Raw genomic sequence first — 144,179 nt, 5'->3', positions numbered from 1 at the left:
GTGAATTTTGAGATCACTAACACTTTTAGAGTTTGAATAATAATACTTGGCTAGATTACACTAATCCTTAGCATAACTAAATTTTACCCATAAAATTTCCAAAATTTATCAAACCTTAATCACCCCTTCACGAAATTACCACTCAATTTGCGCATAGTTTTAATTAGCTCACTCGTTTTTTTGAATTTTAAATCATTTTTTTTTCCCATAGGAAAAATCGTAATTTCATTAAAGAGAGAAATTACATTTTGTAGATGCGTATGCATATGCTGAACATGTCAATGACCATTTGTCATCATCAAGAAACCATTGTTCAAAAATGTTGTTACCTTGATCCACGCAGGGAGGTAACAATCCAGAATATACTGAAAGATAAACAAATGATATAAAAACATGATCTGTCCAAAAGACGATATATATGTACATAATCAAAAAACCATATGCCCTGTAAATTTATGCATTAATGTCCATAAAAGGCCGATGGTAATACTGATAGTGTGCTCCATCGAGCAGTTCCCGGATCATCAGAGTGCCCGGCTCCCGGAGCGCAGCTTCTTTGGAAAGGCCGTCAGCTGCTGCGTTCCGCTCCCTGAAAATATGTTTGCAAGTAAATGAGTCAAAAAATGAAATCAGTCTCAGAGTCTCTTCCAGAATATGACTCAATGAGTAAGTAGAGCATCTAGCAGTCCTATTCAACCAATCACAAACAATTTTGGAATCCCCAAATAATTGTAAGTCTCTGCAATTTTTCTCCAATGCAAAATGAATAAGATGTTTTGCTGCTGATAATTCTGCAAAATTATTTGTGCCTCTTCTGAAACCCATAAGCATGCTGAAAGAGTGTTGAGGAGAGATATGTAGAATGCCCCCCCCCCCCCCACAGCCATTCTCCTGCGCGGCCCCGTCGAAGTATGCCCAAGGCTTGTTGTAGTCAATGTGTTCGGGGATGATATTTCTGGGTCTCTGGGGAGGAGGGTCTTCCGAGATGAGAGCATAATCAGCCAGCACCTTGGCCGCAATGATAGGCCAGCGAGGAGGTAAGTTCTGAAAAATAAGGTTATTGCGGGCAATCCAAATAGCCCAACAAATCAGAGCTGGAAGGTTACGCTGCTTGGGGGAGGTAACAGTGGTAAACCAGATATTCCAGGCCTCAGCGATAGATGCAGCAGTCCAATTGCAGGGGGGGGCGACATCAGGGATGACCAATTCCCACAGCCTACGGGCTTCCACACAGTCAAGGAAAAGGTGATTTATAGATTCATTATCGCATTTACAGAGGTAGCACCAGTGTGGCCCGTATTGTGCTCGTTTGAGGAGATTATCCCCAGTAGGGATCTTATTTTTCAAGATGCACCACATGAGCAATCTGGTTCGTGGGGGAGCCTTCAGCTTCCAGAGATGTTTCCACCATGCTTCAATGATTTGTGGCTTCCTTGTCTCAGACAACACCAAATATCCATCTTTTGGAGAGAATCTTCTAGATTTTGAGAGGGCCCAAATAATCTCATCATCTTCATCAGATATGCGAATATGAGCTTCAGATAGTGCCTGAGTGTAATCCTCCCAAAGTTGGTGCCATTGTGGGGGAATGTTTAGTTGTTGAGCTGTTTTCCAGGCCTGATGTAGGAAGGTGGAGTTTTCTCCATCAGCAATATGAGCAATATGAGTGACATTATGTTCGTGTAGCTGTAGTAGAAGGTCCACAGGTAGTCTGTGTGTGTTCCCGCACCCGATCCACGGGTCAATTCCAACCCGTACTCTTTGTCCTGAGTGGATTCTCCAGGTGAGTCCTGCCCTGATAGGATCCAATGCCTTAATGACAGCTTTCCATATAGTCGAAATCCTAGATGTGCTTCTAATAGGTCTCCTGATCTAGTCCAAGATCTGAAAGGGGCGATGTATTTTGATTTTGTCACTCTCGTCCAAAGGCTGTCAGCTGTGAGCAGATGCCACCCGAGCTTTGCAGCAAGAGCAGTGGAGAAATCATCAAGTTTTTTAAGTCCCCATCCTCCCCACTTTTTAGGCAGAATCAGAGCGTCCCATTTGACCCAAGCAAATATCTTGCCCAGCTGGCTACCCTTCCATAAAAATCTGCAGCAAAGGGCTTGAATCCTGGTAAGGATCCCTCTAGGGATCCAGGCCAGGGACATCTAGTACACAGGTGTGGCTTCCAAAACACTCTTTATGAGAGTGAGACGGCCGACATGAGAAAGATATTTGAGATACCAGATGTTGAGTCTTTTCTCCATCTTAGCTATTAGCCAAGTCCAGTCTGCAATCTTATAGCCCAAGGGCTTTAACTTGTACCCCAGATATTTCAATCCTTCTGCAAGACCCAACTGTGTGAACCGGAAGCGATGAAGTGCAAATTGTATTTCATGCTGAGTGCATGTTGTCGCTGTCAGCGTTGATTTATTTTCATTTAATAACATACCTGTAGCCAACATGAATAAAGAAAAAATGGATCTGATGTTGGTCAAATCACCAATGCTTCCATTTAGAAAGATCGGGACATCATCCACAAAAAGTAGATGTGTGAGCCTGCAATCATCAGTTATCTTGATGCCTTGTAGTCTGCCTCTTCTGTGCTCATCCTTTATCGTCTTGCTGAGTCCCTCCATGACAAGGAGGAAAAGTAATGGAGAAAGTGGACAGCCCTGCCTTAGTCCTCTTTCTGAGAGAAAGAAAGGGGATGCACTTCCGTTGACCAGGACATTGTAGGGAAAAACAATCGTTACGTCCAAACCCTTCTTAAAGAACACATTATTTAGTGCGTCATTATTTGACCTATATTGTTAGAGAAACCTTATAAAAAGAAAAGCATCCCAATAACTTTAATCATGAATATATAAAAGAACACATTATTTAGCGTGTCATTATTTGACCTATATTGTTAGAGAAACCTTATAAAAAGAAAAACATCCCAATAATTTTAATCATGAATATATAAATTTAGTCAATCTTGGCAATATATTATTTAATGCCTTCACCCTTAAATTAATAATTGATGAATTTATTATATTTTTTTATTTCATCTTTGAGTTTTTTTAACTCTATTGATTTCCATTGTATTCTTATGTATTTATGTCATTACCTTCACATTTAATCGTGTCTCTTTGCTTTTCTTATTTCTATTATCATATTCTTACCTAAATATCATTAATCATCCTTAGTTTCATATATATTATCTTTATCTATCGATTACTTTTTGTATAAGAGGCAATGTTGCGGCAACACTGCATATTACAGTTGTTATACTATCGATTACTTTTGCATATTACACTTGTTATACGTGCTGAAGGCAGGTTATATTGGTTTTACTTTTAGGTCAAAGGGTTTTGACTTCAATTAGTTCTGAAATTTTTAAAGGCTTAGTGTAATTTATAACCGAAATGACCTTTTTTCACGATGTTTTTCTTGTTTAATTTTAATCAAAATTCGACAAATATTTTTTAAAGCTTGACTTTAAAGTGTTCAATCTGCATAATTCGAGTGCCCCAGGGGTTTTTCAGGGTGTTCAATCTATTTATGCATTCAAAAATGTATTTTAAAGAACAAAAAATCTTGAAATTGTATTGCGTATTTTGGTGAATTCTTGTGAAAAAGGCTATTTCGTCTATAAGTTAGACTACGTCATTTTTAAAGAAAGAAAGAAAGAAATTATTTTAATGTCCACGAGGCTAAAGATAGCCTATGAGACAGATTGCTTCTTCATCTACTTGATGTATTCGACACTTTTTCTGTGAAGCTTCAAAACAAATGCTTCCAGCTTCTCGACAAACCCCTCGCTAAATAGATTATCCCAAGAGCTAGTTGCTAGAATATCTGCATAATTTTCCCTGTTTTCTTTGAAGAACTCACATTCTAAAATGAAATGTTTTTTCTGTTTCCACTTTTCGGGAAGAACAAAAAATGCATACTCTTTCCTCCCACACTTCTTTTGGCCTTTTCCAGTGCCCTGTTTCACAATGGAGTTGATGAGAATTAGTCCTTAACTGAGAAATAAGAATTTTGGCTCTCCAAGAGATATTGGCCTCTATGTATGCTTTTGGTTGATGACTATGAGTGAGATTAAACATTTCAATATAGTACTTTTTCTTTCTTCCTAGCTCCTTATCCCAAGCACGCTTGTGAAACTTTTCCATAACAAAAGCTTTTATCTCTTTGTTGTTTATGGGACACGCATTCAAGCAAATACTCCATTTACTAAACCATTTCTTATTTTGTTGCATCCAATTTTTTTTTCTCTTGCACAATCTATCATTAAAGACAACCTTAGGCCATCTACCCTCTTCCATTTGCTCATTTTTTTTTAAATACCTTATGACTCGCACAATAGCAATTGCTTCAATAGGAGAAGTCCATGTTTCACTTAACAAGATAGCATAAGGAACAACACTTTTAATCTTGAATTTGTTTGTAATCAAATGCTTCTGAATTTTCTCAATTTGTCTCCATTGCATGTCGGATGTACTGCTGGCCCATAGTTCACAACCATAGAGAATCACCAGAATCACTAGAAGCCTAAAAAGGATTTGAGTGGTTTTCCAGTCTCATAACTCTGTCTCTCTACACCTATTTTGAAAAGCATAAAATGCTTTCCAACCACCTAAAGTTCTGATTTTTGTTGCTGCCTTCAAAGTAGAACTTATGTTGGTTATGTTTTCTTTTCTTAGAGAAAACGACTACTTTCATTCTGTTGATATTGACTTGCATCCCACACTTCTACAAAAATGCTCAATGGATAGTAAGTGCTCTTGCAAACCAAGAGCCAATTTAGCAAACAAAATAAGGTCATCTGCATACAAAAGAAGCCTTATAACAAACTTGCCCAAATAGATACCATCACCCCCTTGCGAATTTAACTACTCCTCAAGCTTGTCGATATATAAACCAAAAAGGGTAGGAGACAATGGGCAACCTTGCTTGACCTCGATATCGCTTCTAAAACTTTCAGAAATGCCTACTTAAGTTCTAATTTTGACTTTCACCTCTTCATACAGTCTATGCACAATTGCTCTCAAATGTTTAGGAACCCCAAGTTCCTCCATTCTGTGCCAAAGCTTATCCCTAGGAACTGAGTCAAATGCTTTTCTGAAATCAACAAAGCAACAAAATACTTCTTCCTTTTTCTCCCAAACTTTTTCATGTTGGCATTATGACTCAGATTTGACACAGGTGTTGTCCTTGATGGCAACTCACTCAGATGACAGATCACAGTTCAACAGGTTAACTACTCAGAGTTACAGATCAGATTTCATAGAATGAGGAAAGAGAAGTATACGCAGGTTCACCTTGACAAAGTAGCGTATACACACGAGTTAACAGACCAAAAGGTGTGTATAACGTACACACGCAGTTTCATAGAAGGAAAGGCGCGTACATGTTGGAAATCTAAGTTTTAGTTCGTGGTATTTGGCCCCTGGTATTTTGATCCGTGGTATTGGTCCAAAGTGTCTGGTCCGAAGTATTGATCCCAGGTATTTGGTCCAAGGTATTGGTCCTAAGTGGTTTTGGACCATGGTATTGAGAAATGCCTAACACTATATAAGGAGAAGAAGATCATTAGGCCAAAGCACTCAAGGATTGAATATCTGATGATAAGTAAGATCTAGTGTACAGTTTATTGGGTTATGGTGAACAGCTGGATCTAAACCAAGGATGAACCTTAGCGTTTGAAGATCTAATGATGGGTCAATACCTTAAGGCTTGAAGTGAAGTATCTTTATGTGGTTTGATCATTTATCTAAATAACTCGCGCATGTTGTAGTTTGTAAATATAATGATCTTGTTGGGTTTGTTGGGTTGTGTTATATTCTTTCCACGAATAGCCCACGTAGTTAACTGGGGGTTAGAGGGGGGGAGATCACAGGGGGTTTGAAGTGTACCCGTGACCCCACACTCCCTCGGAAAATTTTGGTTTTGGACACTATGTTAGGTTGGGCGGACCCACCTATGGTTTTGTTCATGATTTTCGCACATGTTTTTTGGACGCGATGGTATTCGGTCCATGGTTTTGGACGCGATGGTTTTCGGTCTATGGTATTGGATGCTTCGACATGTATAAATATATATTGTAACATTGAAATGAACATAATGAAAAATCAAGCTGCTAGTCCCGGTTTTGGGATCCAGGGGAAAATCTCTGTGTATATGTGTTTTATGTGTTCTGCTCTCGCATTATTTTTTTTTTCGTGTTTTAGAATTCATATGTAGGTAAATTCTGTATGGGGTTAAAACCTACATTTGGTATCAGAGCAGTTTTGGCTTCAAGGGGATACCTTTGTTGCTGAGGGGTTTCGCTCGGGCCTGTGGTAGACCCTGTTCAGTGGGAGATATGTGAGATCGATTCTGGTGGTGAAAGAAGATGGCGAGCATAGGAAAGATAGAGATCGAGAAATTTAATGGTCAGAGTTTTGAGTTGTGGAAACTCAAGATGGAGGATTTGTTGGTGGATAAAGATCAGTGGATTGCGGTAGATCATGGTACTAAACCAACAGGAGTGTCTGATAAAGAATGGAAGAAGTTGGATCGGAAAGCAAAGAGCACAATACGATTGTGTGTCTCAGATTCAGTATTGCTAAATGTATCAGGGGAAGCTACAACAAAGGCTTTCTAGGACAAGTTAGGGACTTTGTACCAATCTAAGTCTCTGGTGAATAAACTGTTCCTGCGGAAAAAGCTGTATAACCTGAGGATGAAAGATGGAGACTCGGTGACAGAGCATATGAACGCATTTAATACTGTGGTAAGTCAATTAGCATCTGTTGATATTAAAATTTCAGATGAAGATAAGTGCATCAGTTTGTTGTGTTCTCTATCAGATTCGTGGGATAGTCTAGTTATTGCAATAGGTAGCAATGCAACTGCCTTGCAGTTTGATGAAATAGTCTCAGCCTTGCTGATGGAGGAGATGAGATGGAAAAATATGGAGAGCCAAAATGGTGATGCCTTGTCTGTACGAGGACGGTCCTAGAACAGAAGCAAAAATAAGTCATCAAGTGGGAGATCTAAATCTCCAGGAAAACCTGTAAAGGTGGTGTGCTGGAAATGCGGAAAGGAAGGGCACTTCAAAAGGGACTGTAAATTTAAAGCTCCCGACAAAGGAAAGGGATCTGATGAGGCTCCTTCTGCAGAGGCAAAAACCACCTCAGATGAAGGTGGGGATGTGTACTTGGCTTCTTCAAGTACACAAGTAGATCATGAGGCATGGTTGATTGACTTAGGTGCATCCTTTCACTTCACTCCCCATAGAGAGTGGTTATGTGAGTATGAGAAATATGATGGTGGTGATGTCTTCTTGGGGGATGACAGGAAGGCTAGAATCATTGGTCGCGGAAAAGTAAAGTTGAAGCTGCAAGGTGGAAGGGTTAGAACACTTCCAGGTGTTCTGCATATTCCTGCATTAGCCAGAAATCTGATTTCTATTAGTAAGCTGGATGATGCAGGTGTAAAAACAGTGTTCGAGAAGGATACCTGCAAGATGGTTCGGGGAGCATTGGTATTGATGCGGGGAGTTCAGATTGGAACTCTGTACAAGCTACAAGGTAGCACTGTTATTGATGGGTGCAATAGTTTTGTGGTTCCTGAAAGTGGAGCAGAAGATCTAGGGGTCTCTGGAGAGAAGACCATGCTATGGCATCAAAGGCTTGGACATAGTGGAGAGAAGGGCCTTCGAATACTTCATGGTAAAGGTATGGTAGAAGGTATGAGTAACAGCTCTCTGCATTTTGATTTCTGTGAAAATTGTGTATGTGGGAGGCAGAATCGGGTGAGTTTCCCCTCTAGTAGTAAGAGGGCGAAACAAATATTAGAACTTGTGCACAGTGATGTGTTTGGACATGTGAAGGTTCTATCACTGGGTAAGTTTGTGTACTATGTATCATTTATAGATGACTTCTCAAGGAATACATGGATATATTTCCTTAAGAAGAAATCTGAAGCCCTTGACAGGTTTAAAGAATTTAAGGCTCTTGTGGAAAATCAGACAGAGATGAAGATAAAGGTGTTGAGGACAGATAACGGTGGAGAGTTTTGCAGCAAGGAATTTGAAGAATTCTGTAAGAAGTGTGGTATAGCACGACAAAAGACTACTCCATATACACCTCAGCAAAATGGAGTTGCAAAAAGAATGAATAAGACGTTGATGGAAAGGGCAAGAAGTATGCTTAGTGGTGCTGGGTTAGGACAAGAATTCTGGGCAGAGGCGGTGGATACTGCATGTTACCTGGTCAATGCGTCACCTTCATCAACGTTGGAGAATAAGACTCCACAAGAGGTATTGACTGGTAAAAAACCCTCTCTTTCACATATGAGGGTATTTGGATGTGATGCATATGTACATGTTCCAAAGGAGAAACGAACCAAGTTGGATAGTAAATCTGAAAATTGCATCTTTATTGGGTATAAGGATGGTTTAAAAGGTTATAAGCTTTGGAACCCAATCACGTGGAAGGTTGTGTACAGTCGAGATGTGGTGTTCAGAGAGGTAAAAGATGTTATTAAACATGAAGTCCAACCAAAGGAACCTGAGAAGATAGAGTTTGAGCTAAAGGAGGAAGAATTAGACTCTACAGCAGAGGAGGAATCAGAAGATGAAGAGCTACAAACTCTGGCTGTGAGAAGATCAGTTCGAGAAAGAAGGCAGCCAGAAAGGTATGGTCCATCTGCTTTCTGTTCAAATTTTGCTTTGTCTGTTACTGATGATGATCCCAGAACTGTGAAGGAAGCAATGGATTCAGAGGATAGAAAACTCTTGAAAGAGGCCATGGTTGATGAAATGGCATCTTTGCACAAAAATGAGGCTTGGGATCTGGTGGAGTTGTCGGCTGAAAGGAAACCCATAGGCAGCAAATGGGTGTTCAAGAAGAAGACAAATGCAGAAGGAAAAGTGGAGAAATACAAAGCTCGGTTGGTAGCGAAAGGTTATTCCTAGGTGTCGGGAATTGATTTTGGTGATATTTTTTCTCCTGTTGCCAAGGTAACTTCTATTAGATTACTTTTATCTGTTGCTGCTGCTTTTGATTTTGAGGTAGAACAGATGGATGTGAAGACAACATTTCTTCACGGGAATTTGGAAGAGGAGATCTACATGAAGCAACTTGAAGGCTTTGCGGTGAAGGGTAAGAAAGAACTAGTATGTAAGTTAAAGAAGTCTCTATATGGGTTAAAATAGTCACCAAGGATGTGGTATCAGAAATTTGATACATTTATACGGGGACTTGGCTTCACCAGAAGCAAAGCAGATCACTGTGTGTATTTTAAATTAATTGGTGACCATGTTATTTATTTGGTCTTGTATGTGGATGATATGTTGTTGGTTGGAAATGACAAAGAAGTTATCCAGGATTTGAAGACCCAAATGTCCTCCAAATTCGACATGAAAGATCTTGGTGTTGAAAACTATATTTTGAGCATGGAAATTAAAAGAAATTGGGCAAAGATGAAGCTCTGGTTAAACCAGAAGAAGTATGTCAAGACAATATTACAGAGGTTTAATATGTAGGATAGTAAACCGGTGAAGGTTCCTATTCCTGTAGGTGTGAGGTTATCTGCTGAACAGTGTCCCAAGACACAAGAAGAGGAAGAGGACATGTCCCATGTTCCATATGCAAGTGCAGTCGGTAGCCTGATGTATGCAATGGTTTGTACTAGACCAGACATTGCACATGCAGTGGGAGTATTGAGAAGGTTTATGTCAAAACCAAGGAAGGAGCACTGGACAGCAGTGAAGCGGGTTTTCAAGTATTTGCGTGGCACTAGTGATTATGGTTTGTGCTACCAAGGAAGACCAGGATTGGACAGAGTGTTGGATATTCATGGCTTTGTTGATGCAGACTGGGCTGGAGATCTGGATCATAGAAGATCTACAAGTGGGTATGTGTTTAACCTATTTGGAGGTGCATTCATTTGGATGAGTAAGAAACAATATGTAGTGGCACTGTCAACTACAGAGGCAGAATACATGGCAGCGACTCATGCAAGCAAGGAAACAGTTTGGTTGCAGAGATTGTGTTCAAGTATGGGATTAGTACAGGAAGCTATAAGGATAGACTGTGACAGCCAAAGTGCAATTTTCTTGGCAAAGAACCTTGCATATCATTCAAAGACAAAGCACATTGATGTTCAGTATCACTTTGTGAGGGATATGATAGAAGACAAAAAGGTGTTGCTGGTAAAGGTGGACACTTTGAAGAATGTTGCAGGTGCATTGACAAAATCGGTGAGCTCTGAGAAGTTCTCTTGGTGTAGAGAGGCATTTCAGGGCTGGAAAAATGACTAAGCTCTCTTGTGGCTCCCTGTGGAAAGAAAACAACAAGTGGGAGAATGTTGGGTTTGTTGGGTTGTGTTATATTCTTTCCACGACTAGCCCACGTAGTTAACTGGGGGTTAGAGGGGGGGAGATCACAGGGGGGTTTGAGGTGTACTCGTAACCCCACTTTATGGGGTCCAGGGCAGCGCCCCGGAAAATTTTGGTTTTGGACACTATGTTAGGTTGGGCGGACCCACCTATGGTTTTGTGCATGATTTTCGCACATGTTTTTTGGACGTGATGGTTTTCGGTCCATGGTTTTGGATGCGATGGTTTTCGGTCCATGGTATTGGATACTTCGGCATGTATAAATGTTTATTGTAACATTGAAAGGAACATAATGAAAAATCAAGCTGGTAGTCCCGGTTTTGGGATCCAGGGGAAATCTCTGTGTATATGTGTTTTATGTGTTCTACTCTCGCATTATTTATTTTCTGTGTTTTAGAATTCGTATGTGGGTAATTTCTGTACGGGGTTAAAACCTACAGATCTGGGTATAACTGAAGTCTGGAATTGTTGTAATATTTAAATCATCATTTACAGATCTGTACGCACGTTCACTTTAGAAAAGGCGTGTATACACGCTGGTTCTGCATATGAAAACAATGTATACATCTCAAGTTTGATTTGCAGATTTGTACAAAGGTTCGCCTTGAGAAAGGTGCGTATGCATGCAGGTTCGACACAAGGAAGTAGCATATACCTTGTAAAATATGTTTTAGCTGCTTTTGTTTGCTGCTAAAGTGTTCTGGGTTCTTGCTTGGGTTCTGGTTACTGTATTCTGGTTACAACATTCTGAAAGATCAGATTGAAGGGTTGTCAAAGTGGTTGATTGGTTCAGTTATAAAAAGGAGATTGGTTGATGCAGATATATTTGATGATTGAATGATGTTATTGATGGATCCAGACTGAAAATTTATGAAACGTGATCCCTGGAAGAAAAGAGAAGATTGTAGTCTTCTGTAGGCCGACACCTATGTATTAGTAAACATATCAACTAGTACAAGAGCTAAGGGGTTGTAGCTCCCTTCCAGGAGAAGCTGGAGAACGAGAGAAGGTTGTAGCCTTTTGCAAGTAGAAGCCTGCTGTTGGGACTTAGAAATGTCATATTTTCATCCACCTTTTTCTTCACTATTCCTTACATTTCATCATCCCATTAACCTTTTATCATATCATTTTCATAAATACATTTGGGTTTCACCTTCTTATTTTCCATTTTATTCATTTTTGTATTACAAGTGAATTTATGATTAAAAATTAGAAAATATACATATTTATATATATATCTCAAGAATATGTTAGTTTTGTGATGTGTAGGAAATATGTGAAGAATTAATTCCAAAAGACTTCTCAAATATCTCCTCCACCATATTAAGGAGATAATTATGCAAGCCTATTCCTAAGGAGAAAATCATGGAGGATTTGGTTGGCATATCTTATCCATATCTCCTCCACCATATTAAGGAGATAATTATGCAAGCCTATTCCTAAGGAGAAAATCATGGAGGATTTGGTTAGAATATCTTATCCAAGATATGTGAGAGATTTGTGGAGGATTCAAAGGGATCATATTTTGTAATAATGGGAAAGTAGTTGAAAATGCTTGAGAGATTTGTGGAGGATTCAAAGGGATCATATCTTGTAATAATGGGAAATTAGTTGAGAGTGTTTGAGAGAATATTGGATATGTAATTATGAGATGGTTATCTTCCTCATGTATATAAGAGAGTGCTCTCTCTTCATTTGGATAATAATGAATAATGGAAAGGAATTCTTAGTTTTTCATCTTTTATTGTTATGCTTTCATGATTTGTAATTTGATTCTTGTAATATAATTTGAGATAGTTTTATTGTTGTGAGCTCACATATGTTGTTTGTCATTCAATTCTTCACATGTTGTATTGATTTCCCCTTATGCAATTTCCTGCTTTCCTAGTTAATGTTTCAATGCTTTTCTAGATTAATTTGATTTCAGTAATTTAGATTAGATTAGATTAGTTCCACTTCAGTCCTGCATATATAGTGCATGTGTCTCGTAAGTCTACGAACCTCGAATTGACAAATTAAATAGTTGGGCAAATACTACAACATAATTAAACGATAATATTTTCACCCAACATTTTGGCGCCGTTGCCGGGGAGGCACGATGGATTGAAGTTTAGTTTGATTTTTCATGCAAGTGTGAATTTCAATTTCTGCAAGTGTGTTTGATTTTCGCAACTGTGAAGAGTGTTTGATGAATTCATGGTTCATGGTTATAATTGAAGAATTCAATTACTAAATTAATGAGCAGTCCTTGTAAGAGGGTTTAATTGAGTATTGAATTCAAGATTATTTCTGTGGTCCTTTTGTTTTTAATTCAATTTTTAGTGTGCTAATTTGGAAGAGTTTTTGTGAACTAAAACCTTGTAAAAGGATTAAAAACTTAGACAATTATTAGCACTTTGTTTTTAGAATCTCTTTCAACATGATTTTATAATGAGTGTCAGCTTGGAACTACTCACTCAGATCCTTGCAGAAGTCGGAATCTCCTCTTCCCTGGAAAAGGAGATCTTGACAAGAATTGAAAGTTCAACTACTCCCCAAGAAATAAACAAAGATTCAACATCTGAAGAATCATGCATATCTGATGGCGAACAATCATTCGAACAGGAGATCGAGGAAGAAGAACAGCAGATTGGAGAAGAAGAAGAGGAGTTACAACATGATCTAGGTGAGAGAAACTGTGCCTATCAAAGCTTTATCGAACAATGGTTCCAAGTAAGTACTAGATTAGATTCATCTTTTTATTTTTTAGTTGATTTGCAGTTATAGCAACTAGACTCATTCACTTTCGAATATTTTCATCCACATTTAAAAAATTGTTATTGGATATATTGTTGTTACTGCTACGTGAATGACTTCATTGGAAGTTTAATTACACGTAACTAATTTTTTTTTCTAATTAGTATAGAGTAGGTAGGCTTCATTTTTAGTTTTTGCTTTCATTTTCAGTTTTGCTTAGAATAAGTATGCTCTCCTCCGCACTTAGTGCGATCGCGAGGATCAGAAAATAGGAATGATTTAGACGACTAATTTCAGGAATAAATAAATGTTTTGCAATATGCTTCATCAAAAACATCTTTCAATATGCAAATCATTGTGTCCATTTGTTAAAAAAATTAAGTCTAGAGAAAGTTTAGTTTCTTTCTAAATTTTAGTTTTTCATTGAAAAAAAACAAAATAATAATAAAAAAACATTCACCCACATCTCAATTAAAATAAATAAATAAATTTGAAAAGAATTTTGTAAAACAAAACAAAACGCAACGCAATTCACAATAACCAATTGTCTGTGGCCGCATCCAATTTTTGGTCTTCTTCGATCATTCTGATTTTGGCATTCGGCATTGAAACTCCATCACCTGCAATAAATGTTGTCTGCGCTAGGAGCTCCATCACTTCCATTTTAACATTTATAAAGACAACTATCTACACGAGTGGAATAATTATGTGTTTCATGCGATGCGGTAGAGTAGTAACTGCCTCCTATCAATTACCAAAATCATCCAAAATCATCGAAAATCTGGCTTTTTCTGTCCAAGAAACTGACTGTGGTGAACACTTGCAATTTCTCTGTCTGGCCTGCAATTTCTGTGGGTTCAAGCAATCTCCCTCCTCCTCAGATGGCAGAAGTACCAGCGGGGCAGACACATTCATGGAACGTAGATCCATACTTGGACGGATCCCTCTGGGGGAGGACTGATTGTGTGTTCGATTCCCACGCCAATGCGGGGGCTTCCAAAACCTTCCCCTAGCAGGCGGGTACCATTCGTAAAAATGGGTACATCGTCATTAAGGCCAGACCCTGCAAAGTGGTTGAAGTATCCACTTCAAAAACCGGAAAACATGGGCATGCTAAGTGCCATTTTGTTGCAATTGATATTTTTTTTTAATGGGAAAAAACTCGAAGATATTGTCCCATCTTCACACAACTGTGACGTCCCACATGTTACTCGCACTGATTTTCAATTGATTGACATATCTGAGGACGGTTTTGTAAGTCTGCTGTCTGACAATGGAAACACCAAGGTTGATCTCAGGCTTCCTTCTGATGATCAACTACTTACCCAGATCAAAGATGGCTTTGGAGAGGGGAAAGATCTCGTTGTCACTGTGATGTCTGCAATGGGCGAAGAGCATATTTGTGCCCTGAAGGATATTGGTCCAAAGTAAATCTTAATTGTTGAATGCGAAGGATATGCTGTTATCCTTGAACTTTTATTACCCTTGCATTCAGTCTAGTGCATTCAACATGTTGTTTTTGTAGGAATTTTGTGCACTATAAATGTCGAGGAAGCAGTTGAATAATGCCGGTTACGTGCTACTCTATCATATGTTAAGTTTCTTGGAATCAAGCTACCTGCATGCTTGGTTATCGATATCTTCAAACTCTTTTTATCCTTCAAGGTTTTGCAGCATAAGGTCTGCCTCTGAAACTTTTTGCCCGTATGATGCATTTTCGCTTTCCTATTTAATTATAAGGCTTTGCGAGAGGATTTAATATATCTATATATATATATATATATACTAAAAAATAATAAAATAAAATAAAATAAAATTGCCCTCATTCATTCATAAACTAACTGCTTTTTCCCTAACAAATACAAAAGCCTTTTCAAATGTTTTAAAACAATTTTCCTGCAAACCAATAAAAACATTTTGAAAAAGTATTGCACAATCAATGAGTACATTGCATGGGGACATGCAATATTTCTAGTTGGGGGGAAATGAAAGTATGTTGGAATTTATCATTTATTTTTGTGGGCAAGAGTTAGGATGCATATACTAACAATTGAAATGATATTGGTGTTATGTGTAGGTCAACGAGAAGCTTATGCAAAAAGCTCAACATTCCAATGCGACACCCTTTTCATCCACAATTAGTGTAACTTCGAAAAATAATTAAAAAAATGGACATTTCATAAATTCCTGAAAATGAGCTAATTTGTTTTTAAGTCACTTCATACAGGAATGATCGATGGAGATGGCACACAAAGGTGACAATTTTTATGCAGGAATGGTGCTAAGAATTGAAGACAATCTAATGCAAAAGTGATTTTTCGAAATCACAATGAAACATGCATCATTGGACGCTTGAAGGAACTAATTCTTCATTGCACATATCATAACATTTTCCACTACACAAAAATCCTTTTGCGTCATGAATACTCACCTATTTCCTTCCAAACGCCTAGACCATCCCTATGTTGCAGCCATCTTCCATTATCTTATCTTTCACGACTTCATGCACGCCTATTTTTCTGAATCGCATACATTCCTTTATCCTTTTCAGTTTATTTTTGCCTTCTAGTTTTCCTTTTGAATAAAACTCATTCCCTTTCCATGATTACATTGCCTTGTTTTCCTCGCCATGCTGATCCACACTGCTTGTCCGTGAGTTCTTTCCATTTATAGTCCCACCAAATCTTTTTTTACAAACTCGCATTGACAGATGTGGGATTCCTTAAGGCCCACCTTTCAACAAGTCTTGCCCCATCGACATCAGCACCTTATCTGGGAAATAGACTAGAGTTCCTTTTGGGTACCTTGAGACTTGCATGCCTCAATGGCAAGTTCTCTCGTTGACAATCATGGGAATACATCAATGTCCCTTGATCGTCAGATCTTGCAAATGGCTCGACGTTAACCCCTTTATTCGCATTTCGCAAGATGTACCCGAGTACCTTGGCACTCATTGACATCAATGGTGAGTTGCCTCGCATTGGTTGACGGCATGCATCAATGGTCGGTAATCCAATGATTTCTTTTCATGCTCGACATCAACACATTCTTTCGCATGATTAGAATTGTACCAAGAAGTTTAGTAGCAGGTGAAGACTATACACTTTTTCACGAATCCCTCAGCAGTTACAGCAGCATGAATTCTGATCTATGAGAGTACCACAGTTCCACTTTCAGCGTTTATCTTTTCCATGATTCAGTATCAACAGTTCAGATTCCTTCATTTCCCAGGATCCAGCTACAACACCATCAGTCACATTTTCCTGATCCAGCAGCAGCAGTAGCTACATTACTATTGCATAGTTCATCATTCTTGGGTAAGTAGAGGTATGTTGTTTTCCAATCTTTAATCATGCAATTCCTTATATGCTAACTTGAATATTTTGGAAAATTCCCTCACCATGCTACATTTCCTTTCATGAGCCATGTCAAGTTGCATGAGGACATGCAACCAATTCAGTTTGGGGGGGGGGGGGGGGGGGGGGGGGAACTATATTCACTACCATGATTCCATTTCTTCACCACTATCACTCCATTTTTCTCATTTACCATTCACCAACATTTATTTTCCAATGATACTTTGTTGCACTTTGCTTCATACGCAATATTGGCATGCTTCACTAATATTACAAAAGGGCTTTCTTATGCACATTATGATTTCCAGTGAGTGTTTACATTATTATTGAAGAAAAGAGAACAGAAAACAAAATGAATGTTGTTAACACAAGAACCAACATTCTTTGTATTCATGGTTGTCACACAAGAACCAACCATAAGAAAATGTAAGTTGTTACTCATGTCTTTCACATATCCTGGAAACATTCATTATTAAAAGACATCATCATGTAAAGCCAAAGTTCAAGATGCCAAATGTTCTTAAAGAGACCCATGCATGGTTGCATGAGGACATGCAACAAGTTCAGTTGGGGAGGATTTGGGAGTCAGAAATGTCATATTTTCATCCACCTTTTTCTTCACTATTCCTTACATTTCATCATCCCATTAACCTTTTATCATATCATTTTCATAAATACATTTGGGTTTCACCTTCTTATTTTTCATTTTATTCATTTTTGTATTACAAGTGAATTTATGATTAAATATTAGAAAATATACATATTTTTATATATATCTCAAGAATATGTGAGTTTTGTGATGTGTAGGAAATATGTGAAGAATTAATTCCAAGAGACTTCTCAAATATATCCTCCACCATATTAAGGAGATAATTATGCAAGCCTATTCCTAAGGAGAAAATCATGGAGGATTTGGTTGGCATATCTTATCCATATCTCCTCCACCATATTAAGGAGATAATTATGCAAGCTTATTCCTAAGGAGAAAATCATGGAGGATTTGGTTAGCATATCTTATCCAAGATATGTGAGAGATTTGTGGAGGATTCAAAGGGATCGTATTTTGTAATAATGGGAAAGTAGTTGAAAATGCTTGAGAGATTTGTGGAGGATTCAAAGGGATCATATCTTGTAATAATGGGAAATTAGTTGAGAGTGCTTGAGAGAATATTGGATATGTAATTATGAGATGGTTATCTTCCTCATGTATATAAGAGAGTGCTCTCTCTTCATTTGGATAATAATGAATAATGGAAAGGGATTCTTAGTTTTTCATCTTTTATTGTTATGCTTTCATGATTTGTAATTTGATTCTTGTAATATAATTTGAGATAGTTTTATTGTTGTGAGCTCACATATGTTGTTTGTCATTCAATTCTTCACATGTTGTATTGCTTTCCCCTTATGCAATTTCCTGCTTTCCTAGTTAATGTTTCAATGCTTTTCTAGATTAATTTGATTTTAGTAATTTAGATTAGATTAGATTAGATTAGTTCCACTTCAATCCTGCATATATAGTGCATGTGTCTCGTAAGTCTACGAACCTCGTATTGAAAAATTAAATAGTTGGGAAAATACTACAACAGAATTAAATGATAATATTTTCACCCAACACCCGTGTACTGGTATAAGTCTGCACCAGTACAAAAATTGTAAAAAGAAGTTTCTTATTATTAAAAAGAAGATAGAGATGATTGCAGCAGGTGGTTTTCACCCACATTGGGTTTCCACCTTATATCTTGTGTTCATGTGTGTGATTTTCTGTTTTGTTTTACTGCACCTGGTTACTGTTTATATGGTTCTGATGCACTGATTAAAGATCAACATATAATGAATTAACTGAATCTTAAGTTTACAGTATATACGCTAGTTGCCTTAACCACAGTTGCGTATACACACGAGTTCCTCTAACTGAAGTAGCGTATATAAATTTGATTATGAAAATAAGAAATTATTGACTTACTAATACTGATTCACCCCCACCCAATATTATTTCCAACAATTGGTATCAAATCAAATCCTTCAGAAGAAGCTTGATCGCTTGAAGGAAGATCCATCATCATGAGTAATCAAGAAAGAGAGGAATCCATCAGACCTCCAATCTTTGATGGAAGCAACTTCGTCTATTGGAAGGTAAGAACCACAACCTATCTTCAATCTCTTGGAACAGATGTCTGGGAAATCGTGGAAGGAGGATATACATTTCCATCAGCAATTCCTACAGATGCGGCAGGTAAAAAACAATATGAAACCAATGCCAAGGCTATCAATACATAATTGGGAAGTCTATCACAATTAGAATTTTTCAAAGTTATGCAGCTCAAATCTTCCAAAGAAATATGGGACAAAATCGTTCTAAGCTATGAAGGAGACACTCAAGTAAAACATGCAAAACTGCAAACTCTCAGAATTCAATATGAAACTCTCAAAATGCACAATGATGAAAGTATAGCTAGTTACTTCTTACGTATAGATGAGATTGTTAATTGCATGAAGAATTTGGGTGAAGAGATAAGAGAAGTTACTTTAGTTGAAAAGGTTTTAAGATCCTTGTCTGTTAAGTTTGAATCAAAAGTATCTGCCATAAAAGAAAAGCAGGATCTTCAGACTATTACTATGACACAGTTGCATGGGATCTTAACTGCTTTTGAGATGAGAAAAGGAGGTCCATGAAATATGAGAGAATCCACATTTAAAGCTTCAGTAAAAGAAGAACTTAATCAATCAGGACATATTTCAGAAGGAGAAGAAGAAGCAAACTTTGTCAAGAACCTTCAATGGGGTTCCGTAAGATTCAAAGGTAAACTACCTTTCAAATGTTTTGCTTGTCGAAAAGTCGGCCATTATGCTACCAAATGTCCTCATAAAGATAAGGTTGATAAAGGTAAGGAATTTGCAAAATAGAACAGAAAACAAAATGTAAGTAAAAAGAGCTACTATACTCATGAAGATAGCAATGGTTTATGAAATAGTGATGAAGATGAAAATAATAATGACTATAGACTTATGATGGCTTATGAAGATGATGATTTTTTAGATGCTTTAGATGAAGATGACCTTTATGAAGAAATCTATAAACTCAAGATCTGTTTAGAAGAAAAGAGTATGATTATAGATACCTTGACATTCCAACTTGCTGAAAGAGAAAAACACAATGAAAAGCTAGAATGTGAAATTGTGGGTCTAAGAAAGGTTCTTGAGAAAACAAAAGCTCTAAATCTTATATTTGCTAAAGGATCAGATACCTTAAATGAAAATATCAAAGTGCAGCGCTCTCCTCTTATAAAGACAGGTCTTGGATACTCTGAAGAAACATCTCAATCACAGAAGCCGTCAACCTCCACTAAAAGCTATCATGATGCAGCAAAGAGCAATGAACAGTTCGACAATCGTCAACAAAGGCATAAAGCAGATCACTAGGTGAATCAGGCTCAATTTACTTCAAGAATGAACAGAGGCCACAATCAACCTTAGGTAAACCACACTCAATTTACTTCAAGGAATATCAATCAACAGGGCAGTAGAAGGAACTTCAACTACAATCATCAGGTCAGTAGATTCAATAATAGCATGAACTTCTTTAATGGTCAATGTTTCTCATGTCATAATTTTGGACACAAAGCTGCTCAATGTGTTGCTTACAAAACTATCATGACTAGAGAAGCACAAAATCAAAGAAATGTGACAGAGATGAAGAAAAGTTCTTATAATAGCTCTTCTCTTCTTGGAAATGAAATGGAATGTTCAATCTGTAACAACTTTGGCCATGAAGAATCTGAATGCAGGAGTAAATTTCGGCAAATAGCTCAAAAGGAGCAAACTCCATTAAGTCCCAAAATATGGAGAAAGAAAGAATCACAAACAGAAAGATGTGGTATAGCCCTGTATGCAGCAGGACAACAAAACCAGTGGTACATCGACAATGGGTGCTCAAAACACATGACAGGTGACAGAGAAAAACTACACTCATATAATGCCTTAGAAAGGAAAAGAGTGTCTCATTTGGAAACGACACTCCCGCCTTCATTAAAGGTAAAGGCTCTGTTTTCGTGAAAGAAAAAGTTAAAGCTGGGAATGTTATGTATGTTGATGGCTTAGAGCACAATCTGTTGAGTGTGATCAAAGAAATGAAGTAGTGTTTCGATAAAATGGATGTGTTGTTCATGAGCTTGATACAAGAGAAACCGTGATTAAAGGGACAAGAACTCCAAAGAACCTATACATACTCAAGGGAGGACAAAAATAATGTTATCTAAGCAAAAATGGTGAACACTGGCTATGGCACAGAAGATTGGGGCATCTAAGATTCTCTCAAATAAGAAAAGCATGCAGATTCTAGGCTGTTTGTGATCTTCCTGATATCAACATTCCAGAAAATACAATATGAAAATCATGTCAATTTCGTAAGCAAACCAGATCACATTTCCCTAAAAAGGAAGGATCATCTAGTAAGCCTCTTGAACTTGTTCATACTGATTTATGTGGACCATCAAGGAAAAAGTCACCTCGTGGAGAAGAATACTTTATATTGTTCATTGATGATTTTTCCAGAATGTGTTGGATAGGACTTCTAAAGCATAAAGATGAAGCATTTGAAAAATTCAAATCCTTCAAAGCTTTGGTTGAAAATGAATCAGAACGTAAAATCAAATGCCTCAGATTTGATCAAGGAGGGGAATTTACCTCAGATGAATTCTTCGACTTTTGTGAAGAACATGGAATAAAAAGGCAATTCTCCACCGCAAGGACTCCTCAGCAAAATGGAGTGGTAGACAGCATGAATGGAACTGTTCAACAAATGGCTCGTGCTATGCTAGATGAGTCTGGAACTCCTGCAACCTTCTGGAGTGAAGTTGCATTCGCTGCCGTCACTATTCTCAACAAAGCAAATGTTCGGGAAAACAACACTCAAACTCCACATGAACTATGGTATGGTAAGAATCCTACTGTAAAATACTTCAAAGTTTTTGGAAGCAAATGTTACATCAAAAGGACTGATGAAAAACTTGGTAAGTTTGAACCCAGAACAGATGAAGCTATTCTCCCTGGTTACTCTTCTCGAAGTAAAGGATATAAATGTTATAATAAAAGACTTGGGAAAATGATTGAAAGTATTGATGTTGTGGTTGATGAAGCATGCAAAATCCAAAACAAATAAAAACCGAAGATTATGAAGAGGATGAGGATTATCCTCTCACATCAAATCAGACTAATTCTGAAGAAGAAACCAATGAAGCACTAGAAGAAGAGATAGCGGTAGAAGAAAAGACTCCATCCAGGTATGTTCAGAAAAATCATCCAGAAGCTCAAATCTTAGGAGAAAAAGGGGCAGGTGTCAGACTAGAAGAACTGTTGCAGAAGCTTCAAGCTATCTAGCATTACTATCTTCCACTGAACCTCAAAATGTAAATGAAGCATGCAGAGATGAATGTTGGGTCAAGTCGATGAATGAAGAACTTGAGCAAATTGAAAAGAATAATACTTGGGAATTAGTTCCTAGATCTCATGATAAGAATATCATAGGAACTAAATGGATATTCAAAAACAAGCTAAACAAAAATGGAGAAGTTATTAGAAACAAGGCCAGACTTGTTTATAAACGATATGCTCAACAAGAAGGTATAGACTTTGAAGAAAATTTTGTACCTATTGCTAGACTTGAAGCCATCAGAATGTTCCTTGCTCTTTCTAGTTTTCAAAAATTCAAAGTATACCAAATGGATGTAAAATATGTCTTTCTTAAGGGAGACTTAGAAGAAGAAGTCTATATTGAGCAACTAGACGGATTCATACTTGGAAATGATGCAAAACTTGTATGCAGACTCAGAAAGGCTCTCTATGGTCTAAAACAAGCTCTAAGGGCCTGGCATTACTGTCTTGACAAATATCTCCATCAACAAGGTTTTTCAAATGGATCAGCTGATAGCAATTTATACACAAATATTAACAATAATAAATTGCTAATACTTGTTGTGTATGTTGATGATATCATTTTTGGTAGCAATGAAGAAGCCATGAGCTGAAATTTTGCTTCGGTAATGCAGCAAGAATTTGAAATGTCCCTTCTTGATGAGCTTACATATTTTCTTGGTCTACAAGTTCAACAAAACAAAGATGGTATTTTTCTGTCACAAACCAAATATATCAAACAGATCCTGAAAAAGTATGGTGTGGAAGATTCTAAACTAGTATATACTCCAATGGTAACAGGATACAATCTCAGCTCAAATGATGAATCACCAGTGGTGCATCAACCAACTTATAGATCCATGATTAGCAGCTTGCTTTATCTAGCAGGTACCCAACCGGATATCATGCATGCAGTGGGAATAGTTGGAAGATTCCAAGCAAATCCAAAGGAATCACACCTTCAGGAAGTCAAAAAGATTTTCAAATATCTTAAAGGGACACCGAATTTTGGTTTATGGTATCCTAGAGATACAGATCTTACACTTCATGCATATACAGATGCAGATTGGGCAGGAAGCGTTGATGACAGAAAAAGCACTAGTGGTGGTGCATTCTATATGGGTTCCAGATTAGTGTCTTGGTTCAGCAAGAAACAAAGTTCAATTGCATTATCTACAGCTGAAGCAGAATATGTGGCTGCTGCATCTTGCTGCACACAACTCCTTTGGATGATGCAAACATTGCAAGACATTCAGATCACATGTACTCCACCCATCTCCATTCTATGTGATAATACAAGTGTCATCAGTGTTCCAAAGAATCCAGTCATGCATTCCAAGACCAAGCACATACCCATCAAATATCACTTTCTACGTGAACAAGTGTTTGAACAAAAGGTGAAATTGGAATATGTTCCCTCCAAAGAACAGGTTGCTGATATATTCACCAAACCACTGCTCAGAGAGACTTTTGAATATCTCAGATAGAAGCTGAGAGTAGTTGATGCATCATCTTGCTGTTAAAACCTACATGTTTTAGAGGAAGGTGGTTATACGCGAGTTTCATGAAGCATTGTCGCGTACATACGCTGGTTTCTGTGGATACAGTCGTGTATATGTTGGTTTGAGGAAAAGCAGTGGCCAGACTCAGGAAGAAAGGAGTCTGATATGGTTCAAGGGGAGAATATGCTTCTAATAATGCATTGTTGGCATTATCTTAGAAGATCTTGGTACATAATCACACAATTGTTTTTGTTTCAGGTGGAATAGGTTCAGGGGGAGAACATGGTTTTTGGACTGGAGGTTGATTGACAAATGCTGCTGATGATAGTTACTGATGACTATCTTGGTCTTGGTCTCTGTTATATATGTCATGTATATATTTTTATGAAAAGGTCATGAAACGACCTATTTTGTTACTCGTGCATGGGATGGATGTTGTAATGTTTTTGTTTTGACATGTATAAACAATTGGTATATCCCCACTTGGTTGGGAGATGGATGTATGTATGAGTCATTGGTGATAGGAAGGTCATTTATGATGTATGTATAGAGTCATGTTATTCTTTTAGAACATCTTTTTGTAGACCTTACTTATATTCAGGGGGAGCATGGACTTGTTCATGAAGCTCAATCAACACTCTTTAGCATATCAAAGAATTCAACATGTACTCAGGGGGAGCATGACCCTTTGCCCTTGATGACAAAGGGGGAGAGTGACTTGGGGTTGCCATCAAGTCCAAATGGGGAGATTGTTGGCATTATGACTCAGATTTGACACAGGTGTTGTCTTTGATGGCAACTCACTCAGATGACAGATCACAGTTCAACAGGTTAACAGCTCAGAGTTACAGATCATACTTCATAGAATGAGGAAAGAGAAGTATACGCAGGCTCACCTTGACAAAGTAGCGTATACACGCAGGTTAATTGACCAAAAAGTGAGTATAATGTACACACGCAGTTTCACAGAAGGAAAGGTGCGTACATGTTGGAAATCTAAGTTTTAGTCTGTGGTATTTGGCCCCTGGTATTTTGATCCATGGTATTGGTCTAAAGTATTTGGTCTGAAGTATTGATCCCAGGTATTTGGTCCGAAGTATTGATCCCAGGTATTTGGTCCAAGGTATTGGTCCTAAGTGGTTTTGGACCATGGTATTGAGAAAGGCCTAACACTATATAAGGAGAAGAAGATCATTAGGCCAAAGCACTCAAGGATTGAATATATGAAGATAAGCAAGATCTAGTGTACAAGTTATTGGGTTATGGTGCATAGTTGGATCTGAACCAAGGATGAACCTTAGCGCTTGAAGATCTAATGATGGGTCAAGACCTTAAGGCTTGAAGTGAAGTATCTTTATGTGGTTTGATCATTTATCTAAATAACTGGCGCATGTTGTAGTCTGTAAATATGATGATCTGGGTATAACTGAAGTCTGGAATTGTTGTAATATTTAAATCATCATTTACAGATTTGTACGCAGGTTCACTTTAGAAAAGGTGTGTATACACGCTGGTTCTGCATATCAAAACAACGTATACATCTCAAGTTTGATTTGCATATCTGTACGCAGGTTTGCCTTGAGAAAGGTGTGTATGCACGCAGGTTCGACACAGGGAAGTAGCGTATACCTTGTAAAATATGTTTTATCTGCTTTTGTTTGCTGTTGAAGTGTTCTGGGTTCTAGCTTGGGTTCTGGTTACTGTATTCTAGTTACAACATTCTGAAAGATCAAATTGAAGGGTTGTCAAAGTGGTTCTAGCATGGGTTCTGGTTACTGTATTCTAGTTTGCAGTATATACGCTAGTCACCTTAACCACAGTTGCGTATACACGCGAGTTCCTCTAACTGAAGTAGCGTATATAAATCTGATTATGAAAATGAGAAATTATTGACTTGCTAATACTGTTTCACCACACCCAACCCCACCCCACCAAGTATTATTTCCAAAATTTCAATGATGTGCCTTAAAGTTATACAATGATCAACTGTGGAATGTTTAGGTCTAAAACCTGCTTGCCCTTTAGCATGCTTGTCTCTTTCTTCTGCCCACTTGCTAATTTTGTTTTTTAGCATGCTTCCAAATAGCTTTGCAAACAAAGGGTTTATCATGATGGTCCTATAATTGGAGAGATTATTGACGTCACTGCTCTTGAAAAGAGGTATTGCCAGACTAGTTGTCCAATCTGTGGGGAGTCCATGTTGTATGATGTTGTTGAAGATTTTTGTAATTTGAGGTGCAAGAATCTTTGAGCCCCACTTTAGATATTTTGCTTGGAGTTAAACTAAGTCTTTTGCTTTTCCAACACCCAGCTTCTTGATACCCATCTCTACCTCTTGTATCGTGAAGAGTTCAGTATCAATATTGACCAAGGGGGGAGGGTCAACCTTGGGAACCTGCTCATAGAGTTGTCTTGCATAGTCAAACCATTTAGAAGTTGTAATACTATTTCCAGTTTGTATCTTTTTCGGTTGGAGCTCCTTCCAAAATAATTTGGGTATATTCTATTAAATTTATTAAAGTTTTGAAAAAATAAATATTAAACTAAATTATTTGAAAATTAAAAAAATAATTTTTATTTATTTTTAAATATAAATTACTTTTTGTTGATTGGTGATTGTAGATTGAATGACAATTTATATGGTGATTAAAACCATTATACCTACACGTCATAACTCATTATTAATATCTTTGTATTGCATACACATATATTTTTTATTTTTTAAAAATATAAATTACTCTTACTCATTAGTGGTTGTACATTGAATGACAATTTTTATGGTGGTTTAAATTAGATATTTCGGAACAAAAAATTATTTTAAAATTAATAATAAAAAAACCATTATATTTACACGTTATAGCTCATTATTAATATCTTTGTATTGCATATATTTATTATATTTTTAAAATATAAATTACTTTTTGCTCATTGGTAGTTGTACATTGGATGCCAATTTTTATGATGGTTTAACAAAAAATTATTTAAAAATTAATAAAATAAAAAAAGCTATTATACCTACATGTCATAGCTCATTATTAATATCTTTGTACTGCTTAAAGTTAGGCATCATAACTCTCACTGAGTTTTAGAGTTTATACGCATCATAACTCTTAGTGAGTTTTACAATTTACTTAGTTTATTTATTACAACGAGTCAAATCAAGTGATGAAATATATATTTCGTTTCGGTGATATTGGATGTTTTAATAGTTATTTTTAAAGCTTTCTCATTCAAATATGGAGAAGTTTTGTAAGTGTATATGGGGAAAAGAGTTGAGTAGAAAGAAGAAATACTATGTTCAGGAATTCAACCCCACTTATGATCGCCAACAAAAATAGTACATTGAAGTTTTGTAAGTGTATATAGGGAAAAGAGTTGAGTAGAAAGAAGAAATACTATGTTCAGGAATTCAACCCTACTTATGATCGCCAACAAAAATAGTACATTGGAGCTAGCATTCAGTGGAGAGAAAAGATTCTTATTCCTTAGTTAAGAATTAATCTTGGGTAGAAAGAAGAAGTACTATGTTCAAGAATTCAACCCCACTTGTAATCTCCAATAAAAAGAGTACATTGGAGCTAGCATTCTATGGAGAACAAAGATTCTTATTGCTCAGTTAACAACTAACTCACATAAACTTCGATGTAGGACGGTGGAAGAGACCTAAAGAAGCTTGAGAAGATTAGGTGTGTACTTTTTGCACTTTTGGGGCAGTGGAATCGGAAAAGCATTTCATTTTAGAATGTGATGCTTTCAGAGACATGAGGGACAATTATAGTAGTATGTTAGCATTAGTTCCTTGCATTGTCTTTTCAGTGAGGGGACTCTTAGAAGGTTGGGTCACCTCATCATCAATTTGAGTAAGAAAAGGATTAATTTTAGAATGTGATGCTTTCAGAGACATCGAGGACAATTATAGTAGTATGTTAGCATCAGTTCCTTGCATTGTCTTTTCAGTGAGGGGACTCTTAGAAGGTTGGGTCACCTCATCATCAATTTGAGTAAGAAAAGGATTAAATTGCAAAACACAAAAAATAAGGAGGCAAATAAACACATAGACTATTTTAATTTCATAAACATTAAAATATCATTCATTCATATATATCCCACATTAAAAAACTATCGTCTTGATATTCAAAATAAGAAAAAACACCAATATTTTTGCTTTTTGCTTTTAATTTTTTTTTAAATTTTTTTGAAATATTATATTTTAAATTTATGATTCAAAACTTTACCTCATATGTTCCAGCGTAAAACCATTACATTTAATTAAAACAAAAATACTTTATTAAAAATATATTTATTTAATTAAAACCAAAATATTTTATTATAAACATATTTATAAAATTAGATTCTTATCTACCAAACTAAACAAATATAATTTATAATTATTAATTTTGAAATTTCACCTTTATTTATCATACTAAAATTAATACACATTTAAAATATTATTTTTAATAATAAGTGTGTATTTTTTATTTTTATTTAAAAGTCAAGAAGACTTAAAACTACCAACCATGAAAATAAGTGTGTATTTTTTATTTTAGTATTAAACTACCAACCATGAAAATAACTTCTAGAAGAAAAGAACAATAATATAAAATCCAAGTCCTCAACGAGACCAGTCCATTTGGAAGTCCCCATGACTTTCATTATGAAGAGACAAGGATAGATTTGAATCTTAAGGCCTCTTTCATTTCATTTCATTAAAGACTATTGATTTTGTCAATGTTAGGAGGCGGTGAGCACCCATTCAAAGCTATAAAACGCACGTGTACCTCATCAAAAGAGGTACATTTCACAATCAAAGACTTACATGCACCTTATCAAGTTAGCTACTTTGGTTAACCCACTTAATTACAAAGTATCAAATTATTTACTTTGGTTATATAATTTATATTTTTGGGATTTATAATGATTTAATTAATTTTTTTAAAGATTTAAATTAGTTATTTTGGTTAACCCACGTACAAAGTATCAAATTATTTATTTTAATTATATAATTTATATTTTTAGGATGTATAATATATATATATATATATTTTTTTAAGATTTAAATTAGCTATTTTGTACTTAACTCACTTAAGTACAAAGTATCAAATTATTTACTTTGGTTATGTAATTTATATTTTAAGATTTATAATGTTTTTTTTTTTAAGATTTAATTTAATTATTTACTTTGGTTATGTAATTTATATTTTTAAGATTTATAATGATTTTTTTTTTAAGATTTAATTTTTTTAAATATAATTATCTATAGTGAACATTTTGAAATTTATTTTTTAATAATTATTTTTAAAGTATAGTTTAATTATTTTGTTGAATTTTTTTAATTTAAATTTGGCATATAATTTTGGGTTTCTGTTAATTAAAATGCATTTAAAAAATTCAAAATTTATATTCAAAGATTTTATATTTAAAAAGAATATTAATATTATATTTAAGTCTCATGAAACATTTAATTTTTTTTCAAAGGTCTCAAAGATAAGCAAAACCTATTCCACCAAGGCATTTATCTAGTCTTATGGTAAATCTTACTTTGACAAAAACAATTGTTCCATTTAAGCCCTTCTTAAAGAACACATTATTTACAACTCATCATTATTTGACCTATATTGTTAGAGAAACCTTCTAAAAAGAAAAAACATCCCAATAACTTTAATAATGAATATATAAATTTAGTCAATCTTGGCTATATATTATTCAATGCCTTTTTAAATTAATAACTGATGAATTTATTTTGTTTTTTTATTTCATCTTTGAGTTTTTCTAGCTCCAATGATTTCCATCGTATTCTTATGTATTTATGTCATTACTTTCAGTCTCTTTGCTTTTCTTATTTCTATTATCATCCCCTTACCTAAATATTATCTTTATCTATTGATTACTTTTTGCATAAAAGGCAGGGACTAAGCACTAAGCACCAATGTTGCATATTACATTTGTTTGAATTGTATTACACATAAAATTGTCAAATAAAAATATTTTATATAATTTTATTTATAAGAAAAATTATTTATTTTAAAAACTAATTGTAAAATATAATTTTATTTTTTTACTAGATAATGTGAATTTTGAAATCATTAACACTTTTGAAATTTGAATAATAACACTGGACTAAATCGCAATAATCCTTAACATAACTAATTTTTTACCCATAAAATTTTCAAAATTTATCAAACCTTAATCACCCCTTCATAAAATTACCACTCAAGTTACTCAAGTTACTAAGTCGTAGTCAAAACACTCCATTTTTGGTGAGCTATGCTGGGATCCAGTAAACTATGACATGCATAGTTTTAATTAGCTCACTCTTTTTTTGAATTTTAAATCATTATGTCAATTAAGGTTATGAAAATTGATAAAGGAATTAAAAAGACTCCATTGTTAATGAGTTATTTTGGAATTCTACGGAATATTGTAAGTATAGTTCCAACAATCTTACTAGCCTTTTAAAATTAAAAAAAAAATATCTTTTTTCGAGTAATTTTAGAATATTTAAAGTTAGTATTAAAATAATAGAATAATACTTTAGTATTTAAGTTTAGAATATAAAGTTGATATTAATATATTATTAGAATATAAAGTTGATATTAATATATTAGAATAACTTTTAAAGTTAATATTAAAATAATATATAAAGAAGGGATAATTTATAATATAATTATTAATTTGATAAAAATTAAAAAAAACCTAAAGATAGTTTTACTGTGCATAAAAGTAGTGTTTTTAGAAATTTTACGAATTATTTTTTATATTTTGTGTTTATGTTTTATAAAATAGATAATGATGGGGTGTATGTTAATGTATTTACTAGCCTTTTAAAATTTAAAAAAAATATATATTTTTTCGAGTAATTTTAGAATATTTAAAGTTAGTATTAAAATAATAGAATAATACTTTAGAATTTAAGTTTAGAATATAAAGTTGGTATTAATATATTAGAATAATTTTTAAAGTTAATATTAAAATAATATATAAAGAAGGGATAATTTATAATATAATTATTAATTTGATAAAAATTAAAAAAACCTAAAGATAGTTTTACTGTGCATAAAAGTAGTGTTTTTAGAAATTTTACGAGTTATTTTTTATATTTTGTGTTTATGTTTTATAAAATAGATAATGATGGGGTGTATGTTAATGTATTTAGTGATGTGAAGGTAAATAGATAATGATGGGGTGCATGTTAAGCTACTTAGTGATGTAAAGTAAATAGATGGTGATGGGTGTATGTTAAGGTACTTAGTGATGTAACGAATTAACTTTTAACTTTTATATTTTTTATATTTTGTGTTTATGATGACTGGGTGTTAATGCACTAAAGTAAAACAATATTTAAATAAAAAATAAAAAAATAACATTTTTATAAATACTTTTTATGTTTATCCAAATTGGAAATACATGACAATTTAGAGGTACAGTCGGAATTTTCCAAATACTATGCTCTATAACCCTTCTTCTGCCTGTCATGAGCTTCCTTTACAATTTGGGATTTGCAGCCCCTTTACCATTTATTTTGCAGGAATTGACTTGGGTCATCGGCGGCGGGGCGTATTGTTGAATAGCAAAAACTGCATCCAACACGTCTCTGAATATCTGCTCGTATTAATTTTCTCCACCCCCTTCTCCGCGGGCAGCGCCACGGGCATTCCAGCCCTTATTAAATTGCCAATGCAGAAGAGTGGATACACTGAACTCAAACGACTGTGCTGTTATACCCAGTAATAATACATAATTTTCTGCAATTCAGTTGCATCTATGGCGGGCACTAATAAGAATATGGAGTTGAAGGTTGATGACAGAAAGGTTGTTTATGGACTCGAAGTGCCTCTTGTACAGGAATTCATTGGTTTTGAGATGGAAGTAATATCACCCACATGCATTTCAGGCCGATTTGAGGTATCCGAGAAGTCTGCTCAGGTAAGAATGCCTTTTGTATAATTCCTCTCGTTCTGATAAATATTATGAACTTTTATATAATTCCTCTCGTTCTGATATATATTATGAACTTGATCATCATCAGATTCAGAGCTTTTACATTTATATCTGTTACTAGTTCCAAATAACCCCGGAGGGAATGCGTTCTTCATCTTGCTGAAATTGCTATTCATTTTAAGGCAGTCCTTTATGGTTCTTTTTAAATAATTACAGCATTTTAAGAAAATGAAATCATCGGAATGTTTCTTTTAAGTAATTCCATTGTTAAGAAAATGAGATCCCAGAAAGGTTAATATTTTCAGGTTGAAAATATCTTTATATTTTATATAGAGGATATACATTTTCTGGTTCTAAAGGATTATTTATTTTCAACAACAAAGCTCCAAGTCAATCATCAAATCAAAGTTCATCTTTTTACTTTGGAAATTGAACGGAAGAATGACAATCATTCCTCCCACTACTTCATATTTTTTTTTTCAGCAAGAAAAAACCGTCTGTTTTATATTATGATTAAAACAGTACATACTTATGATGGACATATCGTCCTCATAAACCTTGTGGTATCCACAACTTGACTACATGGGGGAGTAAATACTCATCTTACATACATCTGAAACTGTTTTCTAATATTTGCAACAACTGTGAAACTATATACTCTCTGCCTCATTCACAATATATCACAGAATCTCACTAAGAGATTCTATAAGACTAGGATGTGTCTCAGATCATTTACATGTTCTGTATATCACTACCTTAAAGTAGTCATTCCTCTTATCTTTTCTATACAAAACCAAATACAAAAATTGTACAAAACTTTAAACAAAAAGAAACAGAGATTTTGTATGAACTTATCTGCATTGATGTTCTGCTTTTTTGTATGATCTTCAGTGGTCTATCCCGGCAACTTTAGATTTTCTACTTCTGTCTCGTCTGATCCTATTTTTATCATGATATACATACCTTCTTCTGTGGCTAGTAATCCTTTCTTCGATAATTCATCCGCGATCTTGTTATGTGCCCTGCTAATGTGCTCAATGGACGGATGCTGAAAGGTATTCCATATGCTTTTTATACGCCTCAGCCAACCTTGTAGAGAATTTTGTTGGATATTGTTCTTCCCCTTAACATGATCTATCATACATTTGGAATCCCCAAAAATTTGTACTTGAGGGATATCCAAAAATTTAATAAACCATAGTAAACCCCATAAAGCAACAACTTCTGCCTTCATGCTTGTTCCTTCTCCCACATACCAGTGTATCCGGAACTCTTGCTCTTCTGATAGCTTTAACCAGAAACCGCACCCACATCTTCCTCCTTGAGCTGCCCCATCAAAAAACCCCGCCGGGTAGTTGGTGATCTGAAGTCTCCCCTTCTCTGTCTTTTTTTTTTTTACCTTGATGTCTACATTCTGATCCGATACAACCCACTGCTCTATGAGTTCATAGATTACGTTTTCCCCCCATCTACTGGAACCAAAAATCAGTTGATTTCGACCTTTCCAAATTTCCCAGAAAACAACCAAAGTGAGCAATCGCCTAGTTTTACTCTGAGTGCTCCACCATTTTAAACACTCCTCAATTGTATTAAACTGAATGAATGGAATCTGCAGCTTGTTGGTGAAGTGTTTCCAAATATTAACAGATCTATGGCAATGTAAGAATAGGTGTTCATTATCCTCAGCATTATGCCTGCACAGATAGCATATCCCAGGACCATGGTGGTTCTTCTTTTGTAAGTTTGCCCATGTGAGATTCTTGTTCTGCCACGTTAGCCAAAGGAAAATTACAATTTTTATTGGAATATTAATTTGCCAAAAACTGTGAAACCAACAGTGTTCCACATTTTGTATTTCCTTCAGGCATATTTTGAGATAGCAGTCTGCCACCTCTATTTCTCCTGTGTTCTTCTTTTTACCAGCCCATGCTATACAATCCCCTTTGCTGTCATAACATATCCCTGCCTCCTTTAATGTTTTAACAAGCTGTAACCAATCCAATTTATACTGATCAACAAGATTCAGTTGGGAAGAGTCAAACCAAATTGGAATGCTACCATTCTAGTCACTGATTAGCTGACTAAGGATATAAATGCCTCTTCTGTTCAGACGCTGTATCAATTCCACTGTCCCAAGTGGACCCTCACCTGCTCCTATAATGCAGTCTTTTCCCAACATAATTCTATTACCTGATCCAAAGAACCACGAGATATTTTGGAAGAGTGTATTCTTGACCCTGCTAAAGTTGTTCCAAATCTATGAGCCGCCTTTTTTCCCAATTGCTCCTTGTCTGAACCAAAAGTAAAACTCTTTATTCTTCATGTATTCAGATCGGATCAACTTTCCCCATATGCCTTTACTATTGATGCTTCTCCATAAAGATTTTAAAATAAGTGCCCATCAAAAAAACTTTAGATTTAGAACACCCCAACCACCCAAAATTTTAGGTCTAGTGATCTTTTCCAGCTTTACCAAATGATATTTATAGTTCCTTCTTGCACCAGACCATATATAGCTTGCCATTACTCGGTTCAGTAAATTAATAATCATTTGAGGAATGTGGAACAAGTGTGCCCAATAAATCCCCAGCTAAGTAAGAACTGACTGTGTGAGGATGATACGTCCTCCCATAGATAAACATATGTGTTCCCATCCCTTAATCTTCAAATAGAATCTTTCCACCAACCACATCCAATCAACATTTTTATAGCATCCTGGTTTTAGTCGATACCCCAAATATTTCATACTCTTGTCTAGATTTTCTGCACTTACTCGAAAACAGTTCTAGATATATCTAATATCATCCTGGTTACATGATCCATAGAGAATAATAGATTTCTATTCATTTTGTACAAGTCCCGTGGCTATCCCGAATTTCTTTATGATTAAAGATAGTGAATACCATTTGAATCTGTTTATCATACCCATCAACAAGATATCATCAACAAAAAAACTATGAGAAACTGTGACACGATTGTTGATTTTTAGTGCTTCAAATTCTCCAATGGTCACAACTTTTTTTATTTTAAAACTTAATCCATCCATCGCCAGTATAAAAAGAAGAGGGGATAATGCACACCGTTGTCTAAGTCCTCTACCTACTGCAAAAAATTTGGATGGGAATCCATTGATTATTACTGCATAGCGAACTGTAGACACACGCCCCATGATCCATTCAACGATATTTGAGTTTATTCCAACTTTAAACAACACCATTCTTAGGTATCCCCAATCTAATCAATCATAAGTTTTTTTTAAATCTACCTTCATCACTGCTGCATTCATCTTTTTTGACTTAATCCTGTGCATGCATTCCTGTGCAACAGCCACTGTGTCATGGGTTATTCTATTATTTAAAAAACCATATTGCTCAGGTGAGAAGAATTTAGATAAAGAAACTTTCAATCTGTTGGCTATTATCTTAGAGATAATCTTATATGTTAGATTGCACAGTGATATTGGGCGATAATCAGCAAAAGTTTCCACCTCTGATTTCTTTGGAATAAGGGAGATATATGTAGAGTTTAGATGAGGATGTATGAAGCCTTTCATCCTAGATTCCTCAACCATCTGTAGCAGGTCCTCCTGAAATATATCTATGAAATGAGCAAAAAATTCAATTGTCCATCCATCTGGACCTGGGCTTTTATCTCCTTTCATTGATTTAATAGCTTGGGTCAGTTCTTCCTCCTTAACCTCCTTAAACAACTCCACATTATCCTCATCATTAAACATTTTAGGATATTCTTCAACTGCCCACAACTGAGCATCCACATCCTCCACTTCCACTCTACTATATGCTTTTTTAAAATATGACACTGCTAGAGATGTAATATCCAATTGCTTGTTATCACTGTTTCCTTCACCATCATTTATCTGCCAAATTGTATTTTGTTTTCTTCTGTGATTGGCAAAGCGGTGAAAGAACTTGGTATTTTTATCTCCTTCCTTGATCCATAATGCTCTGCTTTTCAATCTCCAAGTCGTCTCCCTAACTTGAAGAATTTTCTTTTTCCCTAGTTCTAGAACATGAATTCTCTCCCTTACTATGGGAGGAAGAGAATGTGCAGCCATTTGGTTATGTAGGGATTTTAATTCCTCCTCAATAGCAGCCAACTCCCTTCTTAGTTCCTCCTTCTTCTTCCTTTCCCATTTTTTAACCTCTGCTTTAAGGAATCGAAGCCTATTTATAAAGCTTTCAGAACTAGAAATGCCCTCCTCTGTATTTCTTCTTTCCTTCCAAAATAATTGGATAAGGGAATCAAAATTTAAATCTTTTAGCCAGATTCTATTGAACTTGAAAGGCAAACCAAACCTTGTATCAGTATTAAGCCAAAGAAGAGTGATTGGGAGATGGTCTGATACATAGTTTTCAATAATAAAAGATCTAACATCCCCCATCTTCTCTATCATATTTTCTTGGACAAGAAATCTATCAAGTCTCTTAGCTATATACCTGTGTCCACTTCTTCCATTATCCCAAGTGGGAGCATTTTTGGGTGGGTAGACATCTATTAAGTTGTGAGATAGAATAATTTCTCTTAACTTCTGTGCCATCCTGTCTACCACCCTAGATTGTCCCCATAGTTCTTCTATGCCTAAGGTACAATTAAGGTCCCCTGCCAAAATCAGAGAGGGTGCATTAAGAATCCCCGATACCTCCATTGTATCCCAAAAACCTTCCCTCTCTTTATAAGGAGCATACACATTGAGAATATGCGATCTTCCCGGGATACCTCTGATATAACCAACCAGAAATATACCCACCGAACATGAGAATGCCTTCAATTTGCCCACCTTGGGTCCCAGAAAACAACAAGACCTCCAGATCTATCAGTGGCATTAGTTGCCACGATATACCATGTGGGAAGCATCCTCCTAAAATAATCAACTGTTTGGGTTGCAGAGTGCATTGATTCTTGGATGAGAATTATGCTGGATTTAGATGAAATGAAAAGATCTCTTAGAGCGAGGAATTTTGGATGGGCCCCCAAACCCCTAATATTCAATGATAGAATTGAATTCATTTGAGCCTATTGGAGGGCATGCATGCTCTAAGTGCCCTGGGAGAGATGGGAGATGAAATAGGTATATCAATGAGAGATGGCGAATTTGTCAAGGTAGTATGTGTTTGACACAGGCGACCTCTAAAGTGTTTGCTGCCTCTGTTGTTTTTACGCTTCACAGTGATATTCCCTGCAGATGATGGACTAATTTCAGGAGAACGGATCCCTTCAGCTTATGGATAGTAAGCGACTTGAGGTCAAGAGTTTTCCTTTGTAGGAGGAAATCAAGGTCGCTGTCAACATAATTAATTGGTGAGGATACCGGAGAAAATTGAGCAGGTGCTTTATCTTTATCTTTTGGAGAATTTGGTTGAGTAGCTGGAGAATGAAGCCTTCGGGCTTGTGTGTATGTGGCGTATGAGGTAGATGGGATATCTATCATAGTATGTTGCGACTGTAGCGACATCTGAGGAAAGCTTGGAGATGAAAACATTTGGGGATGTTCTCGAAATGATGAATCAACAGCTATATGGGAACCTGACTGCTTAGACGACGAGGATGATGATTGGACTTGAATAGGAAAAGGAGCAGATGCCTTTTTTATAAAATTGGGAGAAGGTTCAGAAAATATCTAGTTTGTGTGACTAGAATTACCTGAGCTTGAAGTATTTCCGTTATGTTTGTTGACATAACCGTGACAAGGAGAGAAGCACTCCGATTTGTTTTCCTTTTGTAGCCTTTCGTGAATCCCTTTACGCTCCCTCGACGATTGCCATCCTCCTCTTGCTTTGGGGCAATTAGCAATTAAATGTCCAGTTTGGTGACAATTGAGGCACCAGAATGGAATTCCCCAGAAATCCAAACGCTAAGTGAGATTGATGTTTTCCCACCTTAGTTCAATGTGGTTCGGAAAAAGCCTCACCAAAGTCTTTTTCTAGGCAATCCTCTTATCCCTAGCTCCCAGACACCGAGGATCTACGTATACGAATTTTCCGATGGCATTACCAATATCAGTAAAAACTTCCTTCATCCAAAATTCCAGTGGTAGTCCGGGCAATTTGACCCATATGAGTTTATTTTTTGGCGTTTGCTTCAAAGGATTGAAGCCTACGTACCATGCATACATTGCCAAAAAACCCCGGTCCTTGACCCATGGCATTGCTACAATTTTCCTGAGGTCTTCTTCACTCAAAATGAAAACTATACCATCCTCCCATGAGTTTCACCACTGTAGGAACATACCCCAACAGGATTTTCCACTTCTTTGCCAACCACTGTCTCATCTCGGCTTCTTCAATCTCAGAAAAGTACCACCTTCCTACTAATGCCCTCTTCTGAAGACTCGTAATTCGATCGAGGAGCACGTCGTGACCAAATGAGAGAATAGGCGCTAGAGCAGTAATTTTTATGGGACGTTGTTTTCTACCACCCTTCCTTTTGCCACCTTTTTTCCTCTCGACATTGTTTTGTGGCATAAAACCAGCTTCCAACCACATGTCACGTCCATCCCACATCGTATTTTGATTTGCATGGCATTGTGACTTAGCCACCACTGTGGCTTGGATAAAAGCTTCATGTAATGATGTGTCAGACTTGAAGGGGTCCATCAGTCTACATGTAATACAATGATGTCCTTCCAAGGTTTAAAACCTTCCCACCTACCTAGGAAACCGATTGCAATCACTACGGTTCCCACGTCCCAACCCTCCTCGGAATCACCACCCTTGAGAATGTCTACGACACCAGATCTTGTACATGTCAGGTCAGGTACATTCCCATGAGAATATTTCCCGTGCCAACTGCAGGATATGTCACGACAGGAATTAAGTACCACCTGACCTCAAGTAGGCTCGTCAGTTCCCATGCCTAACCTTCCCTGGACCTTGCAATCGAAGGGAATGTCAACGCCGCCAAATCAACCACCTGCTTTGGAAATCTCCTCGGTAACTAGACTGTCCTAAAACAGTAAAGTTACACGTATAGGGTACAGGGGCAGACGTCAGGCGGAGCGTACTAGGAGACTGACTGTGGACACCCGTCACCTCTAGCCCGTGCCAGCTTATAGATACAGATTTCTTATAAAAATAAATGGTTTGAAAGAACCCCCCAGAATATTGAATAAGCGGAATCCGGTAGCAATCCTTCCCGAAAAACCAGTCAATCCCAAAACCACTATCAAGACTGTTTAGGACTCAAGTCCCTCACAACAGCAAATACAAAAGCATCCCTGGCAAAACCACCATCTGTATCCTATTCTAATGGCTATATTTTTGCGGGGTCGAGATACGGAGAATAGGTTACTCCACTCAAACCACCATCGCTCCAGGATGTGAGTCAGTGGACCTGAGGGAACTAACTATGTAATAGAGGGACAAGATAAGAGAAACTGGTACTTGCAAGCTAACATTCGGACATTGAGAATATTGGTCACTGGATAAATGGATTTGGCCTAAATAAAACCACTGTCCAGAGAGGTAAATTTGGGATCACTGAATAGCAGAAAAAAGCCTTCGTAGAACCCCTATCCTAAGGGAAATTTGTGAAAACTCTAATAAATTTTTTTAATTTTGTAACATTCTACATGGTCGTTGAATAACTGGTAATGGTCTCTGTAAAATCACTGACCAAAAGAGAAAAATGGTAATAACCCTAATAAATTGTTTAAAACGGAAACAGGCTACCAGAACCATTCAAAGGGGGGACATCTTATAGGAAATTTTTGTAATTTTACTTAATTAAGCCAGAATATCCTTATGGCACAGAAATTCGTCCTAAATATCTGTAAATCAAAACTGCATTAAAAACCCCCAATTCAATTTCTTTCCCCTGCCCAAACCCTGCAATTTCATGGTATTATTTACTTTAATTCGCAAGGATGCATACATTTTCCTTGTTGCGCAGCGACATTGTTGTTTCCAGGCCCGTTTCTGGTACACGCCAGCTGCAGAGCCAAGTGGATTCCAAGACGGAGCCTTGTTGCATTTCGCCTCAGCTGATATATCTTCTTCACCGCTCCTGTCTGCTCTTTGCTCTGTAGAAAATGCGAGAAATTTAGGACACCATCAGGCGAGGTGACCGACTGAGCAGGACGCTGTCGACCTCACCGAGGACACTGATAAGCTCAGTGGCAAAGCTTCTTGTTTAACCTAATGATCTAAGGTCCCCCTAAAAGCCGCTCATCAATTCGCAATTGAAAGCCGCTCGTCATATTAACCCAATTCACCATTTGAAAAGTTAATTATTTAATTCTAATATTAAAATATAATAACAAATCGTTCGCAGTAGTTCTGCAGTCCAGGTGGGATGGGGATCCGTCAACACTTATGTATTGTAACACTGCGTAGGATGCATTTAACATGGATACGACCACATGCCCGTCTAAATTGGGTTTCATAGGCAACCCCGGGTTGAGAAGCTCGAGGTGCATTATATTTCAAATTTTTTTCCAAAAGGAAAAAAATGCCGGTTTTTATTATATAAAGTCAGTACATCAAGTCTCCATATTTCCAGATATGGAAATATATTGTATGCAATGGTTTGTACTAGACCAGACATTGCACATGCAGTGGGAGTATTGAGAAGGTTTATGTCAAAACCAAGGAAGGAGCACTAGACAGCAGTGAAGCGGGTTTTCAGGTATTTGCGTGGCACTAGTGATTATGGTTTGTGCTACCAAGGAAGACCAGGATTGGACAGAGTGTTGGATATTCATGGCTTTGTTGATGCAGACTGGGCTGGAGATCTGGATCATAGAAGATCTACAAGTGGGTATGTGTTTAACCTATTTGGAGGTGCAGTCATTTGGATGAGTAAGAAATAATATGTAGTGGCACTGTCAACTACAGAGGCAGAATACATGGCAGCGACTCATGCAAGCAAGGAAACAGTTTGGTTGCAGAGATTGTGTTCAACTATGGGGTTAGTACAGGAAGCTATAAGGATAGACTGTGACAGCCAAAGTGCAATTTTCTTGGCAAAGAACCCTGCATATCATTCAAAGACAAAGCACATTGATGTTCAGTATCACTTTGTGAGGGATATGATAGAAGACAAAAAGGTGTTGCTGGTAAAGGTGGACACTTTGAAGAATGTTGCAGGTGCATTGACAAAATCGGTGAGCTCTGAGAAGTTCTCTTGGTGTAGAGAGGCATTTCAGGGCTGGAAAAATGACTAAGCTCTCTTGTGGCTCCCTGTGGAAAGAAAACAACAAGTGGGAGAATGTTGGGTTTGTTGGGTTGTGTTATATTCTTTCCACGACTAGCCCACGTAGTTAACTGGGGGTTAGAGGGGGGGAGATCACAGGGGGGTTTGAGGTGTACTCGTAACCCCACTTTATGGGGTCCAAGGCAGCGCCCCGGAAAATTTTGGTTTTGGACACTATGTTAGGTTGGGCGGACCCACCTATGGTTTTGTGCATGATTTTCGCACATGTTTTTTGGACGTGATGGTTTTCGGTCCATGGTTTTGGATGCGATGGTTTTCGGTCCATGGTATTGGATACTTCGGCATGTATAAATGTTTATTGTAACATTGAAAGGAACATAATGAAAAATCAAGCTGGTAGTCCCGGTTTTGGGATCCAGGGGAAATCTCTGTGTATATGTGTTTTATGTGTTCTACTCTCGCATTATTTATTTTCTGTGTTTTAGAATTCGTATGTGGGTAATTTCTGTACGGGGTTAAAACCTACAGATCTGGGTATAACTGAAGTCTGGAATTGTTGTAATATTTAAATCATCATTTACAGATCTGTACACACGTTCACTTTAGAAAAGGCGTGTATACACGCTGGTTCTGCATATGAAAACAATGTATACATCTCAAGTTTGATTTGCAGATTTGTACACAGGTTCGCCTTGAGAAAGGTGCGTATGCACGCAGGTTCGATACAAGGAAGTAGCATATACCTTGTAAAATATGTTTTAGCTGCTTTTGTTTGCTGCTAAAGTGTTCTGGGTTCTGGCTTGGGTTCTGGTTACTGTATTCTGGTTACAACATTCTGAAAGATCAGATTGAAGGGTTGTCAAAGTGGTTGATTGGTTCAGTTATAAAAAGGAGATTGGTTGATGCAGATATATTTGATGATTGAATGATGTTATTGATGGATCCAGTCTGAAAATTTATGAAACATGATCCCTGGAAGAAAAGAGAAGATTGTAGTCTTCTATAGGCCGACACCTATGTACTAGTAAACATATCAACTAGTACAAGAGCTAAGGGGTTGTAGCTCCCTTCCAGGAGAAGCTAGAGAACGAGAGAAGGTTGTAGCCTTCTGCAAGTAGAAGCCTGCTGTTGGGACTTAGAAATGTCATATTTTCATCCACCTTTTTCTTCACTATTCCTTACATTTCATCATCCCATTAACCTTTTATCATATCATTTTCATAAATACATTTGGGTTTCACCTTCTTATTTTCCATTTTATTTATTTTTGTATTACAAGTGAATTTTTGATTAAATATTAGAAAATATACATATTTATATATATATATATATCTCAAGAATATGTTAGTTTTGTGATGTGTAGGAAATATGTGAAGAATTAATTCCAAAAGACTTCTCAAATATCTCCTCCACCATATTAAGGAGATAATTATGCAAGCCTATTCCTAAGGAGAAAATCATGGAGGATTTGGTTGGCATATCTTATCCATATCTCCTCCACCATATTAAGGAGATAATTATGCAAGCCTATTCCTAAGGAGAAAATCATGGAGGATTTGGTTAGCATATCTTATCCAAGATATGTGAGAGATTTGTGGAGGATTCAAAGGGATCATATTTTGTAATAATGGGAAAGTAGTTGAAAATGCTTGAGAGATTTGTGGAGGATTCAAAGGGATCATATCTTGTAATAATGGGAAATTAGTTGAGAGTGCTTGAGAGAATATTGGATATGTAATTATGAGATGGTTATCTTCCTCATGTATATAAGAGAGTGCTCTCTCTTCATTTGGATAATAATGAATAATGGAAAGGAATTCTTAGTTTTTCATCTTTTATTGTTATGCTTTCATGATTTGTAATTTGATTCTTGTAATATAATTTGAGATAGTTTTATTGTTGTGAGCTCACATATGTTGTTTGTCATTCAATTCTTCACATGTTGTATTGCTTTCCCCTTATGCAATTTCCTGCTTTCCTAGTTAGTGTTTCAATGCTTTTCTAGATTAATTTGATTTCAGTAATTTAGATTAGATTAGATTAGTTCCACTTCAGTCCTGCATATATAGTGCATGTGTCTCGTAAGTCTACGAACCTCGGATTGACAAATTAAATAGTTGGGCAAATACTACAACAGAATTAAACGATAATATTTTCACCCAACATTTTGGCGCCGTTGCCGGGGAGGCACGATGGATTGAAGTTTAGTTTGATTTTTCATGCAAGTGTGAATTTCAATTTCTGCAAGTGTGTTTGATTTTCGCAACTGTGAAGAGTGTTTGATGAATTCATGGTTCATGGTTATAATTGAAGAATTCAATTACTAAATCAATGAGCAGTCCTTGTAAGAGGGTTCAATTGAGTATTGAATTCAAGATTATTTCTGTGGTCCTTTTGTTTTTAATTCAATTTTTAGTGTGCTAATTTGGAAGAGTTTTTGTGAACTAAAACCTTGTAAAAGGATTAAAAACTTAGACAATTATTAGCACTTTGTTTTTAGAATCTCTTTCAACATGATTTTATAATGAGTGTCAGCTTGGAACTACTCACTCAGATCCTTGCAGAAGTCGGAATCTCCTCTTCCCTGGAAAAGGAGATCTTGACAAGAATTGAAAGTTCAACTACTCCCTAAGAAATAAACAAAGATTCAACATCTGAAGAATCATGCATATCTGATGGCGAACAATCATTCGAACAGGAGATCGAGGAAGAAGAACAACAGATTGGAGAAGAAGAAGAGGAGTTACAACATAATCTAGGTGAGAGAAACTGTGCCTATCAAAGCTTTATCGAACAATGGTTCCAAGTAAGTACTAGATTAGATTCATCTTTTTATTTTTTAGTTGATTTGCAGTTATAGCAACTAGACTCATTCACTTTCGAATATTTTCATCCACATTTAAAAAATTGCTATTGGATATATTGTTGTTACTGCTACGTGAATGACTTCATTGGAAGTTTAATTACACGTAACTAATTTTTTTTTCTAATTAGTATAGAGTAGGTAGGCTTTCATTTTTAGTTTTTGCTTTCATTTTCAGTTTTGCTTAGAATAAGTATGCTCTCCTCCGCACTTAGTGCGATCGCGAGGATCAGAAAATAGGAATGATTTAGACGACTAATTTCAGGAATAAATAAATGTTTTGCAATATGCTTCATCAAAAACATCTTTCAATATGCAAATCATTGTGTCCATTTGTTAAAAAAATTAAGTCTAGAGAAAGTTTAGTTTCTTTCTAAATTTTAGTTTTTCATTGAAAAAAAACAAAATAATAATAATAAAACATTCACCCACATCTCAATTAAAATAAATAAAAAAATTTGAAAAGAATTTTGTAAAACAAAACAAAACGCAAACGCAATTCACAATAACCAATTGTCTGTGGCCGCATCCAATTTTTGGTCTTCTTCGATCATTCTGATTTTGGCATTCGGCATTGAAACTCCATCACCTGCAAGAAATGTTGTCTGCGCCGGGAGCTCCATCACTTCCATTTTAACATTTATAAAGACAACTATCTACACGAGTGGAATAATTATGTGTTTCATGCGGTGCGGTAGAGTAGTAACTGCCTCCTATCAATTACCAAAATCATCGAAAATCTGGGCACAAAATCCTCCAAAATCATCGAAAATCTGGCTTTTTCTGTCCAAGAAACTGACTGTGGTGAACACTTGCAATTTCTCTGTCTGGCCTGCAATTTCTGTGGGTTCAAGCAATCTCCCTCCTCCTCAGATGGCAGAAGTACCAGCGGGGCAGACACATTCATGGAACGTAGATCCATACTTGGACGGATCCCTCTGGGGGAGGACTAATTGTGTGTTCGATTCCCACGCCGATGCGGGGGCTTCCAAAACCTTCCCCTAGTAGGCAGGTACCATTCGTAAAAATGGGTACATCGTCATTAAGGCCAGACCCTGCAAAGTGGTTGAAGTATCCACTTCAAAAACCGGAAAACATGGGCATGAAAAGTGCCATTTTGTTGCAATTGATATTTTTTTTTAATGGGAAAAAACTCAAAGATATTGTCCCATCTTCACACAACTGTGACGTCCCACATGTTACTCACACTGATTTTCAATTGATTGACATATCTGAGGACGGTTTTGTAAGTCTGCTGTCTGACAATGGAAACTCCAAGGTTGATCTCAGGCTTCCTTCTGATGATCAACTACTTACCCAGATCAAAGATGGCTTTGGAGAAGGGAAAGATCTTGTTGTCACTGTGATGTCTGCAATGGGCGAAGAGCATATTTGTGCCCTGAAGGATATTGGTCCAAAGTAAATCTTAACTGCTGAATGCGAAGGATATGCTGTTATCCTTGAACTTTTATTACCCTTGCTTTCAGTCTAGTGCATTCAACATGTTGTTTTTGTAGGCATTTTGTGCACTATAAATGTCGAGGAAGCAGTTGAGTAATGCCGGTTACGTGCTACTCTATCATATGTTAAGTTTCTTGGAATCAAGCTACCTGCATGCTTGGTTATCGATATCTTCAAACTCTTTTTATCCTTGAAGGTTTTGCGGCATAAGGTCTGCCTCTGAAACTTTTTGCCCGTATGATGCATTTTCGCTTTCCTGTTTAATTATAAGGCTTTGCGAGAGGATTTAATATATATATATATATATATATATATATATATACTAAAAAATAATAAAATAAAATTGCCCTCATTCATTCATAAACTAACTGCTTTTTCCCTAACAAATACAAAAGCCTTTTCAAATGTTTTAAAACAATTTTCCTGCAAACCAATAAAAACATTTTGAAAAAGTATTGCACAATCAATGAGTACATTGCATGGGGACATGCAATATTTCTAGTTGGGGGGAAATGAAAGTATGTTGGAATTTATCATTTATTTTTGTGGGCAAGAGTTAGGATGCATATACTAACAATTGAAATGATCTTGGTGTTATGTGTAGGTCAACGAGAAGCTTATGCAAAAAGCTCAACATTCCAATGCGACACCCTTTTCATCCACAATTAGTGTAACTTCGAAAAATAATTAAAAAAATGGACATTTCATAAATTCCTGAAAATGAGCTAATTTGTTTTTGAGTCACTTCATACAGGAATGATCGATGGAGATGGCACACAAAGGTGACAATTTTTATGCAGGAATGGTGCTAAGAATTGAAGACAATCTAATGCAAAAGTGATTTTTCGAAATCACAATGAAACATGCATCATTGGACGCTTGAAGGAACTAATTCTTCACTGCACATATCATGACATTTTCCACTACACAAAAATCCTTTTGCATCATGACTACTCACCTATTTCCTTCCAAACGCCTAGACCATCCCTATGTTGCAGCCATCTTCCATTACCTTATCTTTCACGACTTCATGCACGCCTATTTTTCTGAATCGCATACATTCCTTTATCCTTTTCAGTTTATTTTTGCCTTCTAGTTTTCCTTTTGAATAAAACTCATTCCCTTTCCATGATTACATTGCCTTGTTTTCCTCGCCATGCTGATCCACACTGCTTGTCCGTGAGTTCTTTCCATTTATAGTCCTACCAAATCTTTTTGTACAAACTCGCGTTGACTGATGTGGGATTCCTTAAGGCCCACCTTTCAACAAGTCTTGCCCCATCGACATCAGCACCTTATCTGGGAAATAGACTAGAGTTCCTTTTGGGTACCTTGAGACTTGCATGCCTCAATGGCAAGTTCTCTCGCTGACAATCATGGGAATACATCAATGTCCCTTGATCGTCAGATCTTGCAAATGGCTCGACGTCAACCCCTTTATTCGCATTTCGCAAGATGTACCCGGGTACCTTGGCACTCATTGACATCAATGGTGAGTTGCCTCGCATTGGTTAACGGCATGCATCAATGGCCGGTAATCCAATGATTTCTTTTCATGCTCGACATCAACACATTCTTTCGCATGATTAGAATTGTACCAAGAAGTTTAGTAGCAGGTGAAGACTATACACTTTTTCACGACTCCCTCAGCAGTTACAGCAGCATGAATTCTGATCTATGAGAGTACCACAATTCCACTTTCAGCGTTTATCTTTTCCATGATTCAGCATCAACAGTTCAGATTCCTTCATTTCCCAGGATCCAGTTACAACACCATCAGTCACATTTTCCTGATCCAGCAGCAGCAGTAGCTACATTCCTATTGCATAGTTCATCATTCTTGGGTAAGTAGAGGTATGTTGTTTTCTAATCTTTAATCATGCAATTCCTTATATGCTAACTTGAATATTTTGGAAAATTCCCTCACCATGCTACATTTCCTTTCATGAGCCATGTCAAGTTGCATGAGGACATGGAACCAATTCAGTTTGTGGGGGGGGGGGGGGGGGGGGGGGGGAACTATATTCATTGCCATGATTCCATTTCTTCACCACTATCACTCCATTTTTCTCATTTACCATTCACCAACATTTATTTTCCAATGATACTTTGTTGCACTTTGCTTCATACGCAATATTGGCATGCTTCACTAATATTACAAAAGGGCTTTCTTATGCACATTATGATTTCCAGTGAGTGTTTACATTATTATTGAAGAAAAGAGAACAGAAAACAAAATGAATGTTGTTAACACAAGAACCAACATTCTTTGTATTCATGGTTGTCACACAAGAACCAACCATAAGAAAATGTAAGTTGTTACTCATGTCTTTCACATACCCTGGAAACATTCATTATTAAAAGACATCATCATGTAAAGCCAAAGTTCAAGATGCCAAATGTTCTTAAAGAGACCCATGCATGGTTGCATGAGGACATGCAACAAGTTCAGTTGGGGAGGATTTGAGAGTCAGAAATGTCATATTTTCATCCACCTTTTTCTTCACTATTCCTTACATTTCATCATCCCATTAACCTTTATCATATCATTTTCATAAATACATTTGGGTTTCACCTTCTTATTTTTCATTTTATTCATTTTTGTATTACAAGTGAATTTATGATTAAATATTAGAAAATATACATATTTTTATATATATCTCAGGAATATGTGAGTTTTGTGATGTGTAGGAAATATGTGAAGAATTAATTCCAAGAGACTTCTCAAATATCTCCTCCACCATATTAAGGAGATAATTATGCAAGCCTATTCCTAAGGAGAAAATCATGGAGGATTTGGTTGGCATATCTTATCCATATCTCCTCCACCATATTAAGGAGATAATTATGCAAGCTTATTCCTAAGGAGAAAATCATGGAGGATTTGGTTAGCATATCTTATCCAAGATATGTGAGAGATTTGTGGAGGATTCAAAGGGATCATATTTTGTAATAATGGGAAAGTAGTTGAAAATGCTTGAGAGATTTGTGGAGGATTCAAAGGGATCATATCTTGTAATAATGGGAAATTAGTTGAGAGTGCTTGAGAGAATATTGGATATGTAATTATGAGATGGTTATCTTCCTCATGTATATAAGAGAGTGCTCTCTCTTCATTTGGATAATAATGAATAATGGAAAGGGATTCTTAGTTTTTCATCTTTTATTGTTATGCTTTCATGATTTGTAATTTGATTCTTGTAATATAATTTGAGATAGTTTTATTGTTGTGAGCTCACATATGTTGTTTGTCATTCAATTCTTCACATGTTGTATTGCTTTCCCCTTATGCAATTTCCTGCTTTCCTAGTTAATGTTTTAATGCTTTTCTAGGTTAATTTGATTTTAGTAGTTTAGATTAGATTAGTTCCACTTCAATCCTGCATATATAGTGCATGTGTCTCGTAAGTCTACGAACCTCGTATTGAAAAATTAAATAGTTGGGAAAATACTACAACAGAATTAAATGATAATATTTTCACCCAACACCCGTGTACTGGTATAAGTTTGCACCAGTACAAAAAATGTAAAAAGAAGTTTCTTATTATTAAAAAGAAGATAGAGACGATTGCAGCAGGTGGTTTTCACCCACATTGGGTTTCCACCTTATATCTTGTGTTCATGTGTGTGATTTTCTGTTTTGTTTTACTGCACCTGGTTACTGTTTATATGGTTCTGATGCACTGATTAAAGATCAACATATAATGAATTAACTGAATCTTAAGTTTACAGTATATACGCTAGTTGCCTTAACCACAGTTGCGTATACACACGAGTTCCTCTAACTGAAGTAGCGTATATAAATTTGATTATGAAAGGGATCCATTAGACCTCCAATCTTTGATGGAAGCAACTTCGTCTATTGGAAGGTAAGAACCACAACCTATCTTCAATCTCTTGGAACAGATGTCTGGGAAATTGTGGAAGGAGGATATACATTTCCATCAGCAATTCCTACAGATGCGGCAGGTAAAAAACAATATGAAACCAATGCCAAGGCTATCAATACATAATTGGGAAGTCTATCACAATTAGAATTTTTCAAAGTTATGCAGCTCAAATCTTCCAAAGAAATATGGGACAAAATCGTTCTAAGCTATGAAGGAGACACTCAGGTAAAACATGCAAAACTGCAAACTCTCAAAATTCAATATGAAACTCTCAAAATGCACAATGATGAAAGTATAGCTAGTTACTTCTTACGTATAGATGAGATTGTTAATTGCATGAAGAATTTGGGTGAAGAGATAAGAGAAGTTACTTTAGTTGAAAAGGTTTTAAGATCCTTGTCTGTTAAGTTTGAATCAAAAGTATCTGCCATAAAAGAAAAGCAGGATCTTCAGACTATTACTATGACACAGTTGCATGGGATCTTAACTGCTTTTGAGATGAGAAAAGGAGGTCCATGAAATATGAGAGAATCCGCATTTAAAGCTTCAGGAAAAGAAGAACTTAATCAATCAGGACATATTTCAGAAGGAGAAGAAAAAGCAAACTTTGTCAAGAACCTTCAATGGGGTTCCGTAAGGCTCAAAGGTAAACTACCTTTCAAATGTTTTGCTTGTCGAAAAGTCGGCCATTATGCTACCAAATGTCCTCATAAAGATAAGGTTGATAAAGGTAAGGAATCTGCAAAATAGAACAGAAAACAAAATGTAAGTAAAAAGAGCTACTATACTCATGAAGATAGCAATGGTTTATGAAATAGTGATGAAGATGAAAATAACAATGACTATAGACTTATGATGGCTTATGAAGATGATGATTTTTTAGATGCTTTAGATGAAGATGACCTTTATGAAGAAATCTATAAACTCAAAATCTGTTTAGAAGAAAAGAGTATGATTATAGATACCTTGACATTCCAACTTGCTGAAAGAGAAAAACACAATGAAAAGCTAGAATGTGAAATTGTGGGTCTAAGAAAGGATCTTGAGAAAACAAAAGCTCTAAATCTTAGATTTGCTAAAGGATCAGATACCTTAAATGAAATTATCAAAGTGCAGCGCTCTCCTCTTATAAAGACAGGTCTTGGATACTCTGAAGAAACATCTCAATCACAGAAGCCGTCAACCTCCACTAAAAGCTATCATGATGCAGCAAAGAGCAATGAACAGTTCGACAATCGTCAACAAAGGCATAAAGCAGATCACCAGGTGAATTAGGCTCAATTTACTTCAAGAATGAACAGAGGCCACAATCAACCTTAGGTAAACCACACTCAATTTACTTCAAGGAATATCAATCAACAGGGCAGTAGAAGGAACTTCAACTACAATCATCAGGTCAGTAGATTCAATAATAGCATGAACTTCTTTAATGGTCAATGTTTCTCATGTCATAATTTTGGACACAAAGCTGCTCAATGTGTTGCTTACAAAACTATCATGACTAGAGAAGCACAAAATCAAAGAAATGTGACAGAGATGAAGAAAAGTTCTTATAATAGCTCTTCTCTTCTTGGAAATGAAATGGAATGTTCAATCTGTAACAACTTTGGCCATGAAGAATCTGAATGCAGGAGTAAATTTCGGCAAATAGCTCAAAAGGAGCAAACTCCATTAAGTCCCAAAATATGGAGAAAGAAAGAATCACAAACAGAAAGATGTGGTATAGCCCTGTATGCAGCAGGACAAGAAAACCAGTGGTACATCGACAATGGGTGCTCAAAACACATGACAGGTGACAGAGAAAAACTACACTCATATAATGCCTTAGAGAAGGAAAAGAGTGTCTCATTTGGAAACGACACTCCCACCTTCATTAAATGTAAAGGCTCTGTTTTCGTGAAAGAAAAAGTTAAAGCTGGGAATGTTATGTATGTTGATGGCTTAAAGCACAATCTGTTGAGTGTGATCAAAGAAATGAAGTAGTGTTTCGATAAAATGGATGTGTTGTTCGTGAGCTTGATACAAGAGAAACCGTGATTAAAGGGACAAGAACTCCAAAGAACCTATACATACTCAAGGGAGGACAAAAATAGTGCTATCTAAGCAAAAATGGTGAACACTGGCTATGGCACAGAAGATTGGGGCATCTAAGATTCTCTCAAATAAGAAAAGCATGCAGATTCTAGGCTGTTTGTGATCTTCCTGATATCAACATTCCAGAAAATACAATATGAAAATCATGTCAATTTCGTAAGCAAACCAGAGCACATTTCCCTAAAAAGGAAGGATCATCTAGTAAGCCTCTTGAACTTGTTCATACTGATTTATGTGGACCATCAAGGAAAAAGTCACCTCGTGGAGAAGAATACTTTATATTGTTCATTGATGATTTTTCCAGAATGTGTTGGATAGGACTTCTAAAGCATAAAGATGAAGCATTTGAAAAATTCAAATCCTTCAAAGCTTTGGTTGAAAATGAATCAGAACGTAAAATCAAATGCCTCAGATTTGATCAAGGAGGGGAATTTACCTCAGATGAATTCTTCGACTTTTGTGAAGAACATGGAATAAAAAGGCAATTCTCCACCGCAAGGACTCCTCAGCAAAATGGAGTGGTAGACAGCATGAATGGAACTGTTCAACAAATGGCTCGTGCTATGCTAGATGAGTCTGGAACTCCTGCAACCTTCTGGAGTGAAGTTGCATTCGCTGCCGTCACTATTCTCAACAAAGCAAATGTTCGGGTAAACAACACTCAAACTCCACATGAACTATGGTATGGTAAGAATCCTACTGTAAAATACTTCAAAGTTTTTGGAAGCAAATGTTACATCAAAAGGACTGATGAAAAACTTGGTAAGTTTGAACCCAGAACAGATGAAGCTATTCTCCTTGGTTACTCTTCTCGAAGTAAAGGATATAAATGTTATAATAAAAGACTTGGGAAAATGATTGAAAGTATTGATGTTGTGGTTGATGAAGCATGCAAAATCCAAAACAAATAAAAACCGAAGATTATGAAGAGGATGAGGATTATCCTCTCACATCAAATCAGACTAATTCTGAAGAAGAAACCAATGAAGCACTAGAAGAAGAGATAGCGGTAGAAGAAAAGACTCCATCCAGGTATGTTCAGAAAAATCATCCAGAAGCTCAAATCTTAGGAGAAAAAGGGGCAGGTGTCAGACTAGAAGAACCGTTGCAGAAGCTTCAAGCTATCTAGCATTACTATCTTCCACTGAACCTCAAAATGTAAATGAAGCATGCAGAGATGAATGTTGGGTCAAGGCGATGAATGAAGAACTTGAGCAAATTGAAAAGAAGAATACTTGGGAATTAGTTCCTAGATCTCATGATAAGAATATCATAGGAACTAAATGGATATTCAAAAACAAGCTGAACAAAAGTGGAGAAGTTATTAGAAACAAGGCCAGACTTGTTTATAAAGGATATGCTCAACAAGAAGGTATAGACTTTGAAGAAAATTTTGTACCTATTGCTAGACTTGAAGCCATCAGAATGTTCCTTGCTCTTTTGAGTTTTCAAAAATTCAAAGTATACCAAATGGATGTAAAATATGTCTTTCTTAAGGGAGACTTAGAAGAAGAAGTCTATATTGAGCAACTAGACGGATTCATACTTGGAAATGATGCAAAACTTGTATGCAGACTCAAAAGGCTCTCTATGGTCTAAAACAAGCTCTAAGGGCCTGGCATTACTGTCTTGACAAATATCTCCATCAACAAGGTTTTTCAAATGGATCAGCTGATAGCAATTTATACACAAATATTAACAATAATAAATTGCTAATACTTGTTGTGTATGTTGATGATATCATTTTTGGTAGCAATGAAGAAGCCATGAGTTGAAATTTTTCTTCGGTAATGCAGCAAGAATTTGAAATGTCCCTTCTTGATGAGCTTACATATTTTCTTGGTCTACAAGTTCAACAAAACAAAGATGGTATTTTTCTGTCACAAACCAAATATATCAAACAGATCCTGAAAAAGTATGGTGTGGAAGATTCTAAACTAGTATATACTCCAATGGTAACAGGATACAGTCTCAGCTCAAATGATGAATCACCAGTGGTGCATCAACCAACTTACAGATCCATGATTAGCAGCTTGCTTTATCTAGCAAGTACCCGACCGGATATCATGCATGCAGTGGGAATAGTTGGAAGATTCCAAGCAAATCCAAAGGAATCACACCTTCAGGAAGTCAAAAAGATTTTCAAATATCTTCAAGGGACACCGAATTTTGGTTTATGGTATCCTAGAGATACAGATCTTACACTTCATGCATATACAGATGCAGATTGGGCAGGAAGCGTTGATGACAGAAAAAGCACTAGTGGTGGTGCATTCTATATGGGTTCTAGATTAGTGTCTTGGTTCACCAAGAAACAAAGTTCAATTGCATTATCTATAGCTGAAGCAGAATATGTGGCTGCTGCATCTTGCTGCACACAACTCCTTTGGATGATGCAAACTTTGCAAGACATTCAGATCACATGTACTCCACCCATCTCCATTCTATGTGATAATACAAGTGTCATCAGTGTTCCAAAGAATCCAGTCATGCATTCCAAGACCAAGCACATACCCATCAAATATCACTTTCTACGTGAACAAGTGTTTGAACAAAAGGTGAAATTGGAATATGTTCCCTCCAAAGAACAGGTTGCTGATATATTCACCAAACCACTGCTCAGAGAGACTTTTGAATATCTCAGATAGAAGCTGAGAGTAGTTGATGCATCATCTTGCTGTTAAAACCTACATGTTTCAGAGAAAGGTGGTTATACGCGAGTTTCATGAAGCATTGTCGCGTACATACGCTGGTTTCTGTGGATACAGTCGTGTATATGTTGGTTTGAGGAAAAGCAGTGGCCAGACTCAGGAAGAAAGGAGTCTGATATGGTTCAAGGGGAGAATCTGATATGGTTCAAGGGGAGAATATGCTTCTAATAATGCATTGTTGGCATTATCTTATAAGATCTTGGTACAGAATCACACAATTGTTTTTGTTTCAGGTGGAACAGGTTCAGGGGGAGAACATGGTTTTTGGACTGGAGGTTGATTGACAAATGCTGCTGATGATAGTTACTGATGACTATCTTGGTCTTGGTCTCTGTTATATATGTCATGTATATATTTTTATGAAAAGGTCATGAAACGACCTATTTTGTTACCCGTGCATGGGATGGATGTTGTAATGTTTTTGTTTTGACATGTATAAACAATTGGTATATCCCCACTTGGTTGGGAGATGGATGTATGTATGAGTCATTGGTGATAGGAAGGTCATTTATGATGTATGTATAGAGTCATGTTATTCTTTTAGAACATCTTTTTGTAGACCTTACTTATATTCAGTGGGAGCATGGACTTGTTCATGAAGCTCAATCAACACTCTTTAGCATATCAAAGAATTCAACATGTACTCAGGGGGAGCATGACCCTTTGCCCTTGATGACAAAGGGGGAGAGTGACTTGGGGTTGCCATCAAGTCCAAATGGGGAGATTGTTGGCATTATGACTCAGATTTGACACAGGTGTTGTCTTTGATGGCAACTCACTCAGATGACAGATCACAGTTCAACAGGTTAACAACTCAGAGTTACAGATCATACTTCATAGAATGAGGAAAGAGAAGTATACGCAGGCTCACCTTGACAAAGTAGCATATACACGCAGGTTAATTGACCAAAAAGTGAGTATAATGTACACACGCAGTTTCACAGAAGGAAAGGTGCGTACATGTTGGAAATCTAAGTTTTAGTCCGTGGTATTTGGCCCCTGGTATTTTGATCCATGGTATTGGTCTAAAGTATTTGGTCTGAAGTATTGATCCCAGGTATTTGGTCCAAGGTATTGGTCCTAAGTGGTTTTGGACCATGGTATTGAGAAAGGCCTAACACTATATAAGGAGAAGAAGATCATTAGGCCAAAGCACTCAAGGATTGAATATCTGAAGATAAGCAAGATCTAGTGTACAAGTTATTGGGTTATGGTGCATAGTTGGATCTGAACCAAGGATGAACCTTAGCGCTTGAAGATCTAATGATGGGTCAAGACCTTAAGGCTTGAAGTGAAGTATCTTTATGTGGCTTGATCATTTATCTAAATAACTCGCGCATGTTGTAGTCTGTAAATATGATGATCTGGGTATAACTGAAGTCTGGAATTGTTGTAATATTTAAATCATCATTTACAGATTTGTACGCAGGTTCACTTTAGAAAAGGTGTGTATACACACTGGTTCCGCATATCAAAACAACGTATACATCTCAAGTTTGATTTGCAGATCTGTACGCAGGTTTGCCTTGAGAAAGGTGTGTATGCACGCAGGGTCGACACAGGGAAGTAGAGTATACCTTGTAAAATATGTTTTAGCTGCTTTTGTTTGCTGTTGAAGTGTTTTGGGTTCTAGCTTGGGTTCTGGTTACTGTATTCTAGTTACAACATTCTGAAAGATCAAATTGAAGGGTTGTCAAAGTGGTTGATTGGTTTAGTTGTGAAAAGAAGATTGGTTGATGTAGATATATTTGATGATTGAATGATGTTATTGATGGATCCAGTCTGAAAATTTATGAAACGTGGTCCCTGGAAGAAAAGAGAGGATTGTAGCCTTATGTAGGCTGGCACCTACGTACTAGTAAACATATTAGCTAGTAAAAGAGCTAGGGGGTTGTAGCTCCCTTCCAGGAGAAGCTAGAGAACGAGAGAAGGTTGTAGCCTTCTGTAGGTAGAAGCCTACATACTAGTACAAGTCTGCACTAGTACAAAAATGGTAAAAAGAAGTTTCTTATTATTAAAAAGAAGATAGAGATGATTGTAGCAGGTGGTTTTCACCCACATTGGGTTTGCACCTTATATCTTGTGTTCATGTGTGTGATTGTCTGTTCTGTTTTACTACACCTGGTTATTGTTTATATAGTTTTGATGCACTGATTAAAGATCAACATATGATGAATTAACTGAATCTTAAGTTTGCAGTATATACGCTAGTCACCTTAACCACAGTTGCGTATACACACGAGTTCCTCTAACTGAAGTAGCGTATATAAATCTGATTATGAAAATGAGAAATTATTGACTTGCTAATACTGTTTCACCACACCCAACCCCACCCCCCCCACCAAGTATTATTTCCAAAATTTCAATGATGTGCCTTAAAGTTATACAATGATCAACTGTGGAATGTTTAGGTCTAAAACTTGCTTGCCCTTTAGCATGCTTGTCTCTTTCTTCTGCCCACTTGCTAATTTTGTTTTTTAGCATGCTTCCAAATAGCTTTGCAAACAAAGGGTTTATCATGATGGTCCTATAATTGGAGAGATTATTGACGTCACTGCTCTTGAAAAGAGGTATTGCCAGACTAGTTGTCCAATCTGTGGGGAGTCCATGTTGTATGATGTTGTTGAAGATTTTTGTAATTTGAGGTGCAAGAATCTTTGAGCCCCACTTTAGATATTTTGCTTGGAGTTAAACTAAGTCTTTTGCTTTTCCAACACCCAGCTTCTTGATACCCATCTCTACCTCTTGTATCGTGAAGAGTTCAGTATCAATATTGACCAAGGGGGGAGGGTCAACCTTGGGAACCTGCTCATAGAGTTGTCTTGCATAGTCAAACCATTTCGAAGTTGTAATACTATTTCCAGTTTGTATCTTTTTCGGTTGGAGCTCCTTCCAAAATAATTTGGGTATATTCTATTAAATTTATTAAAGTTTTGAAAAAATAAATATTAAACTAAATTATTTGAAAATTAAAAAAATAATTTTTATTTTTTTTAAAGATAAATTACTTTTTGTTGATTGGTGATTGTAGATTGAATGACAATTTATATGGTGATTAAAACCATTATACCTACACGTCATAACTCATTATTAATATCTTTGTATTGCATACACATATATTTTTTATTTTTTAAAAATATAAATTACTCTTACTCATTAGTGGTTGTACATTGAATGACAATTTTTATGGTGGTTTAAATTAGATATTTCAGAACAAAAAATTATTTTAAAATTAATAATAAAAAAACCATTATATTTACAAGTTATAGCTCATTATTAATATCTTTGTATTGCATATATTTATTATATTTTTAAAATATAAATTACTTTTTGCTCATTGGTAGTTGTACATTGGATGCCAATTTTTATGATGGTTTAACAAAAAATTATTTAAAAATTAATAAAATTAAAAAAGCTATTATACCTACATGTCATAGCTCATTATTAATATCTTTGTACTGCTTAAAGTTAGGCATCATAACTCTCACTGAGTTTTAGAGTTTATACGCATCATAACTGTTAGTGAGTTTTACAATTTACTTAGTTTATTTATTACAACGAGTCAAATCAAGTGATGAAATATATATTTCGTTTCGGTGATATTGGATGTTTTAATAGTTATTTTTAAAGCTTTCTCATTCAAATATGGAGAAGTTTTGTAAGTGTATATGGGGAAAAGAGTTGAGTAGAAAGAAGAAATACTATGTTAGGAATTCAACCCCACTTATGATCGCCAACAAAAATAGTACATTGAAGTTTTGTAAGTGTATATAGGGAAAAGAGTTGAGTAGAAAGAAGAAATACTATGTTCAGGAATTCAACCCTACTTATGATCGCCAACAAAAATAGTACATTGGAGCTAGCATTCAGTGGAGAGAAAAGATTCTTATTCCTTAGTTAAGAATTAATCTTGGGTAGAAAGAAGAAGTACTATGTTCAAGAATTCAACCCCACTTGTAATCTCCAATAAAAAGAGTACATTGGAGCTAGCATTCTATGGAGAACAAAGATTCTTATTGCTCAGTTAACAACTAACTCACATAAACTTCGATGTAGGACGGTGGAAGAGACCTAAAGAAGCTTGAGAAGATTAGGTGTGTACTTTTTGCACTTTTGGGGCAGTGGAATCGGAAAAGCATTTCATTTTAGAATGTGATGCTTTCAGAGACATGAGGGACAATTATAGTAGTATGTTAGCATTAGTTCCTTGCATTGTCTTTTCAGTGAGGGGACTCTTAGAAGGTTGGGTCACCTCATCATCAATTTGAGTAAGAAAAGGATTAATTTTAGAATGTGATGCTTTCAGAGACATCGAGGACAATTATAGTAGTATGTTAGCATCAGTTCCTTGCATTGTCTTTTCAGTGAGGGGACTCTTAGAAGGTTGGGTCACCTCATCATCAATTTGAGTAAGAAAAGGATTAAATTGCAAAACACAAAAAATAAGGAGGCAAATAAACACATAGACTATTTTAATCTCATAAACATTAAAATATCATTCATTCATATATATCCCACATTAAAAAACTATCGTCTTGATATTCAAAATAAGAAAAAACACCAATATTTTTGCTTTTTGCTTTTAATTTTTTTTTAAATTTTTTTGAAATATTATATTTTAAATTTATGATTCAAAACTTTACCTCATATGTTCCAGCGTAAAACCATTACATTTAATTAAAACAAAAATACTTTATTAAAAATATATTTATTTAATTAAAACCAAAATATTTTATTATAAACATATTTATAAAATTAGATTCTTATCTACCAAACTAAACAAATATAATTTATAATTATTAATTTTGAAATTTCACCTTTATTTATCATACTAAAATTAATACACATTTAAAATATTATTTTTAATAATAAGTGTGTATTTTTTATTTTTATTTAAAAGTCAAGAAGACTTAAAACTACCAACCATGAAAATAAGTGTGTATTTTTTATTTTAGTATTAAACTACCAACCATGAAAATAACTTCTAGAAGAAAAGAACAATAATATAAAATCCAAGTCCTCAACGAGACCAGTCCATTTGGAAGTCCCCATGACTTTCATTATGAAGAGACAAGGATAGATTTGAATCTTAAGGCCTCTTTCATTTCATTTCATTAAAGACTATTGATTTTGTCAATGTTAGGAGGCGGTGAGCACCCATTCAAAGCTATAAAACGCACGTGTACCTCATCAAAAGAGGTACATTTCACAATCAAAGACTTACATGCACCTTATCAAGTTAGCTACTTTGGTTAACCCACTTAATTACAAAGTATCAAATTATTTACTTTGGTTATATAATTTATATTTTTGGGATTTATAATGATTTAATTAATTTTTTTAAAGATTTAAATTAGTTATTTTGGTTAACCCACGTACAAAGTATCAAATTATTTATTTTAATTATATAATTTATATTTTTAGGATGTATAATATATATATATATATATTTTTTTAAGATTTAAATTAGCTATTTTGTACTTAACTCACTTAAGTACAAAGTATCAAATTATTTACTTTGGTTATGTAATTTATATTTTAAGATTTATAATGTTTTTTTTTTTAAGATTTAATTTAATTATTTACTTTGGTTATGTAATTTATATTTTTAAGATTTATAATGATTTTTTTTTTAAGATTTAATTTTTTTAAATATAATTATCTATAGTGAACATTTTGAAATTTATTTTTTAATAATTATTTTTAAAGTATAGTTTAATTATTTTGTTGAATTTTTTTAATTTAAATTTGGCATATAATTTTGGGTTTCTGTTAATTAAAATGCATTTAAAAAATTCAAAATTTATATTCAAAGATTTTATATTTAAAAAGAATATTAATATTATATTTAAGTCTCATGAAACATTTAATTTTTTTTCAAAGGTCTCAAAGATAAGCAAAACCTATTCCACCAAGGCATTTATCTAGTCTTATGGTAAATCTTACTTTGACAAAAACAATTGTTCCATTTAAGCCCTTCTTAAAGAACACATTATTTACAACTCATCATTATTTGACCTATGTTGTTAGAGAAACCTTCTAAAAAGAAAAACATCCCAATAACTTTAATAATGAATATATAAATTTAGTCAATCTTGGCTATATATTATTCAATGCCTTTTTAAATTAATAACTGATGAATTTATTTTATTTTTTTATTTCATCTTTGAGTTTTTCTAGCTCCAATGATTTCCATCGTATTCTTATGTATTTATGTCATTACTTTTAGTTTCTTTGCTTTTCTTATTTCTATTATCATCCCCTTACCTAAATATTATCTTTATCTATTGATTACTTTTTGCATAAAAGGCAGGGACTAAGCACTAAGCATCAATGTTGCATATTACATTTGTTTGAATTGTATTACACATAAAATTGCCAAATAAAAATATTTTATATAATTTTATTTATAAGAAAAATTATTTATTTTAAAAACTTATTGTAAAATATAATTTTATTTTTTTACTAGATAATGTGAATTTTGAAATCATTAACACTTTTGAAATTTGAATAATAACACTGGACTAAATCGCAATAATCCTTAACATAACTAAATTTTTACCCATAAAATTTTCAAAATTTATCAAACCTTAATCACCCCTTCACAAAATTACCACTCAAATTACTAAGACGTAGTCAAAACACTCCATTTTTGGTGATCTATGCTGGGGTCCAGTAAACTCTGACATGCATAGTTTTAATTAGCTCACTTGTTTTTTTGAATTTTAAATCATTATGTCAATTAAGGTTATGAAAATTGATAAAGGAATTAAAAAGACTCCATTGTTAATGAGTTATTTTGGAATTCTACGGAATATTGTAAGTATAGTTCCAATCTTACTAGCCTTTTAAAATTAAAAAAAAAAAAATCTTTTTTCGAGTAATTTTAGAATATTTAAAGTTAGTATTAAAATAATAGAATAATACTTTAGTATTTAAGTTTAGAATATAAAGTTGATATTAATATATTATTAGAATATAAAGTTGATATTAATATATTAGAATAACTTTTAAAGTTAATATTAAAATAATATATAAAGAAGGGATAATTTATAATATAATTATTAATTTGATAAAAATTAAAAAAAACCTAAAGATAGTTTTACTGTGCATAAAAGTAGTGTTTTTAGAAATTTTACGAATTATTTTTTATATTTTGTGTTTATGTTTTATAAAATAGATAATGATGGGGTGTATGTTAATGTATTTACTAGCCTTTTAAAATTTAAAAAAAATATATATTTTTTCGAGTAATTTTAGAATATTTAAAGTTAGTATTAAAATAATAGAATAATACTTTAGAATTTAAGTTTAGAATATAAAGTTGGTATTAATATATTAGAATAATTTTTAAAGTTAATATTAAAATAATATATAAAGAAGGGATAATTTATAATATAATTATTAATTTGATAAAAATTAAAAAAACCTAAAGATAGTTTTACTGTGCATAAAAGTAGTGTTTTTAGAAATTTTACGAGTTATTTTTTATATTTTGTGTTTATGTTTTATAAAATAGATAATGATGGGGTGTATGTTAATGTATTTAGTGATGTGAAGGTAAATAGATAATGATGGGGTGCATGTTAAGCTACTTAGTGATGTAAAGTAAATAGATGGTGATGGGTGTATGTTAAGGTACTTAGTGATGTGATTAACTTTTATTTTTTATATTTTGTGTTTATGATGACTGGGTGTTAATGCACTAAACTAAAACAATATTTAAAAAAAAAATAAAAAAATAACATTTTTATAAATACTTTTTATGTTTATCCAAATTGGAAATACAGGACAATTTAGAGGTACAGTCGGAATTTTCCAAATACTATGCTCTATAACCCTTCTTCTGCCTGTCATGAGCTTCCTTTACAATTTGGGATTTGCAGCCCCTTTACCATTTAATTTGCAGGAATTGACTTGGGTCATCGGCGGCGGGGCGTATTGTTGAATAGCAAAAACTGCATCCAACACGTCTCTGAATATCTGCTCGTATTAATTTTCTCCACCCCCTTCTCCGCGGGCAGCGCCACGGGCATTCCAGCCCTTATTAAACTGCCCATGCAGAATAGTGGATACACTGAACTCAAACGACTGTGCTGTTATACCCAGTAATAATACATAATTTTCTGCAATTCAGTTGCATCTATGGCGGGCACTAATAAGAATATGGAGTTGAAGGTTGATGACAGAAAGGTTGTTTATGGACTCGAAGTGCCTCTTGTACAGGAATTCATTGGTTTTGAGATGGAAGTAATGTCACCCACATGCATTTCAGGCCGATTTGTGGTATCCGAGAAGTCTGCTCAGGTAAGAATGCCTTTTGTATAATTCCTCTCGTTCTGATAAATATTATGAACTTTTATATAATTCCTCTCGTTCTGATATATATTATGAACTTGATCATCATCAGATTCAGAGCTTTTACATTTATATCTGTTACTAGTTCCAAATACCCCGGAGGGAATGCGTTCTTCATCTTGCTGAAATTGCTATTCATTTTGAGGCAGTCCTTTATGGTTCTTTTTAAATAATTACAGCATTTTAAGAAAATGAAATCATCGGAATGTTTCTTTTAAGTAATTCCATTGTTAAGAAAATGAGATCCCAGAAAGGTTAATATTTTCAGGTTGAAAATATCTTTATATTTTATATAGAGGATATACATTTTCTGGTTCTAAAGGATTATTTATTTTCAACAACAAAGCTCCAAGTCAATCATCAAATCAAAGTTCATCTTTTTACTTTGGAAATTGAACGGAAGAATGACAATCATTCCTCCCACTACTTCATATTTTTTTTTCGGCAAAAAAAACCCGTCTGTTTTATATTATGATTAAAACAGTACATACTTATGATGGACATATCGTCCTCATAAACCTTGTGGTATACGCAACTTGACTACATGGGGGAGTAAATACTCATCTTACATACATCTGAAACTGTTTTCTAATATTTGCAACAGCTGTGAAACTATATACTCTCTGCCTCATTCACAATATATCACAGAATCTCACTAAGAGATTCTAGAAGACTAAGATGTGTCTCTGATCATTTGCATGTTCTATATAACACTACCTTAAAGTAGTCATTCCTCTTATCTTTTCTATACAAAACCAAATACAAAAATTGTACAAAACTTTAAACAAAAAGAAACAGGGATTTTGTATTAACTTATCTGCATTGATGTTCTGCCTTTTTGTAAGATCTTCAGTGGTCTATCCCGACAACTTTAGATTTTCTATTTCTGTCTCGTCTGATCCTATTTTTATCATGATATACATACCTTCTTCTGTGGCTAGTAATCCTTTCTTCGATAATTCATCGGCGATCTTGTTATGTTCCCTGCTAATTTGCTCAATGGACGGATGCTAAAAGGTATTACATATGCTTTTTATACGCCTCAGCCAACGTTGTAGAGAATTTTGCTGGATATTGTTCTTCCCCTTAACATGATCTATCATACATTTGGAATCCCCAAAAAATTTACTTGAGGGATATCCAAAAATTTAATAAACCATAGTAAACCCCATAGAACAACAGCTTCTGCTTTCATGCTTGTTCCTTCTCCCGCATACCAGTATATCCGGAACTCTTGCTCTTTTGATAGCTTTAACCAGAAACCGCACCCACATCTTCCTCCTTGAGCTGCCCCATCAAAAAACCCCGCCGGGTAGTTGGTGATCTGAAGTCTCCCCTTCTCTGTCTTTTTTTTTTTTACCTTGATGTCTACATTTTGATCCGATACAACCCACTGTTCTATGAGTTCATAGATTACGTTTTCCCCCCATCTACTGGAACCAAAAATCAGTTGATTTCGACCTTTCCAAATTTCCCAGAAAACAACCAAAGTGAGCAATCGCCTAGTTTTACTCTGAGTGCTCCACCATTTTAAACACTCCTCAATTGTATTAAACTGAATGAATGGAATCTGCAGCTTGTTGGTGAAGTGTTTCCAAATATTAACAAATCTATGGCAATGTAAGAATAGGTGTTCATTATCCTCAGAATTATGCCTGCACAGATAGCATATCCCAGGACCATGGTGGTTCTTCTTTTGTAAGTTTGCCCATGTGAGATTCTTGTTCTGCCACGTTAGCCAAAGGAAGATTACAATTTTTATTGGAATATTAATTTGCCAAAAACTGTGAAACCAATAGTGTTCCACATTCTGTATTTCCTTCAGGCATATTTTGAGATAGCAGTCCGCCACCTCTATTTCTCTTGTATTCTTCTTTTTACCAGCCCATGCTATACAATCCCCTTTGCTGTCATAACATATCCCTGCCTCCTTTAATGTTTTAACAAGCTGTAGCCAATCCAATTTATACTGATCAACAAGATTCAGTTGGGAGGAGTCAAACCAAATTGGAATGCTACCATTCTAGTCACTGATCAGCTGACTGAGGATATAAATGCCTCTTCTGTTCAGATGCTGTATCAATTCCACTGTCCCAGGTGGACCCTCACCTGCTCCTATAATGCAGTCTTTTCCCAACATAATTCTATTACCTGATCCAAAGAACCACGAGATATTTTGGAAGAGTGTATTCTTGACCCTGCTAAAGTTGTTCCAAATCTATGAGCCGCCTTTTTTCCCAATTGCTCCTTGTCTGAACCAAAAGGAAAACTCCTTATTCTTCATGTATTTAGATCGGATCAGCTTTCCCCATATGCCTTTACTATTGATGCCTCTCCATAAAGATTTTAAAATAAGTGCCCATCCAAAAAACTTTAGATTTAGAACACCCCAACCACCCAAAATTTTAGGTCTAGTGATCTTTTCCAGCTTTACCAAATGATATTTATAGTTCCTTCTTGCACCAGACCATATATAGCTTGCCATTACTCGGTTCAGTAAATTAATAATCATTTGAGGAATGCGGAACAAGTGTGCCCAATAAATCCCCAGCTGAGTAAGAACTGACTGTGTGAGGATGATACGTCCTCCCATAGATAAACATATGTGTTCCCATCCCTTAATCTTCAGATAGAATCTTTCCACCAACCACATCCAATCAACATTTTTATAGCATCCTGGTTTTAGTCGATACCCCAAATATTTCATACCCTTGTCTAGATTTTCTGCACTTACTCCAAAACAGTTCTGGATATATCTAATATCATCCTGGTTACATGATCCATAGAGAATAATAGATTTCTGTTCATTTTGTACAAGTCCCGTGGCTATCCCAAACTTTTTTATGATTAAAGATAGTGAATACCATTTGAATCTGTTTATCATACCCATCAACAAGATATCATCAACAAAAAAACTATGAGAAACTGTGACACGATTGTTGATTTTCAGTGCTTCAAATTCACCAATGGTCACAACTTTTTTTATTTTTAAACTTAATCCATCCATCGCCAGTATAAAAAGGAGAGGGATAATGCACACCCTTGTCTAAGTCCTCTACCTACTGCAAAAAACTTGGATGGGAATCCATTGATTATTACTGCATAGCGAACTGTAGACACACACCCCATGATCCATTCAACCATATTTGAGTTTATTCCAACTTTAAACAACACCATTCTTAGGTATCCCCAATCTAAGCAATCATAAGTTTTTTTTAAATCTACCTTCATCACTGCTGCATTCATCTTTTTTGACTTAATACTGTGCATGCATTCCTGTGCAACAGCCACTGCGTCATGGATTATTCTATTATTTAAAAAACCATATTGCTCAGGTGAGATGAATTTAGATAAAGAAACTTTCAATCTGTTGGCTATTATCTTAGAGATAATCTTATATGTTAGATTGCACAGTGATATTGGGCGATAATCAGCAAAAGTTTCCACCTCTGATTTCTTTGGAATAAGGGAGATATATGTAGAGTTTAGATGAGGATGTATGAAGCCTTTCATCCTAGATTCCTCAACCATCTGTAGCAGGTCCTCCTGAAATATATCTATGAAATGAGCAAAAAATTCAACTGTCCATCCATCTGGACCTGGCCTTTTATCTCCTTTCATTGATTTAATAGCTTGGGTCAGTTCTTCCTCCTTAACCTCCTTAAACAGCGCCACATTATCCTCATCATTAAACATTTTAGGATATTCTTCAACTGCCCACAACTGAGCATCCACATCCTCCACTTCCACTCTACTATATGCTTTTTTAAAATATGAAACTGCTAGAGATGTAATATCCGATTGCTTGTTATAACTGTTTCCTTCACCATCCTTTATCTGCCAAATTGTATTTTGTTTTCTTCTGTGATTGGCAAAGCGGTGAAAGAACTTGGTATTTTTATCTCCTTCCTTAATCCATAATGCTTTGCTTTTCAATCTCCAAGTCGTCTCTCTAACTTGAAGAATTTTCTTTTTCCCTAGTTCTAGAACATGAATTCTCTCCCTTACTATGGGAGGAAGAGAATGGGCAGCCATTTGGTTATGTAGGGATTTTAATTCCTCCTCAATAGCAGCCAACTCCCTTCTCAGTTCCTCCTTCTTCTTCCTTTCCCATTTTTTAACCTCTGCTTTAAGGAATTGAAGCCTATTTATAAAGCTTTCAGAACTGGAAATGCCCTCCTCTGTATTTCTTCTTTCCTTCCAGAATAATTGGATAAGGGAATCAAAATTTAAATCTTCTAGCCAGATTCTATTGAACTTGAAAGGCAAACCAAACCTTGTATCAGTATTATGCCAAAGAAGAGTGATTGGGCGATGGTCTGATACATAGTTTTCAATAATAAAAGATCTAACATCCCCCATCTTCTCTATCATATTTTCTTGGACAAGAAATCTATCAAGTCTCTTAGCTATATACCTGTTTCCACTTCTTCCATTATCCCAAGTGGGAGCATTTTTGGGTGGGCAGACATCTATTAAGTTGTGAGATAGAATAATTTCTCTTAACTTCTGTGCCATCCTGTCTACCACCCTAGATTGTCCCCACAGTTCTTCTATGCCTAAGGTACAATTAAGGTCCCCTGCCAAAATCAGAGAGGGTGCATTAAGAATCCCCGATACCTCCATTGTATCCCAAAAACCTTCCCTCTCTTTATAAGGAGCATACACATTGAGAATATGCGATCTTCCCGGGATACCTCTGATATAACCAACCAGAAATATACCCACCGAACATGAGAATGCCTTCAATTTGCCCACCTTGGGTCCCAGAAAACAACAAGACCTCCAGATCTACCAGTGGCATCAGTTGCCACGATATACCATGTGGGAAGCATCCTCCTAAAATAATCAACTGTTTGGGTTGCAGAGTGCATTGATTCTTGGATGAGAATTATGCTGGATTTAGATGAAATGAAAAGATCTCTTAGAGCGAGGAATTTTGGATGGGCCCCCAAACCCCTAATATTCAATGATAGAATTGAATTCATTTGAGCCTATTGGAGGGCATGCATGCTCTAAGTGCCCTGGGAGAGATGGGAGATGAAATAGGTATATCAATGAGAGATGGCGAATTTGTCAAGGTAGTATGTGTTTGACACGGGCGACCTCTAAAGTGTCTGCTGCCTCTGTTGTTTTTACGCCTCACAGTAATATTCCCTGCAGATGATGGACTAATTTCAGGAGAACGGATCCCTTCAGCTTATGGATAGTAAGCGACTTGAGGTCAAGAGTTTTCCTTTGTAGGAGGAAATCAAGGTCGCTGTCAACAGAATTAATTGGTGAGGATACCGGAGAAAATTGAGCAGGTGCTTTATCTTTATCTTTTGGAGAATTTGGTTGAGTAGCTGGAGAATGAAGCCTTCGGGCTTGTGTGTATGTGGCATATGAGGTAGATGGGATATCTATCATAGTATGTTGCGACTGTAGCGGCATCTGAGGAAAGACTGGAGATGAAAACATTTGGGGATGTTCTCGAAATGATGAATCAACAGCTATATGGGAACCTGACTGCTCAGACGACGGGGATGATGATTGGACTTGAATAGGAATAGGAGCAGATGCCTTTTTTATAAAACTGGGAGAAGGTTCAGAAAATATCTGGTTTGTGTGACTAGAATTACCTGAGCCCGAAGTATTTCCGTTATGTTTGTTGACATAACCGTGACGAGGAGAGAAGCACTCCGATTTGTTTTCCTTTTGTATCCTTTGGTGAATCCCTTTACGCTCCCTCGATGACTGCCATCCTCCTCTTGCTTTGGGGCAATTAGCAATTAAATGTCCAGTTTGGTGACAATTGAGGCACCGGAATGGAATTCCCCAGAAATCCAAACGCTGAGTGAGATTGATGTTTTCCCACCTTAGTTCAATGTGGTCCGGAAAAGCCTCACCAAAGTCTTTTTCTATAAGGACCCAAGCAATCCTCTTATCCCTAGCTCCCAGACACCGAGGATCTACGTATACGAATTTTCCGATGGCATTACCAATATCAGTAAAAACTTCCTTCATCCAAAATTCCAGTGGTAGTCCGGGCAATTTGACCCATATGAGTTTATTTTTTGGCGTTTGCTTCAAAGGATTGAAGCCTACGTACCATGCATACATTGCCAAAAAACCCCGGTCCTTGACCCATGGCATTGCTACAATTTTCCTGAGGTCTTCTTCACTCAGAAAATGAAAACTATACCATCCTCCCATGAGTTTCACCACCGTAGGAACATACCCCAACAGGATTTTCCACTTCTTTGCCAACCACTGTCTCATCTCGGCTTCTTCAATCTCAGAAAAGTACCACCTTCCTACTAATGCCCTCTTCTGAAGACTTGTAATTCGATCGAGGAGCACGTTGTGACCAAATGAGAGAATAGGCACTGGAGCAATAATTTTTATGGGACGTTGTTTTCTACCACCCTTCCTTTCGCCACCTTTTTTCCTCTCGAGATTGTTTTGTGGCATAAAACCGGCTTCCAACCACATGTCACGTCCATCCCACATCGTATTTTGATTTGCATGGCATTGTGACTTAGCCGCCACTGTGGCTTGGATAAAAGCTTCATGTAATGATGTGTCAGACTCAAAGGGGTCCATCAGTCTACGTGTAATACAATGATGTCCTTCCAAGGTTTAAAACCTTCCCGCCTACCTAGGAAACCGATTGCAATCACTACGGTTCCCACGTCCCAACCCTCCTCGGAATCACCACCCTTGAGAATGTCTACGACACCAGATCTTGTACATGTCAGGTCAGGTACATTCCCATGAGAATATTTCCTGTGCCAACTGCAGGATATGTCACGACAGGAATTAAGTACCACCTGACCTCAAGTAGGCTCGTCAGTTCCCATGCCTAACCTTCCCTGGACCTTGCAATCGAAGGGAATGTCAACGCCGCCGAATCAACCACCTGCTTTGGAAATCTCCTCGGTAACTAGACTGTCCTAAAACAGTGAAGTTACACGTATAGGGTACAGGGGCAGACGTCAGGCGGAGCGTACTAGGAGACTGACTGTGGACACCCGTTACCTCCAGCCCGTGCCAGCTTATAGATACAGATTTCTTATAAAAAATAAATGGTTTGAAAGAACCCCCAGAATATTGAATAAGCGGAATCCGGTAGCAATCCTGCCCGGAAAAACCAGTCGATCCCAAAACCACTATCAAGACTGTTTAGGACTCAAGTCCCTCACAACAGCAAATACAAAAGCATCCCTGGCAAAACCACCATCTGTATCCTATTCTAATGGCTATATTTTTGCTGGGTCGAGATACGGAGAATAGGTTACTCCACTCAAACCACCATCGCTCCAGGATGTGAGTCAGTGGACCTGAGGGAACTAACTGTGTAATAGAGGGACAAGATAAGAGAAACTGGTACTTGCAAGCTAACATTCGGACATTGAGAATATTGGTCACTGGATAAATGGATTTGGCCTAAATAAAACCACTGTCCAGAGAGGTAAATTTGGGATCACTGAATAGCAGAAAAAAGCCTTCGTAGAACCCCTATCCTAAGGGAAATTTGTGAAAACTCTAATAATTTTTTTTAATTTTGTAACATTCTACATGGTCGTTGAATAACTGGTAATGGTCTCTGTAAAATCACTGACCAAAAGAGAAAAATGGTAATAACCCTAATAAATTGTTTAAAACGGAAACAGGCTACCAGAACCATTCAAAGGGGGGGACATCTTATAGGAAATTTTTGTAATTTTACTTAATTAAGCCAGAATATCCTTATGGCACAGAAATTCGTCCTAAATATCTGTAAATCAAAACTGCATTAAAAACCCCCAATTCAATTTCTTTCCCCTGCCCAAACCCTGCAATTTCATGGTATTATTTACTTTAATTCGCAAGGATGCATACCTTTTCCTTGTTGCGCAGCGACATTGTTGTTTCCAGGCCCGTTTCTGGTACACGCCAGCTGCAGAGCCAAGTGGATTCCAAGACGGAGCCTTGTTGCGTTTCGCCTCAGCTGATATATCTTCTTCACCGCCCCTGTCTGCTCTTTGCTCTGTAGAAAATGCGAGAAATTTAGGACACCATCAGGCGAGGTGACCGACTGAGCAGGACGCTGTCGACCTCACCGAGGACACTGATAAGCTCAGTGGCAAAGCTTCTTGTTTAACCTAATGATCTAAGGTCCCCCTAAAAGCCGCTCGTCATATTAACCCAATTCACCATTTGAAAAATTAATTATTTAATTCTAATATTAAAATATAATAACAAATCATTCACAGTAGTTCTGCAGTCCAGGTGGGATGGGGATCCGTCAACACTTATGTATTGTAACACTGCGTAGGATGCATTTAACATGGATACGACCACATGCCCGTCTAAATTGGGTTTCATAGGCAACCCCGGGTTGAGAAGCTCGAGGTGCATTATATTGCAAATTTTTTTCCAGAAGGAAAAAATGCTGGCTTTTATTATATAAAGTCAGTACATCAAGTCTCCATATTTCCAGATATGGAAATATATTGTGCTTATATAGTAGGCAATAATGTGACAGTTACCACAGCCTAAGTTGGAGTTTGTCTCAAATTGTCAAAAACATAGAAATACTTCCATCTAAAAAACAGATAAACTGAGCATATGTCATGTAGACAGCAATAGGAATAATATAGATGTCCAAAGTATCCAAAAACAAAAACAGGAATATGTGTCGGCTTTCAATAATGTACGAGATAAACCAAGAGACCATCCAGATTAAGCCAAAACGAAAGTAGAAAAGACAATGACATGGATCGGATGGAGAACGATGTCATCCTCAGCAATGATATTGTTGTTGACCTGCAAAGTGAAATGTATCATACCCACCACAGAACTAATACCAATTTTCGACATAGCATCTGCAATGGAGTTGTGTTCCCTGTGGATGTGTTGAAAGGTAATGTGATGGAATGATAACTTAAGATATTCAATGTGGCGGATCCAGCCCTGTAGATGTGGATGAGAGATAGTAGATCATGTCATTGATAAGAGCTTGTAAGTCTCCAAAAATCTAAATGCTTTGGATATCAAGAAACTTTGCAAACCATAATAAACCCCATAAAACCATAATAAACCCCATAATGACTCTTATGTATGTATGTGCCTTTTCCCCTGAAAATGAAACTATTAAAAAAATGCATTACACTGTGATTTTAAAATATAAATTCATAAGCAAGCTAACTATTAATTTTGCTATTAATAATATAATATTTTCATATACATTGGTCAGAGAACCTAGGTGTTATACAGCCCAGTTGGGATGGGTTTATCAACACTTATATTTTGTAACCATGCAGGGTGCCCCTGCACTTAATATGGACATTTGCATATACCTGTCTAAATTAATATGGACATTTGCACATACTTGTCTAAATTGGGTTAGATACGCACACCAGGTTGCAAAGTCCGAATTGCATATCTCGAATTCGCACAAATGGCCAACTATTCAATATTGAAATTGAAGATATGCAACCTCGAACTTCACAACATTGAGGTGGATATCAGATGTGGAGTTACATGAATTCGCATATTATTCATAAATGGCACACCGTTTCTTATATATTGTATCCATGTTATACAGGTAGATACTGCACTTTACGTGATCTTCCATGTGTATTAAAGGTGCCCTGCCTTATTTGATTCTCTTGTTTGCCACTGTGCAATGGTGTGTGCATGTGTAAAGAGATATATCTATCTTAGAGAATTAAATGTTAATCTGGCGCGAACAAGCTGCAACGGCCTTCTACTTATCCTTCCTACTGTCTGTGTAAGCAAAGATTGTGTTTGAGTTGTGGTATTGTATTTTAAGTTATAATATTTTTTTATTTTTGAGGATGAAGCACTGTTAATTCAAGCTTCTTGTGGGTTCACTCCAAGGTTGCACGAAACGGGGAAACGGGTACGAGTTTCCGAAACAGGAAGCGATACAAAACGTGACCTCCCCAAATTTTGGAAACGGGGAAATGCGAATATATATATATATATATATATATATATATATTAGGAATTTAAGAAATATGTGCAATCATAAAGCATATATGATACATTCTAATTTATTACATTATGATAAAATTGTCAATTGTCAATGCATAAACTATAAGTATCTAAATTTACATCACATTTACTCATGAATAATCACATAATGAAAATAGAAATATCCAAAATCAGCCACGAGAAATTTCTAATTTTTTTGTCTCGTGCTTGATTGGAGTCTCCTCCTACATAGTCGAATGACCTTAGTGCTCTTGATTAAATACAAGTTTCATACCCTAGTACCCTACATTCTCTTGATTATTGGGAGTCTCCCCTGCATAGAGGGCTTTGTTCTCTCGATTAAATACAAGTTCCATACCCTAGTACATGATAAAATCCAATGGAAACATTGCAATCCCCCAAATTCTGAAATCCTGAAAAACAGATAAGTCTGCTGGATTTTGAGTGAGATCTAAAATTCTACTTTCTCCATATGAAATCGAATGAGGGCGAAACCACTCTCAAATATCCTGAGTCATTTCATGGTAATGTTAAAAATTTAAGTAAAAGGATGACTTTTACTTTAAGAATTTAACATTACCATGAACTGCATATCAACACTAGGGCAAAAGTTCACTTTTATAACTTTAGACAGTGATCTGGAAGCAACTAGAAGTCACTAGGCTAATGTAAGAATAGATTAGAAAACAAATAATAATAAAAAAAATAAAAAAACACAAGTAAATGAAACGTGGCAATACGGCCTGAAACGCGTTTCAGGGCCGTACCAAACGCGTTTCATACTCGTTTCCGTACGGAAACGCCCTCCTACCCCCACGTTTCCTGCAACATAGGTTCACCCTCTGCACTTGGAAGGCATCATCCATGTGGATCTGCAAGGCATGAGTTATGTGGACCTGTAAGGTACTAAGGGTCATACTATACAGATCCACAGCAGGTAGAGGCGCAACAAGACTCAAGCCAAAATAAGAATGAACAAACAACCTTCAATATATAATGACTTATATATGTTAAGTTTTATAATTAATGGAGAGGAGCACATATTTATCTGTCTATAGTTTTGACAGGTGTCAAACTGAAATAATTGACATGACAGAGTACTTAAAAGTTAATATATACATTATTATGTATTTTAGGCTTGTTTATGTATCATTGGGCTGAATTTTGTGCTTTGTTAGTTTATATGGTGCTAGCTCTTTGAGGCTTTTGGGCTTAGAAAATTTATTATCTGTGGGTTCATGGGAGCTGTGTTCTGTGGGGCATTGTCTTTATAAGTATGGGATAAAATGGTGGTTTTGGTTGGTTTGTTGGTTGATGTACAAGGTGAACACTTTCAGACTTATAGGCTAACCTTTTAGTCAAGAGCAACCCTTATATAAGTTAACCTTTCAAAACCTTTCAATCAGGACCAACCCTTCGAAGGGTTCGTTCTTTCCAGACCAACCTTCTCCTCTAATGAAGAGTTGGCCTTTCAGAATCAATCCTTCTAAGTGTGTGCGCATTGCGTTGTTCAATCAATGCAAATTAGAGCCCAGCTTAAAGGCTATAAGTAATTATTTAGAAATCCTTCCTTGAGTAAAAGGAAAGTAGAATACATGGGTCAAGCTTTGCTCACTTAAGAATGAACCAAATTAAGAACTGGTATATCTTGTTTGCTTGTCGTATTCTGGGAAAATTCAAACTGTTGTGTATGGCATACTGTCGGGGTTAGAAAAGAAGTTAAATGGATCTATTACATTTGAAGAGTCAGCAATACTTGCATATTCCTTAACCCTATGGAAATAGGAAGGCATGGTCTTATGAAATGGTTTCCCATTTCATCACCCTTAACCAATCCCATCTTTCACCTCTTCTTTCAGGTCGATTTCATGGAATGCAAGGCATTAGAGAGCTCGGAGGATAATGTCTATCAGGCATATGAGCATAGACAAATAATTAGACAGTGACATGAACCTAACGCAAGAAAAACAAAACTACAATTCCAAACAATCTTTTATCTAAGATGGCCCTTCATTTGATTGTCCTATATAGCTGTTCAAAAGAGGTAATTTCAACCTGCTAAGTTTAATTCGTTTTCATTATGAACATTTAAATTCTTTTATGAAATTTCAGGTTCTTAGAAAGTGGAACTTGCCAGAACCAGAAATGTGAAACCATTTTCTAGACTATACATCATTTTGATCCATCCCCATATTTAATTTCTAAATAAATATGGTTCATCACCAATCAACTGATAAATCTGTTGACTGAATTAGCAAGAAAATAATTTTTTCTCATGATGTTTATGCCGCCATTATTTGCTGAACTGTATCACAAAACAAAACAATGTTGCTCTTTCATGACTTCTCCATGAAAAAAGCTGAGCCACACATTTTCTTGCCACCCACTTTCATGAGGAAGTCTCTGTAAACTTAGGAATGCCACACTCTTCTTAGCTTTTCTTTCTGTATATATGGTTTTCAGAATATCACCCATGTCTTTTTGAAATGTGAAAGACTTTCTATGAATTATATGCATCTCTTTTATTTATTGTAAATGCTATGTTGCATGAGTTTCTGGAACGCGGGAACGTTGGAAACTTGCGTACGGGTTTCGGGAACGGTTAGAGATTTCCCCAAAATTTACAGGAAACAGCTAATCAGAAACAATAATATTATATAATAATTTTTTTTTTAATTATATAATTTATATAATAATCAAAATTAATATTGATTCAAAATACTCAAATATTAAAATCAATTTAAATATATAAATAATAAATATATAATCTCTTATATATAAATATATTCTCTGGGTGTCTCTCTCCCGAGCCTCTCCATTTTATATATAAAATGTCAAGTTCATTATCAGTGCTCTGACATGTTTTTGTAGTTATTCTTACGAGAAAAAACAACTCTAATGTTTAAGCATTGACTGCCACATACAATATGCACACACTCATTATCAGTACTCTTACATGTTTCTCTAGTTATTCTTACGAGAAAAAACAACTCTAATGTTAAGCATTGACTGCCACATACAATATGCACACACAATCTTCTGCGATATATATACATAAACAACAAAAGAAATACTCATCAGCTTGACATCCCAGATATTGTACTTACATCAAGGTGCCACAAGCTTCCTTAACCCATCAAGAGATTGCTCCAGTTTCTCAATTAAGGATATTGGTGTTAAAGATGTCTTTGGCCCAGTGTTTTCAAAACCGTTTTTAAAAACCGGTTACCGGTCTAACCGGCCGGTTAGCAAGGCCGCCGGTCTAAACCAACCAAAAAACCCGGTTGGAAAGGCCATTTCACCATTTTTTTGCGCTAACCGGTGAAAACCGGCCGGTTTAGGACGGAACCAGCCGGTTTGTATCAAACCAGCCGGTTCTGTCCTAAACCAGCCAGTTTTGTCCTAAACCAGCCGGTTTTAGGCACGCCCAACGTAAAGTTAAAAAAGCATATTTTTTACTGTGTTTTAGGGGTTTTGGGGGGAAACTAAGGGTGTTTCAACCCTAACAATGTTGGAAATTAATGGTAATGTTAAATTCTTAAAGTAAAAGGATCATCCTTTTACTTAAATTTTTAACATTACCATGAAATGACTCAGGATGTTTGAGAGTGGTTTCGACCTCATTGGATTTCATATGGAGAAACTAGAATTTTAGATTTCACTCAAAATTCAGCAGACTTAATGGTTTTCAGGATTTCATGGTTTGGGGGTAAACAATAAATGCAATCGGAGCTCCAAATGATGAGCAAAACTCCTGATCTAGATCCCATTGTGTTGGACGATATTGATCCAACATCAGAATGGGTGGAGGAGACTGAAGAACCTGTGCTTGAGGCTGATTTTTATATCGACATGGCTTTAGCAGGGGATGAAGCAGATTATGTGGTGGCATCAGAACCAGGATCAGTAGCGACATCAAGGAAAGGCAAAGAACCAATGGAAGGCACTAGTCATGCAGGTCGACAAACTCGTGCGTCTATTAGGTCCACTTCTATTGTCATTAGTGGCATTGATACTGAGGTTGCAGATCAGGCTGAGGCATGCTCAGCCTCTGAACCAGATGATGTCTATGTAGCTCCTGATGATGATCCTGTGTCTAGTAGTGGTGATGAACTTGATGATTGATCATGTGTACACCGTAGACTTGTAGTAGGCCAATGGCCTCATAGCTTGAAGCATTGTTTTTGGACTTTATAGGCCATTTAGAGCCTCATTTCTTATGTATTTTGCTATTTTGTCGATGATATGTATTGCACTCGGTGCCATTTTGATATATTCACCTTTACATGGTATATAAATGAGCAAACTTTGCATATTTTGTCTCTATTGGCTTGGAATCATGGTTTTACATCTTAAAAATAGTTTTGTTTCATTAAAAATTAATTATTTAATGTATTTTTTTTAAAACCGGTTCGTTTAGACCAAACCAGTCCCGTTTAGACTGGTTCCGGTCGGTAAACAGGTTCATTAGGTGGACCGGTCCGGTCACCGGTTCCGGTTTTAAAAACATTGCTTTGGCCTTTCTTCCTGCGAAGGTTTCAACATAGGCTCATGTTTTGTGGGCAGTTCAGCGTACTTCTCTACAGGCTTTGTATTCCCCAATCCTAGGGAACGTCGGAACTCCAATAAAAACAGCCTTCAAAGCTCCCGGAACTTTCCCAAGCTCCCATTGAAGCTCCCGCTAAAAAAATAACGTTCCCATACAGTTCCAAAGCTCCCGAGAGCGCAGGAACCATTAGAACAGATTTCCCACTTTTCAAGCGTTCCCGTGTAACAAAATGTAAATGTAAAAGAGATAGGACTGCCACGTTCTTCTTAGTTTTTCTTTGTGTAGATATAGTTTTCAGAATATCATCCATGTCTTTTTTAATTGTGAAAGGCCTTCCATGAATTATGTGTAACTTTTATTTATTGTAAATGTAAGAGAGATCCCATATTTGTTTTCACTGACCACACCGATATTTGTTGTACCTTAATTTTGGTTTTTAACAGCGATACCGGGCTTTTCCAAGTCTGATTCGATTCCCCAGTCTGACTCTGCTCTTTAAGGGAACTGAGCCATATCAGCTTGTCTGTGTCTGACTCGGATTCGCAAGTAAAATGCAATTCAGATCGACTCGGCGAATGTGACTTGCGGGTTATACTTGATCATCTATGTATATCAGCCATGGGAAAAAACACTCATTTTACTTTGTTTTTAACCCAATTTAACAGCAGAATCCAGAAAACCAACAGACCTGTCAACAGTCCAGAATCCATGGTGTTTTATAGTTTGTGTATCATCTATGTGCATTTGAAACGAGTTGTTAACTTGTTAGTGAAAACTGCATTATATGGACATCGGAAACTTTCATATTAAAGAATAATATATTTTTCCCCTGAATTTTAGTGTTTATTTTATTTTTTATTTCCCAAGTCGATTCCTGCGTTTTTACTTTGTTTGGATCAACTCTTATCTTCAGCTTTGCCAGTCATTCTCCGAGTTTGAGTCTGATAACCGTGATTGTTAGAGCACAAGGTTTTTTGCATATTGGTATATTGCTTTTTGATATTTTATATGGTGTTTGTCCCAGTCATTTGGAGTGCTTCATGGAGGTATATCAGCCTATCTTGCTGAGAGTCTCGGAAGTCTTGGAGCTTACTTGGCATCAGGGCTCCAGAGAATTGCAGGAGTGGAAATTAGCACCAGTCATCTTCGGTCTGCCTCTGTTGGTACGGAAATTGAAGTAAAAGCAACTCCCGTTCATATTGGGCGCAGGTTACATGTGCGTATTAAATTATCTCCTTACATGTGCGTTTCTAAATAAAATTTATTTGATTTAGCCTTGATTTAAGTGTTTGGACCCACATTTTTGGTTTTAAATCAGAGGTTAATAATGAATTAATGAGATTTGTAGAAACATTTAGGAATGGAATTTTTTTCTTTAAGAGAGGGCTTCATTCTGAGGTTGCACCAAAATGTTGGCAATTAATGGTGACATTTCTTTCAATTTTTTTTTTCATCATTTTATTTAAATTTGTATTATTATTATCAATTGGTTTAGGATGTTTGGGAGTGGTTTCAACTTCATTGAATTTCATATGGAGAAAGTAGAATTTCATATCCTATTCAAAATTTAGCAGACTTAAAGTTTTCAAGATTTCAAGATTGGTAGGATTGTAGCATTTTCATTAGATTATATAATGTATGAGGATATGCCATTGACAGATAATCAAGAGCACGAAGCCCTTTATGTACTTTGATGTTAGTGATATTTCTGGTTGGACTCCAATATTGTGTCCTTAGCGAAAATGTACCCTTCACTTAAGAGTCAAACCAAAATCATTGATTAGGCATGCTAAGCTTTTCATACCATAGTGGTGTTGACTGATGTCCATAGAAAAAGTAATACTAATGATGAGAATCCCAATATAAACAATGGTGAGATTTTTTTGTCGTCATTTATTCATTGTGATTTCTTTGAATATATATATATATATATATATATATATTATGGTTCACAAGGCTCATATGGAGTTATTTTGGCTTTTTTGCCTCTTTCTGGTGTGAGACTAATCTCTCCACCCATCTGGTCATCTGTAAATCTTGCACAATTCTCTCTTATATGGTTTTAATCTGTTTTTGCTGTGGGCCTCCTGGCAATACGGTTTGCTGTATACAAGACCATTATATTTCCTTAATATAATCTATTTGGTTTTTTTTTCTTCTGAAAAAAAAAATATATAATGTTTCTCTATTTTCAAATTGGGGGGTCGAGTTTCGAATGCGTTTCTGTATAGGAAACATGTAACCATTTCCCATCTCATACGGAGGGATTGAAACTATGACCATTGCCAAAACATTGGTCATGTCTATATTCAAACCAACATCCTTACTTGTGGGGTTTGATGGTGAGTGAGCTTGTGATGTACCTTGCTTATTTCATAGTTTGAGCGTGATCTCAACGACCTCCAAATCTAATGCCTTGTGAGATCCTAGAATTTTGATTTCTTCTTTGGTATTGCATTTTTTTTTTCCTGAGATCATTCTTGGCTTTTTCATCCATAGAATTCAGCATATCTAGCCTTGACATTTGTCATGGCATCTATGCTATTCTCTCTATGCTCCTTCATCTGTGCTTCGCTTAGGACAATGGGTTTGTGTTGGAGGATGTAGACATCATCTTCTCCAACCCAATTCAGATTGTCCATACCCCTAGGCCTCCGTGCGCCATCCTGTTCAAAATTTTTGGGACAATCTCGCTTATGGTGTGGTTCCTCACAGGGCAAACACCAAGGAACTTCTTCTAGACTTTCCATATTTGTTGGGATCTAGGGGTTTGGGAATCTTTGTTCTTGGAGAGCCCAATTCCTATCTGCATTTCTACAAGGCTAAAATTGATTATGCTGCTGCCTTGGTGATAAACTCTCTGTTGCCCCCAATTTCTCTCTGGGTTTGTCATTCTATTCAATGAAGTAGTTTGATTTTGAATAGGGTTAGTAGGCAACTTCTCACTCAAGTCTCTTATGGGGTCGTGAATCGGGTCAGTGGTTTGCACAGTCCTGGGTTTCATTTCTACTCAAAAGGTAGATACTCGAGCTTAACCTGGTCAACTTTGGATGAGAGCATGTTTTCCTCGATCATACCTACCTAATCTTGTGGTTCTAGAGTGTTAGGGAATTTGTCTCTAAGCATGAGGCTGAATTTTGAAATGTCCTTCGTATGCATTCATGTAGTGAAGGAGAATAGTGTCATCCTTCGACTTGATTCTCTCTAGAATCATATCAACGGGCTTTCTAAACCTCTCGCCAAACTCTTTAACAGTATCATTATTTTTCTTGATTTTGTGGAGTTGGGCCAAGAGCATTCTACCATGCACAACCCATTGTTTCATAAAGGCTGCATGAAATTCTTTCCACCAGTGGATGCTATTATGAGGCAGACCAAAAGAGCACACCTTAGCTTCTTTTAAGGACAAAGAAATTAGTTTCATGTCAATGTTCCCGTGTCCCTCAGCTACACCTGCCTTTCTTACAGAGTTGTGAAATTCCGCTGGATGTTCCTCAGTGGTAATCATGTTATGGCCAATGAATTTCAAAAGCCATTTTTGTTATTTATCGGGCATGGCATGTGGGCCCCTTCGGATGCCTGTGACATCTAAGGCCTTGTAAATGTTTTTAACCCACGGGTGTTGGCGTGGCCGATGACTCTTTGGTGAACTGGCTGCCCTAACGTCTCAAATAAAAATCTGATATCGTGGACTACTTCAAGGATCCTATCTAAGGAGGCCTGGGATTCTTTTCTTAATTCCCTCTATGCACCTTTTCTGGGTCGTTGAAAATCAAAATCAGTTTGAGTGGAACTTTGTGTATGATATTTCTGGTGTGAAGTTCTCTCTTGGGGAGTCGCTAGATAAATTTTTTAAGGTCAGAATGGGGCGACACTAATCAAATTTGTGGAAGCTTACTTGTCTGGATTTCTGGGAAACAGACCTTGCTTCTAGGAAATGGTACCAAAATGTTACCACTTGATTTGCATACTTACATAGGCAAGGCTAATATTCATGACAAATCGAGGGCAACCTGGAAGGGGAACCACTGTCACCTCGGCTCCCACTTCATTGCTTGTCTGAAATGACGATGGGTCACCTAAAGGGGGTTTACCCTAAAAGGAACCTCTATACTACAGCACGTAGTCACTACAAGTGTCAAGTCAAGTCTTCACTTTGCTAAAAGGGCTAGGGAAAGCTTGGCAGTTTAATCACTAAAGTTTTTGTTCCATGATTTGAATGTTAAATCTTTGTAACACATGCTATCAAGAGATCCCCTTCTAGAACCTTGGAACCTAGCTCCAGGACTCTTTCCAAATTAAAACTTAGATGGCAAAACAAGATGACAAGGGAATTTTCTAGTGCATTATTACAGTCATTAATTTCATCGACAATAATTGGGAGTGAAGACGGATGCTGTTTACAGCTATTGAATCACGATAAATATACATAACATTTGTTCCAGTATAACCATGACAGAAAAGTGAAAGAGTTTAAGGTTAGTGCTAAGATCTAATGTGGCCAAAGATATAGGACTGTTTTCAGCAAATTTAAGAGAAAATATACGCCCCTCACAATTATTCTGTCCTAAATATAAATGAATGTCTTTTTCCACAAATCAGAAATGCAGATTTTAAACAAGACTGAACAAATTGACTGCTGTGCACTGAAAACATTCACCCAATTGAATCAGGGATGAGAAAACAGAGCTTGAAAGGCTGCTATCTATCTCAGAAATTACCTTCATTTGCATCTGGTAACATAACTGGGTAATGCTGTTCTTTTAGGAAGTATAGCAATTCTCTCATTCACCAATACAATGACACTATCAATTAATTAAATTCTGTCATAAACACACCAAAAAGAAAGGTTTAGAATCCCTTTTCTTTCCATCTACAGAACAAAAATTTCAGTCATAAGTGCATAAGGAACCAGTATTGAGATATGCTATGATTATTTTGTTTATAATTCAACTGGGATAGACAAACAGAATATTAAGGGCTGCTTTTCGTTTTAAGAAAAACAGGAGAGAAATTGATTCAGTCCTTTTTGTCAAACAGGTCTCATGTATCATCCTAAATGATGCAAACTTGTGATATTAATTATCTAAATGCCAAACCTGGGCTATTGGCTAGCAAAACTTTGTTCTGCAAGTCCAAATGAGTAGCTCAGCTTGTATTCATGCTTCTAGAAACAGTATACGAGGACAAAATTGAAAGAAGCCATGTTTGTACCAGAAAATTCATTCATATATTTCATCATAGTCTTACTGTGCAAACCTTCCCATATATATATATTAATTCAAAAAAAAAACCGCATAAAATTCGCTTCCGTGGTGGTTCGGACAGTTACAGCACAGATGATTCCAAATTGATTTTTATTGGTTGCTTTGAAGGTGCTCTTTATATAATGTTTACTGTACAGTTCCCTACTGTTTAAGCTCTAGTACCATAATTAGTTGTTACAACAAATACATTACAAAGGTTATAGCACTAGGTTGGATGAAAAATTAAAATAAAATGGACTTGCAGAACAATCTACGCTGAAGGATGTTTTAATGTCAGTATGTACAAGCAAAACAATGGACAGAAAATATAGCTAAGTTGCACTCAAATGGATATGGGAACGGATACGGTAAATTTTCAAAAAATCCAGATATGATACGGCAAGGAAACAATATATATATATATATATATATGAAAAGATAAAAATTTCATCTTTTAGAATCTAGATTCTATATTTAAAAATACATAATCATCATCATGAATTCAACATAAACAAATCATCGTCATCAATTCAACATAAAGTTTAAACATTGTCATCATCATTATTGATTATTATAACATTCAACGTATCACTGTTTCCAATTTCAATCATCAACATCATCACCAAAATTAACAATGCTAAATGCACACTACATAGTACGAATTACAAAATGAACTATGACTGGAAGTCTACTATCATATGACATATTATGGTATTCAAGATCAAGGACACTAGAAGTAGGCACTCAGCCAGGGCTGAAACCCCTATATAGGGGAAAATCCAGTCAAAAACTCTTCCTTTAGTAGATTCAAATTGAGATAGACTAAGACCCTAGACCAAATGACCTTCCTCCTCCATCAAGTCAACTCTTCCTTCTGATAGATGATCTCTTCCAAAGTTACCAAGTGCCAGCTTCTCAAATGCAGCTTCAACCCATAATTTCGACCCCCAGCTTCAGAACTTCGACCCAGCTTTAGGACTGTAGTTTCGATCTAGCAACTTCAGTAGCTTCAGCCTAGCAGCTTCATAGTGTCGACCTAGATGCAGCTTCAGAATTTCGTTGCACATGAGAGAGAGACCCAAAAACTTTGATTCCAGCTCCTTGAACTTCACACTTTTTCTGCTTCTAGCTATTGCAATTCAATCTTGTGAGAGATGTGCTTCCAAATGAGTTGAGTTGCTCCAATATATAGCGAGTCTGTGAGGTCGAATTCCCTTGTTGAGGCCAACTTGTCCTTCTTTGAGGCCAACTTGGTGGAGGAGGGCTAGAAGACCTATTTTACATTATAATAAATTTCTTTCTTGACAAGTAGATGTTAGTTTTTGTAGCATCAAATGTGTTATAGCCTTGAAATTTTGTGGAGAGGCTAGAATACATGAGATCTCCAAAACTCAGAAATTGTTTTTGGAACTTACGCCTAGAATTGACTTAATTAGATTATTAACCAGTTTTTAAATATTTCCTAAGTCTAAACTTAGGGAATATGGTTAATTAATTAATATTAATTAAGTCAAGGCAAGAATCATCTAGAAACTCACACAGATCGATCAAGAGATGATCCTAGCCATTGATTAAGTTTTAATCTTTGCTGTTGGTGCTCCAACAAAGGATTATAAGAGGAGGTCGATGTCGTGATGGAGAAGACACTTGAGAGGTTCAATTTTTGAGCAGATCGATTTCCAGAGTAGCAGCAGTCAATTTCCAGAGAGAGAGCTAGAGATCGAAGCAATGTGAGAAGGGCAGGGACCGTGAGTTCGAAGGAAAGATTTACAGATCAGGAGAGGCAGTAGCAAGAGAGTCGAGTTATCCCAGAGAGGCAGCATAGAGGTTTTGCACAGTAGCTTCGGCAAGGCAGATCAATTTGCTGGTGAGAAAAATCGTTCTCAGTTCCAGAGGTCGAGCAGAAGTTCCAGAAGGCTGGAGAGACGATTTCCTTAGTAGCTGGAGGCAGAACGACTTCATCAGAGGTTGGCTAGAGGCTTGACGTCTAGCGGGTTGCGCAAAACAACGCAGAGGCTGATGTAGAAGGTCAGAGTGCTGAGTTTTATGAAGGCAAGTCATGCCAGAGATTGCCTATGGGAGAAGGGAAATTCCCTTTAGTATTTTGCCCAGATTTTCTTGCTGTGGATTGCCAGTTTCAGGCATCCAGATTGTACTTAGATTTTTCATTGCTGCATAATATTAAAACCCTCATCTGCTGCACCGGTTTTCCCAAGTTGGGTTTTTCCAAGGACTTTTGTCCAAAAATAATTGTGTTATTTTTTATGTATGTGTGCTAGCATTTCTTCCAACATTTATTCTTCCGCAATTTTATTTGTGTAGATTGCAGTGTGATTTATTCATTATTTGTTGTAGAAAACAACAAATAAATTGTTAAATTAAAGTAGCAATTAGGAGAATAATTTCTAGTTGCTGTAATAAGATTCCAGTTTGGAATTTTCACATGGTATCAGAGTGCAGTTGATCTGCCGGAGAGCTTAGAAGTGAAAAGAGAAGGAATTTCGTTGCTCATTGTGGGTAGCAGACCGAAATTCCCAAGAGGAATGCAGTCATTTTGCCAGGAGGCCGAGTTACTTGTGGAGGTTCGAATTTTCTGAGTGAGGGGCAAAAAAATTCGATTCTACCAGATCGAGTGATTCTAGAGGCAGAGAGAGCATATCAGATTTTTCGATTGGGCAAATCTCTAGCTGGACGCAATGGTTTTTACAGCTGAGCAGAGCCCGCGTGGGTGGAAGAGAGAAGAGCACACACAGAGGGAAAATTTTTCTCAAGGAACTTCTAGTCTCAAGAAGTTCGATTTTTCTTTGTAGATCAGCAGTCGTTGTGAACAAATCTTCTCACTCCAGAAGGAAGTGCGAATAGAAGAGCAACAACTAAGTAGAAAGAAAGAGGAAGTTTTCAACAGATCGTTGAGATGGCCGCTGCTGGGCTTCGTGATCAAGACGGGTTGGATGGAGCTTCCAACTATGTCATATGGATGGAAAGGATGTCCTTCGTTCTAGATGAATATGGCCTGAAAGCCTATATTGATGTGGTGGTAGCAGTTCCCACGAATGCAGATCAGCTGAAAGAGTACAAAAAGGAGATGACACAGGCGAAGAGGTTGATCCTAGACGGAGTTCGAGATCATATTGTCTCACATATAGCTGGCAAAGATATTGCCAAAGAGATGTGGGAGACTCTCTCCATGCTATACCAAGGTACTTTCGAGCAGCAGAAGTTGTACTTAGAAGAGAAGCTGAGATGCATCAAGATGCAGAAGGGGAAGGCATAGATCCCTTCCTCACCAGGATTCAAGAGGTCTGAGACCAGTTGTCAGCTGTTGGGGCAGCGCCTCAACCCACAAAGCTAGTGTGATTGGCACTCAACAGTGTCTCAGAGGAGTGGGAGGTATTCGTCCAAAGTGTTTTGGGTAGAGATACCTTGCCAAGGTGGGACAGGATGTGGGCCGATTTGCAGCAAGAGGAGTTCAGACGGGCTCTATTGAAGAGCTCCATCAGTGGAAGCAACAATAGATCAAAGCAAGTGAAGGAAGAGGAGAATGTGGCCTTGACATCTAAGGGTCCCAATCAGGGACAAGGGGAGCAGAGGAAGAAGAAGAAGGACCTATCGAAGGTCAAGTGCTTTAGATGTGGTGAGCTTGGTCACTATAGTACCCAGTGTCATCTCAAGAAGAAGGACAAGGAGGAGAAGCAAACAACTTCAACAAAGATCGATAGGATTTCCTTCAAGCTGGAGAAAGACTCCGTCATGTTTGCTGATATACCTCTAGGAGTGAGGTGGGGTGACTTGGTATTGTAGCCCCAGAGTGCTACAAATGGGCAGGATCCTTGAGGAGTCCATCTCATGGATCATTACCTTGCTACAGGGGCCCACAGTATTCCGTTGCAGGATGGATTAGTGGCAGTTGATGCAGTTAGATGCCATAGTGATAGTTGTAGAGACTAGTAGCAGTGAGATGCTGGGGAGTGCAGTGCGGAGTTGGCAGCAATGCAGAGTTAGCAGTAGCGCAAATTCTTTAGTGACTGCAGATACTAGCAGCAGTCAGAGACTCGGGTGACAAATGCATTATATTGATCACAGTTGACCCAGTATTTTGGATGCTTTTCAGTTGCAAATGTTGCAGTTGCAACAACAGTAGATGAGAGGGAGTTGCAGTGTAGATGCAGTGTTGGCAGTAGTGTCAACAACAACAAAGATGCAGCGTATATCAGAGTTGCACAGTGGTTGGTGGGCAATACGACCAGACATCAGCAGCGTGACAAGAGACGATGCAGAGACAGGGTGCTATTACAAGGTGTGTAGTAGCATTAGAACACATTCCTCGTTAAGAGGGAGTGTTAGTTTTTGTAGCATTGGATGTGTTCTAGCCTTGAAATTTTGTATAGAGGCTAGAATACATGAGATCTCCAAAACCCAGAAATCGTTTTTGGAAATTCCACCTAGAAATGATTTAATTAGATTATTAACCAATTTTTAAATATTTTCTAAGTCTAAACTTAAGGAATATGGTTAATTAATCAATATTAATTAAGTCAAGGCAAGAATCATGTAGAAACTCACACGGATCGATCTAGAGATGATCCTAGCCATTGATTAAGTTTTAATCTTGGTCGTTGGTGCTCCAATAGAGGATTATAAGAGGAGGTCGATGTGGTGATGGAGAAGACACTTGAGAGGTTCGATTTCTGAGCAGATCAATTTCTAGAGTAGCAGCAGTCAGTGGCTGGAGAGAGAGCTAGAGATCGAAGTAGTGTGAGAGGGGCAGGGACAGTGTGTCCGGAAGAAAGATTTCCCAGCAGCAAGAGGGCCGAGTTATCCCAAAGAGGCAGCGCAGAGGCTCTGCGCAGTAGCTTCAGCAATGCAGATTAATTTGCTGGTGAGGAAAATCGTTCTCAGTTCCAGAGGCCGGACAAAAGTTCCAGAAGGCCGGAGAGACAATTTCCTTAGTAGCTGGAGGCAGAACGATTTCATCAGAGGCTAGTTGAAGGCTTGGCGTCCAGCAGGCTGCACAGAAAAATGCACGGACTAACGCAAAAGGTTAGAGGGCCAAGTTTTTTGAAGGCAAGTCGTGCCAGAGATTGCCTGTTGGAGAAGGGAAATTCCCTTCAGTATTTAGCCCAGATTTTCTTGCTGTGGATTGTCAGTTTCAGGCATCCCATTTGTTCTCAGATTTTTCACTGCTGCATAATATTAAAACCCCTATCTGCTACATCGATTTTCCCAAGTTGGGTTTTTCTAGGGACTTCTGTCAAAAAATAATTGTGTTATTTTTTATGTATGTGTTTTAACATTTCTTCCAGCATTTATTCTTCTGCAGTTTTATTTGTGTAGATTGCAGTGTGATTTATTCAGTTTTTGCAGTAGCAAACAACAAATAAATTGTTAAATTAAATTAACAATTAGGAGAGTAATTTCTAGTTGTTACAATAGGATTCCAATTTAGAATTTTCACAGTAGAGCCCAAGAAGGGTCTTTTACATTATGACATGGACAAGGATACTTGACATAAACCCTAGAAGCCTTCAATGGAGGCTTTGACCTAAAAACAATTGACCCAAGCATGAAACCCATGCTTTAATAAGTCAATTTCTTTAATAATAAATTTTCTGTTTTTCTTTATTTTGACAAATACATTACATCATGACTTAAATACAATTATGAAGACCGACACTAGTTACATTCTTCAACATATTATACATAGAGGTGATATCTAGATAAAATAAGATATGTTATTAATGTCTAACAAATAACGAAAATTAAGTAGGTCAATGAGACTCGAAAGTACATCTAGGAGCAATACATAGTAGAAGTGGAAAAGCAGCTCCTAATAGGCTAATACTACATCAATAGCTTGATGATAGATAAGTCCAAAGCTAGAAGCTAGATGGAAAGAAAGAATCCAATATACGTGCAAGTGCAATTGCAAAATAAACTGAACCAGAGAAATAGGAATTGTACTTTGCACAGGGCTTCGGAAAATTCGGGGCCTTTGTTCCTTTTGCTAATATAATTTGTCACTTCCAAAATATATCTAACACAGCAACTTCCTTGAAGACAGATGTAATGCCCAAAATATATAAACCAGATGATTGTGTTCATTGGATGAATTTGGATACTGGTTTGTAGACTCTCCAAACTTCAAAGATAGGCATCAATGTCATGATATTGGGAATGTTTTAAGTCGTTCAAAGGTTAATGACTTAAGTATTCAGTACACATTCTATTAAATCATTTAATATGCCCTCAGGCTGAAGGTTAAACATCCTATTGATATGAGAATAACTGAGGATGGCAAATATTAGTTTCCTTCATTCACTATTCCTCCATTCTGCCATATACAATCTTATTTAGAAGATACCTTAGCTTACAGACTGCAATACCTTGAAGTACCATGGTAGTTCTATCAACTCCCTGATGTTTATGTGCAACGAGGTTATGTTGCTTTGATGGATTTCAATCTCAAACCCTGCCTCTTTAGTCACATTGTGCCTGATTTGAAGGTGAAATCTGTGAAGGTAGACAAGGACTGCTTAGAATATGTTAGGAATGTTTGGAATATATTACGATTTTCTCTGAATATTAGTTTGTTTTCGTATTAGCAGGGATTTTAAGCATCTTGAATTCTACGAAAATTTGAAGTTCTTAATATTCTTGTGTTATTACTGCCTATTGCCTACTATATAAAGCAAAGTATGAGGTTAAGAAACTCTTGCTGTATGGTCTTGCAACTCAGAGCTTATCCTCAAAAAAATAATTGAATGATTGAATCTGTTATTCTTTTTCCCGGATCTTACATATCTGGCTTAGTTTGACAGCAACTTTGTTTTTAGTATTAGGACTGTAAAAGAGTCTCAATTTAATTGGGCTGATTGCTGTGAAACAGGTATGGGAGGTGAAACTTACCTCGGCAAAACGTTCAAACAATGATCTACCCAAGCAAGAGTCTTCGAAAACATCAGAGCCTGAATTGATTTCAGTATCAAAGTTTACAGCGATCGTGATACCTTCTAATCGTACTGCCAAAAATCAGGACGTCAAAAGGATTCCCTCTAAACTATAAAAAAAAGTACCAGGCTTCATCATCGTGAATCTTGCATCAAACAGACATTACTATTATCATATTAACCTTTTCAGCATTCCATGGTTTACTATTTTCTTTTTCTCCCTGTAATCATGTTCAACCCTAATTAAATAACTACAGGCCTTCAGTGCTTGTATGGCTGCATCCAAAGTCAAAATGGTTCTTATGGGAACTGAGATTCTGGAGTGTTTTTACATTTTAGTTTTGGTTGTGGGCTGGCAAAGCTGAGGGCCCAAGCATAGGCACCCCATTTTCACCATGGTTTGAGAAATCCACACCATTCCCATATAGATGTTAGTACAGCACCATGATAGATATGCACTTCTTTTTTGTTTTGGTTTTTTTGGTTCACTTTGATGCTTATATAGAATTGAAACACTTTTTGTTATTTCACTTTGATGGTTAGAGCTGAAATGGACAATCCAATATTCTATTAATTGAGTAATTCATGTACTAAAAGATCAATGCCAAATTTGATATAAAATGCCAATGAAATCAATCATATGTTACATGGGAATTGTTTATACCCATCGTTGTATATAATACAACGGTATGTCATTGTAAAAATCTCACTTGCAAGCCTGGGAAAATAATGGTATTTCAATAAACTCGGGGTATTCTTAGGTAGTTCGTCCTTATGACTAATTGTGTTTTTGTGAAGAAAACAAATATTTTTATATCATCTGCACCAAAAATGGGCAAAAGTACATAGGTACAAAATTTGTTGGGGGCACTTTGATACACTTTTTACCTTGTGAATTCTACATTCATCATCAAATATAATCACTTTATCTCTTATTCAGATGCTACCATAAACCTTTGACAACAAAATGCCTAGACCCCTGGGTTACTGGTGTTAGCTTTGACACAACCACATGTTAATAACAAAACAAATCTGGGAGCCGAGCATAAAAGCAATAGATATAGAGAACCATTGCGACAAATTTATGCTGAAATTCCAAAAATCTGTCTTTAATTACAAATTCAGAGGTTTCACCTCAATGTTGAGGTTTTCCATATATATTTCCGATAAACTTTTACTTTCCGATAAACTTTTAGCCCTTGGGCTGAATCTGAAATATTAAATTAAAACAACTAATATTTCACTGTTGTCCAACCCAATTCACCAGGCAACTCAAGAAATTAAATAATAAACAAGTGTAGTTTAATGCCAACAAGTTACAGCATTTAGGGCACACTTCCCACACAAATTACAGATGTGAAAATACTTTATTATAGCAGAAAATTTGTCCTTTAATCTTCCAGCTGTGTTAAATCACTTAGTCAATTTAACTCAATGTTATGTCAAATGAGCATGCATAACCAGGCTAAAATCAACTAAATCATGAAGATAACGTAAATAGAAAATGGAATCTTCAAGTACACATAAATTGGACAGATGGAAATTTTATATATATATATATAAAGAAAGTTGAAGTACAAGTACATATCACAACTTTATCACAATGTAAGTGCAAATCAAATTCTCCAACCTTAGTTAGGGAAACTGTAAGAAAACTCCAACCACCAACTCCTAGTTAGAAATCACTCCCAACCAGAGCTGGTCACACTATAAAGATCCTTAGCAAGTTAGCATCAACACTAAAAGGTCCTCACTGGTACATACACCAAGCTTGCACTGCATGAGCTCTCCACGCTAATGTTCTTGTCTTCCTTAGGTTTTACAAACCTTAGCTATGTTGTATCACACAAATTAATGGCAAGACAAATGTAGTGCTACCCTCCAAATTTACATGTTTGTCCTAGGGTTTGAGGGCCTTCAAATCTTGCATCAACACAAGCATCAAGGCCTCCATAGAACATCAAGATCTCAATAACAAAATCTTCTTCCATGCAAGTCATCACCGAGTTCCATAGTTATCAAGATAGGCTCTACATGACCTTGCCCTAGTCTCCATGCATCTCATAAGAACAGGGCTATAAAATAATTTTAAGGCATTATTTGTTCTCTTAATGTGTTCTACTAGGGAGGAACCCTTGCGTTGCAGTAAAGACAAGAAAAATAATCATCACGTGTATTGCCATGTTCTTCTCTAGGGTTTGTTTGCATAGCACAAACCCTATTATCTCACAAGAGCAAACTCTATCATCTCACATGAGCAATCTCTTCAAAAACATAAGACATCTCTCTTTTTTGTTTTTGCTTTTTCTATGGTTTACATCACAAACCCTAACATTTTGCTCCCTAGAATACTTATCTAAGACAATACAAAGATAGAACATAGTACAATTGTGATAATGATTACAAGAGTCGTATCCTCTATATATATATATATAGTAGGTGAGGAGGCTAACATAAAACAAAGACCACATACAATTAACCAACAAGGCAACTAACATGGAGTGCTCTACAATACATGGATGTGAAAGTGTCATAATAGGGTTTATCAAACCCCCAAGATGAAAGACCCTTCAAGCATGATTCCCCTAGGGCTCAATGCCCTTCCTCCAAGATGGTGTCCTATCTAACAAGATGTTAGCCCAACGCTTCTCTTCCATGGTAGTATCCAAGTGTCATCATTCAAAGTGTTCCTCCTTTAATTGTGTGCCACATGTCCTCTCATGTGCTCGATGCTTCTATCATGTGTGTCAATGTGATTACCGTGCTCCAATGCTTCTCCACAACATATCTGTTTGGGTCTATAGCCCACCTCCATGAAGTATGCTCTTCAACCTAAGCATCTTCAAGTCAAATGTGCAACCTCGAAGGTGTATATCACACGATCCCAAGCTTCTACGGCCAAGTACCCTCTTCCAAGTGCCTAACATTCCTCCTAGGTAAGTGGCACACCAATCAAGCAAACAATACTCACGTTGTGTGCACTTATCAATTAAAATAACAACCTCCTAGATAAGGGCACCAAGTAGGCACTCTAAACAAGGTCAAGCATCCACCCAAACTAAGCCAACCATATGTCCATGATGCATCACTAATGAACTAGTGCTTGGTGAAAACAATTTTGAAGTAACATTCCCTCTTCACTAGGATCTTTTTTTTGTAACACCTATGAACTCCATTTGAATCTATACCTTGTAACTCTTGTGCCTCCACAAAGCTAAAAGAACACTCCATCATATTATAAAACAACATACATACTTTATCGAAATCATATGTGACAAATCAAGGGCACCGAGCAGACAATCTAACCAAGTTCAAGCATCCACCCAATCTGAGCCAACTATATGTCCATGAAGCATCACTAAGGGATAAGGGCACCAAGTAGGCACTCTAACCAAGTTCAAGCATCCACCCAAACTAAGCCAACCATATGCCGATGAAGCATCACTATGGGACTAATGCTGGGTGAAAACACTTTTGAAGTAACATTCCCTATTTACTAGAAAATTGTTTTATGTAACACCTATGAACTCCCTTTGAATTTATACCTTGCAACTTTAGTGCCTCCACAAAGCTAAAGGAATACACCCTCCATCATATTATAAAACTACATACGTTGTAAAAGTCACACGTGAAAAATCAATTTGGTTCATAAAATGAATACCCAAAATAATGGAATAATATAAAAGAATCCAAGTGGTTTTAAAATATTGAGGAGATGATTGAATGAATAAATACAATAAGGGTTCCCATATGAATATCTTAGTACATTTCCACTAAGAATCATGTACAGGCTAGTTAAGTCATGTCCTTTCGTGATTCATTATTATATTTATATTTATTACATTGTCTCCCCCTTTTGAAATGATTGGTCTTCAAAGTATATTTATGGAAAGGCTTTACGTCTTTGCTTTGGCTTGTAATGTCTTCACATGATTATCTGTTCTTAGTGTTGTCATGATTTTTGATACAAGATGGTATGAAGTTCTAAGTACTGAGTAGAATTATTGAAGAATTATTGAATCTTAAAAAGATTTGACCATCCTAATTTTTGATCCTTTGTGGAAAATTGAGCTTATATGATTCCTAAGATGAATTGTTATTATGAGACTCAATTGCATTGGTATCAATATTCTTCAAAAGATAGGTTGATTTGTTTTCCTTGTTCTAAGAGATATTGAAACAATGATTGGTTAAGATACCTACTCTTGTGATTAGGTTGTTGGTAAGGTTGTTAAATTTCTAATAACCACCCATATTTATTTTCTCTCAACAACTATTTATTCCTAGAAATTTATTTTATTACCCAAATAATTTATGAATTGTTGAAAAATAAAATCACTGGTATTTTTAACTTCCAAAAATTAATATGCAGCGAAAATAAAAATAAAAATGGAGAGATCAATCACATCACAACAACAAATGTACACATAAAATTCTCCTTCATTCAATAATTTCAGGAAAATTTGGGTTTGACTCAGACAAAATACATAAAAAAATGCAATGACTAGCACTCATAACTCAGTGCATCTGGGAATAATTCGCCCCAATGAATTTCGACCCTCTAGAAATCAACCCCTGAAGAAATTTGACCTAGAGAATTCGGCCCACCTCTCACCAACAATTTGGCCCTGGATAAATTGGCCTCTCAAATTCGCAGCCTCCTTTGTGCTTCAACAATTCAACCTCGCTTTGATCTCCAAATCTTAGCGTCTTGGAAATACTCCTTAATCACCCTGCACTCTTCCTCATTCTCCTTAGTCTTGAGGAGCCTCTTGCTCCATAGTAAATCACTCTCTCCCTCTTTGAGAAAATTGTTTTTTCAAAATGCAATAGTTGCCTCTTGTCTTGTATCTTCACCTCTCCCTTAGGCTTCTATTTAGAATCTTTATTTAGCCAAATCCCTAACCCTAATCTCTTCAGTGATTGACGATTGAGATTAGAGCTCACCTCACTTGAGATAAATGGTTGAGATCATATCTAAGTCACTTAAATAATTAAATTATTTATCCTCAGTACTTTGGATTAATAGTCCACAATAATTAATTAAATTTATTATACTTTTCCTAAGTTAGACTTAGGAAGGAAGTCATAAATCACTTACTCCACCAAGCAAGCACTTAAAGACACAATTAACCATCTCTTACATGCTATGACACCAAACTCATGTAGAAGACCTTCTAAAGCTACCACAAGCTTCAACACTCCCTCCTAGCGAGGAAGGGATTCTCTACTACCCTAAGCTTGTCGTTGTAAAACAAAAACTTCCCTTTCACTAGAGGCTTAGTGAGAATATCTGCCACCTACTTCCCATGGAAATGTACTGCAATCTCACAACACCTTTTTGGACCCTGTCTCTGATGAAGTGATATCTGATCTCGATATGCTTGGACCTGTCATGAAACACAATATTTTCAAAGAGCTTAATGCAACTCTGATTATCACAATGTATCACCGTTGGCCCCATCTCAAGACCAAATAGCCCTGTGAGCATCTTGTGAAGCCATATGGATTCACAACTTGCCAGACTCACCATGTACTTTGTCTACTAAGTTAAGTGGCACTGGCTACAACTTCTCGCTACACCACGATATCATGGTTGATCCCAAGATGAAACAATATCATGACATGGATTTTCTGTCCATAACATGCCCAACCCAATCAGAATCTGTGTAGCCCTTCAACACTACTCCACCAACTCCAACTTATCTTTGTCCAAAGTCCATTGTACCTCACACGTATCTCAACACGTGCTTCACTGCCACCCAATGAACCTGTCTCAATTCCACCATGAACTGGTTGAGTGTGTTCATAGCAAAACAAATATTTGGCCTAGTGTTGACCATGTACATCAATGAACCTATCATCTACCTATATAGTGTGGGATCCACCAACTAACCCTCAGAAGCACTCAACTTCTTTAAGTTCGTGATTGTCAGTGTAGACATACGCCTACAATCCTCTGTCTTAAATCTCCTCAAGATATCAACTGCATCATACTTGCCTTGCCCAAGGAAAATCTCTCCTGGATGCTGCCACATCTCCAATCCCAAAAATAGTGCATCAAGCCGATGTCCTTCTGTTGCAGCCCCTACAACAACCTCCCCAAAATTTACCTACACATTTAAAATTTTTGGGCCCCCCTTTCTTTTGAAAGTTTTCATGGTCATTCCTATTGCATTACTCAGGCAAACTCTTTAAAATGTCATAATCATCACTGAATGCAACCCATTGAATGAATCATTGTCATGACAGGAAGTTTTGTCTATCTCACCATGGAGCCTGGCGGTCGATAATAATAGCAAGAGTACACCAAGATCCTCATTTTAATCTAGATAATATGTGAAAGATTATGGAGAATTTCGAGCTTGTGGGCCATATCAAGAATTTATTCTCAACACTTCAGAATGTTCAAGAAGCATTTCTATAAAACTCTGTGAAAGATTCCTTGATTGGAATTATTAAAGGGCCATTTTTGCAAGCAATACCTCTGTTGCCATTTTTTATCTAATGTGGGAGTTCACCCACATTAGAAGGAAAACCTAGTGCATCCCTTCAGCCACAAGACAATTTGTTTGGCCTTTGTCCATGAATGAAAGCTCAATTATGCCAGCTAAATGTAATGGTTCGTTTGTGGTGGCTAATTTCATTAGCTTGAAGACTCAACCATGCTTCTTGTCATCTATGTGCAGTTTTGATGCTTTAGCTAGAGGTTTAGGTCACCCATTTCAGCTACAAATAAATATTATGCAAGTAAACAGCTAGTCACCTGAAGTACATAACGATAAAGAAGTGTCACTAAGAGGAAGAATGAATATATTGTTGAGTGCCACTAAGAGGAAGAATGAATATATTGTTGAGTGCCACTAAGAGGAAGATTGAAATATTGTTGAGTGCCAGGGAAATATTTCCTTTTCAAGCTCAGATATGAACAAACATGTCTTCATCTGATAATCAACAGACATCATAAATTGCTTCAGGTGCAACTAATGAGTGTATGTTACTTGGGGAGGAACATATTGAGAAAAATGGCTTTACAAGAGCAGTTGTATTCATCTTCAACAAATTGGAAGAATTATGTTCAGTCTCAGATGCATTGCAGCATACCATATTGCTTTCTTGTAGTTTTTGATTGCAATTCCTCTAAATCGAATCATAATGGTAAATTAATGGAGAACGGTTTCCCCATGTGTAATATGGATGAAAAGGCTACTAGAAAAGGTTTGCTTGATGAGCAAAAACCTCATGTGATGGAACTCAAATAGATTTGTGTGCAACAATATCTTCCAAGTTGTCATAATGTTGTTAGTGATTGTGGCGACTCCTTGACATCTACAATATCAGTTAATTAGGCCACTAAAATAACAATATAAAACACAGTGCTTGTGCCTGTAAGTGAGATGGGCAAAGGAAATCTTTCTTGCTTCACTCCTCCATTATCTTCACTAGACATGAAGGCTGCTCATTATTTAAGGAAAGCTTCTGTTGATTTTCCGGATGTTTCAACAGGGCACCTTATTGCAGGACTACTAAAAGTGTTGAGCAGTGTTCCTATTTCATCTTTTAGGGATGGTGTTTCATTTTCAAAAACACTTGGAAAAGAACAATGCTGGCCCAAAGAGATTTCCGTAGAAGACAAATCTGTTGTGTTTGGGGATTTAATGGTTGATAAATTGGATTTTGTTGAAGTGTTGAAAAATACAAAATGGGCCTTGCTGAGATTTCCACCCTTGGAGATGATAAAGGTGGAGCAACAAATGTCCACGTAGTGGTGATAGGAGACAATGGCACTGGGAAGTCTAGTTTGATTGTTTATGTAGCCACTAATTCATTTCTAGAGAGGGCTCCTCCATTTTTGCCCCCAACAAGACTTCATAGTTATGTCCTGATTGTGTTCCACTCACCATAATTGATACACCATCTAGACCCGAGGATTGGAACAAGCTAGGAGGAGAATGCAAGAAGGTAGGTGCAATTGTTCTAACATATGCATGTGACCAACCTATCACACTTGAGCGACTATCTTCCTACTAGCTACCAAAACTTCATCGCTTAGAAGTTTGAGATGATCAACAACTAAGTTTGGAGCAAGTAATGATACCGATGCGTGATTGAGACATATATAGAGTGATTGAGACATATATAGAGTGTTCGACACTGAAGCAGATTTAGGTTGCAGAAATATTTTCCTATGCTCAAAAGGCAGTTCTTCATCCAACACCACCTTTATTTGATTAAGAAACCCAAACACTAAAGCCTTGTTGTGTAAGGGCATTGAAGAGAATCTTCATTCTATGCGATCATGATAAAGATGGAGCTCTTAGTGATGCTAAACTAGATGATTTTTAGGTTAAATGCTTTAATTCTCCTAACTAACTTTCAGAAATTGTTTGGGTGAAGGTTGTTTTGGAAAAACTTCTAGAAGGTGTCAATGGATATGGCCCAACATTGACAGGATTTTTTTTATCTGAATTCAGAATTCTGTGATCCATATCATGAATGTTGAGAGATCTTTCGGTAAAAATTACATAAAGAAACTATCTTTGGAACCATCTAGTGTGGTTCATGTTACTTTTTACTGAAAAACAGCTGAAAAACAATGGCTGGAAACTACCCGGATGGTTTTGCGAAAGTTTGGTTATAATGATGAGATTAAGCTTAGAGATGACCTCCTTCCAACAACATCGTTCAAACAGGCACCTGACCAGAACAGAGAGTTAACCAATGAGGCCATGGATTTCTTAAGAGGTATATTTTCAATGTTTGACATTGATATTGATGGGGCATCGCAACCACAAGAGCTTGAATACGATGCGCCACAGCGCAAGACGATCGATGATGTTAGACCTGCTTGGTGCGGCACAATGGGCTAATGTAGTCCACTGACAATATATGCATCGCAACACAGGACGGCTGGTGAGGTTAGACTTTCGTGGCACGGTTCAACGGACTAATGTAGTCCACATACATAGGATGCATCGTAAGGCAACTCAACAGGCTAATGTAGCACTGCAGTCCATGGCGAAAGCATATGCTATGCAGTGGGTATTGGATCCTGGGACGGAGCGTTGCACAAGCACATGACAAACCTAACCTTGGTGAAACTATGAGAAAACTATAAAGGCAGAGTCGATTGACCGAGGCACTTCAAATTCTACCTGCCATGGAATGGGTTGGTATTTGGGTGTATCCCTGCACCTATGATTCTCTTTTACAAGTTTACCTTGAATTAAAGGCTCTAAGAGAAAGCAAATTAGTCCATGCCCACATATTGAAGCTGGATTTAAGCCAGATTTAGCTTTAGGTACTAAGAAGCTTGTGATCGGATATGCCAAGTGCCACAACAGGGTAAAATATTTGAACGAAAGGTGGTTTCATGGAGTGCAATGATAATTGCTTATGCCAAACATAGGTTCGCTTAAGAGGCATTAATATTTTTTAACGATATTGAAGCGGATGAATGCACTTTTTCTAGCATTCCTCTGGTGTGTGCCAACGTGGATGCTCTACAACATGGTAAGGGGATTCATGAGGGCATAATTAAGAGTGGATTTAAGTCGGATACCTTTGTGGGCAATGCTCTAGTAGACATGTATTCAAATGTGGATGAGCTAATGATGCATGAGAAAATGCCTAAGAGAGACATGGTGTCTTTTGAACTACAATGGTAATAGGCTATGCACAAAATGGGTTTAAGAAAATGCCTAAGAGAAACATGGTGTCTTGAACTACAATGGTAATAGGCTATGCACAAAATGGGCTTATATACAAGGCACTAGATCTCTTTTAACACATCCTCGAAATAAATCTCTTCTCATGGAATGCAATGATTAATGGATAATGCCTAGCTTTCAGAGTTAAGATTTACTTTAGGAGACCATTGAACAGTTGGGAAGGAAAAGACAGATGAACCAATAAGGAATCAAAAGTCATTAAATCAAGTTAAAGAATTGAATACAATTCTTGAGGGAGAAAGATCAGTTCGTATTGAGTATGTTCCATGTGACATCAATCTTTTCCATTTAAGAGAAGCACTTTCAATACATGAGGAGATTATGGGTTATTTCTTTCAAAATGGGGAAAATGGAATGCCTACTTCTTGTATTGAATTCAAGACAATAGAAGCAAAAGAGATAACTTTAGCTACTCATTGGATTTTTGTCAATGGAAAACAATGGTCAATATGGCAGTCTGACTTCCTAGCTACAACAATTCTTCATATTACCAATCTGAGTCCACAAACCATTGCAACTACTATACATCTTGTATGCATGTCATATGGTAATGTGGAAAGCCTTCAAACAAGGAAACATGGTTCTATAGATGTTCGTTGTAGTATCCATCAACTCCGAAACATGCCAAAGATTTTGGAAATGTTGAATGAAATAACAATTAATGACAATCGTTGTATAGCCCAACTAGCACCAAGGTTGCCCTAGGGTTGGCTAAGACACCAAAGAATCTCTTCCAATATACAATATATTCCTTCCAAGTTGCAACATCAAGGTTTGTTTTATTTCTTTTGTCATATTGCAAATATGATTTTGCCATAATTATGAAAATGGGGGAATACCAAGAGTCATGTAAAAGTCATTAGGAGTATGATAAGTCACGGGGTAGTTGAAAATTCATGGGGAAGAAGAAGAGTCACCTACCCATTTGTATAAATATACCCTCGTGCTTTTAGCATTGGGAGGCTTTTAGAACTTACATGACTCTTAGCACTTTTATTCTTGGTATTTTGGAGATTGCGTTGTAGTGAGGCCTGCGACTTATTTTGGAAATGATATGAGCAACTCTCTTTCCACTATTGGAGCTTGATGGACTTGTGGTACATGTACTTGAGATTTCAGCATTATCAATGATAAGCTTTACTGTTGGCATAATTCTTATGCACTTTCATGATGGTTTTAAGGCTACTCTATACTTTTATTATGTGTGCATGTTTTCTTTCACATGAGTTATATGTTGATGAACTATTTTGTGTCTTATGCCCCACATACTTTCCAATGGATTTATGTTATTTTATTCTACGCATTACACTAGTTATTAGTTGTGAACTACTTTGCAATTATTTCCTAGTACACTCTATACTCTTGTATGTCTTAAATGGTTTTAGCTAACTAATCCCTCTTGAGATGTATCATCTTATTGCTTTGTTGCTATATTCTTGTACGTTGTGCTTCAAGTTTATCATTTATGAGTTGATTCATATTCACACTCTGGATATTTCACAATTTCCTGTACATCAACACCTCTTCACTTAAAACTCAAGAGAAAATAAACAAACACGGTGGTAACCAAGCCCACAAACTAGATGGGACTCCTATCCCAAACAATGTGAGGTCTAATTGGGATTTCATACCAAGGCGATCCTTGCACATTCCTATGAGCTTCTCTGATCCCATTAAGAAAATATTGTCAACATTAAGTATCAACATGAGCGACTCACCCTCAACAAGTACATAATACAGTTTGGAGTTTCCTGACTCTTGGTGAATCCCAAATGAAGAAAACATCCATCAAACTTGGCATACCATGCGTGTATGTTGAAAAATGTAACTAGGTTCGGTCTTCATAACGACATTTGCAATTATGATGTAATTGTTGTAAAGAAGAAAATAATTTTTTTTTTTGTAATGCTTGAATCATGGGTTTCATGATGAAGGAATTTTATTTTTAGTTGAAGCTCCCATTGTGAGCTATTTGGTTGGTCATCAAGCCATAAAGTCTAGTAAAGTCTTTGTCAAGGATTGAAGACCCATTTTGGCATATAATTCATTGTAAAAGAAAATTTGTTAATCCTCCAAGACAATGTCACAAGCTATCCTTGAAGTCGGCCTAAGGATGATTCTAGCAAAGGCATGTCGGCCTTGTCAGAAGTAGAAGTCATCTTATTCTTGTTGGACATACCACAATATATAGGGCAACTCGACCTCACCTAGGACAAAACTCGATCAGGCATCCAAGATAAGAAAAGGAGCACGAAATCACAAGAAGATCATACTCATAACCAACAAGAAGGAGAGGAAGAGCGAAGATATTTTGCATTGTTTTTGGGTTAATCTCCTCGCATGTGTGGAAAAAACTAGGGTTTTTGTAGTGGTATCAAATTAGTCCTTGAAGAAGTCATAAAGAAGGTCTCCAATCCACCTCCCTTGCTAGCTGAGATCACCAAGAGAAGTCTTCAAGTAAAGTGAAGGAGGAAGCATCCTAAACTATCTCCATCACCTCACATGTGCGGAATCACAGAGGTACATATTGTAGATTCGTGGAAAGGGACCAAAATTTCAAAGTAACCGAGACTAGTAGTGCAAGAAGGCAGTTTGACTTGTGTTGACTTGGGCAAGTAGAAGAAGTAGTGAAGAAGGGTCTTGTGACTTGGTCTTGGAGAGGATGTTGTCAAGGGTCTTGGTCTTGGTATTTGTCAATTGAAGTCTCTATAAGAAGAAGAATTCGTTTTGGGTTTTCCTCTCAAGTTGGAGAGGTTTTGGCCCTAGTTGATTGCCTACACTTTGTGTCTCTTGTCTCTTTATTGTTCATGGTTTGGTAGCTATTTGATGAAGAAGAACACTATAATAATATAAGTAAAAGAAGAACCTAATCTAAAGAAGTAAAAAGTATTCACAAGCAATTATCATCAAAGAGAAATCACCTAATCCTAATGCCCTATATTTCTCAACATGGTATCAGAGCTAAGGTGACAAAAACAAGGAAAGGGCATCTCATCAAGGGACACTCAAGCATTCAAGGACCAAATCTCGAGGAGGGCATCAAAACAAATCTAGAAGATCATCTTGAAGTCAAGATCTACAAAAGGTGTCAAAACCCTAGATCAAAGAAGAAGTCTACACCAGAAGAAGTCTTGGGATCCTCAAGTCATCATCTAAAGACCACAAAGACCCTGCTCAAGTTGAAGAGATCTACAAATCAAAGTAACTTGAAGACTACTCATCCAAGAGAAGCAAGATCAAGGACGTTGTCATCATCATCAAAAGTTCTAAGGCAATCTCCCTCTCGTTGAAATAAGGATTTCATCTCAAAAGAAAATCCTTATCCTTGAAGAAGATCATCCAAGAAGCATCAAGACATCATCAAGAAGTCATCATCAATCATCATCAAGAAGGAAATCACCATCAAAGGATCTAAAGTGATCTCCCTCTTTGTGGAGTCAAGGATCACTCTTGAAGAGAACTATCTTCATCAAGGAGAAGTTCTCTATTATCTATATCATCATCAAATTCAAGGAGGCAACAAGTGGAAGAAGCATCTTCACAAGTAAGTATATTTATGTCTACATCTGAATCTATCAAAATGTCTTTTTGCAAGGAAAGAAACAAATTGGTTGGGGCTTCAAACTTTCTTGCATGGAAGAAGAGGATAGATCTGAATCTCATTGAAAATGAGGTCATGGAACATGTTAAAGGCTCAATCACCAAACCTCCAAAAGAAGATGCTCAAGCACTTGCAAGGTTTATGAAAGGGGAAGTAAGGGCTCAAAGGATTCTCATAGAATCCATCAAGGATCCCCTCATATTGATGGATCCCCTCATCCCATATGTATCTAAACTTGAAACCTCAAAATAAATATATGACAAACTGGTAGAGTTGTTTTCCATAAGCACTGCAGGAGAAGTTATCTCATTAAGGAAAGAACTCTACAAGCTAAGGATATCAAAAGAAGAAGGAATAGCCTCATACTTTATGAGGATATCTGAAATAAGGGATCAACTTCAATATCTGGGAGAAATAGTGTCTGATAAGGAGATAACCACCATAGTACTAAATGCACTACCATAGGAGTGGGGTAACTTTACTTCAAACATTTATGGGAAGAAATAACCTATTGCATTCAAGGATCTATGGTCACTATGTAAGATTGAAGAAACCAGGTTGAAGGCAAAAACTGATGTAGGATCAAATGAGCAAACTCAAACATATGCTGCTATGGAAAAGAGAAAAGGGATTTGGTCCTCAGAAAAGAAAGAAGAACATGGCAAAGGTTCAATGCTAGGAATGTCAAGAATATGGGCATTACAAGAGAGATTGTCCTAAGCTCAAGAAGGACAATAACAAAAGAGGTAGAGAAGAAGCTCATATTACCAAAGAAGTGGAGGAAGCCAAAAAGAAAAAATTCAGGGAGGAAATAAAAGATCTCTACTATGATTGAGATAATCTTCCTCACCTAGTTCTTTTCAAGTTTTCTGTTGTAAGATATGACTATCATGAGTCACTAAGAAAGAATGATAGGATGCATCATGGCATCATAGAAGCATTAAAAGCAAGATCTTGTGACATCATCATAAAGAAGCATGAAAGATAGTTGAAATAGAAGTCTATGGTAGTCACCTATGGAAGGATATAGCTCTTGGTAACCTCATTAGAAGCATAAGTGGTACTTATGGAAAAAGAAAAAGTCATCTAGTACAAAACTCATCATACATTAGTTAAAAGGAAACATATGTTGGATAAGGATACTCAAGATCCTCTGTTGGAATCTTCATCAGAAGGTTCACCAATCAAAAGGAAGCAAGTGTTTAATCAAGAATTCCAACTTGTAGGAATTCATGGAAGGATGGTATGATGTCAAAAGAAGTGAAGCGAATCAAGGAATTGAATATCTTTCAATCAAGGAAGCTATTGAAGGAGGTCTAGATGACCTAAATGAAAATGAGGCATGTATGCTCATATTTGATGAAATAGAGTCATGTCATATGGTTGCAGGTAACATGGGGAAATTCTCTATCTCAAGAGCATGATCTAAAGTAAGGATATACTCCTTTGAAAAGATGTAAGAAGGCATGGGTCACACATTGTCTAGATGAAATCAACATAATATGTCCTCATATAAAAATATGAGGTGGTTGACAATAATTAGAGGAACTCTAATTGGAAGTTCTTGAAAAGAAAATGTGTGAAGAAAGGAACGAAGAGATCATGAAATATGCATCTATGGAGAAGATAATCAACATCCAAGGACTGACTATGATATCTCCATGAAAGATATGAAGACCCTGATGAACTCTGAAAAAGAAAGAGACCCTTGACAATATATATCTTTTGGAGACATGTCAATATGTATGCATGATGCTAATTCAAACATGAAGATGTCATGATGAAAGACCATAAAAAAGGTAATTTTAATTTAATGTTCTTTTCTTATTTTTGAATGATATTTGGATGAGTTTATGCAGGGCTGCTAAGGGAAGAACTATGGAAGTCTTCCGCAATTGAAAATCATGTGGCTGTATGAAAGGTCCTTAAGGAAACATGATATGAACAAGACAACATGACATGAAGGAAGGCCAAATATGGACTAATGGATCACTTTCCAATGAAAGAAATGATGACATGACTCATGGATGGAAATGATGGATGGTCTATGCCCTACGAATAATTCCTAAAAGATGTAGACTCTATGAAAAAGAAGACATTCATGACATCAAAGGAAGGAGTTCTACAAGCAGATGGTTGTCCCATGATATCCACCTGAAGAGTTGCTAAAAGCAAGTCCCTGGTCAAGAGGGAGCTTGGTCAAGTCCCTAGTTAAGATGGAGCTTGGGTACATTCCTGTTTATAGGAATAGGTATGTCTCGCTAAGTTGAGAGGGAGAGATACACACATCATTCTTGTCTTCACTTGGCAAGACAAAATGGAGGACTGGGTAAACATCTGGCATCTGATGCTCTTTGAGGATGAGTTAGGGCATCCGAGATAAGAGTAATTGTAGAGGACCGATATTCTTTGAGGACTGGGAATCCGAGATAAGAATAGTCCTAGTGGAACACACTTTGAGAACCCAGGTAGGGTATGTTCCAAGAGAGACAATGATGAGGGTGTTTATATATCATTGGTCTCGCCAACATTGATCTCTATTCTTGTGGAGAGATAGAGTTGTTAGTCAAGGCCTTTTTATGTGACAATCTTGGATGATATGATGCTATACAGATGGGTTACCAATCTGACTCTTCTTATGAGAATTCTTCATATTGAGAATGTCCAAGTGCCTTGTATGGATTATGAATACCTCCCTAGTTAATAGGGAGTGATGAAAAATGTAACTAGGTTCGGTCTTCATAATGACATTTGTAATTATGATGTAATTGTTGTAAAGAAGAAAATAAAAATATTTTTGTAATGCTTGATTCATGGGTTTCATGATCAAGGAATTTTATTTTTAGTTAAAGCTCCCATTGTGAGCTATTAGGTTGGTCATCAAGTCATAAAGTCTAGTAAAGTCAATGTCAAGGATTGAAGACCATTTGGGCATGTAATTCATTGTAAAAGAAAACTTTTTAACCCTCTAAGATCATGTCACAAGCTGTCCTTGAAGTCGGGCTAAGGATGATTTTAGAAAAGGCATGTCGGCGTTGTCACAAGTAGAGGTTGGCTTATTCTTGATGGACAAACCACTATATACAGGGAAACTAGACATCACCTAGGACAAAACTCGGTCAAGCATCCAAGACAAGAAAAGGAGCATGAAATCACAAGAAGCGCAGCCTCATAACCAACAAGAAGGAGGAGAGGAAGAACAAAGGTCTTTTGCATGTTTTTGAGTTAATATCCTCGTACGTGTGGAAAAACTAGGGTTTTTACAGTGGGATCAAACCATTCCTTGAAGAAGTCATAAAGAAGGTTTCCAATCCACCTCCCTTGCTAGCCAAGATCACCAAGATAAGTATTCAAGTAAAGCGAAGGAGGAAAGCATCCTAAACTATCACCATCACCTCACACGTGCGGAATTGTAGAGGTACATATTGTAGATCTGTGGAAAGGGGCCGAAATTTCAGAGTAACTGAGACTAGCAGTGCAAGAAGGCAATTTGACTTGTGTTGACTTGGGCAAGTAGAAGAAGAAGTGAAGAAAGGTCGTGTGACTTGTTCTTGTAGAGGTTGTTGTCAAGGGTCTTGGTATTCTTAAATTGAAGTTACTATAAGAAGAAGAATTCGTTTTGGGTTTTCCTCTCAAGTTGGAGAGGTTTTGGCCCTTGCTGATTGCCTAAACTCCGTGTCTCTTGTCTCTTTATTGTTCATGGTTTGGTAGCTGTTTGATGAAGAAGAAAACTATAATAATATAAGTAAAAGAAGAACCTAATCTAAAGAAGTAAAAAATATTCACAATCAGTTATCATCAAAGAGAAATCACCTAATCCTAATGCCCTAGATTTCTTAATAGTGTACAGCTTGGTTTAGAAGATAAAGGGCCTTCTTCAACCTACATACATAAGATTCTCTCCCTTGCACCTCAAAGCCTTGAGGATGTTCAATATGCACTTCCTTTTTAATCACCCCATTGAGGAAAACAATCTTCACACCCATATAATGTATCCTCTACCTTGTTGATTTGGAGTAGCATAAAATATGCTCTAAGCCTGAAATTTTGCAAAGAGGCTTGGGCACAAGTATTCCAAAGAACCCAAAAAGCGTTTTGGGAAATTCCACCAAGAAGTGATTTTATTAAAATAATTAATATTTTTAATAGGTTTCTTAAGTCTAAACTTAGGAAAATTAAAATATTAATGGGTATTAACCTAATCAGGGGTGAAACTTCTAGAAAAGGCCATGGATCAAGTCAAAATGATTTGAGCCTTGTATTATGTTTTAATCTAGGTCGTTGATTTCTCAACAGGAAGATATAAGAAGAGACTTGAGGGTCATTTGAAAAAAACACCAGGGAGATACTTAGTTGTCCAAGAGAAATCAATTTTCTCACTAGTCGAAGTTCGAAAAGAGAAAATCGATTCAAAGGGAGAGTTGCAAGTGGAGGAGAGACATATAGGGTTCAACATCAGTCAGGGAGATAGGGACAAAGAAACAAAGCAGCAGAAGGAACAACGTTGGGCAGATTGACGTTAGGAGAGATAGTGCTGGCCTGAGTGACGCAAACATTGTGCAGGCCAGTCCAAAGGCTAGAGAAATTGACGCTGAGAAAGATAGAGAGACGTAGAGGGTTAAGGAACCTCTCTCTCAGGTCAGACACTTGTTCAAGAATGTTTGTAAATATTTCTCAGTTCTATACTACTGGGTGAAATTTTTTACATGTTGATTTTTGCTGAAGAATAATAAAACCCTCATTTGCTACACCGGTTTTCCCGCATTGGGTTTTTCCGGGGACAATTGTCCAAAAAAACCTGTGTTATGGTGTTTGTATATGTGCCGACATTTTTCTTACATTTAATTTTTGCAATGTGTTAATTATGAAGACTACAGTAGAATATGATTCGATATTTACTATAAGAATACAATAGATAACTTATCTCTGAAATAATAAGTAGAAGAAGTCATATTAATCACTGCATTAGGATTTATATTTTAGAAATTTTCACATGGTATCAGAGCTACAGGGAAGTAGAAGAGAAAAGACGGAATATCCAATGCTAAGAAAGGAAGGGAATTTGAAATCCCTGAAAGTGCAGAAATTCAAATCTCCCAGAGGATTAAGCAGTTCAAACCAAAGAGATTAGATTTTGTGGGAAAACTCTCTTTGAGTGAGATCACAGAGAGGCAAGTCTTTTTAGTCGAAATTTATTAGTGGTAGAAGGAACAACGCAACATAAGACTTAGCAAGGAAGACACAATCTTTCCTACAACAGTTGCTGGGATAGGTTAGCGTCAGAAGTTGGCACAATATGGATACTCAAAATATCCAAGATTTGTGTACTAGATTAGATGAATAATTTGCATGCTTAGCTAATTCAACATCAATGGATGTCTGGTACATTGATATAGGGGCTTCAGCTCATATGATTAGAGTATGAGAAAATTTCTCGAGCTATCAAGAAGAATAGATGGACTTCCAAATAACTATGGGAAACAGAACGAAGTGTACTCCTGTAGGGATAGGCACCATAGCTTTTCAGATGGAAGCAGGGACCAGCATCCGAGCCACCAATGTTCTGTATGTGCTAGGATTAGGGATGAATCTAATTTCAGTGTTCCAGTTACAAGACAAAGGATATGATGTATACTTCATTGGAAAGAAAGTATACGTTAAGCATCCGGGCTTGAAGAGGAAAAATAAAATTTGGGTTCGAAGCAACAAGTTGTATAGGTTGCAGCTCGAATCACCAATGGCACTGATATGAAACAACTATGATGGTGAGAAGGAGAGAAATGAATTATGGCATAAGCGAATGGGGCACTTACACCATGGAGTACTGAGGATTATTAGAGAGACTGTTACAGGGGTACCAGTCCTAAGCAATGAACATGATGACTTATGTAGAGGATGTGTACTAGGAAAGTATGCTAAAGAAACTTTTCCTAGAAGTAACAGTAGAGCAAGGGATGTATTAGGATTAATACACTCAGATATCTGCGGTCCTATGTCCACAAGGGCTCTTAGTGGTGGTGAATACTTTCTTATTTTTATCGATGATCACTCTAGAAAAACCTTGATCTATTTATTAAAGACCAAGGATGAGGTCTTTGATCATTTCCGAGAGTTCAAGGCTCTTGTTGAAAATATGACAGGGAAAAAGATAAAGGTGTTGCATTCAGATAACGACGGAGAATATACAGACAAGGGCTTCACAAATTTCTACGCAAATAAGGGCATCAAAAGAGAGTAGACAACTCCATATAATCCAGAGCAGAATGGAGTGGTAGAACAGAAGAATTGAACTATTTTTGGGGCAGCCAAGGCCATGTTGTATGATCAAGATCTACCTAGGTATCTATGGGTAGAAGCTTCCAACACGATAGTATATATTCAGAATAGAACTCCTCATAAAGCATTGGGGAAGAGAACGCCTGAAGGAGTATTCACAGGGAAGACGCTGGAATTCAGTGATCTCAGGATATTTGGAAGCGTGGCCTATTGCCACATTCCAGATGAGAAGCGTAGAAAAATGGATCAAACTGCAGAGAAAGGGTATCTCATAGGATACAATGAGACCTCAAAGGCATAGAGAATCTACATTCCAAGAAGCAGGAAGATTGTAGTAAGACAAGACACAAAGTTCATGGAAGACAAATATTTAAGGAAATATCATGGAATGCCTGCAGAAGATCAGTTAGGGGATGTTCTGTTAGTCCAAGAACAATAGGGGCAGCAAGAAGGACAGGTAGGAGAATATACACTTGGGACAAGTACAATGACGAGTACCAATATTTCCTCAGAGAGAGGAAATGTAGATGCTTCTCAACAGACAGAACAAAAAAATGAGGAGGAAGAATTGGTTGAACCTCCCACCACCAGTGGTAGAACGAGCAGAGAAGTGCGACAGGCACTTAGGGATGCAGAGGAGTTTGTTGGAGCTCCTAGAGCCGAGAAGAGGCAACACATAAAACTAGATAGATACCAAGCATTGGTAGCTCAGGTTGGAGAACCCTCTAGCTTTCAGGAAGTTGTTCAACACCAAGTGTGGGTGGATGCCATGGTGGAAGAGTACAACTCCATCATGACAAATGATGTCTGGGAAGAAGTACCTAGACCGGAAAATAGATCAGTGGTAGGTTCACAATGGATCTACAAGATCAAGTATGCTGCAGACGACAACATAGAGAAGTACAAGGAAAGGTTCGTGGAAAAGGGGTATGCTAAGAAAGAAGGGATAGACTATGAAGAGACCTTTGCCCCAGTTGCTCATTACACCTATATCAGATCTGTTATATCCCTAGCAGCTCAAATGGGATGGGAGATTCACCAAATGGACGTCAAGACATCATTCTTGAATGTGGTGATAAAAGAAGAGGTGTATATAGAACAACCCGAAGGCTTCGAAACTCATGAGCAGAATTATCATGTTTGCAGGTAGAAGAAAGCCCTGTATGGACTCAAGCAGGCACCTAGAGCATGGTATGGTTGAATTGATAGTTACTTGCAGCAGTTGGGATTTGTCAAGAGTGGCGCTAATCCCAATCTCTAATATTTATTGGTAGATAATGATCCACTTATTTTGGTACTATATGTAGATGACCTATTTCTAACTAGATCATCTATGATCATCCAAGACTACAAGAAGAATATTTAAGCTGAATTTGACATGAAGGACTTGGGATTGATGCATTATTTTCTAGGATTGGAAGTTTGGCAGAAGAATGGGAAGATCTTCCTTGGTCAAGGAAGATATGCTACAGAGATTCTGAAGAGATTCAGAATGCAGGATTACCGACCCATGGCTACTCATATGATCACCAACTGAAAGAAAATAGATCCATCAAAGGATAAAGAAGTAGATCCCACCTTGTATAGATAACTCATTGGGTCGCTTATGTATCTGGTCAACACTAGGCCATACATTTGTTTTGCGATTAACACTCTTAGTCAGTTCATGGTGGAACCGAAAAGAGTGCATTGGGTAGCATCTAGACACATACTTAGGTATGTACGAGGAACAATCGAATATGGGTGGAAGTACTCGAGAGGAGAGGATGTCATCTTGACTGGGTTCACAGATGCAGATTGGGCAGGAAATTCAGTAGACCGAAAAAGTACCTCTGGGTATTGCTTTAGTGTCGGATCAGGGATGATATCCTTGTAGAAATTCCCACTGTAGATCAACAGATTATGCAATATACTAAAACACAATACAAGATCTACTTCTACAACACTTTGTGGAATCTTAATCAAATTGAGCAAGATCAAGAGAACACATATAACTGAGAATGAGAAATCAATCACACATAACACAGAAGAAATAACCTGGGGAAAGCCTCAGCCTAAAACCCCAATCTCTGTATTAAACAATGTAAACTTTGAAACGGGAACTATAAACTCAAAACGGGAACTCTGGCCAAAAAACCCCAAAAAAACATCAAAAACAGTGCTAAAAACGAAAAGTGTTGATGCTGGAATAACACCTTTTTTTTTTTTTTTTTTTTTTTTTGGGTAAATTTTCAACATGTTTTAAAAATGGCGGTGAAAACCAATTTTTTGCAGAAAAATTATCCAAAAAACACCCTCAAAACGAATAGTGTTAATTCTGGAAGAACACTTTTTTTTTTTTTTTTTTTTTTTTCGAACGTAAAATTTCAACATTTCGAAATAATAGCGTAAAATATTTCATCATGACCCCGAAAAACATTAAATTAAAAAAAAAAAAAAAGCAATGAAAAACACAAAACAAAAAAAAGTTTAAAAAATTAACAAAACATAAATTAAGATATATACTAAAAACAAAACACAAAATAAAAATATAAAACTTAAAAAAAAATCAAATATAAAAAAAATACATATCAATCATAAAAATGTCAAAAAAAAAAATTAATGGTAAAAATAAAAAAACTAAAAAAAATAATAAATTATAAACAAATAAATAGTGAAAATAAAAAATAAAAAAATATTTTTTTTTTTTGTAAACCATAAAAAAATTGGCAAAAAAAAAAAAAAAAACATTTAAAAAAAACTAAAAATTAAGTTGGTAAAAATAGAAAAAATAAAAATAAAAATAAGAAAAACAAAAAAAAAATAAAAACAAACTAGATTTAAAAAAAATAGAAAAATCAAAAAATAAAAAATAAAAAAAGTTAAAAAAAAATTATCTCACATATCAAAAAAGAATTTGGAAAAAAAATAAAACTTATATATATATATATATATATATATATAATTAAGTAAGTAAAAATAGAGAAATTAAGAAAAAAACATTAGCAAAAACTAGGAAAAAAAAACAAAAAACAAACTAGTTTAAAAAAAAAAAGAAAATTAACGAAAAAAATTAAAAAACTAGTAAAATTGATATTAAAAAAATCAAAAATAAAATCAAATTATAAAAAAAAAACCCAAAAAAATATGAATATGGCGGAAAATATATGTCTTTTCAAATAAGAAAATAAATAAAAAAACATTTACAATTTATAAAAAAAATACTTTTTTTTTTTTTTAAATTCAAATTAAAAAAAAAACCATAAAACAAATTAAAATTATATGAAAAAAAAACCCCAAAAATGCATATTTTTTATTTTTATTTTTTTTAAAGTTAATAATAATTATTTTTATTGAACCTAAAAGTTTTATTTAAAAGAAATTAAAATTATTATTATTATTATTGTTATTATTATTTTTTAAAATAAACCTTTTTTTTTTTTTTTTTATTTGAAAGAATTATAAATTTTTTTTTTGACACTTTTTTTTTTTAAATTTATAAATACAAATAATTAAAAAAAAGAAAATTTAAATTTTTAATTTCAAATTTAAAAATTTATTAAAAAATAAAAATTTAAAATTAAAAAAAATTTAACGCATTTTTTAAATATCAAATTTAAAAATTTATTAAAAAAAAAAAATTAAAATTAAAAAAAAAATTAACGCATTTTTTTTGTTTGTTTTTTATTAAAAAAAAAAATTTGGTTTCGGGCCCCACCCCTCGGCCGCCCATGGTGGCGCGGCCGGGGGCCCGAAACCAATTTTTTTTTTTTAATAAAAAACAAACAAAAAAATGCATTAATTTTTATTTATTATTATTATTATTATTTTTTTTTTTTAATTTTAATTTTTTTGTTTTTAATAAATTTGATATTTAAAAAATGTGTTAATTTTTATTTTTATTTTATTTATTTATTTATTTTTAATTTTTATTTTCTAATAAATTTTTAAATTTGAAATTAAAAATTTTTTTTTTTTTGAAAAAAAATTAAATTTTTTTTTTTTTTTTTTTTTTATATTTATAAATTTAAAAAAAAAGTGTTAAAAAAAAATTTATAATTCTTTTAAATAAAAAAAGGTTTATTTAACAAAAAAAATTAATTTTAATTTTAATTTCTTTTAAATAAAATTTTTAGGTTCAATAAAAATAATTATTATTAACTTTAAAAAAAATAAAAATAAAAAATATGCATTTTTGGGGTTTTTTTTTTTCATATAATTTTAATTTGTTTTATGGTTTTTTTTTTTTTTATAATTTGAATTAAAAAAAAAAAAATCAAAAATAGGTATTTTTTTTATAAATTGTAAATGTTTTTTTATTTTTATTTTATTTATTTTCTCATTTGAAAAGACATATATTTTCTGCCATATTCATATTTTTTTGGGTTTTTTTTTTTTATAATTTGATTTTTTTAATATCAATTTTACTACTTTTTTAATTTTTTTCGTTAATTTTCTATTTATTTTTTTAAACTAGTTTGTTTTTAATTTCTTTTATTTTTTTCCTAGTTTTTGCTAATGTTTTTTCTTAATTTCTCTATCTTTACTTACTTAATTATATATATATATATATATATATATATATATATATAATTTTTGTTTTTTCCAAATTTTTTTAGGGTTTTTGAGATAATTTTATTTTATTTTATATATATATATATATATATATATATATTTTGTCTTTTTTATATATTTGCTTTTTAGAGACAATTATTTCATTTGGATTGAAAATTTAATTAACAATGTATAAATATGTAGAATATCGAAAATGCAAAATATTGATCTTCTTCTTTAAATATCAAAACAATAAAAACCTCACTACAAAAAAAAAAATATAAACAAGATAATATGAAAAAGATGACCACTTCCAAAATTATTAAATTTAAAAAATAATTATTTACATTTCATACAATAAAAAAATTTAAAGTCAAAAAATAGGTCTTTTAAAAAAAGGGTGTGATGCAGAATAACCAATTTTTAAATCAGCATGAAAATCACTACCATTCACTACCATTCTAAAACGCAAAGTACATAAAAAAAATTAAAGTGCCAAAAACTATGCTCTAAAAAAAACATGTGTGTTCTGCATCACCCATTTTCAAAATCGAGTCACTTTTTTGCTATCTTTACAAAACGGGTAACAGTATCAGTTCCCGTTTCAAAGTTTACATTGTTATTATCCTACAAGTGGAAAATAATCATAGAATTACACAAAGCCTTAGCTTGGAAGCCAACCATCTCTCAGTATAATCCCTCTGCTGCTCATAGCTAGTCAAAGGCCTCTCACAAACCTTCTCCTCTACCCTCCAAGCCTCCTATTTCCTTGCGCAGTTTTTCTTGGGGTCTAGTGCTTCCACACATGTGAATTTGCACCTCACACTGCTCACTTGGCCCAGTAGTAATTGTGCAATCCCGAAGGAGATAATTCCTTCTGCATGGATGAGTTTCCTATATAGGAAAAATCCTCCAACTGATAGTACACTGTCCCTTCCTCTAATCTAAATTGGGTCTCTGACAAAACTAACATGCATGAGTTATTTATGAGAGAATATTCAGTTATATGGAGAGCAGCAGTTACCTGCATGCAAGCATTAACTAACTGAACTCACAATTAATTCAACAAACTGTTTGAATTAATCTAACTGCACTTGACTCAGTTAACTGAGCCAACTAATTACAACTCATCCTTATCTCTTTAACTGATGGATAAATTCCTCAATCAATGGAGAAACTGTGGCATGTCCCCACATAGACTTCATGTTTGATTTTCCTTAACTAATTAACTCATGGTGAATTAAATAATTATTTTACAAACAGCTGCTAAGATCAAATTCGATTTTTTTACTTCTCTATTTTAGTTCAGGGACTATCTAAAATAGGAATCTATCCCGAACTGCTATTTTTAGCAATGCTATTTTTAGCACTTCCATTTTTCATTCCTTGTTTCTATGTCCAACACTGGTACCTGAGATGCTATTTATAGCATTTCTAGTTTTAGCATTTCTTGTTGCCATTTTCAACACTCCCTCTCAACAAGAAAGGCATTCAACTTGAACCCGATCCTGAACCTTTGCAATGTTCTGCATGCAACACTTCTCCCAAGTGTTGTTACTCCAACAACTATAGAAACAAAAAAACTTCCAACTGACCTCCCTGTTGGGCTAGAAACATCCTCTGATGCTGAAGCTCCATCTGCCGCTGACAAGTGCTCCCTCTTTGACCTTTGAGTTGCTGCAACACTCCATGCATCTTGCACCGTTTCACACCTCTCTATGCCATCCTGCACTGGTGCAACACTCCTGTGCCTCTCGCATTATTGCAACCTGTTAGCTTTGCACTATATTGGGATTCCTGCACTGTAGCTCTCTCTGCCATTCCATCCGCATCTGTCTCTACCCACTCAACCAGTCTTGCTATTACTCGTCAGGGCTCCCGTAGCAAGGTCTAATCAAAGAGGTTGGGTACCTCAATGATCTTGCCCCTATTCCAACCTTCTTGGGACTGTCACTCCACATCGCCCAACCTCCGACTTGGAGGTATGGATGCATGTGATCCCTCTACCCACTTGGCTTTAAATTTCCCCCTATTGGAGGTCTCTGGATGAATGGATACCTCCAATCAATCTCCTCTCAGCTTCTCTAGTTGTGGCTGCTCCATAACCTCCTGAAGCTGCTTCACCAACTGTGGCTTCTCCACAATTGTCTGAGACTTCTTCTGGCGCTGCATGTTGAGAGGTAGTGTACTCTCCCTCTCAACCACCAAGTCTCCATCAGTTTCCTTGCTCCTTAAGGCTTTGCATGCATTTTGAACCTCAAGAGCATACAGATTCTTGAATCGTGAACCGATCTACTTCACCTATCTCGTGGTGATGTGTCGAAGGAAAACCTTTCCCTTACTGAAGACTACATCATAGCCCTTTTCTTCCAGCATGGCGATCGACACCAAATTTTTCTTCAATCTTGGTACATACTTGACATCGGTCAAGGTAATGCGAGCTCCATGCTTCCTTTGAAAAATAACCGTGCCTACACCTGAGACACTATATTTTTCATCATTACCCATTGCTATGAGTATCTGGAGATCTTTCTCCTCCAAGGTACTGAACAAACTTTTGTCGCCCGTCAAGTGGAAAGAAGCTCCACTGTCAAGAAACCAACCACTTCCCACCATGGATGAAACCATGCATGCGAAAAGTGTGAAATCCAACTCGAACTGTGAAGCCAGTGCCTCACCTTCGGATCCTTCCACGGATCCCTTCTTGGATTTCCTCAATGGAAAATTTGTAGCAAAATGGCCCACCTCATGACAACGAAAGCATTGCACTTTCGATTTGTCAAACTTCTTCCCACCATGGGAAGAACTGGATTTGGGATGGGATGCCTTCCCTTTCCCTTTCCTTGCCTTACTCGCTAAGGCTAGATTTTCCTCATCATCTTGCTTCAATGAGGATCCATCTCTGGTGCTTCTTCTTATTTCCTCCTGCATCAGATCCAACCAAAGTCATTCCCAATCTGGCAGTTTTTCTCTTCCATTAACCAAGTCTTGGTAGCTATGCCAGCTCTTAGGAAGACCGAGGAGTGCAAGAATCACCATGTCATCATCAGCGGTCGTGATCCCTACACTTCCAAGTTCATCCCTGCTGGTGGTGAGCTTGTTCAGATATGTAGAGATCGTGTCACCCTTTTCACACTTGATCTTACGAAGCTTGTCTTTCAGCGCCAGCTTCCTCTGATTGCTGTTGTTCTGATATATATCTTTCAATGTTTTTCACATCGAAAATGGTGTCTCCTTCCCATGGAGGCTCGAGACAATGTGGTCTTGAACTCCCTCCAGGAGGATTCTCCTTGCTCTAGCCACACATTTCTTCCATTTCGCTAGTTGAGTAGCATCAATAAGCTTGGGAACTTCTTTATCAATGAAGTCCTTTAGACCGTTGTCCTCTAATACTACTTCCATGCAATCCTTCCATGCTATATAATTCGAGCTGTCATCAAGGGCATACTCGAGTCTTAAACTGTTGAATGCCATTGGTTAAATTGAGATGTGATAAGAACTCGATTTCTATATTTAGGAACCACAAACTTCGAACTTCTCCTTCTTGTATACTGTTCTTCGCCTTGATCACCTTTGCTCGGATACCATGTAGAAATTCCCACTGTAGATCAACAAATTATGCAATATACTAAAACATAATACAAGATCTACTTCTACAACACTTTGCGGAAGCTTAATCAAATTGAGAAAGATCAAGAGAACACATATAACTGAGAATGATGAATCAATCACACATAACACAGAAGAAATAACCTGGGGAAAGCCTCAACCTAAAACCTCAATCTCTGTATTATCATACAAGTGGAAAATAGTCATAGAATTACACAAAGCCTTAGCTTGGAAGCCAACCAGCTCTCAGTATAATCCCTCTGCTGCTCATAGACAGTCAAAGGCCTCTCACAAACCTTCTCCTCTGTCCTCCAAGCCTCCGATTTCATTGCGCAGTTTTTCTTGGGGTCCAGTGCTTCCACACATGTGAATTCCCACCTCACATTGCTCACTTGGCCTAGTAGTAACTGCGCAATCCTGAAGGAGATAATTCCTTTTGCATGGATGAGTTTCCTATATAGGAAAAATCCTCCAACTGATAGTACACTGTCCCTTCCTCTAATCTCAACTGGGTCTCTGACAAAACTGACATGCATGAGTTATTTATGAGAGAATATTCAGTTATCTGGAGAGCAGAAGTTACTTGCATGTAAGCATTAACTAACTAAACTCACAGTTAATTCAACAAACTGTTTGAATTAATCTAACTGGACTTGACTCAGTTAACTGAGCCAACTAATTACAACTCAATATTACAACTCATCCTTATCTCTTTAATTAATGGATAAATTCCTCAATCAATGGAGAAACTGTTGCATGTCCCCACATAGACTTCATGTTTGATTTTCCTTAACTAATTAACTCATGGTGAATTAATTAATTATTTTACAAACAGTTGCTAAGATCAAATTCTAATTTTTTACTTCTCTATTTTAGTTCAGGGACTAACTAAAATAGGAATCTATCCCAAACTACTATTTTTAGCAATGCCATTTTTAGCACTTCCATTTTTCATTCCTTGTTGCTATGTCCAACACTGGTACCTGAGATGCTATTTATAGCATTTCTTGTTTCCATTTTCAACAATCTTGGTGCAGCAGGAAGCATAAATCGGTAGCACTGAGTTCAATAGAAGCATAATATATGGTAGCCAGCAAAACTACGTGCGAAGCCATATAGCTTAGAAAATTGCTTATGAGCCTATTCAGGAAAAGGATGGAGGCGACCAAGGTTTACTGCGATAATTAGAGTTGCATCAAACTCTCTAAGAATCCAATATTTCATGATCGATCGAAACATATAGATATTCGTTGTCACTTTATCAGAGACTGTGTTCAGCGTGGGGCAATACAACTACAGTATGTTCCCACGGGAGAGCAGGTGGCTGATATACTCACAAAGGCTCTCAGAAGAGCTAAGTTTACTTAGTTCAAAGAGAAGTTGGGTATGATTGAAAATCCATTTCAGTAGCAGGAGCAGGGTGCAACGCAGATGTAGTGTTGGGTGACAAGACCAACAACATCACGAATGTAGAGGGAGTTGCAATATAGATGTAGCATTGATAGTAGTAGTGTCAAAGGCAGCAGTACAGTAGCAGCAACAACGCAATGGTTGGTGGACAATAGGTCAGACATTAGCAGCGTAGAGATGATGCCTCAGAGTGAGAACAAAATGCAGAGAGGTAGTGTATTGCTAGAGCACATTCCTCGCTAAGAGGGAGTGTTGTTTTGGAGTAGCATTGGAAGTTATCCAAGCCTCAAATTTTGCAGGGAGGCTTGGGAACAAGTATTCCAAAGAACCTAGAAAGCGTTTTGGTAAATTCCACCCAAAAGTGATTGTATTAAAATAATTAATATTTTTAATAGGGTTCCTAAGTCTAAACTTAGGAAAATTAAAATATTAATGGGTATTAATCTAATCAGGGGTGAAACTTCTAGAAAAATCCATGGATCACGTCACAATGATCTGAGCCTTTTATTATGTTTTAATCTAGGTCATTGATCGCTCAACACGAAGATATAAGAAGGGACTTGATGGTCATTTGGAAAAAACATTAGGCATATACTCAGTTGCCCAAGAGAAATCATTTTTCTCACTGGTCGAAGTTCGACAAGAGAAAATTGATTCAGAGGGAGAGTTGCATGTGGAGAGAGAGATCAGTTAGGGACATAGGGACGAAGACACATAGCAGCAAAAGGAACAACGTTGGGCAGATTGACGCTCTGAGAGGCAGCGCTGGCCTGAGTGACATAGACATTGCGCATGCTAGTTCATAGCTTGCTCAATTCACGTTAAGCAAGCTAGGGAGACACAGAGGGTTAAGGAACCTCTCTCTCGGGTCAGACACTTGTTCAGGAAAGTTTGTAAATATTTTTCAGTTCTATACTGCTGGGTGAAATTTTGTACATGTTGATTTTTGCTGAGGAATAATAAAACCCTCATATGCTGCACCGATTTTCCCTCATTGGGTTTATCCGGGGACAATTGTCCAAAAAAAATTGTGTTATGGTGTTTGTATATGTGCCGACATTTTTCTTACATTTAATTTCTACAATGTGTTAATTGTGAATACTGTAGTAGAAGATGATTCAATATTTACTGTAAGAATATAGTAGATAACTATCTCTGAAATAATAAGTTGAAGACGTCATATTAATTACTACAGTAGGATTCCTATTTTATAAATTTTCACATACTGTTGGGCGTGGGATCCCCCCAAGTCAATTTTTGGGGCTTGTTGATGCCTCTAAAATCGTAGCATCAACATTGGGGATAACCACCCGGTCCGGACCTTAGTACAACTCCTTTTACGTTTGGTGTGGTGGCTCCGACTGGATGTTATGGGACTAGTTTCCCAATAATGTATGGTTTGATGAATGAGTGTTTTAAATGTATAACAAAGATGATAGGTGATTTAATCTATAACTCTAAAATATACAAATATATCTATATAACCCGGGTAATCTCATAACAATGCGATTCTTGATGATTCCTAGCAGACAAATAATCATATAGATGATTTACTTATCCATAGAAAGATGCATTTAAATAATGATTACTTTGTTTAAGAAATTAAACAAAGTAATTGTAAAAAACATATCGCATGACATACTAATATTTATTGCTGACATATATCTTTTAATATAACAATTCTAAATCATTCATAAATGACATAATATAGAGTTGCTTGAAGCATGCTAATACATCAACAATAGCAAATTAAATGGAATGCTGATTACATAAACAACAAGACAAAAAGAACAATGATAGAAATACCAAATGCATTTGAGTCTCGTTATGTAAGTAACATTTTGGTTCCACCTTCTTATTCCAGAAACTCCAAGGAGATAAAAAATACAGGTCTTGATTGAAGTTCATTCACAAAAATCTGAAACCTTGATCCATGACTTGTAAAAAATAAATTAAGAAGCGCAGAAGTGCAACTTCTCAAGTCTAGTTTTTGTACAAATTGAGGACCCCTTCTAAAATAACATGAAAGGGGTTTTATAATAAAATTAAAACAAACTGTTCACAAAAATCGCTGAGAGTTGTTGGAACTGCCTACATTAAAATCTGGGATTTGAATTGCAAAAATAGTATTGCGATCGCCTTTGAAAAGATTCATCGCATCTATTTCTTCTCTTGTATCCGCAACCGACAAATTGAGAGCATGTGACTCATCCTGGAGTGTAGTTGTCCCGTGTATGTGGCATCTGAAAGCTCGGGCATCATGCGATCAACAACATCGGCAAGGCATTTGATGGTCATCTGTTGGCTGTGTGGCTTGACCAAAAAGGACCAATATGCATCCCAGTTAAGGCTTTGTATTCTGTTGAGCTGTTCATCTTTGGTGGCCAAATCTTGCTTCCATTGATTTTCTAATACTTTCACCTTTGGAAGATTTCCTAGGGAACAATTGGAAATTAAATTGGCTCCATATAAATTATCATTTACCAGCTTAATCACATTATTCATTATAGCCCTGGCCCTGGAGGTAGCCCTTTCTGCCTTTATCAACTGTGTTTCCCATTTCGAAAACAATATTTCTTTATGCGACTCTTGAATTTTCGGTAGTTTAGCAGCTCTTCCTTCCTTTGTGCTTTGCCAAGAGAGGTAATTTGTGACCTTATCATCTGCATCCTCAAATTCTAATCTGGTATTAACTACTTGATTGATCAGTGATGTAGTTGTGATGCATAATGGGTCGATAAGAGATATTTTATGGCAAAGTAGATTCAGCTGTTGAGATAAGGCTTTATTTGCCTCTAGGGCTTCCTTTTTAAATTCCTCAACCTTGGGATAATCTCTGAACTGTTCTATATAGAGTTGTAGTTGTGTGATTTGCTCCTCTTTAGCCTTAATTTCTTGTTGATGTGTCAATTGAAGCTGTTCGAGCTCTTGAGACAACTGTTGTTGTTTTTGGATGGCATGCTGGTCGATCTTCCGTTTCTCCAGGTTTAATTGTGCCTCAAGCTGCTCATTCTTTTGTTTTTCTCTTGCGAACTGTTCCTCAAGCCGATTAATCTTTTGTTGTTCTACTACTGCTTTTTCTTCAAGCTGATTAATTCTTTGATCCTTTTCTTTGAACAATTGGTTAACTTCAGTTGCCTTATCAATTGTAGCAGCTGTGTATGCCCCTACAAATTGAGATAACTTAGTCAAATCCTCAGAAGGATTGACCTCTGAATCCTTCCATAAAACATTCATAAATTCAGATTGAGGAGCTGTGGATGATGTCTGGTCTATTTTCCTCTTTTTCCTCTGTCTCTTGACTACAACCCTGTGTTTTGGACTGTAAAATACATCCAAGGGTGGTATTTCCTCAATATTCAATGTAATTTCTCTTGAAGGATTTTCAGGGATTATTTCAATCTCTTTCTGAGCTATGTCTTTACTGGGTGTTCCTTCAATCACACTATCAGGAACGTTGGGTTGTTGTGTTGCGGGCGATGTTGATGTGATAATGTTTTGGGGATCACTCTAGCTTTTGATCTGTTGATCAAATTGCTCCCATTCTTTAATCAAGATGGGGTCAATATGAACATCTATGCTAAGCGGTTCACTGGTCTTTTCACTTGTTTCACCTTCTCTGGAAATCTTTTCAATAGTCTGCTCCCTGTTGTGCTCTGCTTGCTGAACAATAGGGGTAGTATTTAATAAATCTAGAGGTACTGTCAGTAACCTCCGTGTCTTGTATTCCATGAATTTGTCCATCTTCTCAGCTCCCAATTTGAATCTTGCTAGATGACTTACTTGTGAAAATAACTTTGTTGAAGTGAATAAGTCATCAAACTCATCATTCTCATGTATAAATTTACTAACTTTCACCTGACTGGTGAAATTGAAAGTGACCTTGTTTGGATCATATTGTCTTTTAGGAATAACCGCTAGACTCAGATCCTTTGTTTTCTCTGCTTCTTTCTCAGCATGTTTAAAATCATGCAATGTGTAAGTGCCACAGTGGAGGGGAAATGGAGGCCACACTTGTTTCTTAGAATCTTTAAGGTTTCTAGACATCCCTTTTTCCACTATCTGGTAGGCTATTTCCCTAGCTAATAGCTTATCTGGAATGTAGAGTGGAAGGACATGAGGATCTGTAATACTGCCAAAAACCCTAATATAGGTGAACTTCTCCTCCCTGAACCAACTGCCGATTGAAGTTAAATCAATGCTAGCCTCGTCAGACAGCCGAGGAGCAGGTTTATTAAAGATGGCTTGATGGACAGGTAAAATGAAACCATGGCAAATCCTGTATAAATGATTCTTGTAGTCAGACTTCCATAAATACTTATGATAAATATGAATGGGGGTTGGATCCTGAACAGTCCATTTCCAACCTAGGATGGGAAAGTCGGAATTAAAACAGATTGTGTCCATTATGTAAGCACTCATATAGAATGGGGGCACAACTTGGGTGGTGACAAATCTGTTCCTTCTATAATCTAGTATTTGACTAGCCATTTTATCTGATAGAATGGTTGCCCAATCCATAATAAAGGAGTTGATTGCTGCTTCTATCAATGGAACCATTTCTATAGAAAATCTAGCAGAATCGGGGCTTCCAAAGAGCCTACATACCATAGTAGTAGCATAACAATATGGAGATGCTAAGGAGTCCACAGAGTACATACCAGAAGATTCATGTTTATGCTTGTTAGGAAAATGTCTCCACTATTTGATAGGGTCTGACTCTATCTCATTCTCCTTAGCAAAATCTTCTAGGAATGATTTGTTGTAGTGTCATTGGGGATCCGGCAAGTGATACATTCTCTTGAAATCTTCAGGTTTGAATGTCTCGAACATCCTTCCATCGGCTGTGAAGAAAGCTTTGTCTGTTATATTAATACTTTCGATTACCCATCTCACTAGATCATTATATGGTAAAACTTTTGCACGGGCTGCTATTCTATGGAGGAAGGAGCTGGCCAAATCACTGAGCGTGTTTTCTGTTTGATCAGTTCCATCAGCTGTTGCTTCTTCTTCTATCTCCGTTGGATTTTCTGCTTCAAGTAAAGCATATATGCCTTCCCATGAGATTTTACCAAGGCCTTGATAGGTAGTATCTGCAATTAACACCAATTTTGCTTGTCCTTCTTCCACTATAATGGGGGCCTTTGCCTTTCGAGATTTCTTAGACATCTTGACCAATTGTGTGATTCTGGATCAGCACTGCAAAATGAGAAAGAGGAGCGTAATAGGCAAAAAACTTGAGAGGAGATAATACACAAATTACAGACTAAAAGCAGTTATGCACATTAGATGCAAAAGATCTTATATTGTACATAGCCACCACAGATGAAATCCTTAAAGGACTTAACCATAACTACCCCTTAATGCTTTTACCGTAACTTCATAACGTGAAACTTTAATGCTGAAGTAATATATGTCGCATCGCAGGTTTCGTAACGGTCCTTTTTTAGAACAGGTGCCGTGACTCTTGTGATTTGCGATTGTATTATTTTAATATTTGTAGAACCATCGCGTATCGCAAATCAGGAGTTACAAGCACCATGCTCAAAAGGTTTCTTTGCATTGTTGCGATTGCGATGAGTGCTGAGCTGGCATGGGGAGACGGCGGGTTTCAAACTTGGCAAATCACATTTTTTCTTTATAATTGCTTTATCCCTATACCGCATGTATTCATAGTATTTATTACTCGCTTTTATCGAGAGCGTGATATGCGATATTTATATTGCATCACAATTTTTCAATAGAGTGTTTTGGATGCTTTCCTGTGGATCGATGATATGCGATTGCGATAGCCTTATCACATTGCAAGGTTCAAGGAAATGCTATAAGTCATTCCTTGGGATTAATGATGTGCGAGACGCGATAGTTATATCACATCGTATTTCTTATAAATGGCTTACTTTGATAAAAACTTTGCAATGAGGGTTTTGTTATGACTTTGATCGCATCACACCTTTCCAACTGGATGTTCATGAGTTCTAAAGAATTGCGATTTGCGATGAGTGGTCCTAAATACTCATAAAGTAACTTTTATATGACCTTTATGGAAAATCTATTTTACTCAAAAGTTTTATTGCTTTTTTATATTCTAAAGGGGACCCATTTCTTATTTAGCATTTTAAGACTAAGATTTAAAAATTGAAATGGGGGGGTTGTTGTATAGCACAACAATTGGCGATTCACTAGCAGAACTAGTTATCTTTGAAAAATAATGAAATTTCTAAAACTTTCTTAAGTAGAATGAATTGAGGAAAAAAAAACTATCTAAGAATTGGTTAGATAAAACACGTCGTACTCTAAATAAACAAAATATCAATTTTGCAATTTCATTTACAAACCCTTATGATAAAATAAAAACATTTTTTGGTTTCTTCAAGCTTTGATTGGTTGTTAAAGATAAAGTAGGGGGCTCTTCCAACTTAGCTTTTAAATTTACTCTTTTGTCACAGGTAGTGCCTTTGCTACCAGTAAACATCTATAGTCTCGACAGGGTTACCTTTTAACCATCAATCATTCATTGTCCCATCCATCTAAGAGTATAACTTTTGAAAGATAAATCCAAAAAGATATATCTACATGTATTTTCATTTTTTACTTTTTATTTTTTTGGATAAAAGCCATTGTCCTGGTTTGGGAGCCAGAAGATGACAATGCCATTCACTGGTTGTAATTGAACTGAACAAGCTGGCTTGTAATGAGACCCCTTGTCTTATGATTATAAGCCATTACCCTGTCTTGGTATGCAGTATTGGTAATGTCAGTTTAATTAGTTCCCTATGATCATGGTAAGCAGGCTCGTCATGAGTCCTCTTATCTTTTAAATCAGATATATTTTAGAATTACACTCTGAAAAATCTTAAACCTAATGGATGGGGTGAATGACTCACTCCTTAAGAGTTTATGGATGACAATTCTAGAGTTGTGGATGCTTAGCTGGAGAAAGTCTTTACCTTTTTATAAATAACCCTTCTCAACTAATAAAACTCAAAATGATTTACTGTATTTTCAAGGTTTGGAAGATTTCACAAATTTAAAGAGGATCTCAGAGTTTCATGTTTTATCTAATTTCCAAAACTGTAATCATTTCCTTGAAAGTTTCTACTTTTTAAAGCAAGTAATCACAATATTCTTTCAAAGAGCTTTTCAATAGTGAAAAGCCAATGGTAGGCTATTTACAAAATTATTTCCTAAAAGAAACTGGCTTGCATAAAGAATATGTACAGGTAAGAAGGGGTTACCTCCTTAGGAAAAGAATTTCTTTAAGATAAGCCCATTCACAGGAAGAGAATCTCTCTTTCCTGATAAGTCTTGCAGTAGAAACGTTGATGAGCCTATCTTTTCAACGATCTAAAATGGTCCAAGCCACATCTTCTGAAATTTGGTATGCTTACCTTTGTCTTCATGTGCTTTGTCCCATTTCAAAACGAGATCACCAATTTGTAATGTTTTTGAGCTGGCAAAACTTGCATCAAAAGAAGATTTAATGACTTGCTGATGTTTAGCATGAGTAATTTTGGCCTTTTCTCTTTCCTCATCCAATTTAAGGATTTGATCAAACCTCAATTGAATAGAGGAGGAAGGAATTTCTTCAATGAATTGTACTAGGGCTAGAGATGGGAGTGCTAAATTTGGTGGTATTACAACTTCTTTCCCATACACCAAGTTAAAAGGAGAAGTACCTATTGAGGCCTTCTGAGTTATGCGATCTGCCCATAATGCAAATATTAAAGATTTATGCCAATTCTTTTGGTTTTGATCAACAATTCATTTAATAATCTTGATGAGATTCTTGTTAGTTGACTCTGCTAAGCCATTTCCTTGAGGATAGTAATTTGCAGAGTATTTTAACTTAAAACCTCTCTTAAGAGCAAATTCAACTATACTATTCCTAGAAAAATAAGATGCATTATCAAAAACAAGTGCGCTAGGTAAACCATGTTGAAAAGTGTGCAACAAGAAATGCTAAATTTAGGAAGTGCTAAAAATAGAACTGCTAAAAATAGCACTTCTAAAAATAGCAGTTTGGCCAATGAGCATTTTGGCCACCTTGGGTGAGAGGTGAAACTGCTAAAAATAACATCTTCTAAAAATAGCATTTCTGGGTCCCTTCCTATTTATAGCAGTCCCTGGTCTATCTATAGGAAGTAAATTCGAATTTGGTCTTACCAGCAGTTTGGAATATTAATTAATTAATTCTCCATGAGCTAATTAGTTAAGGAAAAGGAAACTTGAAGTCTTTATGAGAACATGCAATTATTTCTCCACTAATTGGGGAATATGTCCTTGATTTGCTCCACTGATTGAGGAATTAAGGATGAGTTCTATATTGAGAGGATCAATTGACTTAGTTTAACTTAGTCAAGTTCAGTTAGATTAATTTAACAAGTTGTTAAATTAATGAGATATAGTTTGTTGATGCTTGCATGCATGTGACAACTATTATTTTCAGATAACCGTGTATTCACTCATGGATAACTAATGCATGTTAGTTCAGACAGCGACCCCGTTGATATCAGAGAAGGGATAGTGTACTATCAATTGGATGAATATTTTTCCTATAAAGGAAGTTCATCCATGATGAGGATTTATCTCCTTCAGGTTTGTGCAATTAGATCAGAGGTTAGTGAGTGTGTGAAGAGGCCAATTCACACAGGTGGCAGCAGTGGACCCCAAGGAAACTGCACAAGGAAATAGGAGGCTTGGAGGGCGGAGGAGAAGTTTTGTGAGAAGCCTTTGATTGTCTATGAGCAGCAGAGGGATTGTACTGAAAGTTGGATAGCTTCCAAGCTAAGGCTTTGTGTAATCCAGACTATATTTCCACTTGTATGATAATACAAAGATGGGGTTTTAGGCAGGTGCTTTCCTCGAGTAAATTCATCTGTGTTATGTGTGATTGATTCTTTCTTATCAGTTATATGTTTTCTTATTGATGTTTCTCATGGTTGATTAATCTTTTGCTAAATTGTTTGTAGAAGTAGATCAAGTGTTTTGCTTTAGTACATTGCATTACCAGGTGATCAACATGTGGGAAATTTCTACATGGTATTAGAGCTAGTTGATTTGTAGAAAAAGTTCTACATGGTATCAGAGTTGACTGATTTATAGAAAAATTCTACAGAATTTCTACAAACCAAACCTTGTAATGATGAATTGATCAATAAATTCAATAATCGCATCAGAGTTGGCTACCTTTAGTGGAATTTCTTCTACCCAATTTGTGAAGTAGTCCATGGCCGTGAGGATATATCTGTGTTGCTTGGAAGAATGTGGAATGATTTCTCCTATAAAATCAAGCCCCCACTGTTCAAATGGTTGCTCAATGTTTATTGGTTGTAAAGAAAGGCTGGGTTCCTTTGTCTTTCGCTAGTAGTTGGCATATCTTACATTTCCTTACGTAGTCATGGGCATCTTTAAACAAAGTCGGCCAATAATATCCAACATGTAGTATTTTGTGAGCTGTAGTGTCTCCTCCAAAATGTCCACCTGCTGGGCCATCATGCAATTCCTGCAAAACCGTTTGTGCTTCAGTTTTTTCAAGGCATCTTAATAAAATTGAATCATAATTTCTCCTGAATAACACATTATCAATGATTTCAAAGTGTTTGGCTTTTAATCTTAAGGCATGTTTGTTTTTGTAACTGAATTCAGGGGGAGCATATCCATTTTTCAAGTAAAAGATCAGATCAACATATTGAGATTCATAATTAATGATACTTATCTCATTTACTTGTGCAATATTATTTGAATCTTCATGGTTTGGAATATTGGAAGCTCCTGCCAATAACCTGCAAAAACCTTGCCCTCTAACAATTTTCGCTGGTTTAATATCAATATCATACTCTTGTAAAGCTGTTACCCAGTTAGCTCTCTTCTCTCCTACTTCCCTTTGAACTAGCAATTGTCTCACTGCAGAGAATGGGACTATTACTTTAGTGTGTGTTTTTAGGAGGAATGGTCTAAAGTGTTTGATAGACTTAAATACAACGAAAGCTTGTTTTTAAACTTTGGAATAGTTGAGCTCAGAACCCTGCAAATTAGAACTAAAGAAAGATATGGGTGCTTCTACTTGCTGGTCATTGATCTGTGTCAAAACGACAACGTAAGATGTTTTAGTGGCCAAAGTACACAAAATAAAATGACTAGAAAAAATCGGAGTATTCAATGCAGGAGCATTAATGATTGCTTGTTTGATCGAGTTAAAGGCCTCTTTTTCGTTATGTCCCCATTTGAAGACTGAATTTTTCTTAATCATGGATTGCAAGGGCAAAACTATATGAGAAAAATCAGGAACAAATCTCTTCATAAAATTTATCTGTCCCAAAAATGATTGCATAGATTTCTTATTATGTGGCAAAGGGATATCAGAAATCTCTTTTATCCTGTCAGGATCAATGTATATGCCATATTTGGATACAATGAACCCTAAGAGTTTACCTTCATTAAGAGCAAAGAATGATTTCTTGGGATTTAAAGAAATCCCATATTTTTTGCAACGTTCAAAGATCTGTTTTAAATCATGTAGATGATTTCTCTTTTTTTTAGAATAGATAGTTATGTCATCTAAGCAAACAACGACTGTCTTATTGATCAAACCTTTGAAGGCTATATCCATTGCTCATTGGAAAGTAGCACTAGCATTTATCAAACCAAAAGGCATTTTCTGATAAGCATATGTTCCCCATTTAGTTCTGAATGTAGTCTTTGATATATTGTCTGGATGTACCAATATTTGATTGTATCCTAAAAAACCATCAAGAAAAGACATTAACTCTGAGCCAGCTACTGATTGAAGTATCTGCTCCATTGTTGGTAATGGGAAATCATCCTTCTGACATGCTTTCTTGAGATTTCTAAAATCTATGCAAATCCTAATATCACCATTCTTTTTCCTTATAGGTACTAAGTTTGAGACCCATTTAGAATGTCTGACAGGAAAGATTATTTTGGCTTTAAGGAGTTTATTCAACTCTGCTTTGATTTGACTTTCAATATTTGGGTGAATTTTCCTTAGCTTCTGTTGTAGACGTTTCTCATCAGAAATCATTGGAATTGTGTGTTGAATGATAGAAGTATCATAAGTTTTCAGATCTTCGTAATTCCAAGCAAAAACATTTTTGTATTTCTTTAATAATCTGATGAAAGCAAATCTTTCATCTGATGAAAGTCCAAGTCCTAGACTGAAATTTTGTGCTTTGGTCTTAGTGCCGAGATTTACTAATTCAAATCTTAAAGTAGAACTTTGAAGTTTTGCATTAGTGACCTTTTTGAATCTATCTTTCATATCATAAAGATCTTCTAGCTTGACCACAGATTTAGGAATAGGATTTTCATTGAGTCTTTGCTTTAATTGAAGATCATGATCACTTTCATCGATAATCTGATTGTCATAAGATCCTTCAGAAGTCAAGAAATTTAAGATATCCTCATCATGATTAAACACATGCGAATTGGTGACATTATCTAGAACATATGGCTGAAAAATTAGTTCTATAGAAAACCTATTTGGACTATAATCCTCAGATGGAAGGAGTTTAGAAGCAACATTAGCCAAAAGATCGACTGCTGCATTCTGTGATCTAGGAATAGGAGAAATATCAAATGCCAGAAAATGAGTTATGAGATCTTGAACAAGTGATTGATAATGTTTGAGATGCCCTGAGAGACAATGGATAGTATTTCTCACTTGTTTAATGAAAATTTCGGAATCACCAAATACTTTCAGATATTGGATATTCAGGCCTATTGCTTTATAGAGCCCTTGAATCAATGCCTCATATTCTACAGTGTTATTGGTACACTCAAATTCTAGTCTACATGATAACATTGTTTTTTCTCCTTCTGGACTAACTAAAATACATCCTGCTCCTGCACCGTCATTAGATTTTGATCCATCAAAATACAAAGACCAAAATAAAGGCTTATTTACAGGCTTATTTACAAGTTCATCTGCAACACTAACACACTTTGAGGTATCAATATGGGAGAAATTTTCGATTTGTGACATGACACTATTAACAGGAAAAGGGGATTGCTGAGCATTAAAATTCCCAAAAAATGATTCAGCCGAATAGTTTCCAAGAATGTTATTATTGAAGGCTACATGTTGATTTTCTTCTTCAAACTTGGTTACTATATGAGTCAAATGTTTTTCGCGATCTATTCTGATTTGATTTGGTTTCCCATTATAGGGAAGCCACATGTGAGACCAATTAGTTGAAATATAACTGTGAAGTTTTTCGGACCAATCTCTGCTAAGGATCAAACCATAAAACTCAGGGATGTCAGCAATTAATATATCAATTCTTTGGACAACCCTGGGATCAGCTGATAATCTGATAGTAACTAAATTTATTTCTCCTAAAACTTGAACCTTAGTTTGATCTAATTGAACAATATGAACTGCAGACTTCTGGGGCTCAATATTTAACTTGGAGCAAACTGAGGCTGGCATTATATTTGATGAAGCCCTTGAATCTATCAAACAATTATGCAAATTTCTATTGTAGATCTCATAAGTCAAGAGAAAAGGAGGAGTATGAGAATTTGACCTATCCCCAATTAAAACAGCATCAGTAGCATCTACCTTATCAGATGGTGGCTTTCCTGATCCTCTGGCAGCCTTGGATAATACACTAGTTGGAAGAGGAGAAGAAGGTACTGCATTTAATTCTTTAAGCAGCAACTTTTGTTGATGTTTGAGCTTGCTAAGTTCATGTAAAGAAATATTTGCTCGAGTCTTCTTCATGTCTTCCACAATGTTATAATCCATGGAATCTGAAACTACTAGCATTTTAGAAGATGGGGGAGGATTGGAGGATGATGGTTGATTGTGGGGAGACACAATTGGAGTTTTCTTTGTGGGAGATTTGTCTTTAGTAACAGGACTTGAGTTTTTCTTCTTTGAATTTGCTTGATTAGGCTCTACTGTACTTTTTCTTCTGGTATTTACTGGGAGAGCTTCCTGTTCACTTTCATTATCAGAGTTGGGTAAGATAAAGTCCCACATTCCATGACATTCAACTGTTTCATCTTCATCCGTTTCTTCAGCTGATAAAATAATATCTTCATCTTCATCATCATCCAGATCAGATTCTGCATTAGATATAGCATTAGGTGGTTTAGGATCAGTTGGCTGATTTCTTTTAAAGTTCCTAAATGGTCTTTTCGTAGAAGTTTTAGCTACCTGCTTTTTTATTTCAACCATTTCATTAGACATAGTTTTAAGAACTTTTTGTAAACCTTCCATGTCATATGGATCCTTGATTGCTTTCTTCTTTGAATCATCTCTAAAGGTAACTTTTTTGGATTTCCTTTCTTCTAGAGCGTTTTTCTTTTCCAAAGCAAGGATACATTTTTCAACAACGATTGCTTCCTTCATATTTTTTGCTAATGTTGGTTTAGCAGCCCTATCAACGAAGATGGCTATGTTTGAAGGCAAGGTAGAAATATACCATTCATTCCGGACTTCCTCACTAGGCTTGGATGTCACAGGAATTTTATTCAATAGTTTATTAAAGCGTGAGTTGAAGTCTTTGATGGGTTCCTTTGATTCAGATTTCATATTGGAGAGATCATTAATCAAAGTTGTTGTAGACCTATCGTCTCCAAACTTAGTTAGAAATTGCTCCTGAAAAGCATCCCAGCTATTGATAGATCTTGGTGGTAATGAAAAGTACCACGATCCTGTTGCTCCTTGTAGAGTGTATGGAAATAGTCTAACAACCACATCTTCTTCCATTACTCCATTCAAGTTGATTGATAACATGAAATTGTTTATATGTTCTTCTGCTAACAGGCCAATGTCAGGATTAAATTTTGGTAACCATTTTTCAGGATGTGCTGGCAATTGGCTCAAAGGTGCAGGCATTCTGATAGCTCCTGGGTTGGTCCATGGCCTTGGTTGAGGTTGATTATGTGCCATCGTTGAGCTAACAGTAGAAGAGGGTGACGAAGCAGTTGAAAGTGATTGGGTAGAGGATGTTGGAGTTCCTGTACTTGTTTGGACTATGATCTGAAGTTGGGAAACATATGGTTGACCTTGCAATGGTATGGATGGAATAGATGATGATGAGGACAAAGTCTCACTGTTAGATTCTGATGGTGTCTTCCTATCCCTTTTTCGACTTGGTAGAGGGAATTCAACTGGTGGAATACCAAGTTTTTCACTCTTTGCCCTAGTAAGCGGCTGCGATGGGATATATTGCGAAGTCACACTGCCTTGGGATAACTCAGACTCTTCTTGGGATATTGAAAACCCTTGGAGTTTATGAATCAAAGATTGTACTTCAGGGGGTTCAGGAGAAGAATTGTCTGGTGTGTTTAGGGTTTCAGCAGTGGGTGTTGTATTTTCCTTTTCATCTTAGGAATAGGAGGTTTAGAATGTGAAGGAGAAGTTGGAGGAGATGGTGAGGGAGTTTTACTCTTAGAATGGCCTTTGGATTTAGATTTACTTGCCATTCATAGTTGGCCCTCCTTCTAGCACCAAAAATGTTGATGCCTCTAAAATCGTAGCACCAACATTGGGGATAACCACCCAGTTCGGACCTTAGTACAACTCATTTTCCGTTTGGTGTGGTGGCTCCGACTGGATGTTATGGGACCCGTTTCCCAATAATGTATGGTTTGATGAATGAGTGTTTTACATGTATAGCAAAGATGATAGGTGATTTAATATATAACTCTAAAATATACAAATATATCTATATAACTCGGGTAATCTCATAACAATGGGATTCTTGATGATTCCTAGAAGACAAATAATCATATAGATGATTTACTTATCCATAGAAACATGCATTTAAATAATGATTACTTTATTTAATAAATTAAACAAAGTAATTGCAAAAAACATATCGCATGACATACTAATATTTATTGCTGACATATATCTTTTAATATAACAATTCTAAATCATTCAGAAATGACATAATATAGAGTTGCTTGAAGCATGTTAATAAATCACCAATAGCAAATTAAATGGAATGCTAATTACATAAAGAACAGGAAAAAAAGAAAAGTGATAGAAATACCAAATGCATTTGAGTCTCGTTATGTAAGTAACATTTTGGTTCCACCTTCTTATTCCAGAAACTCCAAGGAGATACAAAAATGCAGGTCTTGATTGAAGTTCTTTCACAAAAATCTGAAACCTTGATCCACGGCTTATAAAAAATAAATTAAGAAGTGCAGAAGTGAAACTTCTCAAGTCTAGTTTTTGTACAAATTGAGGACCCCTTCTAAAATAACATGAAAGGGGTTTTATAATAAAATTAAAACAAACGGTTCACAAAAATCGCTGAGAGTTGTTGGAACTTCCTACATTAAAATCTGGGATTTGAATTGAAAAAATAGTATTGCGATTGCCTTTGAAAAGATTCATTGCATCTATTTCTTCTCCTATATCCACAACTGACAAATTGAGAGCATGTTTTGAATTTCTAGAGGATGACTCATCCTGTAGTGTATTTGTCTCGTGTATGTGGCAGTTGAAAGCTTGGGCATCATGCGATCAACAACATCGGCAAGGAATTTGATGGTCATCTGTTGGCTGTGAAGCTTGACCAAAAAGGACCAATATGCATCCCAGTTAAGGTTTTGTATTCTGTTGAGCTATTCATCTTTGGTGGCCAAATCTTGCTTCCATTGATTTTCTAATACTTTCGCCTTTGGAAGATTTCCTGGGGAACAATCAGAAATTAAATTGGCTCCATATAAATTATCATTTACCAGCTCAATCACATTATTCATTATAGCCCTGGCCCTGGAGGTAGCCCTTTCTGCCTTTATCAACTGTGTTTCCCATTCTGAAAACAATATTTCTTTATGCGACTCTTGAATTTTCGGTAGTTTAGCAGCTCTTCCTTCCTCTGTGCTTTTCCAGGAGAGGTAATTTGTGACCTTATCATCTGCATCCTCAAATTCTAATCTGGTATTAACTGCTTGATTGATCAGTGATGTAGTTTTGATGCATAATGGTTCAATAAGAGATATTTTATGGCAAAGTAGATTCAGCTGTTGAGATAAGGCTTTATTTGCCTCTAGGGCTTCCTTTTTAAATTCCTCAACCTTGGGATAATCTCTGAACTGTTCTATATAGAGTTGTAGCTGTGTGATTTGCTCCTCTTTAGCTTTAATTTCTTGTTAATGTGTCAATTGAAGCTGTTCGAGCTCTTGAGACAACTGTTGTTGTTTTTGGATGGCATGCTGGTCAATCTTCTGTTTCTCCAGGTTTAATTGTACCTCAAGCTACTCGTTCTTTTGTTTTTCTCCTGCCAACTGTTCCTCAAGCCGATTAATATTTTGTTGTTCTATTGCTACTTGTTCTTCAAGCTGATTAATCCTTTGATCCTTTTCTTTGAATAATTGGTTAACTTTAGTTGCCTTATCAATTGTAGCAGCTATGTATGCCCCTACAAATTGAGATAACTTAGTCAAATCCTTAGAAGGATTGACCTCTGAATCCTTCCATAAAACATTCATAAATTCAGATTAAGGAGTTGTGGATGATGTTTGGTCTATTTTCCTCTTTTTCCTATGTCTCTTGACTACAACCTTGTGTTTTGGACTGTAAAATACATCCAAGGGTGGTATTTCCTCAATATTCAATGTAGTTTCTTCTGAAGGATTTTCAAGCATTATTTCAATCTCTTTTTGAGCTATGTATTTACTGGGTGTTCCTTCAATCGCACTATCAGGAACATTGGGCCGTTGTGTTGTGGGTGATGCTGATGTGATAATGTTTTGGGGATCACTCTGGCTTTTGATCTGTTGATCAAATTGCTCCCATTCTTTAATCAAGATGGGGTCAATATGAACATCTGTGCTAAGCGGTTCACTGGTCTTTTCACTTGTTTCACTTTCTTCGAAAATCTTTTCAATAGTCTGCTCCCCGCTGTGCTCTGCTTGTTGAACAATAGGGGTAGTGTTTAATAGATGTAACGGTAGTGTCAGTAATCTTCACTGATGCCTCCACTTTAGGAAGCAAAGACAGACTGGAGCCAGAAATGAACCCATCGATGCTCACGACATTCCTAGAAACATGCATGAAGCTACTACACGACAGTAAGGTTGTAAAGGGATTGCAGGAACTCATTAACAGATGCGCTAGAACCATGCCAGGAGAACCACAAGTAGTCCGGAAGATTGGAAGGCATGCGATAAGGACGAGAAGAGAAATGAGGTTGACCGCACAGATCGAAGAATATGAGATGGACAAAGTAATTCTAGACCTAGGGTCAGACGTGAATGTTCTGCCGAAGCAGACATGGGAGTGCATGGGAAGGCCTACGTAGCAATGGTTTCCTATCTAGCTGTGAATGATGGACCAACAAAAGATCATACCTATGGGGAGATTGCAGGGAATCACCATCGATATTGAAGGGGCAAGCGCGCTTGTAGACTTTGAAGTGATAGAGATTGTTGATGACAATAATCCCTACCCTGTGCTGTTAGGAATCGATTGGGCCACTGACATGAACGGGGTGATACATTTGAAGAAGCGCAAAATGATTTTTTAGAAAAAGTCTCTACGCGTAGTCGTACCTTTGGACCCTACTGAGGGATCGTGCTACATTGAGCCAGTGCGTGACTACGAAAGTGACGACGACTTAGACTGCATCTACAAGATAACCGCGTGAGAGAAAGATTGGGTAAATCCCACTGCGGATGGATGAATCTCATGGGAGCGCGAAAGCTCCTGTACAACAGATTTTGATGAGGAAATAGAGCGATGGCAGAACCAGTTGCACGAGGTGACCACGCTGGACTGTAATATGATGACAAGATCGTTGTGTTGTGTATCGATAGAAGTGAGGGATCTACCTACTTATGATGAGCTAAGTGAGGTAGATACTTTCCTGAATAGATTTAAAAGAGAGGTGCCGGAACAACAACGTTTTGAGGCTTTGAAATGGGTACTACGCTCTATGCCCACGAGGTGGTGGGGTACGCACCAAGGAAGCTTTGAGGACTAGTGCGAATGTAGGAGGATGATGTGCATGCATTTTGGGAAGCCTCAGATGCGACTAACAGATAAGAATGACAGACAGGATGATCCACGCGCGCATCTGTCCAGCAGGGTACATGCATATGGCAAACAACCTGCGCGGATGCACATGGACTTCGCGTTCGGGAACATGGTCAATAAGCATGTGTTGGTGAGGCAATTGTGCGAATGGTCCCTCCAGTTGGGATGATGAAGTGTGGAAAGAATGAGTGTGCAGAAGGTTACCCATGCAGAAGCCTTTAACGAAGTATGCGAAGCACTGAACAGGGTATATGATGTGCAATGGAGTGATTGGGACTTGCGCGTACCAGCAGTTCTATGGGCTTATAGGACAATGTGCAAGAAATTGACGGGACAGACACCTTCTAGGCTAGCCTATGGAGCAAACATTGTAGTCCCAATAGAGTATAATATGCCTAGTCCGTGCATAGCAGCGCCGATAGATATGACAGTTCGCAGAGCCTTGGAAGAAGGGATAGTGCAGTTGAACGAAGAAGAACGCTTGGGACCTGAGGAAGAAATCTGACAGGGTGATCTTAGGCTCCAAGAACTCATGAAAGAAAGAGTGCGGTTAAGGGAGAAAAGTGCTCTAGTGGAAGCGAAAGTCAGGAAGCTTGAGGAAGAAAAAAAGAAGGATTTTCTCGATTAAAAAATCGTGGTGATAAAACATGGTGCGCACGACTACGGTGACGAATTTGGAGACTATCGCTGAGAGTTGATTAGCTTGATGCCTTGGATTGGACCGCATATTAGTAAAGGGATCACCCATGGTGGCACGATGCAGGTAGTAAAGTGCGCGACGCAGACAGTAAAAATAAAAGGCTATTTTTTCCAGGAAAAGTGATGGATGACCGGTTGAAACCCTATACAGGTGGCACAACCACCTCACTAGCCATGCCAAATACAGTCTTAACACTCTAGGTAGTTGCAAGGAGGCGCGAGACTATAAACTACTTTGCCTGAGAGTTGCGCAATGTCAGGGCTACGCGCAGGACTAAAGTGTCACAAGGTCCACGACCGTGCAAGGGTGGCTGCGCTGCCACGCAGGTTGGCTGAAAGTGACCATTGTAGTCACTATTCACAATGTGATGCTTGACTTGAGACCAAATGGAGCAGGCGACAGACATTTAAGACAAGCTTTATGGGAAATATTTGGGAAAATCTACCACCAAGGGAGCATTAATGGACCGGATTTGGGGGGACGGTCGAATTTAGATTCAAAAGACGCTATAAATTGCAAAGGGCTGCCCAACAAACAACACTTGGTCATTTGCGAATTGAGTTGTCGTGTGCCCGAGTATTCCGAACCGAGACCTGTTTATCTTGTGGAGAGCATTGTTTGAGCACCTGATTGAATGGTTGAGAGATTTCTGGAAAAACAAGATGGCAGCGTCTAAAGAAGACAGGGAAATCGCGGAAATGACCGCTGAAGAAGCCGCACAGGCCATGACCATAGAATATGCCCTGAGAGCGTCGAGATTGTTGCAGAAATCCCTAAATCACCGTGTACGTTGAGACCGAAGAAAGATAAGCAGCCCATGATTCCTGTGCGTGTGTCCCCACGAAACTAGCTGTGAACCAAATTAACAATGGAGGAAAAAGGGAGAGCGGTTAACCTAGAAACTGATGAGGAGGAAGAAGACCTTGAGGATATCATAATTGAAGAGGACGAGCATGAGGGCATGGAGGAAGAAACTGAGGGCATGGTCCCTCTAACCAAGCTACCTACGTATGTCCCTCCGTAGAAGGGGAAGGCAAAGGTGCCCAAGGACCTCGATGAGAGCAAGAGCTCTCTGCAGACTCCGCTCCTCCCGGACGATATCATTTTTGAAGGAACGCACTTGGGAAGGGTGCCAAGCTTAAAATTCGAAGAATGGGATCTCGCTGACCACGATAAATTCCCTCACTTGGCGACTGCGCACCTCATGAAGCCAAAGAAACACACCGTGGCGGGAGTCATAGAGTTGGAGCCGTGCAAGTGGTTACGCGGAGTCGAAAAGGCAGGGTTGTTGAACCTGCTTTGGGTGCTGCATTACCATCGCGCCCTAGTGACTATCTTCGTCATCAAGCAGCTAGTTTGCCTAGTGCATGGTGGGTTTTTGTGGTTGGAGGAGCCCATCCCCATCACGGACCACCTAATCCATCGAATTACTTGACTCTCGTGTAAAGGAGAAGACCCAACAGACATTTCGGAGGGGAAGAGCAGTGATTTGGCCATCGCAGAGGCCATGAAAAAGAAATACAAGCTGGAGAAGAAAAAGAGGGGCTATGCAATCTCCAGTATCAACAACAAGGCAGTCAGAGTTGCGACTCAGATATTGGTAGGTAAGGTCATGTGGAAGTGCCGTGCGGATGAGGTGCCCGCGCCGGTGGTTGCACTTGCCGAACAGTGCGCAGAGGGGGTCCAGTTTAACTGGTCTGAATTCTTGTGCAAGGAGTTCTTGGAGAATTTCTGCGAGGCACAGGAACAAGGGAAAACCTTCCACTATGCATGGCTTCTGTTGTCCATAGTGCTGGTGGCTAGGGAATTTCCTGAGGATAGCCAGTTCCCCACAATTGCAAGGGATCTCCCGGAGGCCGTGAAGTACGATTCACTGTGCACCACTAAAGACACGCACCAGATCTGCGACAGTAAAATATTCTGGGTGTTCATGGAGATGAACATCAGAATGGGGACTAATCGCAAGCCACGGTTATCACCCACTGTCTACAACAGCCTACAAAGTTTCGCAGAGTTTAAAGCGAAATTTCATCACATCTACCTCAGGGCGTGCAAGGACCCTGCAAAGAAGTGGAACGAACTACCCTATATATCCACAGATGATGTGATCTCCGACGTGCTTGATACGTGGCCGCCGAAATGGCGCACTCCACACATCTCTGCGATGGAAAAGTCTGCTGCACAGAAAAAGAAGGAGGAGGAAAAACTGTGCGTGGCACAGTTGGCGGAAAAGAGAAGAAAAGAAGCAGCAGCAGCAAAGGCACAGGAGGCATGGGACGCTGCGCAGACAACAACAGAACAAAAAAAGGCTGCAACAGAAGCACAGAAGGCAGTAGCAATAGAGCGCGAGGGCCGAAAGTCACCTTTGCCTGAGCAGGAGCAAGAGATGGAAACAGAGATAGAGGAGGGCGACGCAGACCCACAAACAACGTCAACACAATTGAAGCGCCAGCGCCCGAGAGAGCAGATGGGGTCGCACAAGAAGGTAAAAGCGTCTAAGCTATCTATCGACCCGATCACCCTTACTGAGGGGGATCTGCACGATATAGGAGAGACAATGCACGACGTCACCACAGAGGCCCTCCAGAACTTTGCAGAGGAGAATCAGATTGTGTTGGGGGCCCTCCGAGCACAGATTCAGGAGTTTCAAGTGCACACTCCTCAGGTTGGTACTCTCTCGACCAGCCTCGCAGTAGGAACAACCGCAACTGAGGAAATGTTGCGCGCTCATACGACCAACACAATAGTGCTACCAGAAGGGGCACTAGTTACAACAAATGAGGCCGACAGGCCTACGGTCAATACATTGAAAGGAATAGGGATCAACATGGCTGTGCTCCCTTGGGAGACGCTCTATGTTCTGCAAGATGGGATTACTGTATAACTGCGGGCTAGGGAGAGCCACGCACTGTAGGTGTTGAGTGAATAGAGGATCAACATGGAGTAGTTGAGCTTGCAGCACGGTGAGGTCGTGTCTCAGAACAAGCAGATGGTATAGGTAATTGAAGAAGCCTGCCAGATGGTCCCTGAGCCAGCCATCCTAGCAGAAGCACCAACAGAGGCACGCTTCTAGAGATTAGCAGCAGGGGTGCGCGAGGTGCAAGAAGAAATGGCCAAAGTTCAGCTAGAGCTGAACCTTCAGATAGCAGATCTGCGGTTGAAGGAACAACCTTCAACTCCTCTAGAGGTAAGGGAACAGTGCACCAGTGCCATTACATTGGGGATGGAGGAGATCAGCAGTGCAGTGCGGGAATGCACCAAAATGTTGGAAGAATCGTTCGAGTTCCTCACCAATCTGCAAGAGGACCCGAACATACAATGCTTAGAAACAGAGGTGTGTGAGCTACTGAAGCAATATGAAAATGTCAAAGGGACCGCATAGACGGTGGCCCTCACACAGAGGCTCGTGTGAATGAAACAGGCCAAAGTGCTTAAGGAGCAAGTAGAAGCAGCGCAACACAGAGAAGCGGTTTTGAAGGCGCGTGTTTAGCCTTGGATCGACAAGGTGTTCGTAATCACCACAACAATTGAAGGCAAGCTCGAACAGATGCAGGGGACACAAGAATAGATACAAAGGAGCATTTCCGACCCTACGGTCTCGTAACAACGCATACAGGAGATACAACAGGCAGTCGCTCAATGCGTTGCTGACCTTGCAACAGTCAGAGCAGAGTTGGGAGGTCTTCGCATGAAGATCTCTGCACCGACAGAGTGGCTCGAGGGCGAGTCACGATGTTTGTGTTGGGGGCCTATTGGGCGTGGCATCCCCCCAAGGAAATTTTTAGGGCTTAAAGCCCAATTTTTGACTAAGTCCGATGTAAAGACTCCGCGATTTGTGGGTGCGGAGCACGAAATGGTAAATGAGTCAGAGGGTTGTACGCCCTCATTTTTGTAACGTAATGTCAATTTGAGAGATCTAACCATGGTCTGCGGACCATGGGATTGTATAAATAGAGCAAGGCTTTAAGTGTAAAGAGATAATCAGATAGAGGAATCAATCAATGGAAGAGCTAATAAGGAAGCATTGAGTCTAAGTGTAGAGTCGTGTCTTTGGGTTGTAGAGTAGGAGAAGTGTTGGGCAGTGGATCCCCCCACAGCATGTTTTTGGGGCTTAAAGCCCGAGTTTTGGTCAATGTAATGTAAAGACTCCACAAAGTACGGGCGCGGAGCGCGAAAGTCTAGGATGAGTCATAGGGTTGTCCTAAGAATTGTAAAATAATGTAAAGTTGAGTCGGCCTACCCATGGTCCATGGACCATGGGATTGTATAAATAGAGCAAGGCTCTAAATGTAAAGGGGGAAGTTTTTGAACGAGCAAGTAGATAGATGCAAAGGCATGGTTAGAGGTTAGAAGTGGATCTGAAGGGTATTGGGTCGTAGTAGTAGGAAGAGGCTCTGCAACTGAGTGCGCAGAGGCCTAGTAGAGTCCGCAGCTGAGTGCACGGACCCCTGCAACTGAGTGCGTAGGGCGGAGTCGGGTCTGTAATTGAACTGAACTTGAAAACGATTATTAATAAAGTAAGTTGGATTCAGAATACCGTGCATCTGGTTGTGGATCTATATGTTTGATATTATGCATTAATTGTTATCTGGTTATTTATATGCACGCACTTGATAAACGCTTGTCTGAATGTTTATGTAAAGAGATATTCTAAGTAATTAGCAAATAGAACCTAATTAAGGAAGACTTGGGTAATTAACATGGGTCGCACTGCGGCTAGAGCTGCGTGAAGGCAGTAACATAGAACGCAACGTGCTCGTTGGTGCGCGTGGCCCAATAAGCTCTGAGGTTGGATCGCGTTCCTATCACCGCATATCAGACATCCCCAGGGTGCGGAAACCTGGTTCTAGCACCCTCCCATACTACTTCGGGTGAGACCTCAGTCCGCGCACTGTGGACTATTGCCGAAAGGGCCAGTAGTATCAGGATTTGCTTGGATAAATCACTTCTGAAACTGGGTCAGGCCCATGTAGCCAACAAATGGTTCCGTTGCCAGGACCAGGATTTGCCTAAGGAATGTTTGATGTCATGCCACTGGAACCCAACAAAGAAGGAAATTAAAGAGTGGTTGGATAGGAAGATTCACGAGTTTTCGATACAGGAAAACCGAACTCCGCAAGTATCTGAGAAAAAGTGGCTGGATCGCTATGTGTATATGGAAATCCATGAAATTTTCTTTGCATCCTTTTCGTCTGAGCTATATGAGTGGATCATGAAGTTAGCCGACAGCCAGGGCAGGTGTAGGCTCAACAAACCAATAGTGTGGACTCCGAAATTAGTGTGCAGACTAGAGGCATCAGAAGATAAGCTCGCGCGAGGAGTGGAACATTGGCTTGACCGGATAATAGGAGGATTTATCACTGAGTTTGCGGTAGACACGATCGTGAGCTACAGCAAAGCAGAACGACACTTTCTCAAAGGACGGCGAGGTAAGTATATTAAGTCTTTGAATACTTGGATTAAGATGCTATTGTGTGAAAAGAGGGTCATGCGAATACATTAATGTTTGGGACAACACGGAGCGGAAATATCTACAAATGAACGAAGAGTTAGAAAACAATCCCTTAATTTCACCTTCGCGAGAGAGCGAAGAAGATCTTGCTAAGGTCTCTCCGAGAAGCGCGGTCAATTTGATAAGGTAGCGCATTCCGTGGTTACCACTTCCACCCACGCCACCACCTCCTTCACCTCCATCACCTCCAACTCCACCCACTCCACCTCCACCACCTCCACCACCTCCATAGTTCAGTATGGTGAGTGAGGTCAAACTACCAATATTCAGAGGGGTAGGGAATAAAGATTCGAACTAATTTTGGTTCATGGTAAGCGCAAGGTTGCACAGACGACAATATTAAGAAGGCTACATTGGTAAGTGCGCTGTAGGATCGTGCATTGACATGGTGTATCAAGCACTATAACGACCACCCAAACGCAGGGATAGCAGAAATCCAGATCGCGCTGAATAGGGAATTCAGCAGTCCAAAGTCAGAAACACAATCAATCATGGGATTTAAAGAAATCACGATGCTCCCGGGCGAGAATCCCTGGGATATGGATTAGCGACTGAAGAGTATGATCCGCAAAGCCAATATGACGCTGACATATGGAAAACATCGCGCATGGTTTGTGGCATCTCTGACCCTACACTTGAGGACGACGTTGTCACAACAGAAGCTTTCCACCCAGGCCAAAGCGTTGGAAATGGCGATGAGGTCGCATGAGACCCTGATACAAGACCCTGGGTTGGGAGTTCAATAAATCCATGTGCAACTACAGAATCTATGCCTGGAAATGCAAAGTTTGAAGCAGGATAGGGCACCGCGGCCAGAGGCACGCGAGGAGGTCTGGTTCATAAAATGCAAAGGCTAGGGCCACGATAAGGATCACTGTCCAGTGTTCACAAACTACTTGGCAAGAGGAGGGCCAATGCTGTTGAGACCAAAGGCACAGGTAGGGCCAAGTGTGACACCCACGTTATGGTGCGCGATCTTTCAGATAGGAGGAAAACACACGACGGATAATTGTCATTTATTGCAGAAGTATACACAGACTCCCCAACAGTTGTTTTGTAATTTCTGCAGGTCGGTAGGCCATGACAAGTGCACTTGTCGCAGCTACGAGCTAATGATGGATCAGACCCCAGCCTATAGGATGCAGACAGAAACACGAGCCCTCGACCCAACTATGGGGATGGCGTGCGCTGGATTTCAGGGGCGAGGTCGAGGATAAGGAGGAATGAGACTAGGAAGGGGTCACATACAGTTAATTTATTACAATTGCGGAGGACCAGGGCACTATGCCCACGATTGCACCAACCTGACGAGGATATCCTGTTCGTATTATGCTTAGTTTGATCATGAAACAATATATTGTCCTACGTTTATCACACAGATGCGCGAAAAAGGGGTATTCCAGCCTCCTCTAACTCAAAATATAAAAATGATGAGGTCTGAACCGCGCGAAGAAGACCCGAATGTGAACATGATGCTCAGAAGCGGTGCGACCATGGGAGAGGATAAGGGGAAGCAGCCAGAGGAAGATACATGGGTTCACAAGGCTCCTGCCAAGGAACCTAAGTTTGACTTTGAATGCGCAAAGGAGACATTCGTGGAAGCTAAGAAGAGCTTCACGGAGGCCTCCACTTCAGGTAGTAAGGATCAACCAGAGCTAGGAATGGATCCTTCAATGCTTACTACCTTTCTGGAGACATGCATGAAGCTACTGCTCAACAACAAGGTAGTTAAGGGACTACAGGAACTGATCACCAGGTGCACGGGGTCAGGAGAACCGCACGTAGTTTGGAAATTAGGGAAGCATGCATTGCGCACTGGGAGGGAAATGAGATTGACTGCGTAGATTGGTGAGTATGAAATGGATCAGGTAATCCTAGATCTGGGTTCAGACGCGAATGTGTTATTGAAGCAAACACGGGAATGCATGGGCAAGCCCACGTTATAATGGTCCCCTATTCAACTATGAATGGCGAACCAACAAAAGATTTTTCCCATGGGGAGATTGCAAGGAGTAACAGTTGATATTGAAGGTGTGAGCATATAGATGGATTTTGAAGTGATAGAGATTGTCGATGACAACAATCCCTATCCCGCGTTGTTAGGAATAGACTGGGCCACCGATATGAATGGATTCATCAACCTGAAGAAGTGGAAGATGATATTCGAGAAGAAGTCACTATGCGTAGTAGTCCCGCTAGACCCAGCC

At 37.0% G+C, this 144,179-nt stretch overlaps 1 protein-coding gene and 2 pseudogenes across 2 annotated transcripts; all 3 read left to right on the top strand.

Annotated features, from left to right (window-relative positions):
• Window positions 1–13,977: 13,977 nt before the first annotated feature.
• LOC149173146 (eukaryotic translation initiation factor 5A-2 pseudogene) lies at window positions 13,978–14,610 on the top strand (annotated as a pseudogene).
• A 16,230-nt stretch (window positions 14,611–30,840) lies between these two features.
• LOC149173144 (1,4-dihydroxy-2-naphthoyl-CoA thioesterase 1-like) lies at window positions 30,841–89,105 on the top strand. 2 transcript variants are annotated; one of them, XM_089424512.1, is made up of 3 exons: window positions 30,841–31,286; window positions 77,407–77,598; window positions 88,515–89,105. In XM_089424512.1, exons 1-3 carry the CDS (start codon window positions 31,125–31,127, stop codon window positions 88,689–88,691), a joined length of 531 nt encoding a protein of 176 aa, XP_089280638.1. In that variant the 5' UTR covers window positions 30,841–31,124; the 3' UTR covers window positions 88,692–89,105. The 2 variants fall into 2 exon arrangements, with proteins under 2 accessions (XP_089280638.1, XP_089280637.1); XM_089424511.1 differs by lacking the exon at window positions 30,841–31,286 and adding an exon at window positions 61,278–61,798.
• On the top strand, window positions 44,011–44,800 carry LOC149173145 (eukaryotic translation initiation factor 5A-2 pseudogene; annotated as a pseudogene).
• Window positions 89,106–144,179: the final 55,074 nt, after the last annotated feature.

This window comes from Pinus tabuliformis, chromosome 4_2 (genome assembly GCF_031772625.1).
Source record: "Pinus tabuliformis cultivar Carrire ecotype Pingquan chromosome 4_2, CPIR1, whole genome shotgun sequence".
Lineage (NCBI taxonomy): Eukaryota > Viridiplantae > Streptophyta > Pinopsida > Pinales > Pinaceae > Pinus > Pinus tabuliformis.
Note: the sequence above shows the minus strand (reverse complement) of the source record. Positions and strands in the feature narration are given on the sequence as shown.

Coding starts and splice junctions, on each gene's coding strand:
- LOC149173144 (XM_089424512.1), top strand. CDS start 31,125: ATGGCGGGCACTAATAAGAATATGGAGTTGAAGGTTGATGACAGAAAG. Junction 31,287..77,406: donor TATCCGAGAAGTCTGCTCAG/GTAAGAATGCCT, acceptor TGTTTGTCCCAG/TCATTTGGAGTGCTTCATGG. Junction 77,599..88,514: donor ATATTGGGCGCAGGTTACAT/GTGCGTATTAAA, acceptor GCTGTGAAACAG/GTATGGGAGGTGAAACTTAC.